Source organism: Mustela nivalis (genome assembly GCF_964662115.1).
Source record: "Mustela nivalis genome assembly, chromosome: 11".
NCBI lineage: Eukaryota > Metazoa > Chordata > Mammalia > Carnivora > Mustelidae > Mustela > Mustela nivalis.
This window is the reverse complement of record NC_139030.1, coordinates 93050378-93172273: the sequence shown is the minus strand read 5'-3', so window position 1 is coordinate 93172273 and position 121896 is coordinate 93050378. Positions and strand designations below refer to the sequence as shown.

At 37.4% G+C, this 121896-nt stretch overlaps 1 long non-coding RNA gene across 3 annotated transcripts; it reads left to right on the top strand.

The window, feature by feature from the left end:
• The first annotated feature begins 815 nt into the window (after positions 1–815).
• LOC309844474 lies at positions 816–84790 on the top strand. Of its 3 annotated transcripts, XR_014300726.1 has the most exons (7): positions 816–895; positions 1213–1275; positions 12517–12599; positions 40044–40120; positions 48253–48356; positions 83437–83483; positions 84038–84790. It is a non-coding gene; the product is annotated as an uncharacterized lncRNA (long non-coding RNA). The 3 variants fall into 3 exon arrangements; XR_014300724.1 differs by lacking the exon at positions 12517–12599; XR_014300725.1 differs by lacking the exon at positions 40044–40120.
• The last annotated feature ends 37106 nt before the right edge of the window (positions 84791–121896 follow it).

Genomic DNA, 121896 nt, shown 5'->3' with positions numbered 1-121896 from the left:
TCAGTTCGGGATGAAGGCTAATACTTCCACTTTCCCTTTTGACTCCTCTCTGAAACTACAGTTTCACACTGTGGTCATATTCTTGCTGGCATCTAGATATAGTCTGTTAGATGGAATGTTCTGGTAGGAAGACTCACTGTCCTGGTTTACCTGTGGCTGAGGAGTTTCTGGGATGCAGGATTTTCTTTGCGAAAACTGGGAAAGTCCTGGGTAGACCAGGACAGCTGGTCACCCTAAGTTGTTTTTCTTCCCAACATAGTGCCTGTCATAGTAGACCTGTTTCAAATAAATACTAGCTTAATTAATCAGACATTTATGATTATCTTGATGGTAGATACTACTCTACTTATTTTACATATGAGGAACTTGAAACTCAAGAGGTTGTCATCTACCCAGGGCTGCAGTAACTTAGTAAGTAAGTGACAGAGTCAGGATTCAAACCCAGGTCTGTCTGATTTCAGACTTGAGTTATTTCTGGAATGCAACCATGTCGGTATCACACCTCCCATCATCCACCTGCTTCAGTTTTTGTGTTCGTGCTGAGCTTTAGGAGCTGTCAGAGGCAGGCTCCTGGGGAAGGAGGAGTGTTAACAGAGTGCAACACTCTGCGCACAGGCAGTGATGGTTACCACCCTTTTCTCCCCAGGGCCCTTTTCCCCAGGGCAGCTTGTTATCTACAAAAAACATGAATTCACGAGAAAGAGCAAATTCCTCACTATCAGCATGAGTTACAAGTCAGACATTGGTAGTTACTTTTATCTTCGTGCACATATGATAAAACATATTGCTTTAATAACCCTAAGCCTTCATGTACTCTTTACACAACAGCTTTTGTAACTAAAACTAAAATACTACAAGATTAAAGGATAGGTTTCTTTTCTGTGTTTACCTACAGGTATGTTCACAGTGGAATAGATGCCTTATGTATGTCGTATGGACCATCTTATGACTAGAGCTGGCACATGACATCTTCTAGTTTGGAACAAAATTAGTCTCTAATCCCTTTGAATTCTCTTTGTAGTGTGGATTTATAATGTAACACTGAATACTTTTAATAGAATATTATTATCAGATTAGTTATTCATATGGCATCTATTATTTTAGTATAATAAACAAGTGTAGCTCATAATTGTAAATTATGTTATGATTAATGAGTGTGTCACCCTTGCACAGCAGTAACATATTTGCTCTTTGTTTAATCAAATTTAAAAGGAGATGGAAGAAGGAATTATGATATGACACCTACTAGAGATGAAACCGATAAAGGAGCTCCAGGTCAGTGCTTTCTTTTCCTGTATATGAGAAGTTTCCTTGATATAAATTATTTATGTAGCCAGAGATCACAGTGGACTAAAATGTACACAGGGTCACACATCCATCATTAATTATATAATGTGGTATGAAACGTTTCCTGTTTCTGAAAGAGCAATGAAAATGGAAATAACTGAGCCATGAAAATAGAGTAAATGCTTTGCCTAATATTTATTTTTAAACTTTCAGATTGTCACTGTTTTGGCTCCCAGATACGTGACCTATTGGCAAATCTATAATTTGTGTATTAGTGGGCTTAGCAGATTAAACTTTTAGAACTGGTATCTAGACCACAGTCCTTAGAATCTTCACTAATAAAAATGACAGCCTAATGTAGAAACTAATAATTTGGCAAGTCAAAACAAAACTACCTTTGTCATTAGAAATTAGACTGGTTTTGGGGTGCCTAGGTGGCTCAGTCAGGTGGTTGTTTGACTTGGCTTAGGTCATGCTCTCGGGGTCTTGGGATTGAACCGCACATGGAGCCCTGTCTTGAAGACCCTACCCTCTGTCTGGTTTCCAGCTCAGGCACTCAATGGGGAGTCTGCTACTTTTCCCCCAACTTCTTTGTCCTTCCCCCACATCATGCATGCACATGTGCTTTCTCTCTCTCAAGTAAATCAATCAATCAATCGATTGATTATTCTATCTTTAAAAAAGTAATTAGGCTGTTTTGTAGTTTTCATCTTTGAGGAAAATAAGGATATTCTTATTTCTACCAAATATATCTACCAAGTATCTCATATCTACCAAGTATAATGAAGGCTTTGGGCAGCTAATGAAGCATGATGAGGCAGAAATCCAGTGTATGACAATCCGAAAACTGGTGTCATGGCGGTCATTGTTTTAAAGAGATTCAAACTACTCATTTGGCATACTTACTACATCTTATTCTCTCTCTCCCTCTCTTTCACTTACAAAATATCTTTTACGTTTTTAGTTCCCAGTTATCTAATATTTAAGTACCTTGGTGACAAAAGAGATTTTATCTTTCCTTGTAGCCCCCATAAAGCCTACCACGAGCACTCACACCTTTATGGCACTTGTAAATACATATTGATTCCTTGATCTATAATTTTGGAATAACTGTGTTGAGAACATGGCAAGATTGCTATTGAGACAAGCAAAATAAATTGATGCGACATATCTCAAAGTTAAGGGATTAATCAATTATGCTTCAAATTTGATAGACGGAATAATATCCCACTAATTACCAGAATTTAATGATCCATTCTTGCCATCAATTTACTGCTGCTGCCAGGAGCTAGGCGAGGGCCTGATTCCTGATTTGGATGTGGTTGGCTCAATGCAGCCTTCTTACTCATGCCCAAGAAGGTCCAGCATTTTGCCAAACTTGACAACTATTTCTATTTAAAAGTCATATTTAAGTTGTTCTCACAATATTATGATATTTAGAGAATATCAGTGCTTTAGAATAGTTTCTACAATTTTTTTTTTTTCTGGATGGGGGCTATCTTAAGTTATTTTTCAAAATGTAAACAGATAGACGTCCATTAAGCTATATCTGGCCGCAGTTTAGGCATCAAATAATTGCTGGGAGGGAGTTAAAAAGAAAGGGCAACCCTGCTCCCGTGACAGCAGGCTTTCAGGATGATCATGACCATGTGGCAGACGTAAGGTAGAGAACTAGAAGTCTCTTTTGCTACGGGTACAGAAGGGTGTAGAAGTTCTAAGAAGGGGCGCCTGCGTGGCTCAGTGGGTTAAAGCCTCTGCCTTCAGCTCAGGTCATGATCCCAGGGTCCTGGGATCGAGCCCCACATTGGGCTCTCTGTTCAGCGGGGAGCCTGCTTCCTCCTCTCTCTCTCTCTGCCTGCCTCTCTGCCTACTTGGGATCTCTGCCTGTCAAATAAATAAATAAAATCTTAAAACAAAACAAAACAAAACAAAAGAAGTTCTAAAAACCAGTAGGCTACAGAGGTAAACCAAATTATTTTCCTAGTTAATGTGGACACTCTGATTATAGTCTGGCTGTGACAGAGAAGTTAACAGAATCTTGGGACACTCAAATGCTGAGGATGGTTGAGAATAAACTTCTGGAGAGATTTTTAACCCCACTCTGAGGTGTGTATGTGTGTTAAAAGGGAAATGACGGAGGTTTTTTTGTTTTTCCTTCAAAGTAGTCACTAAGAAATATATCCTAGGTCTTTACTTCTGAAAGAAATCTTTCTCTAAAAGATTGTATTTATATTTACTTGCTTTAGTAAAGAGTTATGTTTCAGTACCCAAATATATATTCTAATCTCTTAAATATAAGTGACTATACTCTCTTCTTTAAAGGCACAGATGCGGTGTGGTGATCTAAAATTGCAGGCATGGTGTTTTTCGAGTGGTGAATAAGCTTAATTTTAAAGGCTGGATCTCCTAAACTAAAAAACACAGCCTAGAAGTACGTTGTGTGCCCGAATAGAATCACTAATAATAATGAACTAAACCATTGATTTGGGAACAGAAGGGACAATATGGATTCCATTTGCTAGGGCTCAGAATCTTTGGAGGCAAACCCCATATTCCTAAGCAATATTAAACCTCTCAATTCCTGGCTCTGTGTTCATTTATAGCAACATATACTTTATTATTGAAAAGAAAAATCTGCAGAGGCCAGCTAATTAAAAATTCTCCTTTCTCTCCACCACACAACTAGAGGAATGTTCGAAAAATTCTCAGGCAAACACAAAACTTTGGATAAAATCGGTAAATATACTATTAGTCCAGTGAGGAAGGTAAATGGTTGACATTGTCGGTTTTTGTTGTTGTTGTTGTTTAAAGATTTTATTTATTTGTGAGAGAGAGAGAGAGAACAGGCACAAGCAGGGGGAGTGGCAGGTAGAGGCAGGGGGAGAAGCAGGATCCCTGACGAGTGAGGAGCCCGATGCAGGACTCCATTTCAGGATCATGACCTGAGTCAAGGGCAGATACTTGACGGCCTAAGCCACCCAGGCACCCCAACACTGTCAGTTAAAAAAAAAAAAATTCTATTGAGATATAATTTACCCACCACACAATTCACTTTTAAATGTACAACTCAATTGTCTAGCGTGTTCAACAGTAGAGCAACTATCACCACAATTTTAGAACACCTTGATGACCTCAAAATGAAACCCTGCAACTATTAGTTTTCACTTACCGTTTCTTCCCAATGTCTCCAACTTCTGGCAACCACTCCTTTCTATATCTTGGAACAAAAGGTGGTCTTTTGTGGCTAGCTCATGTCACTAGCGTTTTCAAGGTTCATTCGTGTTTATAGCAGGTATCAGTTTTTCATTCTTTTCCTGTTGACACGTAATATTTCTATCATATGAGTATACCACATTTTATTTATCCATTTACCAGTTGATGGGCATTTTGTTGCCAGGGGAACTGGGGAGATTTTAACCCAGACCGTCCCAAAGGACTAGCTGAAGATTCTTAATCTCCTCTCTAGAAGGAATTCAAGGGCAGACACACAACACAGCAGAGGAGTGACAGAAGCTGATGAGGGAGCAGAAGGCTAGCTGAGAACAAAGCAGAAGCTGGCACCTTGTACCCCCCATTCCCCATGTGATTATGTGTGACATTTCCTCAAGGGCTCCTGGCTGTCCTAAAGGAAAAACAAATGGTTAATGGATAGAGATCACAGTTCTGCAGGACAGGAGTCTCCCTCAATTTACAAATGTCCTAGTGATTTACAAGAAAGACCCTTTCTTACCAACAGTCTATCTTCAAGAGACCCATAACTCCGTTTCCTGAAGCCTTAACATCACCCTCCCCTCCATAAAATTGGGCTGAGGAATTAGGCTGAGGAAACTTCATCAAAGCAAAGCAGAAAGGCTTATTAAAGCCAAAGTACACTCGGGAGATGTGAGTGGGAGAGCTCTAGTGAGAGAAAGCTGAGTCCCTGGGGTCCAGGTTTTTATCCTTTTATTGGCAGTTGTTAACAACAGGGTATGAGATATTCATTACTTGAGGCGAGGAGGCAGAGTTTCTGCCTTTTCCTTTCTTATTTGGTCAGGGGTTTCGTGTCATGGCATCCACCATCTTGGGCCTACCTGGTCCGATCCCACTTCCTATGGAGTGCTGCCTGGACAGGTGCCTAGTCTAACAATTTGGGTCATTTTCACTTTTTTATTCATTATGAATGCTATTGATGTAATTTTTGAATATAGGTGCGGTTTGGTGGGGCGAAATCTGGAGCCGATGACCAAGAAAGAATTCTTGAGATATGTTTGGTGCAGACTGGTGGTTTTATTAAAGCCCAGAGACTGGACCCGTGGGCAGAAAGAGCTGCTACACCCGGGTTGTGAAGGGCGTGGCTGATTATATACTCGGGAGCTGGGGGAGGTAAGGAAAAGGGAGGTCTCAGAAGGATTTTTTTTTTTTTTTTTTAAGGATTTTATTTACTTATTTGACAGACAGAGATCAGAAGTAGGCAGAGACACAGGCAGGAGGCAGAGAGGAGGAAGCAGGCCCACTGCCAAGCAGAGAGCCCGATGCAAGGCTCGATCCGAGGACCCTGAGATCATGACCTGAGCCGAAGGCAGAGGATTAACCCACTGAGCCACCCAGGCGCCCCAGAAGGATTTTTATTTGTTAAAAAAAAAACCTCACAGGATACCGGAGACCTTGTCATTGCCAAATTATGGTTGTTTTCCCTTCTGGCAAGGCATTAACTGTAAGATAGTTGGGAGCTTCCTGGAACAATGTTGCACCTGCCCCACTCAGGAGTGGGGGAGGGGAGAGTTGCAGGGTATCAGCTTGTGCTTTGATCTTAGCTAGCCTTCTCCTCTCTCATCACTATGAACATTTGTTCATACATTTTTTGTGTGGACATATGTTTTCTTTTGTGGGGGGGAGTCAATGCTTAGCAGTGGAGTTGTTGGGTCATATGGAGCTGTATTTTTCAACTTTTGAGGGATCACCTCTTTTCCAAAGTGGCTACACCCCTTGGTATTTCCACCATTTTTTTCTGTGGGTTCCAACTCTGGATACTGGTGCACCCCCTCCAGGGCTTGCTGTGGCTGTTGATGTTTGTTTATATTTTTAGTTTCTTGGCTGGATTAGTTCTGTGAAATCTGTGTCCCCCACAGTGTCCCGCCTCAGTGGATACCACCTTTGGCACCGCACATAGTCACCCTGGGAAGACAGTGGCTTTAGCAGGGCTCTCTTTTGTCTTTTTCTCTGATCTCTGTTGTTAAAACTGTTTGCCTAGGGGCGCCTGGGTGGCTCAGTGGGTTAAGCTTCTGCCTTCGGCTCCGGTCATGATCTCAGGGTCCTGGGATCGATGGAGCCCTGCATCATGGGGCTCTCTGCTCAGTGGGGATCCTGCTTTCCTGCTTCCCCCTCTCTCTCTGCCTGCTGCTCTGCCTACTTGTGATCTCTCTGTCAAATAAATAAATAAAGTCTTAAAAAAAAAAAACCAAACCAAAAACCTGGTTGCCTCCAATGGTATCAAATCCAGCTGCTGGTTTCCTCTAATTGCTGACTGATTGTTCTATTGTTTTCAGCAATGTCCTGGGGTTTATATCAACTCCAGTCTAATCCAATTAAATTTTGGTCTCAGCAGGGGTTGTCTTTGAAGCTGGCCTTTGAGGTTTGCTCTGACCCCAAATGGAATCTTCTTAGCTCTTTCCCTGGTCCTTTCTGTTATGTCTGCCTGGTCTGCAGTTTAGCTTGTTGGAGTTACAGCCTTATTTTAATTGCTTGCGACCAAACCTCTGTATCATTGCTCTAGACCTTGGGGTAAGGAAAGTGACTCACTTAATCTAGAAGTGACATCCCTTTACGAGTGGGGCATTAACTTCTGACCTTGGCTTGCCTCTTCAGACATAGAAATTCTATCCCACCTGTAGGTGAGCAGAGACAGGCAATCAGGAATCAGTATTTTTGGTCTGATGCACCTGGTGTGGGGCCTCCACCAATGGAGTGAGGGCTGGGTGGAGAAAGGGAGCTCCAGATTGCTCAGCCACTCTTGCCTGGAATAGAGCTTCTGCCTCACAGAGCTGTGGGATGAGTGCTAGTGGTGTGCCCTGCCAAGACAGCTAGTGCAATCCTTGACAGGTTGCTGCGGAAGGAATCCCTGTGTTCTTGGCTGCACCTGCTTGGAGTAGGCTTAGGATCCCAGTGCACCGGGGGAAAGGTGATAAAAGCTCAAAATCCAGACTCACTGTTCCTAATTTATGAAGATTGCATAGATTTTTCTTAAATAAATGTTTCTCCGTTTTCTATATGCCCATAGGACAATATCCAGAGACTTCATTTATTTTTTCAATAATTTTCACCAGTTGTGATTGTTTCCCTGGTGATAGTGATGTGGGAAACAAAGGCAGAAGGAAATGGAGATAAAACTAAATTTCCTTATAACCTGCAGCCCATTGACAAATCCTTGAGGAAGGCAGAGTATAACCTTCCTACAGGAAACTCTCAGTTGTCTTAATGTTAATGCCTTGCCAGAGGGAAAAACAACCTTAGCTTGATAATAGCTAGAGCTCCAGGATTATCTGAGTATAGTTTAGCATATGAAAGTCCTTTTGGAAATATTCCTTTGTCTTTACTCCCCCCAGCTCCAGAGTTTATAATCAGCCATTCCTCAGAAGCCCAGTGCAGCTCTTTTTGTCCACAGGCCCATCTCTGTGCTTTAATAAAACCACCTTTTTGCACCGAAGATGTCACAAGGATTCTTTCTTGGTCATCAGTGCTGAAATCCAACATTTCCCACATCATTAGGGTCAAGGGAGCTCCACGTGTTGCTCTTTCAGATGTATCCCTATTCGTAGTCTCCGGAGAAGAATGCGTAACTTGTACATATGTCAATTCAGCTAAGTCGAAAAGAAAATTCTAACAAACACTAAAAGAACAAGAGCAAATCACCTAATCACCTACAAAGGACCCCAAGTCAATTAGTTGTATGTTATACTTCTGCAACAGAAACCCAATTGCAGAAGATAATGGAAAGTTTCTAAAACATATTGAAGGAAAAGAAAAAATAAATAAATCCACTATTTTCTCACAGCTTCTGGGGGACAGGAGTATAGACACAGATGAGCTGGGGTTTCTGCTCAGGGTCTCAAACAATCTGCAATCAAGGTATTAGCCGTACTAGATTTTCATCAGAGCCTTGACTAAGGAAAGCTCTGCTTCTAAGCTCCTTCCAGTTGTCCACAGAGTTCATCTCCTTGTAGCTATGGAACAAATGAAGTGCGAGAGGGGGGTACTGGTCTCTCGGAGTTGAAGAATTAATCTCACAGACAAAGGAGAGTGAGTAAAGCCATCAAGTTTTATTAACCAAGGATACAGAAAAAAGCTCTCAGGAGTGAGAGGGGTCGCGACAGGGTTGCCATTGATGGCTTTTAGGCTGGTCTTTTATTGAAAGCTAAGCAAGGAACTTAAATCTTTTTAACTTCTCTATTGGCAGCACCATTGATTAAGGACTACTGATAACATCTTCAAGCACTTACTTCTTTTTAGGGTCTGGCTGTTTTCGGTTGACCACAGGAGACTGTCACAGGACAGCTTGCCTAGGACAGGGTGATCTGGTGTGCTCCCTTATCTCTGATTTCCTTAACCCTCCACATTTGCTAATCACGTAGCCCCCTAACTATCTCTCCGTACCTGGCCCTGCCTGTCCCTTACTCAGTGAGGGCACCATTTCCTTGCTCACTCTTGGCTGGGGTCTACACACCTCCCATGGTTCCTTGCTACGGGAGCTTCCCCATCAGTTCCTCACAACATGGCTGCTTACTTCACCACCACGGGGAGAATTTCTCTCTCCAGCCTTCTAAGTCAGAGGCTTATATAATATAACAAATTCATGGGAGTGACATTGCATCACCTTTGCTATATAAAGTAACTTAATCAAAGGCATTACATCCTATCTCTTTTGTTACAATCTATCATTTAGAAGCACGAGCAATTTCCACCCTCCTTCAAAAGCAGGCAGTTACACGAGGGCGTGACTCACCAGGGTCACTTTAGAGTGTGCACCAAATCTTTCTATACTAGGAATATTTTAAAGGAATTCCAGGCACACGGTTTTTACTTAATTTTAGAATAGTCCGTGGTAGGTTACTCGTTGAACAATCAGTTTGTGGAGAAAAGCCTGCTGAACATCTTCCTTCCAAACCTCCCTGATGCGGAAACCCTTCTCTCAGGGCAGTGCCCTGACCTTTATGTATTTGCTCTGTAGACTCTGATGGGAATCACAACATCAAATTACAACATACATTATTTATTTTCCATTTCCACTTTATATTCTGTGGCTTCAGCCTCCAAGGAGTAGGGTACATCCTTGGAAACTTTTGAGTTCTAAACTAAATCTTCAAACAGTACAGGAGGAACTCTGACTAGGGAAGTTGTGCAAAAGCAGGACTGGGTTAGCCCTGGGAAAGATTTTAGGAGACAGATGCATACGTAAGATAAAGAAGAACAGGGATCACCGGGGAACAAAAGGGCAGACTTTGTAATCTTGTTCATAGTTGGGTAGCCAATCCAAAGAGGAGTAAAATCAGCTCAGTTGTTCACTCTCATGCCTATTTTTAATTGCCAGTGAATCAGCTAATGAAATGTTAAAAAAGGAAGTTTAGGAGGTGTGAGGAACATTCAAGGCTACGACATTACTCAAGATTAACCTGATGAGTTTCATTCTGTAGTCTGCGGTGACTCCAACTAAAATCTATTAAGGCAGCCAGTGACTTATCAACAAGACAGAAAAAGGCTATTTCTCTCTCTGTCCTTGTGGATCTAGTACTCACTGGACTGCAAGTCTATGTCAGCACAGAGGCTTCGGTTGGCTTTGATTTCCAGAAGCTGATTAATGATGGTCGTCGTAAGTAAGCAGAAGTTACCAATAAAATTGACTCTAATGGGTGCTTGGGGTGTTGTTATTACACAGCTTCAGACAATAAGCCAAGAGGAACAGCTGATGTACATCTCGAGATCAAGATAAGAGGTGGTGCTTGGAGCTATAGTTCAGTAGAAATTGCAGAGTATTTATAGTACTTATTGTATTTGTGGTGCATTAGTTGAATTGGCAGGAGTATAGCTTGAAGAGAGCTATGGATCTACTGGTCAAAAGCATGTTGAGTAGAGGCTGAAAACTGCTAACTCTAGCGAGTCTTCTCATATGTCTGTGCCAGTCATTCATGTGGAGAGCCTCTCCAGTCGGAAAATCTGCTCATGGCTTTCATCTGCTTAATTTATGTCTGTTTTTATCCTTTTGGGTGAATTCTCCAAACCTTACATAACCTATATGATTTCTTCCTTGGCTCCAGCCCTCCTTTCGGGTGCTCCAGCCTTCCTGAAGATCATTTTTCTTCAAAGTATCTGATTCTTTCTTGCTTCAGATTTTTCATGCCTGCTGCCCCCTTCACTACACGCACTGTCCCTTTCCCTCACTGACCCTGCTCATTGTTCATGAGGAGTCCTTTTCTTGCCCACAGAATAAGTCCTCATTGAGGAGTCCTTTCCTTGTCCACAGAATAAGTTAAGGGTTTCCCCATGACATGCTCTTAGAACTTCTTAAACCACTTATGGGCAGAACCCATAATGCCGATCAGGATGTATTTATTTTCTAGCTCTTCTACTAGACTGAAAGCTTCATGAGGGCATGTGTCCTTGGCTGCTGGTTCAGTACTGGGCACTCAACAGACCCCTTTGTATCTGCCACTCAGGTAGAGGGATGAAGGGCAGGAGTCTGGAGGCAGAAGCAGCTGGCTACCTGTTGAATGTGCAGTGTCACCGTGAGCAAGGTGCTTCATCTTGCTAACCTTATTTCCTTTCCATGTGAAAAGAAATGATATCTTCCTGGCACAGTTTCCTGAGAATTCAATGAGATCATGCATATCAATCTGTAGGAATAGCATAAAAAGTATGGTTAATGAAGCACAGATAATTTAGATGTGGCTTTTGCATGATATGAACTCTTTATCTTCCTATGTTTTTACTTTTCTTTCTTTTTCTTTTCTTTTTTTTTTTTTTTTTTTAGACTTATTATTTATTTGAAAGAGGGAGAGAGAGAGACCAAGGGAGGGAGGCACGGAGGGAGAGAAAATCTCAAGCAGATTCTGGGTTGAGCATGGAGCTCGATTTCATGACCCTGAGATCAGGACGGGAGCTAAAACCAAGAGTCGGTTGCTTAAACGACTGCAGCACCCAAGAGCTCCTTTACTTCTTTTCTTAATGAAAAATGTACTCGACATATTCCAGAGTAATGAGAAACATATTTCATAATATACGTAACTAATTCAATCCTTTTTTGACAGTTGTGCTTAATGTCTCAGATTTTTTCTCCCCCTCTCGGTCATCAGCCATTCTGTTGGGTCATTAAGGGTCATAAGTTTACACCTAATTCCTCCTACGGTCATGTGTGGACATTGTTGCCACGTGGTTGACACTTCATAAAGGCTAGGTCTCTTGTTTCATCCTTGTGCGATAGAAAATACCCTTGTCTGCGTATTCTCTTTCTTTCAAGAGATTAACAGTATTAGGAAGATGGTAAAAGACAAAAAAGATGTTTCAAAACCTTTCATCTTTTTTTTTTTTTTTAAATTTTGAGTAGGCACCCCCAAGGGCTTGAATTCATAATCCTGAGATTAAGAGTCATATGATCTACCAACTGAGCCAGCCAGGCACCCCAGAAGTTTCAAAAACTTTAAAAATTAGCTTTTAATGAAGAATAGTTAGCATGTTGCAAAAACGGCGAAAATGCAATAGTACAATAGGGTCACCACATGGATTTCATTGAGACTCCACTTTTTTTTTTTTTTTTAATGTCTTACTATTTTTATCTCTATAGTGTGACTGTTAATAATAGTTGGAGCCAAGATTTATTGAGCCAGGAACTATACTAAACACTTTCTGTGTATTAATCTTTGCAACAACATTTGAGAACAGGTACTCTTATTATTCTCATTTTAGTTACCAACGCACGAGAAAAAAGGTAACATGACTTACTTAAGGTAAGGCACACCATTATTTGGCTTGATGGAGGTGGCATTCAAACTCTTAACTACTTTGCCATTCAATAAGACACTGGAAGTACATTTCTCTCATTTTAGGGTTATTAAGAGCCACCCGGGAAGCATTTTTTTTTTTTTTTTTTTTAAGCATACATTTTCCCTAGACCTACTACTATAGATGATTCTGATTTAGGAGCCAGGGTTGGGGCTTAAAAAACTGCATTTTTAACCCGTGATTCTAATGGATTCAATGCAGGTGTTCCACAGATTACTTTGAGAAGCGTGGGATCTATACATCTTTGAAGAAAATTCAATTAATTCTTTGAGTTCTCTTATAAAGTAAAAATGCAGGACTGAAATTCTAAAGTCATTTCCTAGGAGAGAAAATAATTTCTGTGTGCAAAACCATTTCTATCTTGGTATAATCCAAACCAATACTAGCCAGATTAACTATTACTGCATTCAAAACAAAGGGTTTCCCATCCAAGTACTAACCAGGCTTGACTCTGCTTAGCTTCTGAGATCAGAAGAGATTGGGCGCTTTCAGGGTGGAATGGGGCACCTGGGTGGCTCAGTGGGTTAAAGCTTCTGCCTTCAGCTCAGGTCATGATCCCAGAGTCCTGAGATCAAGCCCCGCATGGGGCTCCCTGCTCAGTGGGGAGCCTTCTTCCCTCTCTCTCTGCCTGCCTCTCTGCCTACTTGTGATCTCTGTCTGTCAAATAAATAAATAAAATCTTTAAAAAAACATAACAAAGGGTTTCATATTAAATGCTCATTGCATGTAGGCTGGAGGCATAAGATTGTCCTCAGGTTCTAAGAACCAACACCCTTGTCCATGACGCACGGCGATGTGGGCTCCTCAAACTGGGCCTTCGTCCATGTACTCAATTCATTGCACGTAGCTCTTTCAGATTTCTCTTCTGGGTTGCAAGCAAGAAAGAACTTGCTAAGAAAACCTGATAAAATACATTTGGTTAATTCAGGTGAAGGAAATCCAGGGCCTTCTATAAAATAAGCCTGTTGTCTTATTATTATAATAATTCCCTCTGCTCCACTCTGAGAAAATAGAATGGGTCTGGAATGACTTGTCTGCGGTTGATTGTGCCATACCCCAGTATCTTGTTTCTTTTTTTTAACCTCTTTTTCGTGTTCCTCACTAAAAATTACATCTCCAGTCAGACAAAAATATAGCACCTGTCTTGACTTCGGGCTTTCCTTTGCCAAGTTGTGCTCAGTGAATCCAAGATCAGATTCTCCTGAGGCCAAGCAGGGTAATCAGCCTGCCCAGACTGACCCAATTAAGTTTAATTAGTTGTTTCTTTATCTTTAAATTTCCTAGCCAGCTGGATTTTATGGTTTTTATTAAACAACGAAGAAGAGCTGAATCTTTGGAATTAGTTGGCCTCTCAGGTATTTTCTGTTGGTAATAAAACTCCAGGAAATCTTCAAGTCTCCATAAGGAAGTCAAACGATACTAAAAAACAATTTGGCTGCTCTTCTCTCTGGCTCTCTCTTTGAAACGGAAAGTGTTCCTTTCTCAGCTTGAGCAAATATCAATCTCCTCTGTCATTCTTTGCCAAGATCGTGTCTCAGTGGCGAACCTTCCGCTGTGACAGTCTTGAGTGTCACCCCACCTCAACTGTGCCTTTGCAACTTTTTCTGGTAGCTGGAAGTCAGGTGGATGGGTGCCAGTGTAGGCAGTAAAGGGGATTTCAAGGAAGTCATGAAGTGTCTGGAATGGAAGCAGAGTTCAAGTAAGTCAAGGGGTGGATTAGATAGGGAACGGGACTCCCAGAAAGTACTTGTTTTGGAGACAACAAACAAAAACAGTTCGTAATAAAGGTGAGCAGTGAAGGTTAAGAACATGGCTGTGTGGGCGTCTGGGTGGCTCAGTCATTCAGCATCTGCCTTCAGCTCAGGTCAAGATCCTGGAGTCCTTCCCGGCCCACATCGGGCTCCCTGCTCCACAGGAAGCCTGCTTCTCCCTCTCCCCCTCCCCCTGCTTGTGTTCCTTCTCTCACTGTGTCTCTCTGTCAAATAAATAAATAAAATCCTAAAAAATAGAAAAAAAAAAAAAAAGAAAACGTGGCTGCGCTGAGCAAATTTCATATTGAGCTGTTTTGTGACCAGTCATTTTATACAGATGTCACCAATACTGGGTGCCAGGGCACCTGGAAAAGTGTTTTACTTTAATTTTCTCAGTTCTTACAGCAGTAGTCTGAGGTAATGATTCTGCCCTTCTAATTAGTAGACACCTCGCTGCTTACTACTATCTTAGGATAACTATGATTCTCTTTCTTTAGTGTTCCCCCTTTTGGCCTTTTTTTTCTTGCTTTCCTTTCTGTTTTGCCCCTTCTCCTCTCTCCTTGCTCCCTTTCTCTCCCCCCTTCTAGTCCTCCTCCTTGGGTCCCCTGCCCTCCCGCTTTCCCTTCGCTCACTCTTGCTTCTCAGACTCTTTTGTACGTTGCAATCTACGGGGGAGCCTGTGGAAAACAGTGGTGGCGGGCCTCTACCCAGAGTGTAGAGCTCAGTAGATCTGGGGTGTGGCCTGTGAACTCGCATTTCTAACAGATTTCCAGGTGAGAACACGGCTTCGGCTCTAGGGACCATACTTCATGAACCACTTGAACGGACATGATAACCCAGTCTCAGCTTTCAGAGTTAAACCAGCACACCTTTAGATCAATCTTGAAATTTATTTGTAAAATTGCCGGGATTGTCCTAGGCAATCTTTATTGTCATTCCGTGTAATGAAAATTGGGGTTACAAATACTTAAAAATGAATATTTGATAGCTTTTCTTGATGTAATATTATAATATTAATACCATCAATCAGAATTACTTTCGAAATGGGAAGAACTGAAGCTCCTAAATTGGGGTAATCCCTGAGCTATGTGTAATGCTGCCGCAATGAGTTGTAGAGGCAAGAAAATTAGAAAAGCATAAACGATTGCAAAAATTTTCACCTGATTTAAACAACTTATAATTTTATGTCCAAGATAATTGCTTTTCAAGAATGTTTTTCTTTGCTTCTGCTATCTCTTGCACTATTAAACTATTGCCCCCTGATACATATTAAACGTGATTTACTTACCCTATCTTTAGGAAGAGATGCTAAAACTGAAAAGGGGTACTGTCTTGGTTGCGAGGAGGGAACCAGTTGTCAGAAGGCAGGGCAATGCTAGAGACAGGATAAGAGTTAATAAGGCCAGGGGGACAAGGATAATGACAGAATGGAATTGCTGAAAATGGCTTTCAACTCTAAATTTGAAAATCAAGTGTTCAGCAGCATTTGACAACTCCTTCTTCCTAGAAACTTATTGTCAAGTATTTCTTTCTGATACTCCTTGGATCTCACTGACAGGTCTTCCTTCTCCATTTCCTTCGCTAGATCCTTCTTCCCAACCTCCGAATGTTGAAGCAACTCAGTGTCCTGAGACTTCTGTTTATACTCACGCCCTGTGTGATCTCACTTAGCTAAACACCTTGAAATGATGTATTTATGCTAAAGCATTCTACATTTACAGCTTCACTTCTCACCACTCCTCTTAATTCAGACTTCTGTGTCCAACTGCCTACATGGTATCTCTATCTGAATGTCTAATTTTCAAATTTCTAATTTTTATCGTACAGTGGTCACAAACGATGTCTTGTTTTCTTCTAGAAACTGTTTCTCTCCCTGTCTTTTCCAGCCCAATAAGTTCGATCTCCATTTCCCCCATTGCTCAGGTCAAAATCGTTGGTGTCCTTCTAGCTTCTTCTCCTTTACTTCTTGAATCCATTAAGTGAATTTGTTAGCTCTTGTTTCAAAATGTTTCTTGCCACCTTTGCCCTTGTCCAAGCAACATTGTTTCTCCAGTAATATTCCAGAAGTACGCCAGTAATATTCTTAGTAGTGTTGTTTCTCCTGTGAATTCCAGAATTATCCTCCTGACTTATTTATCTACTTTAGCCCTTACCCGTCTAGAGCCTTTCTTCACAGAGCATCCAGAGTGATCTTATAAAGCATAAATTTTATCATGTCATGTTTTTGTTCAAATCCTCAATCATGGCCTTTCATGTGCTAGACCCTCAGTTATATTCATTTAATGGGTCTCATTTCTTGGCCGTCTGATTCAACTTTGCTTTGTCACTCACTTGGGACTATGGTTCACTGTGGATACCATGCTGCTGCTTTCTCTATACTTTCTAGACTGGGTTTCTGTGTTGGGAATGTTCTTTTTATTTCCTCATCTCCTACCTTTAACATGTCTCTCTTCTATCAGGTCTTTCTAGATATTACTTCTTCCTCCTATTGCATGTTTGGTTAAAGAACTGTCTTTGTTTCCCACATGCCCTTTTAATACATTTAATACAGTAATACATTAATACATTTAATACAAATAACAATCAATTGCCCATTTCTATGTTTTACGTGCTTGACTAGGCTGTGGGTTTCTTGAGAGTAGGGACTGGTCTTAATTCTTCTTCTATCTCCAAAGCCAAAGTCATTGTCCCATGAGTAGTAACAAATATGCAATGTGTGTTTACTGAAGAATGAATGAATGAAGAGAACTTTAGTTTGAGAAAGGAGGTTGGCAATTTTCCCTTCGAGGTTGTACCAAAGAGAAGAACAAGAGTGGATAGAATAGATTTGAGCACACACTAGTATGAGAATGGTCCAAAAAGTTGGAGGTTTCACATGAGAGACTTTTTTTTCCTTTTTTTTTTTTTTTTTGTTATCACTTAGTAAGAACATCTACAAAAACTGGGAAAGCCATAAGTAGGTAGGATGTCTAAAGTGACTAGTGTTTGGGAATAGCTATTTTAGAAAGTAGATTATTAGTTAGATTTCTTATGGGAACAAGTGACAGAATCTCTACTCAAAGTACTTTAATCCTAACACCCCCCTCCTCCCACTACAAATGGGAGCTGTAAAAAGCTGGCAAGTCTATGGTCACGTCAGTGTCAGAAACTCACATGATGTAAGATAGTTTTCAGTTTCTTCTACTCCCCTTTTCTTCCTGTCTTTTTGTTTCCCTTTGTGGCCTGTCCTCCTTACTGTAGAAAGTCTTTCTCCTCATGTCAGGAGAAGTTTAGAGGCTGTGACTGTTCTACACGTGCATCGTTCAGACTAAAACCCCACAGGAAGCAGTCTTAGGTACCTACAGTCTCTGTGAAGGACCCTGGTTGATCCAGCTTGGATTTTATGCTCATTGCTAGGTGATCCACCATTTGGGGGCTAGGGACTGATTCAGACTTGAGTGATTGCAGTGGATGTCTGTCCTTTTTAAATGAAATGATATTATTTTAGTGATAGGATCCCAAATTTTGGAGGGGTGTGTGTGTGTGTGTGTGTGTGTGTGTGTGTGTGGTGGTGGTGGCAGTGGTGGTGGTGAGTTTACTTGTCTTCTTACTGTATGCAACTTGGCCATTCCACAAGGTGTCCTGGCCTTTCTAATGGGACTAAGCTAGGTCCACCGGACTTTTTTCCTCTGGGATTTGAATGTTGATTTGAGTGATATAAAGACAGAAGATTGTTAGAACTCATTCTTTTGTGAAGAGACCATGGAGAATTGCCTGCTCTGTGGGCTGTGGAATACCTCTGGTTTCTGCCAGTTTCTAAGCTAGATATTTTCTTCGCTTTCCATTTAATTTTAGGAGCAGTCTGATACTTTTTTTCCCCCACATTTTTCTTAATGTAGCCAGAGTCATGTTTTGTGCTGGCACCCAAACAATGTGTATATACACACAAATACACACACACACACAGGTGCACGCACACACACACAGGCACACACACAGTGATACAAACTAGTCGACTATGTAGCTGTATTTGACCTTTTTACCAAACTCCCGAGAAGAACCTGTGTGATGAATTTATAAATCTGATCTGAAGGGGAAAAAAGTCACATCTTAATCTCTTCTGTATCTTTTCCCCACTGCTAAGTACAAAATTTTCTAGATGTTAAAGAGGGGAAGAATGCATCACTCTAAGGTCCTTATGTCTATTTGTAAGTGACACGGTCATTTCTCTTAACCTCCAGGAAATCTTATTTCAAGTTTCAGTTCTTTCTCAGTTCTTTTTATTATCTTTTTTTAAATTTTCCTGTTACAGTCATGATATGGAGGAAATCGTATCTGTTAGCTATCAGTGAAGTGCGATGCAAAATGCTTAATGAGTTACCATTTCCTCAAGCTCATATACTTCAGTAAATGAAAGGGGATGATCAGTCTACTCTGTCTAACCTAATTAAATTTAATTAGTGCTTTTGTTTTTAATTTTTCTCATTCAGGTGGATTTTGCAATTATAAGCACTGGTTTTCTATTGGATGCATCTCAACTATAGCCCATAAATTACTGAAAAGTAGGGGGGAAAAAAGTAAAATAAATCATCAGGTAGTCTTTATGATAGAAGAAATTGTTCAATTTTGGATTGTCAGAACAAAATACATTCATCAACAAGTAATTTTTGTGTGAGGAATGTGGAAGCTCAGCAGTGCAGTCAGGTCAGGAGAGGATGTTAAAAAGAAATGTAAAATTGTGGTCCTTCTTCTTATAGAAACTTGTAATCCAGTCTCATGAAAGGGCATAGGAACTAAATGTTGCTAGGAATTGACCACACTCTCACCTCATCTGAATTAAAACATGGTTTAGTCAAGTACAGTTAGGCATTTTGGCTTGGCTTTTCCTTTTCCTCCCCACACCTTTCTTTCTGACCTTCTGTATATTTTTGTTGTTTCTTGTTTTTTTTTAAATGTGATTTTAACCTTTGACTGACACCCTGACTTGAAAGCCTATTCATTTCCGTACCCCCTTACCCCTCATTCCATGCCACAGACTATGGACATGGCTTTCTTGGAAATCTAAGAAGGACCTACTGACTTGAGGGTGCACGTTGGCATCAAGAGAGTATGTGATAGCATTTCAAAGCACAATTCAAAGTCATAAACTTGCACAAGTTTATTTAGAACAAATCTCTCTATATATCACATAAAATCATTCATATAATCTTTTCATAGTTTAACTTTATGATCATTGTGACAGCATCAATTCCAGCAAAAGCTGTGAGGTTCCTGGCATAGAAGATAAGAAAAGTCAAAAGAACAAGTCAACAAATGCAAACTTTGTCTTCATGTCAAAGTTATTTCTCATGGGGGTGTTTTCCAGGCTTCTTCATGAGCCCTTCAAATTCTCAGGCATACTAGCCAACTAGGATTTGACAGTCCTCTGTCAATTTAGGTGTCTCTGACAAGATACTGCTCAAGGGAATACTGTCCTTCTTAAGGTCCAGAGGTAACTGATAGGATAGATGAAAAAATTCTTAATCAATATGAATGATCCAACCAGTAATAGAAAGCCCAACTCAAACTGGCCTAACTAACAAGGCAATAAATTGACTCCTTGTCCCAGAAGTTTCTTACGTGTCATCTTTTGGGAGCAGCCCTAACACCTGTGGCAATTACCTGTAACTTGTAGCCACAGATTATAGTGCTGTAGATTAAATCATCCCAACTCAAATTATATAGTAATAGGCTAATCATAGAGCCTATAAAAGTACTAGAATAAAATGGAAGTTTTCACTGGGTATCTTTTAAACAAAGGTGGTAGAGATTCATAAAATATTAGTAAGGTGAATTAATCAGTATGGAAAACATACATGGGAGTAAAAGTTTGATTATTGTCCATGGAAGGTCTAAGTAATGATCCCCAGTATTAATCCTCTTTCTTTCTATAATAGAATTCTGTAAGTTTTAGCTGGCATATGGCTTTATAGCTAAGGACTGTACTGCCTAGCCTTTGGCAGTGAGGCATGGCCTCACTAATATTATTCTCACTAATAGATAGAATAAATATTTTGGTAGGGAGTGGGGGTGAGGTAGGGAATGAACGGAAGTGATATGTCCAATTTCTCTTCCTCCTCTCCTTCCTCCTCCCCCTGCTTCTAGCTTCTTTCTCTTTATTCTTTTTAACCCTTCCATGCCAGCTAGGAAATGGCAGCAAAAAAATAAAAACTGCCTCAAGTCTAGAGTTGAAAGCTAAATGTTGAGAGTGGAAGAGCCACCCACCACATTTGGACTAATCATATTGGGATTGTTATGTGAGAGAAAAATAAACTTACATTTTGTTAAATGGGTGGATTTTTTAAAAAAAATGGTAAAGCAGAATTGAAATGCCAATTGCTTTCCTTTATCCTTCCATCTTGGTGTTGCTCAGCCCAGTTCTGTTTGTAAAGCCTCCTTTCAAGTCTCCTTGAAGAATGGACTACTGGATAACTGAACCATGCATTCCCTATTTCTATGATCTGTTGACAATATACCGAAGGAAGACATGTCATTACACTACGACTCTCTGAGCTATAGCCACTTAAGTCTGTTGGTTATCTAACCTATGCAAACTGGTCAGGTTTATTCTCCTGGGAATTAGGAATTCTGACAAGAGAAAGGCAGAGGTTGGTGGCTGAATTATATTATTGGACATAAACCAGATGAAGTCAGAAACTCCTATACTGAAGTCTCCTAAGCTCTACTTCGTTATGCTTTTCTTGATCAGATTGTTCGAATGTTTCCTTTGCCTTTAGTAATCTATTCCTATATACTTAGAATCATGTGTTTGTTTTTTTTAAATAAAAATTTTAGTTTGGACATTTTAACAATGTTTATTCTTCTGATCCATGAGCATGAAATGCTCTTTCATCTTTTTGTGTCTTCTTCAATTTCTTTCATGAGTGTTCTGTAGTTTCTTGAGTAAAGATACTTTACTTCTTTGGTTAGGTTTACTCCCAGGTATCTTATGGTTCTTAGTGCTACAGTAAATGGAATTAATTCTCTAATTTCCCTTTCTATGTTTTTGTTGTTAGTGTATAAGAAAGCAAAAGATTTCTGTACATTGATTTTGTATCCTGCCACATTACTGAATTGCTGTATGAGTTCTTATAGTATGGGGGTGGAGTCTTCGAGTTTTCCATATAAAGTGTCATGTCATCTGTAAAGAGAGAGAGTTTGACTTCTTCATTCCCAATTGAATACCTTTTATTTTTGTTGTCTACTGTTGCTAGGACTTTTAGTACCATGTTGAACGACAGTGGTGAGAGTGGACATCCTTCTTGTGTTCCTGATCTCAAAGGGAAGGCTGTCAGCTTTTCCCCATTGAGGATGATATTCACTGTGGGTTTTTCATAGATAGATTTTATCAAGTTGAGGAATTGGGTGAGGAATTTTTGTGCTTTCTGGTACTATGAGATGTTTCAGGTTCATGTTGCACATTTCCTGCCCCAGTCCTAGAATCGGTCATTTCTCTAAGGAACCCTAGTTCCTTTTGGGGGGGGGGTATAGTATTAGAAACTAACATCTGGGTACTAGATGTGCACATTACTGATGGGATATCACTGTTTCCAGGCCCTTCCAGCTGTCAGAGCAAAGAGGCATGTGTATATACTAGCCCATGTGCATGCACATTTCTACAAATATTTCTGTATAAAATCATCTGTATCTGTATTAAGCGGAATATGAATTTATACTGATGTGTCCACCTCTAAATCCATTACAACATGGCTCATTCTATCTTCTTTCCTTTGATTACCTATAATGTTTTATTCTAACAGTGGAAAATCTGGCTCTCCCACCTGCCATGCATTTATTTAATTATTCAATTTCATTACACATGCATTTCAATATCAGAATGGTAAACCTGTATCCCCAATGGAAAATTATTTTATAAACTAGAGTATAGTCCTTATGTACAGTTTGTTTTGCCTTTAGTCTTATAGACTGCTCATTTCCAAAGTTACTTGGATTAGCACCTTTCCCCCCAGTCATGTCAGTGGTGGTCTCATGTATTTATAGTATACTTAGATTATTTTGTCATATTCTGAATTCCTTCTGGGATTTCCTGTTATTATTATGTATTTTTAAAAATATTGCTAGAGCCAGTTTGAATTCATTTCGTTAATTATAGCCAATCCAAATTTAACACACTGTACAATAAAATCTATGGGGAAGTAGGGTTTGCAATAGTAGACAAATCCACATCAATCCCAAAGGATGCCTTTGTGTGAATTAGAAAGAGACTTCCCACCCCATTACAGTTTACTTCCCCTCCCTTCTGCCAAAAAAAATTGTTGGAATAAACTACAAATAGAGGGAGACCGTGACATGAAAAGTGTACCTTGTACAACTTGACCAACATTACCAAGTGACTCTAATCCATGTTCCAGGTAGCAGAATAACTAAGTGGGTAGAGAATTGTTTGGTACAAATATGCAATGGTGCCCACCTGGAAGTGAGAGGAATGTCCATCTGTGGGCCACAGAGATGACACTATGATAGAGAACATCTCCAGACATTCAGGTTCAGGAAAGTTCAAGTCTCAGGAAGGAGTTTAGGCAGCATGAAGAGTAAGAGATAGAGCAGCTCCACGGGACTGAGAACCAGGATAGGAGTAAGGTCGGTAGAGTCAGGACACACCAGATGTTTGTCTCATGAAAAGAAAGAGATTGTGAGACTCAAGAATAAATTCAAAGTAGCACTGATGTTATCGCACTGTATGTTGACTAATTGGAATTTAAATAAAAACTTAAAGAAACTGCAGTGGCACCTGAATGGCTTAGTGGGTTAAATGTTTGCTTCTGGCTCAGGTCATGATGCCAGGGTCCTAGGATTGAGCTCTACATTGGGCTCCCTCCTCAATGGGGAGTCTGCTTCTCCCGCTCCTCTGCTGCCTCCCCTGCTCGTGGTCTCTCACGAGCACACACTCTCTCTCAAATAAATAAACAAAATATTTTTTAAAAAGGTAGCACTCACATAAAGGCTTAGTGGAGGCTCTGCCTAGAGCTCTTTACATCTCTCATCATGGAGAATATCTAGAGCAACTTGTTAATGTATATATATTACCCATTCATGTTTTTTTCTATCATTTACACAATTATTTTAAAAATATTTTTTATTTTATTTTAATCATTTTAAATATTAAATTAATTGCCAATATTTTAAGAAATCAGTAGATGGCATATTTAAAAATGTAGATTTCTGGCCTCTGTTGAGCAACTGGAAAATCTGACCACTTGGACCTGTTTTATTGCTGACAACAATAGGCTGGAGCAGAAGGAATCTGACACCCTGCTTTGCTAGCATCCCCATCATTCTTGCTGTCTTACTCTGGATTGCTGAGTTTGTAATCTCTGTTTTAGAGTCCAAATCTAGGGGTTACAAAGCCTCCAGTATGAAAGTTGAAAGGTCACAGAACCAAGGAACTTGGCAGATCATTATATCCATTCTCCTAGCTTAGCCCTGCAAGGCAGAGTGTGAGAAAGATTGCCTTGTCATGACGAATATGTTCTTTTTCACTAATCATATCTATTTCTCAAGTGTCCATCGTTCTCTAGCTTATTACATTATTTTATGTAACCTAAACTGCATTTATTTCCTGTTTGCTTGTTTTGACAGCTATCTGGTTTATGTTGTTCTGTCTGGTTTATGTTGCTTCCAGGTTCCCACGGCTTATCTGTGCTTTTCAATCTTTTTTAAGATTTTTTTTTTTTTTTATTTAACTATCATAACTGCTCTCATTCTTTCCAATGCAATCAGATGTTTTTCTTCTGAAATTTTTGGGCATTCACTCACATTCATTGGTAAGAAATACGGATCAGAAAACATCAAAGTCTGCTGGAAGGTTTGAAGTCTTCAGGGGGGCACTAGCAAGTTCTGTCCCAAGGGAGGACGGTTCCCCTCAGCATCACTTCCCATGAACTCACGATGGTCATTAGTAACCCCACTTTCTTTTCTATGTACTCATAACCCATTTGTATAATAACTTGTTCTGAACTTTGGCCAGGGAACAATGCCAGTGTAAACAGTCAGGACATACAGTATTCAATAATCTATCTCTTCTTTCTTAAAATCAAGATTTTTGATAGTGTTCAGTATTGTAATACTCTCCTGAATGTTTCTGTAATTTGAAGATTCAAAAAATGATTAACCTTCCCTACAAGTTCTTTCTGTCTCCTAGATTTTATTTTTCCAAAAGAAAATTATCTTCTCATCCATATCATATTTGATTTTAATTATCTCTGATAACGTGTATTCCTACTCTTTCTATGTTGAAAATCATTGTGTATTTTTTAAAAGATAAAAGCAAGATAGAATTTTATTAAATCTACTTTCTGTCTCATGTGACTATTATACTATTATTTGTAAGCTGACTTAAATCCTAGCAAGCTTTTCAATGCAAGATTATTGTCCTCTTACTGTATAGAAGAATCTCACATGAACATTTCATGAGAAAAACTTTGATTTTTGAGTAGCTTAGCTCATTGTACATCATTTGAGTGAAAAAGGAGCAAAATATGAGCTCTTCAGTAATTATTCAATTTCTGTAAAACAAGGACATTTGCACAACTCTGTGTCCCCACAGTTCAGTGTTTAAATTTCTCTTCCAATGCTTACCCTGGTATCCCTTATAGACTTGATAAAACAGCTTTCTCTCTTTCCTTCAATTTTCTACTTAAAGACATTTTGATGAGTCAGCAAATAAATACTCTACCAAACATGTTCTCCCTGTTCTGTTCTCTTTGACATTCTTCCTTTTACTTGCTAAATTTCTTTATTCTGATATAAAACTGATAAGAATTGTGTGATTATTAATATTAACAGTATAATACAAGGATGTTTTTGACTGCCTCAATTTTTCTTTCCTCTAATACACAAACACATGCACACACACACACGAATTCCATGAACTAAACCCTCTTCTTGGGTTTAGCTAAATGGATGGTCACTGCTTTATTCATCCTTTTAGTATGTTCTATCTCCTACTGGCCTATCAGTAGGGTATTACATTGGTGGTTACTAACACTTTAAGGATCATTTGAGAATTTGATGGAAGCTATAAGATTCTCAGAATAATGCACACAGATTAACAAAGTATACTATGTGTGTGGTGGAGAGGATTGGATTTTTGGCTTTCTTGAATAGTGTTTGTGGACCCCACATTAAATACTCTTGCATTAAGGTACCAATCCAAACTTCTTTTGGAGGTATTTTTCACTCTCCTGAGACAGAGGAACACATAGTTTGTGTGCTAGGTAAGTGTTTGCCATCTTTTTGACCTTTTGACCTGTCTCTACAGAACAACCCTGTTGACTGGTAATGTTGGTTAGCCAGACCAGTACTGGTGGTTTGTAATGACTGGTATGAATACAGTCTTCTTTCTTTTCCTCAAAAGGATTTCACCTATATGTGTAAAAATAGAGATTCTTGCCTGCTGGGGCCTAAGAAGTCCCTATTTATGTTCAATAGAGAATATGGTCCTATGACTTTCCTACTAACATTCCTACAAAACTTTGAATCTTTGATAAAGAGATGCAGATTTTCTTCTCATGTTCTTCCCTTCATTTTAAGATGGCTTATATTCTGTTCACTCTGTTTCAGCTTCTAGAATTCCTCCTGGCCCCTCTCCCCTCAACTTTCCCTGAATATATATATATATATGTGTGTGTGTGTGTGTGTGTGTGTGTGTGTGTGTGTGTGCAGTCTCAGATCTGTTCATCTGCTCCCATAAACCAGAGAGAATGAAGACATTCTCCAGACACCACCTCACTTCCTCCAACGAGATCAGCAAGTGTATAAGGACGCTACCTTTACCTGTATCCAGCAGGAACACAGATCCTCCCTGTAGGTGAATGGAAGAGTTTCCGTACCTCTTGTACTTGTAGTCGTGGTACTTTGTAAACTTCCCTGGGAAAATCCTCCATAAACATCACAACAAATGGCCCATTTGCTCCTTCTTTTGACATCTGGACTACATGTTTCTGTGTTGATTTACTCCCTTTCCTGTTCGTTTCTGTCAATTCATTAATCATTTGCAATTGGCACTCACAAGAACTAAATGTTTCTTCCTTTCCTTCAGCAAACCCAAAGAAGTCCTTGACTTGTTTTGTAAAATCTTTTGTAGTTAGCATCAAACTGGACATCGAGTGATTTATTTTGGTTTGGGAAAAGATAAGCTTTGTTTCTCAGCTTTAAGTATGATAAAGAAGTGCTTCCCAGCCTGGTCAGTTTGACTAGTGGTAGTAGCATGCTCTTCTCTCACTGAGTTTGAAACTTTGCTCTGGTGAAGCCTATTTAAAGGAATGGAACATGGTTCCTAGTAATGACTCTTACGGGATGTAGTGGGTAAAGCAGGAGACTTTGAAAACAAAGCAGCTTTGTTGTTGTTATTTTTAAAGCACTTGAGTCCATCTGATGGATTTTTAAGCTATCAAGTAGACAGAATGTCAGAAACAGAGAATTTACTGGTCTTCCATGGCTCTGATTTACCCTAGAAGGTGACAGTAAAAACCCTATATAGATGGATCGGCAGGAATACTATGTGGCATCTGGAAAACTCTTTGTTTGAAAAATAATGTTTTCCCCAATACTTATCTTTCTTCATTGATTATCTTTAAATTTTTTTTTTCTTTTTTTTTTTAGATTTTATTTATTTGACAGAGAGAGACTCAGTGAGAGAGGGAACAGAAGCAGGGGGAGTAGGATACGGAGAAGCAGGCTTCCCCATGAGCAGGGAGCCTTAGGAGGGCTCGATCCCAGGACCTTGGGATCATGACATGAGCCAAAGGCAGACAGTTAAGTGACCAAGCCACCCAGGTGCTCCTGATTATCTTTCTTAAAGTGACTGGCCAAATTAGAATATAGGATTTTTATTTATTTATTTTTATTTTATTTTTTATTTTTTTAAAGATTTTATTTATTTTACAGACAGATCACAAGTAGACAGAGAGGCAGGCGGAGGGAGAGGGAGAAGCAGGCTCCCCACTGAGCAGAGAGCCCGATGTGGGGCTCAATCCCAGGACTCTGGGATCATGACCTGAGCCGACGGCAGAGGCTTTAACCCACTGAGCCACCCAGGCGCCCTAGAATATGGGATTTTTAGATAGTGATGCTATACTATCTGTTTATGAATAGAAATGATTTTCACTTTTTAAAATGCCTATTGGACTATATTATTTTAACTTTGGGCTTCTGGGCTTCAAATATCCATAGCTTTCAATGTATATATGCCAAATATAAAAGTAAATTTGCTGACAAGGAAATTGCGATTGATTAAAAATAACATTTTTGCAGGATCAGTATGTGGTTTTGTCATTGATTTTAATGCATGCCAAATTAAGTTACACTGAATTACTGTTGTAATTATTAATAATAATGGTCAGCATAATTATGAAAACTTTCACCCAGACAATCAAAGCATTTTACTCATTTTTTGTCTTAATTAAATACATGGAGAGTTAAGTAATTAGGGGAAATTCAGAAAAACAAAACCAAAAAAAGTGTCTTTACTTATTGATCTTTTGTTTAAAACATTTTCTGAAGACTCTTCATACCAGTGACATCTAAAAAAATTATTTGAATATGTGTTTCTTTTTTTTTTTTTTTTTAAGATTTTATTTATTTATTTGACAGAGATCACAAGTAGGCAGAGAGAGAGGGAGAAGGAGGCTCCCTGCTGAGCAGAGGGTCCAATGAGGTATTGGATCCCAGGGCCCTGAGATCATGACCTGAGCTGAAGGCAGAGGCTTAACCCACTGAGCCACCCAGGAGCCCCTTGGATATGTGTTTCTTGATAAAGATAAAATTTACACAGTTTTGGATTATACTCATAATATTAAAAAGAATCACATATAATAATTAAGACAGAGCTTTTATGAAATACTCATTATCATGGGAGTAAATTCTGACTTGCAAATGTCCCAATAAATCTGGGTAGATGACACCTTTTTTTTCTTTTTCTCCCTCCTTCTCTCTGCTTTTCTCCTTCTTTTTTAATGAAAGCTTTTTTACTTCTATATTGCTTTGTTTTTTGAGAACCCGGGAAGAACTGAAGCAAAATTACTGAATATCCTAATAGGAACTCAATTTGGACATAGAAACTATTACAGATCTCCTAATAAGGCAACTTGCTGGGGAAGTAGTGGCCCCTTTTCTAGTCCTACCAAATACTTTTTGTTCTAGAAAGCACATGAATTCATAGCTGACACTAAACTTACCATGGGTGATGTGCAAATTTGACTTTGAAGAGATAAGAATGTTTTCTCTTATTGGGCAATCACCCTGTTAAAGGTACATAAAGAATTCTCTGTATGTCCAGCTCTGTTAGTAGGTATGCAAATACACATCCATTATTCCCCATTTACCATTCTGAAATTCTAAATCTCAGAAAACTAAAAGATTTCTTTCAAGTCATTTGGCGGCAAACTCTGACCTAAACTGAGCTGAGGTGACTTACAATCTTTTTAAAGCTGTACTTAATTTGAATATTCATACATTTCTCTACAGAATATTAATATGCTTAATTATGGGGTGCTGCCTCAGACCTTGCTAGGGGTATGAAATATGCAGGCTATGCTGTATATTACCTTTCTAAGATCTGAGTAATTCTGAATTTTGAAATGTGGCCCAAGAATTTTAGTTAAGGGACTGCAGACCTGTGCTACCATCATTACAAATCATTTGGCAAAATGCTTTATAATCAATTCTTCAGTAGTTTTTTTTTTTATACCATGATTTCATACTATGATCGATTACTTGTTTGGCATACAAAATTTCTAAGAGTAAAATGTATTTTTTGAAATGACTTTCTATTGAATATTTATTATGTCAGTGTTCCCACTAACTATGTTTTATGTATGTATATTATACAAATTAGAAGAGTGAGATAAAGCAATGTGCCCAGAATCCTGTCAATAGTAAGTGTCAGGGCCAGGTTTTGAAATCAGGTATTTATAACACTAGAGCCTAAACTGTCGATGGGAGTTTATATTATTATTACCTTCCTTCTTACTCTGCTATTGCTTCTGTGGTTAGAAAAAAGGAAGAAAACCGAAACAAGTAAAAAACAGTTATATGGGGTTTAATTCCTATAAAAAAACAACAGCCTTATGAGGCATTGATATTCCTAATAGGCAGATAGAGAAACTGTGTCTCAGTGAGGTCAGGGAACTAGCCCACTAACCCAAGGGCTACATGACAAATAACTGATTGAGATAGATTTTGAACCCAGACAGATTGGTATTATGCTCTTAAGTATTATCTCAAATATAAACCTTTTGGAACTGCTTCTGTGTTAACCTTGTAAGTGCTTAGTTCTTTGCTCATAGTCTCCATTTTCTAGAAGTTTCTACTGGAAAATTATTGACAAAATGGCAGTCTTGTGAAGATGCAGGGTTTGTTTGAACTGTATTATGTGCAGTGTTTCTCATTTTTTTTTTTGAAAGCCCCATTAGAATCCAGCTGATCTAAGACTATATGTAATTAAGAGAACCAATAAATACTAGTAATACTGGTGGATTGATTATTTATCATAATATTTTTTCTTAATGCACAGTCATTTTTGATGTAAACTTTCTTATCCTACCATTGATAATTGCTAGTAAATCAGAGCAGATGACTGCTACATGAATGCTTCTGCAGTGACGTTCATAAATTGTATTTACAACTGCCAATTGAAAGTACCAATGTGGGGACTAAACCGGTGTCTAATGAAGTTAATGAAGTTAACTGATTCTGATCAATTAAATAAATGGTGATAAGATAACATGATGAGTCATGTGATCATATGGAAAACATAACTTTCCATGGATGCATAGTTAAGCTAGCTGAATCTCTGTCTTCCAACAAAGAAGTCTTTTGCTTTGTTTAGTTATTGTGAGGATGAGTATTTGATGATCTTAGAAATTCTGACCAGAATAGCGGCAAAGTCTAGGGAGAAGCTACAAATAGATACACTGAAGAATTTTCACAACAGTTAGCTGAAATTATTACTGGAGATGCTATTGCTTACTTACTTCAAGTATTTAACTGTCTATAAAATAAGAAATTATTGAAGAGGAAATGACAGCCACAGACTCTTCTCCAGTCCCAGAACTCATCATCCAAATGATTTTAGGGACATTCATGAAAATCAAATTGACAATGAAATTTTTGAGACAGATGATGATAATTTTGAGTATAGTTTAAAGATCCTTAGATTATTAGCATATATAACTGGTGAGAAAGACATGTATTATTTTTCTCTGTATTAAACTGCTACTGTTATATATAGCATGTTACCAGTTTTTATAACAATTGGTTTAGTTTTAGGCAGTTAATGCTAAAAATATATACTTGTTTTATATTTAATGTTAGATACTTTATTATATTTATATAGGTTTATGTCAGAAATTCAACATATATTACTGAAATAACAATATAAACTGTTCCCTTGTAGTACCTCAAATTGAGATGCCTATCTAGAAATCAACGGTCTTAAATAGAAACTTCTCTGTTTAGAGATTTCATGATCCTGTATTTTACCATGAATTGATGAGGGTTCTATTATACTGAAATAAAAAGGACAGTAGTAACTCAAACCTCAAGAGAATCTCACGAGACAATATCAAAATGTGGCTTTAGAAGAGAAGAATAAGGAAGAGAGAATAGGTCAAATACTGCCTTGAAATTCTCAACATTCTTTCTCAATGAGTCACAGAGAACAGTAGGCATTGGAAAAGGATCCATTCTATTTACATTTTTTTATTATGTCTAAGAAGGAAATGGTTTATCAGAATGGGTCATTCTTACAACCTACTGCATATGCATAGTCTCCAAACTAATATTATACCATTTATTACTACATACTTAATATGTGTTGTTTTTTTTTTTAGTTTTTGTAACTTTTTATTTTGAAATAATTTCAAACTTTTAGAACAATTGCAACAATTCAAACAATTCTCATTTACTCTTTACCCAGACTCTTCAATTGCTAACATTTACCACATTTGCTTCATCATTTTCAGAATAAATAGGTATGGACACAAACACACATACACACACAATTACTTTTCCTGAGCCCTTTGATAGTATGTTACAGGTATGATGCCACTCTATCCTAAAATACTTTAATGTACATTACTTACTGATAAGAGCACTCTTATATACTAGAGAATGATGACCAAACTCAAGAATATTATATTGGTATAATATTATTGAATCTACAGACTTCATAAAAATTTTACCAATTGTCTTCAGTGTAACATATACCTAAGTATATGTTATGAATATATGTACATATAACATATGTATATGTTATGAATATATGTCCAAATATGGATCTGATTTAGGATCCAGAATCACACATTAAGTTTGGTTGTCATATTACTTTAATCTGGAACAGTTTTGAATATTTGTCTTTCATGAGCCTTATTATTTCTTAAGAGTAAAATTTAGGTATTTTGTAGAATTGAGCTCAATGAGTTTGATATTCCCACATGATTAGATACAATATATGAGGAATATAAAAATCTTTTGAGCAATGAGGAATATATATTTATTTAGGGGACATGTATCTGGTGAGGAAGGCAAGATATTCCATCTCTATTAAACCAGTACTTTAATACACTTTAGTGCTTTATATCAGTTTTTATATGAAATGTTTGCTTTTAAGAAATTAATGTTTCTAAAAACAGTTGTGTATTATCTTTTTAATGTTTGATATTTTTATAAGATCTAAACACATGTGTTACAGGTGTGATATGTCCTTAGTGCGGCATATCAGCAGGTATATGATGTTGATTTGTCCCATTACTAGTGATATTAACTTTGAACACTAGGTTAAAGTGGACTTTGCTTAGTTTCTCCTTCAGAAAGTGTTTTTTTTTTTTTTGTCTTCTTTGTAATTACCAAGTAACTTGGAAGATACTTTAGAGCTATGTAAACAGTTTGCTTTTCATCAACCTTTCAACCACTAGTTTTGTCATCCAAAGATGATTCTTATATAATTGACTCACTATAATTGACTCATGGTTTGTCTCCCCCTCCAATTTCCCCCAACTCAATTCTCTCCATCTCCCAATGTCCTCCATGTTTTTCTTATGCTCCACAATTAAGTGAAACCATATGATAGTTGACTCTCTCTGCTTGACTTATTTCACTCAGCATAATCTCTTCCAGTCTCGTCCATGTTGCTACAAAAGTTGGGTATTCATCCTTTCTGATGGAGGCATAATACTCCATTGTATAAATGGACAATATCTTTTTCAAGATCAAGTTTCTGCACAGCAAAGGAAACAGTCAAGAAAACAAAGAGGCAACCCACAGAATGGGAGAAGATATTTGCAAATGACACTACAGACAAAGGGCTGATACCCAAGATCTATAAAGAACTCTTCAAACTCAACACGCACATTAGGGAGATTCAAATCAAAACCACATTGAGATACTACCTTATACCAGTTAGAATGGCCACAGTCAACAAGACAGGAAACAACAAGTGTTGGAGAGGATGTGGAGAAAGAGGAACCCTCTTACACTGTTGGTGGGAATGCAAGTTGGTGCAGCCACTTTGGAAAACAGTGTGGAAATTCCTTATATTCTTTTGTAACTTCACCATTGTTGCTACATTAGTCAGCTGGATTCTACTATAAGGAAGAGATCTGCTTCACTTCTCTTTGTTTATTATATTTGTATCAGCATAGATACATGGATTCTTTTGTTAAATCAAATTGAGGTATAATTTACATATATAAATGCATTCATTTTTAGAGTGCAATTCAGTGAGTTCTGGTAAGTATGAATATCCATGCAACCACCATACCATCAAATTATAGAACAGTTCCATCACTCCAAAAAATTTCCTCATGCCCTTTGCAGTGAATCTCTAGCATCACCCTCAAACCCAGGCAAACAATGACCTGCTGCCTACATCTATAGATTAGAGTTCCCTTTTATTTTGTGTCTGGCTTCTTTCAGGTAACCTAATGTTTTTTACATTCATCCATATCATTGCATATATAAGTTGTTTGCTCCTTTTTATTGCTTTTTATTAATTTTCGTATGTATAGACATGTGAAAATTCTATTGAACAGTACTGTTTTCACTCATTAATTTTTGCATTTTATTATTTCTTTCCTGTGGTTTTCTTTGGTTTATTTTATTGTTGTTTTCTTGCCTTTAATTGGAGAATTTAATTTATTTAGTTTGTTTTTCTATTTTAATTGACATGAGTTTCAGTTTATGAATTTTCATCTGATTATTGTTTTCAGTATAGCCCAGAGGTTATAATACATAAAATTGTCATTATTATTACTTTTGAGAAATCCTATCATTCTGGTTTGTTTTTGCCTTTGCAAGAGTTGTTCAGTATGTTTTTTTTTTAATTTCTATATAGAAAGGACTGTAAAACTTTTGTTATTAATTTCTAGTTTTATTTTGTTTAGAACAGAGTATTTGTAATATTTCTAGTTTATGGAATTCATTGGTGCTTTCTTTATAGCAGCGTATATAATAAAAATTTGTGAATATTTCCTGTGTTGTTAAAAAGGATTTTTCTCTGCTGTAAAGGTATAAAGTTGAAAGATTTTATTTATTTGTCAGAGAGAAAGAGGGAACAAGCAGGAGGAGTGGCAGGCAGAGGGAAAAGCAGGTTTCTGGCTGAGCAAGGAGCCCAATGTGGGAGTTGATTCGCAGGACCCTAGGATCATGACCGGAGCCAGCAGGCACTTAACCAACTGAGCCACCCAGGTGTCCCAAAGGTATAAAGTTCAGATACATACAATACACACACAATCTAGGTTATTGATTATATTGTTTACATTCTATATTCATGCTTATGTTTTGTGCCCTTAACTTGTTCTGGTATTAAAAGTAGTATGTCAGGGGCCCCTGGGTGGCTTAATCAGTTAAACATCCAGCTCTTGATTTCAGTTCAGGTCATGATCTTAGGGTTATGAGCTAGAGCCCCACACTGGGCTCCATGCTTAGTGCAGAATCTGCTTGAGAGTCTTTCTTTTTCCCTCTGCCCCTCCACTGTTTTTCTCTCTTTCTTTCTCAAATAAATAAAATATTTTTTTAAAACAGTATGTTAAAATCTTCTACTAATGTATGTTTCTTTTTTTTCTTCTTCTTTTATTTATTTTCAGCATAACAGGATTCATTATTTTTGCATCACACCCAGTGCTCCATGCAATCCGTGCCCTCTCTAATACCTACCACCTGGTTCCCCCAACCTCTCACCCCCCCACACACTTCAAACCCCTCAGATTGTTTTTCAGAGTCCATAGTTTCTTATGTATGTTTCTTATCATCTTCTGCAGTTTTTACTTCTTAACCATGGTCACTGTGTTGTTTGGTGTACACTAACAACTGTTTCAACTTTATTGTGATTTTTAACAATTGAGAACAAATTGTTCTCTTTTATTATATTCACTTTTGTCTTGAATTGAACTTTGATATCAATATTTTAAACTCTCTGTTTTAAAGAGAACAATATATTTATATTTCATAAATATAAATTTTTTATATTTAAGGCTATAGCAATTTTCTGTGATTGCCTTTATAATTATACATTTTATGTCCTATTTCTCTGATTTTTAAATTTAACATTTTAATGTCTTTTGTCAGTTTTTAATAATATATTTTGGCTGCTTCTTATTGCCTACACTACCCTAGTCGTCTTATTATATTTCCATTTTATATCTGCTTGTACCACTGACTTTTAGTTGCATTATTTCTACTCTTCAGAACATAAAAATTTTATATATTATTATTCCTCTCTTACCACCACATTTTAAAAAATAGACTTTATTTTTAGGACTGTTTTATGTCTACAGCAAACTTGAGCACAAAGCACAGATGCCCCATTTATTCCTGATCCTACTATCAAAAGTCTCACCTGTGAGAATAATACATTTGTTGCTATCATGAACCTACATTGACACATTATTATCATGACATAAGTTTCACTCCTGATGGCTTTTGACAAATGTATAATAGCATGTATCTACCATTATAGTATCATACAAAGTCATTTCACTGCCCTACAAATACTCTATGCTCTATTCATCCCTCCCTTCCCCCTAACTCTTGGCAACTACTGATCATTTTACCATCTCCATGGTTTTGCCTTTACCAGAATGTCATTTGGTTGGAATCATACAGTATGAAGCCTTTTCAGATTTTCCTCTTCCACTTAGTAATATGCATTTAAGGTTCTTCCATGTCTTTTTATGGTTTGATTGTTTATTTATTTATTTATTTATTCATTTATTTAATGTTGAATAATATTCCTTTAGCTAGATAAACCACAGTTTATATATTTGTGAACCTACTGAGAAACATCATTGCTTCTAACTTTTGAGAATTATGAATACAGCTTCCATAATCTTGTGTCTAGGTTTTGTGTGGACTTAGGTTTAATCATATGGGTAAATACAAATGATTGCTGGATCATAGGGTAAGTGTATGTTTAATTTTGTAAGAAATTGCCAAACTGCTTTCCAAAATGGCTGTACCACTTGCATCTTCACTAGTAAGGAATGATGAGAGTTCCTGTTGTTCCATATGCTTGCCAACATTTGTTGTCATCAGTGTTTTGGATTTTGTCCATTCTGAGCATGTAATGGTATTTCATTGTTGTTTTAGTTTGCAATTCCCAAATGACATATGATATGGAGCATCTTTTTATATTCTTCCTTGCTACCTATATATCTTCTTTGGTAAAGTGTCCATTCAGGTCTTCCAGCTTTCTTTTAATTGGGTTATTCCTTTTCTTATCGTTGAGTTTTCAGAGTTCTTTGTATATTTTAGGTAACAGTTCTTTATCAGATAATTTGTTTTCTGATATTTTCTGCCTCTCTGTACTTATGTTCTCCTCTTGACATTATCTTTCACAGAGCAAAAGTTTTTAATTTTAACAGTCTAGCTTTTCAGTCATTTCTTTCATGAACTGTATTTTTGGTATTATATCTGAATATTCTTCTCCATAACTAAGGTCATCATTTTCTCCTATCCGATCTCCTAGGAGTTTTATAGTTTTGTATTTTAACATTTAAATCTGTGATCCATTTTGAGTTAATTATTGTGAAGTGTGTAAAGTCTGTGTCTAGATTCATTTTTATTTTTTTTTCCTGCAAGTGAATGCTCAATTGTTCAAAACTATTTGCTGAAAAGATTATCTTCGCTCCATCGTACTGCCTTTGGTCTTTTGTAAAAGATCAGTTGATTCTGTTTATATGGTTTATTTCAGACTTTCTGTTAAGTTGCATAGATCTATTTTCTTGTTCTCTTAGCAATACCACAGTCAATTACTTTATAATAAGTTCTGGAACCTTGAGGATTCTCCAACTTTGTTCTTTTTCTTCAATATTATGTTGGCTATTCTGGGGCATTTGCCTTTTTATATAAACTTTAGACTAAGTTTGTCAGTATCTACAAAGTAACTTGATTTTTTTTTTTATTGTGATTATGTTAAATCTGTAGATCAAATTGAAAAGAACTAATATCTTGACAATATTGAGGTGTTTTATCTGTAAACAGGGAATATCTCTCCATTTACTTAGTTCTTTGATTTCTTTCATCAGGGTTTTGTAATTTTCCCCATATAGCTCTTATACATATTTTGTTAGACTTACAACTATTTCATGTTTTGATATTAATGTAAATTGTATTAATTTCAAATTCTACTTGTTTATTGCTAAACATGATCAACTCTTGTATATTAGCCTTGAATCTTGCAACTTTACACGAATTGCTTATTAATTTCAGGAATGTTTTGTCAATTCTTTGAATTTTCTACATGGATGAACATACTCTCTGCAACAAAAGACAGCTTTATTTTTCCTTCCTATTCTGCTTCCTCAAAGATAGTTTCTATTACCTTCTGTGAATCAGCCACACTTTTTGTTTCTTTGTATGTTTTCTACTTTTTTGGTTGACAACTTGATATTTGAATATAATCATGTGGTATCTGAAGAAATTAGATTCTTTTCCTCCTCAAGGTTTATGTTGCTTATTGTGTGTAGGCTGTACATATTTACTTTTTAGTGACTTTCTAACCTACTTTTGTAAAGTCTGTCTTTTTTGTCATGGTGAGCTCTGAAGTTTGTTTTTCTGTTCTTTTAGCATATATTCAGCTACTATTTTTGACAAAGACTTTCTTGAAGGCCCAGAGACCAAAAAATTAAAGAAGTTTTAAAAAAAGGAAAATAAAACTCTTAATCTTTGCAGGTTGGATCTCCTTCAGTGCTTGGTCAGGTCACTTACCAGTTTGTTTTCGCCTTACCTTGGTGCTCAACCTGAGCCTTAAGGATAGCTAGAAGTTGAAATCTTAGGGTCTTCTCAAGTCTTTTCTGAGCATGCATTTTTGCCCTCCAGTGTACACATATGTGCTTTTGGATGCACTCATTTCCCAAAGGGACTCTCTCTAGGACTGTCCCCCAGTTTCTTCCCCCATACTTTCCATGTCTATTGTTGGCCTCATTTGCTCATTTGCCTACAATGTTTACTGGGAAGCCCTTGGCATTGCCTCTTTTCTTTCCTGAGCACATTCTAAGTTAGGCAAAACCTGCTTTCTTCCACGACTCAGGTAAGTTAAAATAGACTGACACAATTCTCTGAGAATAAGATCTGATTCATTCCCTCTAGAACCCAGGACCAAGGTCTCTCACTGTTGAGTGTGGGCTGTGTCTCACTGAGCTGTGAAGGCAGGTGGGACAAGAATAAGTAAAAGTGTTGTCAAGTTTTCTGACCTATTTTAAGTTGTATTTTTCTTGATTAAGGGTTCTGTATGTTTTGAAATCCTATGACTTCTTTTTTTCAGAATTCTTACCAAGTTGTTTCTTATAGTTAGGTTTCATTTTTCAATAATTCTGTGGAGGGATGGGCCCTTGGAGTACCATCTCTGTCATTTTTGCTGACATCACTATGTAAATTTTTAAGTTACTGTTCTGATGTAGTATGACTCCTTTTTTGCTTTCTTTCTTTCTTTCTTTCTTTCTTTCTTTCTTTCTTTCTTTCTTTTTTAATTCTCTGTGGGAGTATGTTTTATCTCCATCCCCTCTTCTCTCTTTTGGACTATCTTTCCAAATCTCACTAACTCCCTACAAAAGACTGTGACAGGGGTTCAAAAATTGTGACAGGGATTCTGGTGGAAATTGATATTTATTTTTCTACTTTTAGTTAATCTAAGTTTGTTATGTTCTCTGTCTTCCACTTTTTTTTTTTTTTTTAAAGATCTCATTTATTTATTTGACAAAAAAGAGAGAGAGCACAAGCAGGGGAAGCAGCAGAGGGAGAGGTAGAAGCAGGCTCTCTACTGAGCAAGAAGCCCAATGCAAGGCTTGATCTCAGGATCCTGGGATCATGACCTGAGCCACAGGCAGACACATAACTGACTGAGTCACCCAGGTGCCCCACTGTCTTCCACTTCTGCTGAAAACATAGAATTCATGTGGTTTCATTTGTTCTTTTTGTTGATCTGTATAGTTTTTGGAGGATGTATGGAGAGACTTGGGTTTAGGCAGCTACTATTATCTTCATTACCTAGAAATTTCTTTACTATATGTTTTATTGGGTATGATTGTGAGAGTGGTGATGTCATTTTTATTCAAATTGGGTTATCACTGATTACTGTATTAACAGGTAGTTAATAGTTACTGAGCATATCTTAACTGTTAAATCCTGTGTTGTGTTTCGTTTTACAAGTGTGGAGAGACTGACAGTATCCTGAAGGATTTGCATTCTAGCAAAGAAAGAAACAGATTTTCATATAATGTAGTCATTGCTCTTGTCTTACCACTTTCTATACTCCATTTAAAGGGCAAATATATGTATATATCTCATTTTCATGTTCTTAAGAGGTATTGTCTGCTGGCAAGTGAGAAACTCAAAAACTCTTTGTATAATTCAATAATATGATATATATTTTATAAAATTATTAGTTGGCAGCTGCTACCAGTTGTTGATACCAATCAAAAACAAAAGTACTAGGGAAAGGATGGTTGACTTTCATCTCTAAATCTCCAAGTCATGATATTTCAATTAATTTGTAAATATCTGTTGAGTATCTACTATTCCATGTAAGACCCTATGATGTGTTGATCTTCTGCAGACAAACGATATAAATTAAACAAGACAAAATTACTGCTTTTCATGTACCTGGTTTTAATCAGTGAAGAAAAACACATACACAAATTATTCAAAAAAGGCAAGACTTGAAATAAATGCTATAATAATGCTGTATTTGAGGCATAGGCCAAAAGATATAGGCACAGGGTGAGGTAAGAAGGTTAGATGTCAAATCACTGTGTTATATACCTAAAACTAATGTCATATTGTGTATCAATTATACTTCAATAAAAAAACTAAATAGATAGATAAACACCAAGTCAATCACTAAAGAAAATCAAAGGGTTAGGTGTTAGGGGCTCATCTGGAACCTTAGAAGCAGGAAGGCATTTTCAGAAGCCTTAGGAAATGTTGCACTTGGGGAAAATGTTCATTCTTTTGCATATTTAAACTTTGCTTTGAATATAGTTAACAGTCATGCCAGCTTCCCTGTGAGAGTAAACTTTTCATTTCCAGAGTGAGACAATGACCGAGACAAACAGGGTACAAGAATGAACAATAACACCAACCTTATTAATCGAGCCTCTGAGTATTTCGAAGAGAGCAAGTTAACAGGACTTTTGACTGGATGGCATCCTATAATTGTACTTGTGAAAAAAAATGAAACAATGTTTTCTTTTCCTTTCTAAAAGGGAGGCAGGTGCATAGAAGCCTAGAAGCTATAACTTATGTATATGTCAACTGAAGATTTATTTCTAGATAAAAAATAGCTGGTTTGGCAGCAAGAATTTTAACTGTTGAATCTGTTATGATTCTCGTTTTAATTAGTTGTTTATTGCTTATTTAAAACAGATTGATGATGTTGATTTGAAACAGTTTGTGATCATAACCAAATTGCTTATATAGGATTTTTCCCGATATTTTTCTTAGAAATTGTTCTGCCTGTCGGAGCACTGTGTGTTTGCCTAATTGAAATAAGCCCACCCCAATCCTCTTGCACATGTAAGGTAATATTGCTCAATTAGTTTGCATAATTTTACAACAGGAATTGGATTTATTTTCCGTATTAACTTTCATAAGCTGAATAATAAGCTCCCAGTTTTATGTTTGAGTGTCTGAGAGGTGTAGCACTCTGTTCCCATTAGTTAAGGAAGCTGTATGATAGGAAATTAATCTTCAGTATTGTCTGACTAAGAAATTGCAAGCAAGTGGCCAGAGGTCTGAAGCTGGGACATATCCAGGTTCCCATCACCTACCCATCTAGCCACCGCACACAGCTTTGAATGTTAAAATGCACACTATTGATACTTTAAAATAACATGATATTTGGATTTCTGGCTTTCTTGAAAATTCAGGGTGTCTGGCGATGCTTGGCCTCAGTTCCCAAATGACAAATTCCAACTAGAATGTAGAGATTTTTTATCTCACTTCACATCGGCCACATTCTCCATGTTAACAGTCGGTGCCTTCTGTATTTCTTTATTCTTCCTCACTTTGCTGCCTAGTCATTGTAGGCATTTGAGCTTAAGTGAAATCGTATTTAACCTCTGTCTCAATGCCCAAGTTGCCACACTTTAAACTCTCTTAATTTTTGAACATATAGTAATAGTGATAGCATAAAATATGTTCCATACAGATCAGGCATAATTTTAAGAAATTATTTGGATGGTTTAGCAAGATCCTAGGAATCTTGGCCATGTGTGTTCATGTCTAGAAAATATTAGAAAACAATGAAAAAATGAGACCCTTAAAAGCAGGTGTCTAATTCTATTCACTGTTCTGAAAATTACTCTTTACTACATGACAAAGCTTACTCATTTTGTTACATAAATATTTGGTGGTATATATTTAGTAAATATTGGATAAATAATGTAATTTTAGAAAGAGTAGAAAGCAATTGCATTCATTCCTTTTTGTTCATCTTGGATTTAGTTATACATTGTTTATATATTTTGGTACACTGTGGTTTACCTTTGTATCTTATAAACTGGCAATTATATGTTTGCCAGTATATAATTACTTTCATAGTCAGGAAAAAATTAATTACATATCTATTTGATGTTTGCTTGGTAGAGATAAAGATCTTACCAGTAACTTAACATGGCCCAATCATTATTATTCTTCTTATTGTTGTTATAGCAAACTTTAATGATGTCATATTTGGGGAGAATACTGTTTAGGAAAAGTACTGCTACATCTTAGATTCATAGAGACGGAGAGGGAGAGTCTATGATGGGTTTTTCCCAAGAAATTTATAATCAGAGTGAGGAAAGAAGATTTATAATCTTAAACTTTCAAGTGAGAACACTTTCTTTTCTATTCTTCAAAGCTTATGGTTTAGATCAAAGGAGAGAACAGTAGGTTGGGAGAAAAACCACATCATAAGAAGTTGACCCTCTCTAAAATTGTGATATTCTTTCTCTATTTTCCTTTATTATATGTAGTAAGAGCAAAAGGTAAGGTAAACCAAGCCTCAATCTTCCACACTGCAGCAGAGAACATTAACCTTAAAATTCTTGGTGGTTATCACATGACATCCCTCTCCTTCTTCCTACCTCCAACTGTCTACTGAATTTGGTTTATTAGTAGCCTTATAGGCTATATTTTTATTAGCTTATATTTATTAGGATTAGGTCTTAAATGATAAATCTACTCTATCATTCAAGTGACAATTTTAACGTGTCATTTTATTTATTGTAGTTCACTTTTGAGTCCATGTTTCAGCCAACGAACCAAACTGTTACAATTATTTATCATCCACAAAACTGTAATGTTAAATTCAAATCTCCACTTAGTAGACCCATATCAATAAATTTGGCCTGATACAACTCTATGTTGCACTACCATCTCACATAATTAATATCCATTCTCACACATATTCCCAGATTTCTGTTTTCTGTACGTTGGAAGCATTACAAAGTTCTTTTAGAGCATAGCTCACATCTTCATGGGTCATGATTTATATATAACCTTGTTGGGTCTGCTGGGGCTTGAGTTAGCTTAGATTTAGAAGCAAAGAGGAATGGTGGGCAAGTTCACCTTAGGTGAACTTAGAGTATCTTCCTTAGGGAAGGCCATTTCAGTTTCCTCAGGTAAAGCAGGATTATTTGCCTCAAATAAGGATTGGATGGCTGATTCTACTGGCAAAGAAACCTCAACAGAATTTAGGGGTTCAATGTCTCCACCTTCATCAGGATCTTCCCATATATCCCCATGCTAATTTTCAGGATCCCATTCCTTTCCAGTCCATGCCTTCATTTTAACAGCAGACACCCTCTGAGGTTAGGAATTAAATTTGTGTTGTAATCTGGACTTGCATAGAATGAGAGTCTGGGTTTAGTTTGCAGCAACCTCAGTCCCGCAGCTATAGGTGGTAAGGGTTTCTTTCAGGGTAGACCTAGAAATCTGCAGATCATTTATACAGTGCTCTAGCAGGGAATTTTAATCCCTGAGCTCATCCTTTTCTCTCTCCAATTCACCCAGTGCAATTAGGATCAGTCAACCAATCTCATAATACTCATTAGTTTGGCAAAAATATTCTAAGTTTTCTATCAAATATGTGGTTACTTAGAACCTTTATCTTGTAAGTATTTCATTAGGAATATCCAATGGTGATATTTTCTGTATTTCTGTTGTCACATCATACTATGAACTATTACTGCTCTCTTTACTACTGGAAATAGAGTCATTCATCTCTTCGGATCTAATCAGAATTGCAATTTCAGAAACCCCAGAACCGATTTAGAAAACTCATCCTTACGATTCTGTTTTTCTAGAACTGCTTTAAGTAACAAAATCTGTGTTAGGGTTCTCCAGAGAAAAGAAGGAGCGACCATGGTCGCAGGCTTATACCAGATAATTCTACCTCTTGGAGCAAGGATGGATTCAGAATCCAAGCTGAGAGTATCAGATTCTCTTTTTTATAGAACGTATTTAAACGAAACAGAAGCTGAATCTGATTTATTAAGCTTGGAGGCTTAGAAGTTTAGTCAATTGAGAATTCAGCATCAACATCATGGTGATCCAAACCCAATCATAACCCAAAGTTTGGAGGAACAAAAATTATCAGCCTATTAGAGATAGTTGGCAGACAAAGGACTAGATCAGATATGTTGCAGAGAGTAAAAGAGAAAGAGAATAAGAAAAGACCTCTCAGTTCCCGTGCCAGTTGGGTGTCCTTTCTGCACTGGGGGCCTGCATTCCTTGTATTGTGTTTCCTCTTTCTTAGTATGATTGGGTTTCTGATCATTGCTCATATTCACCCCCCTGCCTTTTCCGTGGATTGTTTTATGTAAGTTTTATATATCTTCTAGAGAAAAACACAAGTTTTAGAAGAGTTAGATCCTTTTTGTGAGAAGTTTAAGTACTCTGCACTTAGAAGACCCTAAAAAAATCTCTCAGATTAAACAGTAAAATATCTGCTTAAACTCTTACTTTTCTTGTTGCTACAATCTTTTCTTTCTACCGACTGTACCATAGTTCTTAAATTTGTTGGGTAAAAATGCTCTCTGAAACTCTGGTGAAATCTATGACCACTCTGGAAAAATCCATAGTACACACACACACACACACACACACACGCACATACAAACACAGAATTTTGCACATGATTTCAGGGATTTTGCAGACTTCAGGAAACTTAGTAATGAGCCCTTATAACCCAGCTTAGAAATCTCAATCTTTAAAGTATAATTGCATTTCTATAAACATGTCGATAATATATTAATAATTCACTATGGGAGCTTTCTATTTGAAGGAATCCTATGGTAATTCATAGATTAAAGAAACCTCCCTGAAACACAGAGATATTTAAATTTTTTTCTTCTATAATTCTGAGTTTTAAGGCATATACCTTTAATACCAATATTATAGAATTCTAAGCATGTGTCAGATTTAAATTGCTTACATTTTCTTGGTTATAAAACTTCCACACCATATGTCTAATCCAGAGAATGTAGCTATATCCATCTTTCATATGAGAAAAAAATTCCACTTATAAGGGAGGGTTTTTAAATTTAATATTAAATAATTAAAATCCATCCTCACATAGACATCTCAAATTAAGATTGTTTACATGCTCTTTAATTAAGCGCAATTAAGAAGCTCTCTCAAAACATTTATGCCCAGAGGGAGCCTTGGTTGCACGGATAGAATGACTCTTAACACACAGGAAGTTGCTATGGTACTTGTGGAGGAGTTTCCCTTTGGAAGACACAGCAGGTACACTGGTTTCTGCCACATGAGGAAACAGATGCTGAGAGTTCTCGTTAGAAAAGGATGGATGAAAAGTTCTGTCTGCCCGTCCTGGACAGTAAGAAGGCTCCTCTGTCCTGCTCTTGTCCTTCCAAATCTTTTCTCATCCCAGCAGCAGTCATCAGGACAGCTAAGGCAGACCATGTTGTTCCTTTGCTCAAAACCCCTCAATGCTCCCCCCAATGCCCTGAGATGCCTTCCGTGGCTGGCGAGGCCCTGGGACTGTGTGAGCTCATGCTCCTCCCCACTACCTGCCTTCTTCTTTGTTGCCCTTTCTTCATCTCCATCTGGGTTCGCTCTGGCTCCCTTGGCTCTGACACACACCTGCCTTCTCTTCCTGGAATGCTCCTTGGATATATGCCTGGATTGTTCCTTCATCTCTGTTCGGTATGTGCTCACTGACCCCCTTTCAAGGGGTCCTTCCCTTATTACCTTCCTCATTCATTTCTGCCCCTTTTCCTCCTTGACCCTGACTGTTGGACTCTACTTCCTTAATTTGTTTTTGCCATGACACTGATTACCAGCTGACATATTTCATATTTTATTCAGTCAGTTTATTCTTTTTCTGCTAAGATATAAATTCTTAAAAAGTAAATGTTGTGACTTTTTTCTTTGCTTTGTCTTCAGAACCTATAAAATGATACAAATAGGTACTCTGTAAACATTTGCTGAGTGAACGAATTCTTGAATGAAGGAATAAATAAATAAATGAATGAACAAATGAATGAAATTAATGTGATTTTTCTGATTAAAAAATCATAATTATGGTTCTATTGAATTTTTATTTTTTTTAAAAGATTTTCTTTATCCATCAGAGAGAGGGAGAGAGAGAGAGAAAGCATGAGGAGGGAGAAGGTCAGAGGGAGAAGCAGACTCCCCATGGAGCTGGGAGCCCGATGCGGGTCTCAATCCCAGGACTCCAGGATCATGACCTGAGCTGAAGGCAGTTGCTTAACCAACTGAGCCACCCAGGTGCCTGAATTTTTATTTTTTAAGTGATTTTTTTTTTTTAATTTGGGGAGCTTTAGCTTGTCTATGCCTGTTAACAACAAGGCAAACCCACTTTTCCCATGTATACTGGCCACTTTTCCCCATGTGTACTGGCTTTATTTAGTTATGGAAGCAACTCCTTGAGCTTAAGTAGGAACTTCATGAAATTAGGTGACAGTAGTTGCTATAAACTGCCAAATAAGATGGTTCGATATCACCCCTATTCAAAACAGTGTGAATAAAGTTCGTGGAGAAGACAATCCATCTGAAGAATTGATTAGGAATCTTAAGACCTAATGTAGAGTTTGAGAAGGAACTTGGAAAAGAAAATAGGTTTTGGGGTCAGTCTTATCATTTTTTGGATGTGATCAGTAATCATTAAAAGCTCAAACTGAGGGGCACCTGGATGGCTCAGTCAGTTAAGAATCCAACTTTTGACTTCTGCCCAGGTCAACGTCTCAGGATCCTGAGATCAAGCCTCATGTCAGGCTCTGAACTGAGCATGGAACCTCCCTGAGATACTTTCTCTCTCTCTCTCCTGCCTCTGCCCCTTCCCTCTTTGCACATACACTCTCTCTTTCCTTAAAAAAAAAAAAAATTAAAACATTTTTTAAAAAGCTCAGACTGAAAGTGGATGAGCTAGATAGAAAGTAAAAGTAACTAAAAATTCCATGTTTAGAAGAATTCTCAAGGGACTTAAATAAGGAAGAGCTGCAATATATTCTGATTTCTGGGCGATGAACTCTTCAATAGAAGAGAGGCTCTAGCTTTTTTGCTAGGAACGTTTTGTGTTGGAACAGTATAAGAGGCAAAAGATAGACAAGCTTTCAGAAACAGACCTTTATGCTATAAAAATTACTCTTGGCTAATCCTTTTCCTTAACTACAATATGCTGTGAGTGATGGGAGAAACCCCAAAAGGATCAGAGCTCTAACTTTGAACCACACCATGATGCATAGAAAACATACACATCTTTTCTTAGAGTCCAAAATAACAGGCAGCTAGAATCGGATTGTATTTGTAGGGATTCTTTAGGTTATAATGATTCTGTTTTTATAACCAGGAACTTAGAACATGAGGTCTGGCAAGAATATTGGAAGTTACAGCTGTATGTTGTTAACAGCTAGGAAACATAAACCACTCCTCCAGCAGGAGCTGTCAATAGGCTGTCTTTCTTCCCCAGTGGGTCTGCCAGATTGGGTCATTCTGCAGTTTTGTTAAGGGACTGTGTTAAGTCCAAGTCAAATGCATGTCTCAAGAGTGGCCACTGCTGCAGCTAATTTAGGTAAAAGGAGGCAAGGAATTTAGTAGTGACTACTTTGGTAATTCAGGCAATCTCAGGGTGGTCAAATGACCTTGTGCAATTTAATGTGAGAAGCGGCGAGAAGAGGAATTTGCTTAGTTTGAATTGGGCTGTTGCGATGGATTTAATTTCTCCCTTCAGTTGTACAGCCCATGGATTTGTGCGGCTACCTCTCAGTCATAATCTGTTGGTGATTATTCATATAAATGAGTTTATAGATCCGACCGGGACAAGCTTTATATTTGTTTTCTATGAGCAAATATTATCAAAATTACTGGCACATAAAAGAATCTGTACCCGTGGTTAAACTGTTGAGATGTAAAATTCTCTTTCCGTTTTGTAAAATACAAATGACAGATTATTAGGTCACTTAAATAAAGTGAATGTTCTGATGTGTCAACACATGTCACCAGTCAGAATATTTAACAATAATTACAGGATGTTCCGAATTTTAAATGACTAGGAAAGAGAAAGAATTCTTTTACTAATGAAAAGTGGTTTTTGTTTTTGTTTTTTTAATATTCAGGTTGTTTGAATCTATTTTCTGAAGTAGTAGTAGGTTTCATCTGAATATTTCATTTTTGTGTTTCTATATTTCTGCAAATTTTTACCAGACTAGCTGTCTTATTGGCCTTGCAAGTGAGCATTACCTGTCTTAAATAAATCAACTGCTGCTGGTGTTCTGTTCAGAATTGATAGTTGCCCGTAGGAGAAGTAGCTTAGATAGAAGACAAACATCTGCAGTTGAAAACATCTGTCCTCAAAACTTTAGTTTTGAGGCTTGTATTGGGAGCCACTTCCTTCTTTTTCTTGCATTTTAATACATACTGTAGCTCTTCTGATTGTGTCCCAGCTTCACATTTTCTGAAGGGTGCTGGCCTATCTTTTTGAGGAGACTCCTCCCGCACATCTCAAAGAAAGAATTTCGAGAATGCTTTGTAGCCTGTATTTTCTCCCATAGCCTCCAAACCTGTGCAAATATGTTTGGGCATTTTCTGCCTAATATGAAAATAGCCCAACAGAAATTTTAGCTTTTTCTAAAACTCAGTAAGTATGAAGAAAACAGTGAGCAAAGAATTCTGAAAGAAGTAGACAGATTTTCTTATGGGAGATACATCATGACATGCAAGCGTCGATGTCATTTACTTATTATGAATATGTAAGCAAAGAATAGAGATGTCATATTTACCATTCTTTTTTTTTTTAACAACTTTTTATTTTTTTTTAGATTTTATTTATTTATTTGACAGAGATTACAAGTAGACAGAGAGGCAGACAGAGAGAGAGGAAGGGAAGCAGGCTCCCTGTTGAGCAGAGAGCTGGACGTGGGGCTCAATCACAGGACCCTGGGATCATGACCTGAGCCAAAGGCAGAGTCTTTAACCCACTGAGCTACCCAGGCGCCCCGCATATTTACCATTCTTAAAAGTTTTATGACTTTACTCAGAATTTACTATATATCTAAACCTTATATTATTGCACATATACATTTGAAGCTCTGCAAATTACAGGTTAATAAACTTCTTTATTACAAAAAAACCACACCATTTTTAGAACTCTGGTAGTAAATCCATAAATTCTCAACATTTCTAGGTGGCCCAGCTAAAGTTCAGAGCATGAAGACAACCTACGTGCCATTATACGAGGAGTATTTTGAAGAACAGAGGTTCATCATGATGATTCTGTAGGGGTGAGGGGTAAGTGCCCGGCTTCAGGAATGGTCTTTCCTAAAGGAATCATCAGGTTGTGTTTTGGTAGGATGGTTGGTGTTATAAGTAAACAGTTTATAGATTACCTTAAATTATTCCAAAGAAAGATCCAAGAGTCAAACTGTAGGAATCAAACACTATGTAACAATCTCCACTTATTTGGGAACTAACTTTGTTGGCATTTTTTCTAACATCTCTCCTTTGTAAAATAAAGCAAAAACTCAGAAGACAAAATGTTAAAAAGACGTTTTCTCCAATACTGAGTATAAACTTTGTCCAGGACCCATAGTAGCTGCGGCTCCAGCTGACTGACCCCAGTAGCCTGTGTAGCCAAAACAAAGGCTGGAAATGATTTTCTGATCATCATTAGGAGTTTCGTTATCAAACACAGTGTGTCCTAACACTGTGCAGTGATTCAACCATTGTACAGTGGTAAAAAGTCCCTCATACAATGATGTTAAGAATAACTCCCTCACATTCCCTGAGATGTATACTTTCTTCAACACACTTCAAACAAACATTTGTTACCATGTGTTGGATTGCGAAAGGAACGGAAGGACAGCAGGATATGACCACAGGAATTCAGGAGACGCCATTCCCAAATATGCCACTTTGGCATCCTGGTGATTTTGAGCTGTAGGCACTCAAAAAACAGTAAGTGCAGGGACATGCTTTCTCTGAACTCTCCTTATCTACCTAAAGACACATCCTCCAAAAAGAACTCAACTGTCTCCTCCCCAGGAGTTTCATCAAACAGGGAAGATTGACTCTTGTCAAGGCAACTGTGGGGGGGGGGGGTCATGGAATAGAAGCCACACCACATCCAGACACATTGTTACCAACTCTCACAACTCCCATCCATTCTTTGAAAGGCCCATCCATTTTTCCTAAAACTCGCATACCCTGAAGAGACCTCCATTTCCCTATTAAGGCCTCTTTCCCTTTTCCTGGTATTGTATTTAAGCCTGAATTTTAAAGTCACCTCATTAGGTTACTCATTTTTCCCTGAGTATCTCTCATATGTCTGTGAGGTACACATGTTTACTTCTAATTTTCTTTTGTTAATCTGGGTTTTATTACAAAGGTCTTAGCCAAGAACTGAGAAGAGTAGAGGGAAAATTATTTTTCCTCCTCTATGCAACAGAGATCAAAGACATGGGAAAACATGCAATTATTACACAATATGGTGTAGCTAGAGTTACAATAGAAGGAAACTTATCAGAGGCATCCGGTCCCAACAGTCTTTGTTAGGAAAGGATTGGACTAGGGAAGTCTCAAGAAAGGTGCTTTTGAGGGGTGTCTTGGTGGCTCAGTCAGTTAAGGATCCAACTCTTGATTTCAGCTCAGGTCATGATCTCAGGATCATGCTTAAGACTCTCTCTCTCCTTTTCCCTCTGCCTTTACCCCACTCTCTCCCTCTTAAAAAAGAAAAATAAAAAAAAAAAAAGAAAAATAAAAAAAAAAGGAAAAAGAAAAAAAAGGTGCTTCTGAAAGTATTTTGAGAGGATGGGATTCATTTGCCAGATGATTCAAATAAGAGGAGATTAATGTCCTGGGTGTGTATTAGGGAAACTAAAAATCATTTTGATGTGATTTATTGTGAATGGGAAAATGTAATCAAAATTTAAAAGAAATAATCCCCAAAGAGGACAAATTTGATTACAAGAAACATGAATAATTTGAAGACAAATGTAATGAAAATTTTTTGTTGCTATGCAATAGTGTAGGAAAATGAAACTCATTGGGATCTTTATATTATTAAAGTGGAAATTGAAATGACTTATTACCAGAGCAAGTGTGGTTCATCTTCTGAAAGCAAGGAGCAGATGAAGCGGTAATTTGAAAGAAGCATCCATCCTAAAGTAGAAGGTGACAAAGCAGGGGCAAAAGATCATCTGTCTCTAATTGGGGAGTGGTTTGTCTTGTCTCAGTGTCCAAAATGAGAAGAAATATGTACCCTATGTTAAATGGAAGTTAACCTGAGACATCCACAGAAATTGACCTGCTTTTTTAATTTTCATGGATAAGCGGTCTTTGTTTCTTACTAACTAACTGGTATTGGTAACACCAGAGCTTATTACTACTTCTCAGGTTATTTTTTAGAAATACTGAATTTTTTTTTAAATTTGCATTTTAACCATATTTAAAAGGCATCAGATCTGTAATTGTTTCTTGCTGCAATGAAAAGAACTGGCAGCTGGCTCCTTCGAGCCAAGATTCAGCTGCCTTTTCTTCTCAGTAAGTGTAGAACCAAAGATAGGGATTACTTTTATAAATATGTAATTATAAATTTTTTCAGATTCTGATTAATAATTCATCTGCCATTCCTATAACATTATGTTATGAATGTTAAACAACTGGATGAGTCAAAATTTGATATTTAAGGAGATTAAGGGGAATATCATGCTTGTATTTTAGGTCCAATAGCTGCCTTGTAGAATATTAGTAGAGTATAATTTAAAATAAATTTGTTTCTCTTACTGAAGCCACATATCTGTATGTTTTACTCAAGAAAGGTCATTATTATCAGTGGCTTTTAATACTCATGTGGATTACCTTATATGGTTCTGATCCAAAACAGTGATGCTGCTTTCTACCAGAAAGCAGAACTAAGTTAGAAGGTGTTCTTTCTTCCCCCTGCCCAACTTTTTTTTAACACAGAATTTGAAGTCTACTAAAAAAAAGTCTATAGTGTAACATAGCAGTTAAAAGTTAGAATCTTTTAATTCAAGTCCTAGTTTAATCGCATAAAAGTTGGACCAATTTGGGTAAAAAATGACTTAATATCTCCATATCTTACCTGTAAATAAGAATAATAAAAGTCTTTCCTGGGGCGCCTGGGTGGCTCAGTGGGTTAAGCCGCTGCCTTCGGCTCAGGTCATGATCTCAGGGTCTTGGGATCGAGTCCCGCATCGGGCTCTCTGCTCGTCGGGGAGCCTGCTTCCCTCTCTCTCTCTCTCTCTCTGCCTGCCTCTCCATCTACTTGTGATTTCTCTCTGTCAAATAAATAAATAAAATCTTAAAAAAAAAAAACCTATTTAAAAAAAAAAAAAAGTCTTTCCTTACAGGGTTGTTAAAAAATGAAAAGACAATGTCTATGAAGTTCTAAGTACAGTATCTAGCACATGATAGGACTAAACCTATGGCACATTTGCTATTTTTGTTCTTATTGAGGCAGGGGTGCAATGGAGGATAAGTGTGTATGTGCACGCATGTGCAAACGCGCACGGTGACTAAGTGGGAGCAGAATTGGCTACCTAATTAGTGGGGCCCAGGCCAAAGAAAAATATGGATTTTTCTCATTTAAATATTACTAAGAACTCGAAAATAGCAATGAAAGAGCCTTATACCAAGCAGGGGACCCTCTCCAGCCTGTGGCCTGGGTGACTGCACAGGTGGCCTTTGTGACTGCACATCCATGAAGCTGGCCCAAGGAGGAACAACAGCAAGCATGAGGACCTATTTTTTTTTTTTTTTAAGGATTTTATTTATTTATTTGGCACACAGAGAGAGAGAGAGAGAAAGAACACTAGTAGGGGGAGCAGAGGGAGAGAGATTAGCAGACTCCTCAAGCAGGGAGCCCGATATGGGGCTCCATCCCAGGACCCTGGGATCATGACCTGAGCCGAAAGTAGATGGTTAACCCACTGAGCCACCTAGGTGCCCCATGAAGACCTATTCTGAATAAAAAGCCAGAATGATACAATTACTTGAGTGCTGTTATAAAAATTAAGAATACCTGAAAGTTGACTTGTTGTGCTTCTGAATCAATTATTACCTTAAGTGATTATTGGGAGAAGGCTAAAATAAACATGGAGGACCCCAGTACGTAGAAATCATAGAGTGAACACGGTGATCATTTCATGTAAATACAGAATTTTAGAATGCAGTTGTCTATATATTAAGGCCCCAATTTTTAGCCAGAACCTCCTTTTTTTTTTTTTTTTTTTTTTTAAACCTTCCTATGACTTTCCCCTGTTGCATGAAAGAATAGAATCAAGACTTTTTACCAGGGCTTACAAGGGTATAGGAGTTAGGATAGAGCCAGCTGCTGTAGTAAAACAAAACCTCGCACAGCTAACACAGTTAAAGTTTTCAGGTCATCATCAACGACTATTTATTTATTTATTTATTTAAATTTTTTCGGTTTATTTATTTTCAGAAAAACAGCATTCATTATTTTTTCACCACACCCAGTGCTCCATGCAATCCGTGCCCTCTGTAATACCCACCACCTGGTACCCCAACCTCCCATCCCCTATTTATTTATTTTTAAGAGAGAGATAACTAGAAAGCATGAGCAGGGGTAAGGGTAGGGTAGACAGAGAGAGAGAGCGCAAGAGCGAGAGAGACTCTACACACAGTGCAGAGCCCGACATTGGGCTCCATCTCATAACCCTGAGATCATGACCTGAGCTGAAATCAAAGGCCAGATGCTTAACCATCTGAAACATGTAGGCGCCCTAATCATAAGCTTTTTAAAGAGAGTGCCACTAAAAAATTGTCATCTATCTGTTTCTTACTAAATTTACCAATCCACAGTTAGAGAAACAAAGGGACCTCTTCTGAAAGTATAATTGGTATGTCTCAGCCAGTCAAAGGTTTGGTTATTTGTTTATTTTAGTAATTTTGGCCTCTGGTTTGCCCAGACCATTTCTTAGCTTTGTGTATCAGTAGAGTAGAGAATGAGACTTATTTGCTTATCTAATTTCAAATATGATTTGATCTAGAAGTGTATGGTATTATAGCAGGACAGGTCATAGCAGTCCTGAATGGTAAAACTTTATACCACATTGTCCAGAAAAAGAGTAAGAACTTCTTCAGTGGTTTTCTAGGAGGATCAGGAAAGTTGCTTTCTCCACAACATCTCCTTATATTTATTGAGCCATATAGATCATGTCTCTATTTTGAATTAGTCACTGTGGCCAACGATGTGTGGTGAGGCTCAGGGAACCAGGATTTTCCGGTCTCCACCCCAGGAAGCACCCCATGAAAAATTTGGGCTACTTGGAGGTGACTTAATACCCAACAAGCTGACAGGCCAGTGGGAGTAAAAAAGTCAACATACTTCTGGTATTTGCAGGAGCAACTGGCAGATGTGGAACAGGTTAGTGATGTGGAAATCAAGGAATGAGTCAAGGAATTTAAAGGCAAGCACACTGGAAGATTTCTTATGGAACAAAGTGGAAAAGGAGATACCAGTTATGACCCAAGTGCATTTGCGAGAATGACAGTGAACCAGCGTCTGAAGTTTCATGAAATAAAAGGGAGTGATGCTCGACCCCTACTTATCTGAGTCTGTGGGTTCCTGTGAGAAGGAAGTATATGTGGGTGGTGTGTTGGATGGAAAGGGTGTTTTTTTTTTTTTTTTTTTTTACTTATTTATTTGACACACAGAGATCACAAGCAGGCAGAGAAGCAGGCAGAGGGAGAGAAGGGGGAGGAAGCAGCCTCCCTGCCGAGCAGAGAGCCCGATGCGGGGCTCGATCCCAGGACCTTGAGATCATGACCTGAGCTGAAGGCAGAGGCTTAACCCACTGAGCCACCCAGGCACCCCTGGAAAGGGTTTTTAAGGAGACTAAAGAACAAGGACATCTACCCCACCTCCAAAGACAATCATGTGGAGAATGTGGAAGGGAACACCACCACCACTTAGACGCAGTGTCCTTAAGGTAGAGCCAAGTTTCTGTTCAACAAGTAAGGAGACATCAAGAGAAACAGAGAAAGATAGGGATTTGCAGAGTTTCAGAGGCCTCCGTAGTTGCCTATCCTGTCTTTACTCACGGTCTGCTCTAGTCTATTAATTCTCTCACTACTTATGAGCTCAATGCATACTTGTCCCCCAGCACACAGACACACACACACACACTACACACACACACCCTTCATGCTTCTGTGCATGTTTGTCTGAAACGTGCATGGCTCAGGCACCTGCTCAGCCACGCTACATGATGGAGCGTCACACCACGTTGGATCCAGTACTGCGCCCAAACCAAGGCTTTCTGAAGGTGTAGTTTCCCTTGGTTTGTGCGTAGAGCAGTGGAGTCTCAGCCTCTGGGTTTGGATTCTCCCAACCCCACGTGTGCTGTATCTATCCCTTAGCATCTTGTCCTCTACCACCTGCCCCCCTATACTCTGAGCTGAAGGAAGTGAAAGTGAAAACAGTTCTCACCCCGTCATCGGGCCATTCTTTTCCTCCCCAGGTTCTACCTCCCTTTCCTTCAAAACCTAGACAGCCGCTCTCTCCAAAGTAGTTTTTCTCCCGCTGAGGTGGATGACCATATGACAGCTTTCTTCTTTCCTCTTTTAGGTGCTAATCTCTTGGCTTACCCATGATACAGGGCTTAAGTAGAAGGAAAATCTGTATTAAAAAGAGACAAGATGTACCTAGCGTCACTGCCACATACGTTTCTAGAAGGCACATCTGCGTATGATGCTTGTTTTCATTGAACTTGATCTGGAAGTAGGTGTGTCAGATAATATAATTAGCTGTATTTCTATACCTAACATATATTAAAATGGTTTTCACCCAAGTGGGTCAGTTCTCCTTGCCCTTCTTCCTTGTATTTTGCATTAGTCAGGTTTTATAGCACCTATTTATTACTTCCCTTTCTCTCTTTAATTGCCCTATTATTATGTAGAAATAGGTATTTTACTGAGATCCTGGTTCTCTGACTTTTTATCTGCATAAATAAGCCAAATTACTTATGTCTAAGAATATCAGAAGAGGGGCGCCTGGGTGGCTCAGTGGGTTGAGCCGCTGCCTTCGGCTCAGGTCATGATCTCGGGGTCCTGGGATGGAGTCCCGTATCGGGCTCCCTGCTCGGCAGGGAGCCTGCTTCCTCCTCTCTCTCTGCCTGCCTCTCTGCCTACTTGTGATTTCTCTCTGTCAAATAAATAAATAAAATCTTAAAAAAAAAAAAAAAAGAATATCAGAAGAAACCAAACAGGCTTGGGAATCCAGCGACATTCTAATTCTTTGATACCAACTTTCTGGTTAATTTTGCGCCAATCCAGCCGTGCTTACTCTGTGTCCCCTGCCGTGTGCCAGCTCTCTCAGGAGCTCCCTCCTGGAGCTCGTGTTTCCCTTACTGGTAAATGGAAAAGGTTAATCAAGATAATCTCGAGGGTCCATTTCAGCTCTTTAGCCTAGGAGCTGGATAATGTTTACCTTACTTATTTTTTTCTCTAAATGTTTATAAGCCGTGAGTTCATAAAATTAATTTATTGCTGATATAAAGGCCATAGACTTCATTACATATAAATATGTAAACGAGCCTGGTTTTTTTTTTCTTTTTTTTTTTTTTCCTTTTCCCTCCTTAATTTTGTTCCCCTTCTTCTGTGGGAAACTTAGACGCATCAAGCATTCAATGAATATTTGTTCATTACAGTCCATTGATCTGCTTCTCTGTGCTTCTCCGAGATGAGGAAAAAAGGTGAAACTAAGTTTTTCCTGTTGGTTGCCTGCTGAAAGGTGCTGAGGGAAGCCAGGGGCAGCTGCCCTTTCTGAGCAAGGCTGGAAGCCTTCAAATGCTGCTCTCTGTGAGCTGCACACTGGGGACCGTCTACCTCCACTTCTTAGAAGATTCATTTACTTGCAAGACTGGAAAATGCCAATATTCTAAAGGTTAATAGGCTGACGTGACTTATGAAAACTGTCCTCGGACCTTACAAAGTCGGTGGTAAAGAAGGAACACTGAACAGAATGTACTGTACGGTGGGGGTCCCTAAACGGGCTCTCAGACCAGGCAGTACCCAGAGAAAAGAAAGACTGACAAGGCTGGCTGGGATTTGCCACAAGACATTCATGACTCACTCCTGGTGATATGATAGCATCTAGTGGTTTGCCGTGGGGTTTTCTTTAATGATATGTAAATGACAGCAACACTCGGATTCCCTCCAGGGTCCTGGGAGTCCTCCACATTAAGGACTCCCATTCTGGTGGAGGGTAAAGCGGTAGAGAAATGACAAGGCAGGTGGCTCCCTTCCCCTAAGGGATGTCCCAGAAGACGTTCTTCCAGGAACGAGACTCATCATTAGGGAAAACCCCCAGAGTCAGGATTCTCTGCGAGTGGGTGGGATTCCTGAGAGTGCTAGAGCAGCTTTCTGGGCTCCAGGCTGAATTCCGCGGGCTGCTCTTGACAGAAGCTGAGCCACCTTGATGGTGATTATCTGATGACAGTTTCACAGGCTGTCAGTGTCCGTTGTGCCTGAGTGGCCCTGCTGAAGGGTAATGGGGTTTAATTGCTCTTTAGGGGGAGGAGGTGGGGATGCTTGGGGGTGAAGTGTGGGAGAGTGTTTTATGAAGAGGTGTTAGATAGACACGGAGGGATCAGAATCTATATTCATCGGCACAGTGGGATGGTGCTGCTTAAAATAACAGCCTGAAGTTCGAAAAGCGTTTTAAAGCTAAATCTGAAAGAAATGCAATGGGTTCTTTCTCTTTCCTTCCTTCCATTTCTCCCCTTCTCTTCCATTCTTCCCTTCCCTTCCTTTCCCTTCTTCTCTTCTCTTCACATCTGGTGGTGTTTGTTGAGCATTTCTCCCTAGTAAGAGCTGGGAAGGATGCCTGCCTTGGCCCTGCCCCATGATTCAGCCAAGAAAGGGAGGCTGAGTGATCCTGCAACTACTTCTTTGTGCCCCCGGACCTCACCACCTTTGGCATTCCGATCTGTTTTTGCATACAAATGGAATGAGTGTGACAGTCTCCTGGGTGTCCCTAGTGAATTCCTGTCTCTATCAGGAGAAAAAAAAATCATGCCCGCCAAAGCACAAAATGAATTTAGCCTGTGACATTGTCAGCAGTGTCTATGCAGTCTTGCCTTGGAGGAAGCCAGAAGGAGCTGAGGGGTGCTTTGCGGCAGTCCTCTTCTGTCAGATCGCTTTCACTAGTGTATGTCTCTCCTCACTACCAGAACTACGACATCAGTCTTCACGGTGGGTAAACAGAGGCAAAGGAATTTTTCCTAAACCGTGTGCATTGCTCTGGAATGGGACAAGGCCACATTCGTTTTTTTCTCTTTGTTCTCCTTCTCTGCTTCTCTGACTGGTGATGCAGGCTCTGGCAGGTCCAATCTGTTTATTCATTTTTCTTTCTTAACTGTGTATTTGAAACCTTAACTAGTGTTATGGGAAATGAGCCACACTTTCTGAGCACCAGTCCCTTTAGGACAAAGCTCTAGTCTCAGCTACTGAGGGATGTGACGTCTAGATGGAAATCTGGCTGCTCCTTTCCAATGTCTAAGGTGGTTCCTATGCATGTAACATTGGAAATTGCCTAAATGGCAAACCCAAATCACTACTTGGTTAAAAAATTCAGAATTAGCTATTTAACAAAGATGAGAAATGCAGCTACCGCTTGTTTTGTGTCTGTGAACAATTGCACATGTTCCTTTCTAAGGAAAGCTAAACCCACAAAATATATATTGAGCTACAAATGAAGTTTGTTGTTTATCTCATTGTCTATTTTACACATATTCTCAGAATCTCCATTTAAACTTCAACGAATATCAGCAAGTCTTTTGCCCTAGTGTTAATATAATAATTTTGTCATTTGTCAGAAGCCTTCATAATTTAAACTTAAAAAAAGTCTGTCTGGGAAGCAATGATAATGATATGAATAATTAAGCTGCTGCTTTAAGACATAAAATGCTACACGATGCAACTGCGAGGCATTCCCCCGTCACTTCACGCCTGTACACCTGCCAGATGACGTGGAGATGAAGTTAGGATGTGCCGTTCTGGGATAGACTGAGCATATTGTCTAGAGGTTGCATTCTGAATACTCTAAACATTTCTTTAAAATTTAGAGTTCAGTTTTATGAGGAAAGAGAAATCATACCTGAGGTATAATTTTAGACTTACCCGACTACGCGGCTCACGCTCTGCCTCATGAGGTTGCAATTGTGTTCGTCATCGTCATCCTTTTCACTTCGGGGGCAAGAGGATTGGGAATCAATGCATTTGGAGTTGGAGTGAACTTCCTCCCATAAATCCATTTTCAAAGGAGTTGCTGAAGGAGATTAAAGCCGTGTATGCTGCATCTTTTGTTGCAAGTCCATTTTAAAACTTCTTGGTTGGCGAAGATTCAGATTTTTTTAAAGCCGGATACCAAGAGCCTTTGACTGATTGGATTCTAGCTGCTCGTTAAGATCATGGGGTTCCTATAAGAAACACGTATGTGTGTATGTGCGTGTGTGTGTGTATGTCTGTATATACATATACAACCTTACAATTGTAATAAATACCATCTATCCTATAATTCTAGTTTGTATATAAAGCTTCTTTTTATTTTATAACTTTGATATCTTGAAATTGGATATATGCTACATGTATGTCACTTATGAAGCACAATAAAACAAATGTCTATGATCTCCTTCTAGGAACTATAATTTCTCGCTATCATGTATAATCCAACCCGTTCTTCAGTTTCCAGGTCAAACGTCACTTCCCCAGCAAGCCATTTCCTTACATCCCAATGTAAACTAGTTCCTCGGCTATTTTTGATAACGGCACCTCCCTGCCCCCCATACCACTTGCTGCATTTTGTAATGATGGATGTTTAGTATTTGTCCCCTCTTCTCTACTGTAAGCTCCCTGGTATTATAATCCGTGTCTGTTTCATACATTACTCTTTTGTTCACCTATTATGGTGGCTGGCATATAGATTTTCTGTGGAAATTTATTGATAATCATTTAATCGAGAATACATAAACAAAGCTCTGAAACTTAATAACTGTACAAGTCAGTTATTAGCAAAAGGTTGGACACAGTGATTAAATTACGGATGCCTAAAATCACTCCACTTTTTGATGGGGAATCCCTGGTTTAATAGTAACTTTTAATCACAAAATATGAGTATGAGTGAGGAGCAGTCTGAAGATGTATTAAATGCAAGAAAAACGTATTGAACTTCCTCTATGTGTGCAGTGAGGATATATGTATGTGTGTGTTTATGGGTGTGTATGAACATATATGTATGCATGTATATGTACGTATGTGCGACGTGTGTGGGGGGAGAGAAAAAAATAAAGAGAGAAACAATACATTCCATGTGAAAGGTTTATGAAGAGAAAAAAAGGAATTATTAAAATCTAATAAAAGAACAGGAAAGAAGGAACCATTAGAGAAGTGGGAGGAAAAACAGAAATATGTACCAGAAGCCATGGGTGGAGAGTGTTTCATAGGTGAAATGAGATTGGCATTTTCTTCTAAATCTAGGTATTGAAATAATTAACAAATAAAACAAAGAACAAAGAAAGAAAATAACAGTGGCATGACCGCTGAACCAAATGGGGTCCAAATGGACTTCCTACCAGGGTTCTAAAAGTTAGCTAATTTATTGATCTGATCACAGTCAATTCTATATCTGGATAGGCTGATGTGAGTATCTGAATGTCTAAGTCTTAGCTAAGGAGAAGCAGAGAACACAAGTTCTCAGCAGGCAGATTCAGCTCCGGAAAGAAGCAGCTGGAGATGAGCTCAACAGGCCTAGTTTTCCCTCCCAGATTTCTAAGTCTGGTAAATCACATCACCTCAGCAGTATCACACTGCAGCCCAGAGTCATGTTAACTGAGCCCTTTTCATAGGAAGGAGATGTCAGGAGTTGAAAAGAGAAGCGATCACTTTTCTAAGGACAACAACCAGGTTATCAGATTTGGAGCGTATAACCAGTAAATACCGAGAATGTTTAAGCGTAATGGCAATGGCTGGGACAAAGGTCAGATTAAACACGTTAAGAAACCACTAGTTCCCATCCAAGAAAAGGACAAAATATAGTCTTTTATTTTATTTTATTTATTTATTTTTAAAGATTTTAAATGTCTTTTATGGTAGAAAAATATATTGGTAGCCAAGGATTTTTTTCCCAGAGACAAGGAGAAGCTTTTCATCTCTGAACGTAGAGCGGGAACTTATTTTGGGGAATGAAAGATGGAAAATGCTAGAGCTGAAAAAGAAAGGGCTCAAAGAGACAGGGAGGTGGTAAGGTCATGGGCACTTCCTCATCAATTATTCATTCTGTCTAAAGCAAATTCGGGATTTCACAAAAGCAGAACTTTTCACTGGCCCATTGGCTTCTGGCAAATTCCACCTGTTCTCTCCTATATGGTCTGAATATCCTGCCAGGGAGAGAGCTTTTAAAAAATAGCAACACGTTGAGCTCTAATTAGTTCACATTGTTTTTTTTTCCCCATGGATATATCTTCCTTAAGAAAATTGCTAATTTTTACAAAGGAACTTATGTAAAATAAACCATATGTGTATTTTTACATTAATTAAGACATTTCTTTATTCTAAAATACAACTAGGGTGAATGATCTACATTTTCCTTTGTCGATGCAGTATCAATCTGTAAACAGGGCAAATGTTACACATTGATCCTTTAATGATGGAATTGTATGAACTGTCTGTGCTTTCACTTTTAATTCTAGTCTAATGCCTTTCGTCTGATACAGCGTTGCCAGAACCTAATAAATCTAGTTGGCACATGGAGGAAGTCATTTAACATTGTTGGCCTCAGTCACAGTCGTTTAAGTTCTTTGAATCAAAGTTTCAACTAGATAAGTTGCTGTAGTTGGTTCTTATTAAAAAAAAAAAAAATTGTTTCTTTCATCCCTCATTGGTTAGGCCTGAGCTGTATCCTCCGAAATCTACATTTCCTACATCAAGATTGACTATTCAGAGTCTCACTTTAAGCACACAAAGGAACTGAAAAGAAATGCTATGAATGGACATGGATTTGTAGGCAGAACCAAGTACAGTCTTTTCCAAACAGACCAAGAGCCCTTTAAGTAAATAGGCCCCTGGGTCTCCTCTGATTGCTATGGGAAACACACACAGGTAGGGCTGTCTCTATTGTTGTTAAATTCTATTCTTGCTAACAAAAGCCATGTCTATTAGTTTCTTGAATAAGCTCTGGTATTTCACAAAGAAATGCATCCTTTGTCTTGGGTCATAAAAGATTTTTTGGGTGTATAATGAAAGATACATTTACCAAGGTGTTTTATTACTCCATGGTTGGAATTAATCTCTCCCTGGTTTATGCTTCTTTGGCATGTTGTAAATGCTTCTATTATAGCACTTATCACCATCTGCCTCCATTCAGAGTTGTTAATGTATATTTTTAGATTATGAGCTGCTGAAGGGCAAGGACCATGCCTTCCTCATTTTGTATCTCCATTAAGGCCATATGCAGTGACTTGCATTTAGTTGGTGCTAAGTAAATGTTTATTAAATTGACTGAGTAGGTGGCATATACCTAGAAATAGACTGCTGTTCGTTGAAAGGACTGTTTTATTTTAAAATCTTGGTTGCCAGAAAAATATGGAAAAATAAACAGGTTTGAATGTTATGGGGGACTTTGGTAGAGCAGACACACTCTCTTGGTCAGTTTTCTTTGGTATCACATTTTAATATGCATTAACATATGTTATTTATGTTTTATTAATCAGGATTTTCCAGAGAAACAGAACCAATAGGATATACACATAGATAGACAGAAATGTGTTGGGAGGGAATGGGCTCATGTGATCTGGCACCTGAGAAGTCCTATAATCTGCCATCGGTAAGCTGAAGGCTCAGAAAAACGGGTGGTGTAGTTCTAGTCCAAATCTGAAGGTCTGAGAGCCAGGAAAATCGATGGTAGAAGTCCCAGCCTGAGTCCAAAGGCCTGAGAACCAAGTGTTAATATCCAAAGGCAGGAGAAAATTAAAATCCACCTCAAGTAAGACAGCAAACCTGTTCTTCTTCCACATTTTTGTTCCATTTAGGCTCTCAAGGTATTGGATGATAACCACCCACATTGACAAGGTCAGTCTTTTGCACTCAACTCTACTGCTTCGAATCTTAATCTCTTCTGGAGGCATCCTCACTGGCACACAGAGAAATAGTGTTTTACCAGCTATCAGGGCATCTCTTAGCTGTTCGGGCTGACACATAAAATTAACCATCAGACATGTAGTAAACGAAAGACGTCAGCTTTGGAGTCAGGCAACTCCGCTATCAAATCCTTTTTATTCCCGTAGATAGCCAATCCCATATGATTTACCAAACTTCTTTGAGCCACGATTTCCTAACTGTAAAATGGAAACAATAGCATCACTGTCATAGAGCTCTTGTGAGGCTCACATAGGCTATGTAAGGAAATCAGGTAGCACATCTAAATAAACAGAATTACCTTCCATTTCCTTTGATCCTTCTCATCTTTAATCTAAAATATTTTGATGAATTATGATCATTATATGTGGGAGGGCTTTTTTGAACAGTGATTTATTGAACACTGACTGCGTCTGTGGCTGAACTAAAGCACTGTAAACACATCTCACAACACTCACCGTCCTACAAGTCAGTTTGGAAGATAATGTCAGTGGACTGCTATCTTACAAGAGAGTTGTATTTTGGGCACTTTAAGAGTGGAGAGGATGATAGCCCATCCTATCCTGTGGTCTCAGTAAAGCGTTCCTGGAGATGATGATGTCTGAGCCTACTTTAGACACAAGAGTGAAGTGAGTTAGGTGAAGAGAAATGGGAGGAACATGCAAGGCAAAGGCAGAAGCATGAACCGAAGCAGAATCAGCGTAAACCGTGGTCTGTGTTGTGAATTACTAGAATGTAAAGGTATAGAGGAGATGGCAAGAGAAGAATCTACAGAATTAGGTAAGGGATAGTTCATGGAGATCTTGATTAGATTTGCTAAGGCGCTTTGACACTTTCCTGTAAGCCAGGGATTATTTTTAACTTATTTTAAACAAAGAACATCTCTCTCTCTCTCTTTTTTTTTCCTTCTGTTTGTTTGTTTGTTTGTTTTTTTTCAACAGAAGCCTACAGAGGAATATCATCTAATAAGAATAGAGAGCAAGATAACTCAAAATTTTCTTATGTAGGGTTTACTAATTCCTCCTTCCCCACAGGGACCATTGAAACAATTCCAAGGAAACCTCAGAATTTCAGGAATCTAGTTTGAAAACTATTGCTGCAGAGGGTGAAGTATGGCTGGAGAGTTTTAAGGAGGTTCTAAAATGAAATGGAAATAGGAATGCCAGTGTTTTGGGCAATAAACTTGAGTTTTGAACTCGGCCAAATATCTTTACTTGATAGCAAAGGTCTCATTTCAGTCGTTATGGGTTCTTTTGAGATTGGACCTTTTGAGGTCTTTGTAAATGAAGAGTTTTATTCCATATGCTTTGGTTGGCTGGGGTGTTTTCCTATCTGGCTACCATTTTAGATCTCATTGATAAGTTCTGTGTCAGGTTTTGAAGGTACTGCATAAAGATTGTCCCTACCTTCAGCAATCTCACAATCTAGGAAGGTAACAGGAGATAAATGAGATAATTTAGTAATAAAAAACACTAGGTCAATTAATTATAGATCATAGTCATTAATATAATGTCAGTTATTATGCACATAGTGGGGAAATCCTACTGATAAGAGGCGATAATGGATTAGAACCTGAGACTGAGAGAAAATAGTCAGGGAGATATGGGAAGAAGACTGAGACGGGGACATACATGGCAGACAGGGGAAGAGCATGGGCACAAGTACTGCTGAGAAGGGCGTGTTTGGAGGACCTCAGCTATAGCAGTACTGTACCTGGGGATCGTGCATCAGATGTGTCAATCAAGACTCAGGCAGGGAGAATTATGAAATAAAGATCTTATCATAAGAATTAGACCTTACACAAGATTAAAACTGCATAGAAGTCTATGGACATTTGTTAATCTTGGTGACTTCCACCTCTGTGAGTTTGTAGAATAGAGGCTGCTCATTGGCTTGAGGCCTCTGTCACTTAGCATGGTTGGCAATCAGGAAGAGAAACTGGAAGTGGAATGGAAAAGAGACAAAAGTGGAACTTTCTGGCACATATGTATTGTGTCATTATCTCTGAACAATGACCTTCACAAGGTAATGGCAGTTGTTTCACTTTTGCCTCCTAAATCTCTTGTAATCTCACTTTTGGTCAGTTATAACTTGAAACTCTATAGGAACAGTTCCTAGTGTAACCAAGTTGACTAAAAAAAAAAAAATCTAGCCCACAAAAATTCATGGTATACAACTCTTGAAAAATTGACATTTTATTGCCATGTATATGCTTTAATCAAAGCAGGGATATTAGACTTGCATTGAGACTATGTAAAATGGATAGTCAGGGCCTAGAGTTCAAAGTGGGGTAGTCGTGTCTCAAGGCAATGAGGCTATTATGAAGCTGTTGTATTTATCCAAATGAGAGAAGATGAGGACCCACACTGAAGCACTAGTAATAATCAGAAAGACAGAGGAAAATGGGATGACACTCATGTTTCTGGTTTGGAAAATTATGTAGATGTTGATAGGACAGAGTACATTGAGAATTAAATAAGAGGATCTAGTTCATAAAGAAGAGAGTTAAATAGGTTCATTTTGGATAGGTGAGTTTAATATATCTAGACAACACCTATCAGTAAGTAGTAGATGGTTAGAAATACAGTTATGCGTCTTAGAAAGGCAATATGGGCAAAAGGTATAGATTTACTAGCTGTCAGCATACACATGGTGGTTGAAGTTAATAAATGGATTAGCCATGGAGACTACGTACCATGAGAACACCCAAGGCCACACCAACATTTAAGGACAACACCGAGGAAGGAGGGCCAACAGACAGGAAAGGAATAGGTGCGGACCTGGGAATAGAAGCAAGAGTCGAGTAGGTTGAAAGCCGCGGTGGCAGAATAGTTCCATATGGAGGGAAAATTCATTGTGTTCAACTTGTCACAGAGATCATGTTAAGAAAAGCATTGAGAAATACTTGTTTTTCAGTGAAGTCATGAAAATAGAGCATGATTGGAGAATGAGGGAGTGATGAGAAAATGGAGAAAGTCTATGTAAATCGAATTTTGGCTATGAATTAGAGAGAGGTAAATAATGCTAAGGAAATGTATGGTAAGTAAGTTTGAAGTTGTTTTTTAGTAACTTAAAATCATATCTTGTCACTATCGCTTGTGTTGTTTATTCTATGTAAACTATCTGTGTTAATTGAACCAGGCTACAAGGTATCGGGGAATGTGCTAATTGATTGGCTGGATTGAAATATGGATTGACTGAAGTTTGTTACTGATGACAATTTTCTTCTATACATGGAATAGTTCAAGTGAAAAAGCTACTTTCAGGAAGTAAAATGTGATACTGCAGTTAGTCTACCTCTTTCTGGTACAAAAGGGTAGAATGCCAAAGTGCTTTAAAAACATTTATTTAGTAGAGAGCCTGAGGCTACATTATCATCAAATTTTCAACCTCCTATGGTTGGACATGTTTTTTGATTTGATTCTTTATTACAGGTGATGATTAAAGGGAATTTTATCTGAATATTACAAACGTGGAAATGAACAAGAAACCAAATGTTTTCTCACTTAGGTCTTCCAGGACGTGAGTTATTTACCATTTTATAGCTATAGATTGAAGTCTTCTGTCTATGTTGACAATATTCAAGCCATTGGCAAGTCTATATTTTCTAAAGTCTCAAATTTGAATAGAAGTGTGCAGTGCTTATGGCCTCATAAGCACATGTGCAGAAAAATTTCTCTAATGAAACATGACTTTTATTCCCACTAAGCTTGGCAGTGTTTCGTTGGATCTCTACATGCTGCACATCAAATTAGAGATTTATCATCAATATCGTTATGTACAGCTCCCATGTAAAGGATTATTTATAGCTACAATGAAGCCAAATTCTTCCCTCACAACATTTCATGGAAGTGCAACTCAAATCCTATTACAGCCAATTCCAAGGAGATGGTTCTTTTGTCATGTTGAAAATAGATTCAAATTTTTCCTTGAAACAGATGAACTCTTGGCAGAGGTTGATGCAGAGATTTCAGATGGGTTAGAATTTGACCTGGTATGCCACAAACCGATTTTGGCTCTTGTAATGATATTGGAGGTTAATCCAGAAACCTCAAGATGGAGAATATCACACGTTTTAAAAGCCACTTGTAATGAAATAGTTCTTTCTTGATGAACCTAAACAGCATTTCTTCACCTTCTTTTCAGATTGTTTAGTAAACGAGCTTGCTCTGTAGGAATGTGCTTTTCTTTACCTGAATCCCAAATATGTTTATATTTGGCCAGATGTTAGTTAATTGAAACTAATTACATTTCCAGAGTAATCCTGGCATCTGGAGTCAGTCAGGCTGTAAAGTAAAGCTGAACTGAAGCATGGTGTTGTCCCTGCCTTTCTCCAGCTGCTGCCGGAAAGGCAAGATTGGTGGTATAAGTACTCTGAAGTCAAATAATCCGATTCAGTGCATTTATTTTATTTTAATTCTGTTGTAAGTAGTAAGTAACATCCTGCGTGGTTATCGTTAAGCAGGGTTACCATGTTTAGGCTAAAGAAAAAGTCCTGCAAACATATGAATGAAAAGCAGCAGAGAAATTACATACTGCTTTTTATGATGCTGAGTATTTCATCGACACTCTGCTCGCATACACATTTGTGCCTAACAAATTTTCTCGTGTGGTTGTAGTTCTAAGTCCTTAGCAATGCAGTCTGTATTCTGGAAAGGAGGCTTAGGATTTTCAGTGATAAATTTTGTTTAACAAAGTCTTAGTGATGAGACAGAAAGATTTTTAAACATTCCTCAGTTGTTTTTATTTTTATTTTTAAAGATTTTATTTATTTATTTGACAGAGAGAGATCACAGTAGACAGAGGCAGGCAGAGACAGAGAGGGAAGCAGGCTCCCCGCCGAGCAGAAAGCCCAATGCGGGACTCGATCCCAGGACCCTGAGATCATGACCTGAGCCGAAGGCCGCAACTTAACCCACTTAGCCACCCAGGCGCCCCCATTCCTCAGTTTTTAAATTGCCCCTGTTTTCCATAGCTTTCAAAAGGCTGAGGAGAGTTTTTAAGTAGCTCTTAATTATTGATGATTTTCATGGGAGTTCATTATTCTGTGGGGTTTGCCACCTTGGCAGCAGGCTAAGTGACAGAAAATAGCTGTCCCCACGATGGGACTGAGTTCATTCTGAAACCCTGTGATAGGGTACTGGACTTTAAACCATCTTCAACACCTAAAGCACAGGGCAAACACTCAGCCAAGTGAATGAATGAATGAAGTCATTAATACATCATCCTATGATATCTCTGAATATGATAATGCTGGGAAACTTGTGAGACCTCTAGAGATAGAATGGCTTTTGCCAAGTCTTTTCCATCCACCTGTACCTACCATCAGAACTGCGAGTGAACTGTAGAAGGAAGCTGAGCACCAGTAGGAAGGAAGCCAAGAGCTGGCAAGAGTGGCTAAGTCTGGGAGAGAAATTGGTGTTGAGGCTTAATTCAACAGGGGCACAACTTAGGTATAGGAGAAAACTAAGATGAGATATTATCTGGGATATAGGTTTATTTATAGTACTGGTAGAAAGTTTAAGATGATCATACTATTAAGAGAAGGTATGGATAGGTGTTGGTATGGACAAGTGATTTGGGAAATAAGAACTCCTTTAGGAATTGCCACTCAAATTGATGACCGCAGAGAGAGAGAGAGCATGGCAGTCATCATCATTTTGAGAAAAATAGCTACTATTGGTAATAAGCTGAATTGCGGGTATGTCTTCTCTCCAATATGTGAAATACCTTCTCTGAAATAATATAATACCTATGTTGATTTGGCCATTTATTTTATAAAGCCAAAATTTTTTTTGGCAGCGAGCATATCCAACATGACCTGTTTTTGGTTATTAGAAGCTGGAGGGAATTCATGGCTTATGAATCTACTTCTGTTTTTATTCCATATAAATTTTAAAATTATTGATTTCCTCAGGCCAAATCTACAGGGTTTCTGAAGGGAATCCTGAGTTCCTTTCACTTGCTTCTTTACTTATAATTTCTCTGAGACAGCAAACTTCCCAAATCACCTTTCTATTCAGTGGATCATTTACTTAAAGAAACAAGCAAAATGAAAGACTCTACCTTCCTTCCAGAGGCATGTGAAGGTTATAAAACCTAATTTTTTTTAAGTTCATCCATCCATATGTTAAACATGAGTTGACTGTCTATTACATGGGAGACTCTCTGATAGAGACACCTTTCCACCTGTGGGAGACCTATGGACAAGGAGAGAGTCCAAGCCAAAGGCTTCTAAACATGAGCTTGTCCTGCTGTTGTTATGTTCCAATAATGGGTCCGTGATTAAAGGAGCGAGACTGATACAAAGCAAAGGTCAAGCAAAGATTTATTTCACACCAAGCATCAAGAATCTAACCAAACGTTCGGGGCCACACCTCCTACAAGAGAGGGTGAACCTTCTCTGTTTCACAGTCTAGCTTTTAAGGGAAAAGGCCATGCGGTCGGGCCTGGCCACGCACAGGTGGCCAATGAGATTGTAACACACACAGGAAACATCACAGTGATGCTAAGTGACCAGTCGAGTTACAATTTACCCTAGTAGACATTTGATTTAGCCTATCACACCTTGGTTAGGATTGGCGACAAACGGCTCCCAAAGGGCAGGGTCCATACTCCTTGGTAACCAGGGAGACAGTGTGCATCCCCCCACTGAATTCTCCACCTGGACTCACCCACCCTTGTATCTGGGCTTTGTTACCTGAAGCTGGTTTCCTGGACCTGTCTCCAAGTCAATCCCCTGGGGGAAGGGGAGCAGGGACAGTTTCTAAATAGGTTTTTACACTGTTTTGCTACATGTTTTTTCATAGTGAATGTTTTGTAACAACTCTGTCTTTTCCTGATATAAAAGTCATAGCTAATGTAACCCATCTATTTACCTAACTCTTAAGAACTTAATAATAGCCATAAAACAATATAAAAGTAATTTAAAATAAAATATTGTATATGTCAATATTTAAAAACTGTAGTGAAGGGTATGGGGCAGACTTAAGCCAGGAGACTTAACACAGACAACCTGACATGAATGCTTACATCTAAAACTCTCAAGGCTTTCTAGGGAATCCATAATCACTAAAATTGTCTTCTTTCATAACCTCATTGTCCTCTTCAAAGTCCAGATGCTTCCACATTAGTTTCCAACCAACAGGCTTAACCAACAATTTGTACTCACAAGATTCACTGTTGCTGGGCTAGAGCTTCCCTCTTCTTATATATCCTTTTTTTTTTTTTTTTGCCTTTATTATTTTATTCAACCTACAAGCTTACTCTCAGATTTGAGAAACTAATTTTTAACAAGCAAAATAACTATGTAACCAACTCTGAATTATTCTTTGACATTATGAACATGTTCCGGAACTACCACAATAGAATAAAGGATGAAATAAGAATGTAGACATATTTATAGTGAATAGGTTTCAAAACTTATAAGAAACTTTGTTTTACATTTGACAATTTGAAATCAGTGAAATATATTTCTGTATATGGGTATAATTCCGTAAATACAACAACTGCAAATACAAAATGACTTAGGCATGATATATTGGTAATGGAAGTGACACATGCTTCTTTCCCAAGATGGCCATATTTGAAAGAGATGAACAAACTGTGAGGAAGTTATAAACAAGTTCCCATTCTTCACATGGTATAAAATCCAGTTTAGATTAGAACCATACAAAAGTATAATGCATTTGTATAAAAAGACTCAAATACTTACAAATAGGATTATCACCTATTTGGCATCAATATCCAGAAGCACATTTGAAACTAGTGGAAAGCATAAAATACAGAAGTCTTTTTAGGCTTGACCATGATGCACATTGAAGACTGTCTAGGATCCCTGACTGGTAAACCATCAGTGCTCTGCCATCACTGCAACCAAAAACATCTCTACACATCTCCAAAACACCCGCTATGTGTGGCATGGTTCCCACCGAGAATTACTGCTCTGTGCATTAGGTCTCAATCCTGTGTGTAGCATCCTATGGATCAATAGCTTTTTCAGTAGAGTATTTCTGGACTCCTTTGTCACTACTGACCTGCCAGTGTGGGCTTCAGGCAATCCTGTTTTCAGCAGGCCTTCTTGGTAACTCCCTGAAGCCATCCTCTGGACTGTTCCCCCAGTTTTTCTAGAGAAGGAATAGAACCATCTCACCAGTGAGTTATCTGGCAATAGCACCACTGAAATGCACATCTGTTGAGAAAAACTTTGCTAAGAATTCTCTCTGTATTGTTTGTGATTGCCTAAGGAAACAAATTCATACATGAGAGTGTCACATTCCTGACTCCCCAGGGCTTCCTTTATGTACCTTTAGTTCCAAGTGAGTTTCTACTCTCTAGGCTGCCAGGGAGACCTCTTGTGTTGTCCCGAGGGCATCTAAATTCAGACCTTTAGACACATCGTTAATCTGTGATTTCTTTTATAGTCCTCCTCCAACAAAACCAAACTCAGGTTTTGTGGAGCCTGAAGCTTATACAATTTGGAGTTCTTCTTTAAGAAAAAAGAATAGAAAATTACTTAAAATAAATATTTTATGTAGAATGAAAAAAAAGAAATCACAACAAAGTATAAATTCTGAAAAAGGAACAAATGTTACAAGAAGCACCAAATCCAGAAAAACAGCTTTATTTTTTGTTAATTAAATGCTCGACACACCTCTGTAATAAATTTTGTCCTGCATTTTGGCTGTGTAATCTTTGACAACAATTTTGCAGTGCCAGTTTCTACAGAGAAAAGAGAGAGACGATGGAGTATTTTCTTGACCATCATTCATAAAAAGACTATATTTAATTTTGAAAACAAGGCAAAGTCCTTTTTATCTTTTTAACTCTGGTTTTGTCATGGAAATTTTTAGAATTATTAGATTTAGGAAAATTTTCTACTTGAGTTGTAAGATATCAGAGCATTACATGTTTCTATGTGCCAGGAGTATTCTTCAGTATTGTTTAATTTGAGAATTCTCATGAAGCAATTGCCATCGGTGTCCTCATAATAATGGCATATGATGATTTTTATATTTGCCAACATCAGCACTTTGGGTTAACTCAACCAGAATTTAATAAGAATCCATAGAAATATTATTGGGTCCGACTATTTCAGGCCAAGGGAAGAACGTGTGTGAGAAGACTTGCATGAAAAGAATATAGGGAATTGTGGTATACTTATAGTGTATACAGCAAGGAAACAACCGGGGGGGATAAGGCTGGACAAGTGTGTCAGGGTCAGGTAAAGACCTGATGTCAGATATTGGCAAGTAGCTGAAAGCTCTCTACTCCTGCCTTTAGGGTAAGGAACCAAATGCTTATGATGGATCATTATGCATATGAAGAGTCTTTTCGTGTAGTGTTAAGTTCATTACAATTGGAGTCAGACAAAGGTCAGTTTAAGTTCCATCTCTTACCCTCACGAGTTGAACAACCCTGTTACTAGTAACTTAACTGTACAGGAATGAGACTGTAAACTACACAAATATATTTTATATATTTAATTTAATGTATCTCCAATTTAATCCACCTTTAGCCAGTTCCAAAATGTACCAGCAGGTACTCTAATGCCACCGGACATAAGGGGGAAATACAGTAGAGGAAGAGATAGAATAGAAAAATTTAGCAACTTTTATAAAATTTACAAAATATTTGAGTATGTACAGATATTACTAGGAACTCTCTCCTTTATCCAGGGTTTTGGAAGGGTCCCATGCAAGTGGGGGTCCTATAGCATAGGAATCTTTAAGTCTGGATTGAATCTGCCTCCCTCAAAGGACACAGCAACACATCTGCAAATGGAATCCCAGGGAAGGCACAGGCATCCCAGAGCTCCCCAAATAATGCAAAGTAACTCTAATTACAACCTTAGGCTACCTATAAATACTGACACTCTCCTCGCACAGTGCCATGCTGACCTAGAAAGCCACAAATAGACTGTTTCTGATGGGTGTGCCAACTGGATGTCAAGGATGATTAGTGAGAAGGGAAAGAAGCCCTCCTTCCCCCACTGACTTCAGGGGCATGCAGAGCAGAGTGTGACAGAGGTCTGGAAAGCAGCTGCCACATGGTCTGGAGGGTGTGTGTCCCCGCAGAATTACAATTATCTCTTTCACTTTGAAAGGTTGTCCACCTGTGCCTTTACAGACTTCTCTGTCTTCTGCACAGTTTTCCAACTTTTACTGCACACAGACTTTTTCCCCTGGAGGGCTTGTTTCTATGAGATTAAGGCTTGTTCTTTAGTCTTTTATTTTACTCATCAATTTCATTATTACAGCTCTTACATGGCAATCCAGAGTGGCAAAAGTGAGACATATACTTGCCTCTATTTAGTATTTGTTGGTTTGTTCTCCATTTCCTAAGTATATAATAACTCTGGAATGCACGTGGACCTAAAGTTCTGGATAGAAAGCAAATTCCAAGGGAATGAGTAAGGACTTAGTCAAATTTTTATTAGCTATATGTACCCAGGCAAGTCAGCCTCTCTGAGCCTCAGTTTCTTTTCCTCCATGTTGAGGACTCTTTCTGACTCTACAAAAAAGATTATGAAGATTATCAAATAAGGTGGTAGATGGGAGAAGTGATTTCTAAAGTGTAACTGCTGATGTGGGTAGGGATGACCATTTCACCTTCTTGCTTTGGCACCTTCCTGTTCTGCCACTTAATGGTAATCTTACAGTGTTTCACTCTTGGGCGTCCAAGGAAACAATGTCTAAGTAGAAGTCTAATTAATAACTAAATGTTTCCACTATATTGATTATAGCAGGGTCTTTTGTTATTGCTGTCTTTTTTTTTTTTTTTTAAATGGGTTTTGAGTGAGGAGAATATAGTTTTGGCAATAAGGTGTCAAGTCCAATAATGGAATAAATGTAGGCATAGAATCACTCAGTGACATGAAGTATCAGTGGTTTGGTATGTTTAACTGAGTTAGATGAAACATTAAAAAATTCAACAAATGTATACTTGGTGTCAAGTATATACCCAACATTGTTTGGGTGCTTGGAAGGCACTATTAAACAAACTGAGCTAAGAGTCTATCCTTGTGTAGTTTATATTCTAGTGATTCAGAGTAGTGGAGAAAGGCAATGCTATGGCAGACTTATACAGAATTTTGGAAATTTTAACAAAATATTTGGGGGGAAAATAAAGAACAATTTATGGATTCTGCTGATTGTTGATTCAATCCAATTCTAGAATTTCATTGTAAAACAAACTTGGATTGGGGTGGTCTTCTTGGAAGAATGTGGCAGTTGACAAATCTTGAACTGAACTATATATAGAAAGATAGCAAATTGTTTCAATATAGATTTCATATTTGTTTGAAATGACTTTGGGGAAGAGGTGATGGAGGTATGAATTCTAAAACCCCCTCTCCCTTATCCCAAGCTTTCCCTTATTTCTATCACTGATGAATTATTTTTAGGCCAAAGTGAGTTTGTTAAGTTATTAAATTGCTAATAAAATTCACTGTTTTACTCATTCATTTATTTATTCATTCAAAAACCAACATATATCTAATGATATAACAGTTATTGTATTGGATGGTAATGAAACAACATAATATGAAAAAAAAAAGGCTGACATTTTGGTTCTTAGAGGATTTATAGTTCATAATTACACTTTTAAATTCCATATGATCCATGTCATAATGTGAAGGTCATTTGTAGAGAAAGATTTCTATCTCACGTCTCAATGAGTAAAATCTAAATCATTTTAGATGCTGTTCGCAAGAACTGTTTCTCTATGTAAATTACTCACTCCTACCTGAAATGTTTAGATTGCACCTTCTATACTGCTTGGGGAATTGAATTAGACATGGAGGATATATTCAGATATTAAAGTGTGTAGACCATTTCACCTATCACAAGATAAATGTTAAAAAAAAATCTCAGCATGTCAGTGTAAGCCACCCATCTATGACTAAGAACTCTACAGATAGAAGGTGAGAGAGGAAAAGAATGAATAAGCAAGAGTAATAGCATTCTGAAAGTCCCATAAAACTTATGCTGTCATAGAAGATCAGCAAATTTAGTGTTTAGATCTCGCTGTCACATAAAGGAAGAATAAGGTGAAAATTATCAAAGTGCTAATCAGAAAGTCACATTAATATGTGTCTTCCAGCAGATGCTGGTACTGTATGGAGGTAGATAGGTTTTAGTGTACTTGGAGTAGGTTTCAGTAATTCTAAATCTCTTCTTTGGATTGAAAACTTGGTAGCTGAAACACTTTAACCTTTTTTCTTATTTTCATGCATATCAAGTTTATTGTTTTCTCTTTGGAAGTGCTTCTAAACTCTTTGGAATGAAAGGAAGTCACGGATTATCAGCATTTTTTTTTTTTTTTTTTTTACAGTTCTTCACAACCTTACTGTCAGTTTGACCTTTATAATCAGTTAATAATAAAAAAATGTAACAATCAGTAGATACTATGCTTTCTGGAAATATTTCAAATACATTTGTGTATTAGAGTCAGTATACATTTTGAAAGTACATTTAGGTACAAAAGATGTTTTATTCATTCTACTAACAATGTTGCCTTTGCTTTTGGATTTGAAGACCCTTAATTATGCCACAGATTCCCCCAGGGATTTATGACTCCTAGAGTAGGAAATAGTTCTATGATTCCCACTGGAAGATTCTAGAATAGCAGGCATATATATTCTACAAATAACTGTAGGAATATAACCATTGATATTTTGTCTTCTGATTTGTACATCTATGTTCTCTTCCTTTGTTCAGTGGTCCATGGAGACGACTTGGCCATGTATTGCCATTCATTTCCTGCTCTGGCCCCTGGAGCTTTCTAGATCTCAGAGTTCCAAAACTTTATGTGATTTGAGACCTAGGACTTTAAAGAATAGCTATAGATGGGCTCTACTACAATCACACAGACCTGCCATTGCCATGACTTAAAGAAGATTTTGGGATTTTCCTAAATATACTCTATAAACCACTTTCTGACCTCCTGAAACTTGTAGGCTAAATATATAAACTTGAGAATATCAAATGATGCCAGGGATGTAGGTTAATAAAGTATTTAGTCAGGAGACCAGGCAGAAAAAGAGATAAGGGAACTATAATAGTACACCACTTGTAAAAGACGATGGTTGTATCAAAAGCTTCTATTTATTTCATGACATATTGTAAGGATTAATAAACCAGTGAGCATCGAGAAAACTCATGCCTAGCTAAGGCCTAAAAGTAGTTCAGAATGAGGCAGTGGAATCGCCTGCAAATGTAAAAGTCTTTCCTAACCCCCAAATGCTAAGCTACTGACTCCATGTAGAGGCAACGTGCTCTAAACTAAACTCTGGGTGTCCTCTGCCCTTGCCAAGTGTCATTTAATTAGAGAGATTTTGTTTAGTTACTCTACTGTTGAGAATCCTGTCTGTCTTCCTGGTCATGAAATTGCTCAGTTGAGCTAAAAGGCAAAGTGACAATAATTGGAAACAAAATGTCTTTGTTCCCTTTCCCTCTGAGCAACAGACTGCACCTTACAAGCACCATATTGGTGGAGGCAGCCTCTTTATTAAGCCCGCTGACAGAGGCATTCTGGCATATTTATAACAGCTGAGGATAGCATGCCCTGAAGAGTGAACTTAATTCTTAGACTGCCAGGTAGTCTTCTGTGAATGACAGTGATTTGTCCCCTGTGATTTCTCTTTCTTCCTTACTGACTATTCATAAAGCAGCATTTGACAGCCTAATTTTATATAGCTAATAACACTAAGGAGCAAAGTGATTTCAGAATGTCCATTAGACTTATTCATGTTAAACTATTTTTAATAAACAGTTCTTTTCGATCCCCATCTTTGAGGACTCACCAAAATTTGATTACAGTGTTTATTATACCTTTTATTAAATAATCTTTCCGAAATGCAAGCTTAGGAACATGTAAACTACCCTTGATTCCATTTGGCATTAAGTAAAACATGAATTTGGGTGTATCATAAAAACATGCTTAGGTAATTCAGTGGTTGCATGAAGGGAATAATTTATCCCATATTTTATCCAACAAACACTTTATTTTCTACTATGAAAAGTAGAAGACACCATATTAAGAATTGGATATAGAAGCTGATTTCATGAAGCATATTCTGAGCTTTTGAAGAACTTACAGTTAAGGAAGAAGAAAAGCCCTTTTCATCATATATGATATAGGTACCAATGTAATCCTCATTTTACAGATTAAAAAACTGAGGCTGAGAAAAATTAAATGCCCTGCCAAGACCACACTGCTAATACGTGTTAGCATTCAGTCCCAGACGGTTCGATGATAGTGTCCGAGCTCTTACACACAATAATATATTTCCTCTCATAGTTGTGTCTAGGGATAAACCACATTTATATCTGGTTTTTATTCTGGTTTTTCCACTAAATTCCTTCATACTCTTCTAATCAGTTATGCTTCTCTGTAGTATTTGTGTTCATTGTCCATAAGTGATATTTACACTCAGAGGTAGTGAGAACAGAAGTGAGGAAGAGAAAATCGTTTGCTGTTCTTTTTATCCCAATCTAATAAAATGTTTCCTTAGACTGAAGCTATGCTCAGGGACCACAGGTCATCTTTTCATCATTTCTAGCCCTCAGCTATATTTTACTTTTATGTGCTATTGGTCTCCCACAGGCACCCTTTAAGGAATTTTTTTCCATTACAGGACATGGTCTCTACAGACTTTGCCACTCAAAGGTCAAGCTTCAAGCTCGAGAAATAACTTTACTTTGTCAACCTGATTTTCTCCAGAAGCTCCGTTTTGTTTTCATGTGGATTTGATTTTAGTATAGATAGCTCCTCCCTTCAATTTACTTAGCCAGCACCATTAATGTTAAGAGGAGGAAGTATCGTGGTCATGGTTGAAACCCCCCTCCTGGGACTGGATTCCTCCAAAGACGGGTGGGTAGTACTGCCTCAAGGCTGCTGCACATCATGGTCCGAATAGATGATTCGATGGTTAACTTTAGAGTGGTGGTGGGTTAATGTCACTTTTTCAAGGGTAGTTGTCCTCTAGAACATCCAGAGAAATAGAATTTCCTTCTCTTTCTTCGAGTTTTCAGGTCAGGCAGAAGGGGAGAGTTTTCTAAGATGAGAGGGCTGATTCCTTCCTTAGCAGAAGAACCCATCAGAAGCAGCATTGTCCTGTGGGCATGGCCGCATGTCATGTATTATGAGAATCCACGATTCCAAACCAAGTAACCTTATCACTCAGCTACAGAGCTCATGTTTTTTTCCGCAATCTCTTTAATGTAAATAGGGAAATTATTTTTTGCTTTTTAATGAATTTCAGGCATAGATCTTAGAAAAATCTGGTCTGACATAGTCTTTGGCAGCACTCATGTATCTTTCACCCATGCGACTGCTGGAGTTGTTCCAAATGGAACGTACTCTAACACAAAGTTTCCTAGCATTAGCTTTTGTGCTTTTTAAACAGACTATCTCTGAACGCTTTTAAAAGGGAATGTCACGTTACGATTTTCCTCTTTTAGGTCACTCAAATAAAAGGCAATGATATCAAGGATGAAAAATAACTTTCACGAATTAAGTGTTTACCATGTGGCAAGCAAGCACTGTGCCAAGTGTTTTGCATAAATTATGTCATGCATTAGGGAGGAAAGATTTTAATTCCATTCATCAGATGAGGACATCAGAGCATGAAAAGGATAAATAACTTGCCCAACATCATAGACCATAGACAATCTGATTCCAAAACCTACATTCTCATCCTCGACATTCAGCGAAGTATTTCCTGCTTCCCATGCTGTTTTTCTAAACACATTCTATTGCCACTCAATTTCTCCAGTCAGAATGGTTTTTAAATTGCACTCACAGACCTATTTTCTTCTTTTATACAGTATTTATAGTAGCCGATTTTGATAGCTGAGTATAGTACCATATAAATAGTGATGTAAGACCTCAGGCAAACCACTTAACCCTCTGAACTTCAGTTTCCTCGTTTGTAAGATGATGAAATAATAATACTTGCCTCATAGGATTGTTCAAAGATCAAATGCAATAATGTAAGTGAAGTGCTCTCCATGAATAAATGTTAGCTCAATTCCCTTCCTATCTCTGCCCTTTCCTTATATGTTCAAGGATAAGGAAACATGGCATGACTCATGGCACATTTGAATACTATCAGGATCCCTGATTGATTAAATCATTAATTTCTCATTCAATTACCCAAAGGGTTTGAAGCAGCTCGAGGAATGTAAAAGAAATAAAATCATTATACACACGTTATGTTTCCTTCATTTTATCCTGTTAACTATTCTCCCCATTTATTTCATCCCTTTGTTCTGGTGCTCATTCACTCATTTATTGCTTCCGTATTGGTTGCATGCTCCACTACTCATAAATCCTCTTCTATTGTCCAATTTTTTTTGTTTTTTTCCTTTCTCCCTGTCTGTACTAGTCCCTGGTTCCTTTTAACCTTCCATTCACTTTTCAACTACTGCAACCCAATTTCTTTTTCTTTTTCTTTTTAAAATTCTTTTCAGTGTTCCAGAATTCATTGTTTATGCACACACCCAGTGCTCCATGCAGTACGTGCCCTCCATCATAACCACCACCAGGCTCACCCAACACTCTACTCACCTCCCCTCTGTAACCCAATTTCTGACGTTTTGTTATGGTCCCAAGCAACTTCTCCTTTTTTTTTCTTTTTTTAATCCCAAACAACTTCCTTTTTATTTTTTAAATCTTTATTTGTTTGTTTTTGAGAGAGCGTGTGCAGGGCAGGGGCAGAGGGAGATTGAGAGAGAGAAGCTCAAGCCGACTCCGCACTGAGTGTGGAGCTTGAGGGGGTGGGGCTTGATTTCACAACCCTGTGATCCTAACCCCAGCTACTATCAAGAGTCAGAGGCTTAACTGACTGAGGCTTAATCAACTTCTTAAATGCTAAACCCAAAAGAAGTATTTTCTTTTTTTTGTCTTTGTGGACCTCTTTGTTACATTTAACAGTGCTAATCTCTTTCTTCTTAAAACCTTGTGGTGATTTTCTTGATATTTTCCTTGTTCCTCATACTGTATCTTTTCTGACTCTATTATATGCCTTTTTTTTGCATTATCCATCCCTTAAATGTTGGCCCATGGAGTTTAAATAGATTCTTCTGGTGCAGGGGTGGTTAGGTGGCTGTCTGTTAAGCGTCTGCCTTTGGCTCTGGTCATGATCCCAGGGTCCTGGGATGGAGCACCACATTGGGTGCCCTGCTCCATGGGGAGTCTGCCTCTCCCTTCCCTTGCTGCTTGTGCTCTCTCTATCTCTGTCTCTCTCAAATAATTAAAATATTAAGAAAAAATAGATTCTTCTTTCTTGTCTACTGCTTTGCTATAATTTTAATTCTATTTATATGCAATGGCACTAAATATAAATATCCAAACCAGGATTGTCTTTTAAGACTCAGATTCATATATTATTATATAATTATATAATTATATTATATAATATAATTATATATATAAATAATAATATAGTATATAATGTATTATTATATATTTTATATAAAATATATAAAATAATATAAATATATAAAAATAATTATATAATATATGAATCTGAGTCTGAATATATATTGTATATAATATATATATTATTTCTGACTTAACTTGTCAAATACACCAACCTGAAACTAAAACTGAATTTCTCTCTACCCTCCAAATAAATATTTGTTCCTCCAGCATTCTCCATACCTCTAGCCAGTTACAGTGCTTGGAACCAATCTAACATATATTCTCGAATCCTCCTTAACCCTGAATTTCCCACATCCAACTAATCACCAAATCTTCTCATGTCACCCCCACATATTATTCTCAAAACCTTTGTCCTGGTTTGGGCCGTTTGCCTTCTTTATCTAGACAACCGTGATAGTCTCCCAACTCTTGCTCTGCCTCCCAGCTCACAGGCTCAAATCTGTCTTCTTTACCCATCTCAGAATGATATTCAGCATCTAAGTTGTGATTGGGACATGTTCATCTTTTGCTTAAAACTATCGAGTACCCTAAATAGTTGACATGAGCAGTTTTCAAAATGGTTCTCTGAAAGCCTTAAGATTCATTAGAAATGTCTGTGGGTCCATGTAGTGATGGCAGAGGTTGGTTGGGGGAGTTTATGGAGACAGAGACAGTCTAACTCCTGGCTTCTCACCACATCTATGTTCTATGTTCTAATTCTTCCAGTCTTAACCAGAGTAGGTCCATTTTTATATTTTTTTATATATTATAGTGCCATATGACACTTGGGGGAGGTAAACAGATGGAGGATGTGGAAGAAAGGAAAGAAATTGACTGTTTTTACAAAGTCTGAAAGCCATCAGCCTACATAGTATCCAAGATTTGCAACCCTCTGCATGACCTAGCTCCTGACCAGCGGGGCCAGCCTCATCCCTTAAATTCTCCTGCTTTTTAATTTATGCTCCATCACATTCATCGAGCCACTTACTTAATAAAGGAAAGATGAGGTTTCATGGTGCTACTGCCCTCGGAAGAATATTCAATTTGAATTAGACCGGTTCTAATTTTGTTTCTTCTTGGACTCATGAATATGCTTTACATTGCACAGTTGTTTCATAGAATCGAGACACTGAATCCTAATCTTTTCAGTTTTTCATGCTCATTTCCAGGAGGTTGGCTTTTTTCCCTTGCTATTCAAAGCGATCCCATCCCTTTCATCAGTATGGCAGGTGGCCCTATAAAACTGAACAGCTGTGAGTCTTTCTAAGAGACCCTTTGGGGATGAGTTGAGAGCAACATTTGACCTGTTTATGTTTGGGAAGGTTTTTTTCCCCCCCGCAAATCCTCTTTGCAGACTACTTTTAAAATGAACCATACCACTCTACCCACTAACTAGGCAAATGTTTCTTAGTTTCCTAACTCAGCTGGGTGGGAGGCTGAATCTAAAATTAAAGTAGCTGCCATTCGCCTAAGTGACATTCTCAATGTGATATACTTTTCCAGAAAGCATTCATTAATATGCATTTTAAGACTTAATTTAGAAACAGAGTCCGTCATTGATCACCTCTCTGTTTACATTTTAGCAGTCTGCTGAGAGTGCACTTAGACTCCCTCACAAGCTGCTTTTTCTTCTCCCTTCTCTCTTTATTACCCTCAACACCTTCCTCTAGGATCTTTATTAAAAAGATCAAGAAGAGAGGTTTTAGATTTCATAAATATTGCAGCAGCTCCTTGCTCTTTGGAGAGTGGGTTCTTTAGATCGAAATGGCTTCCTATGGGGCCAGACTGTGTTTTGAAGCCAACAAGCCAGAAAGAATAAAACAAAAAGCTCTCCTCAATAAACACACCAACACATTAGGGCGTAGGCCAAATAAATAAGTGTGATCGTGTAAAAGACGCTCAGTTCTTTTTAAAAACTAGGGGTTTTCTACAAAATCTTGAAGCTGAATACACTGGAGTCTCTGTCTTGCACAACTTTGATGACTGGGATAATTTTGTTAAAAAGCTAAAGGGAGTTTTGTTAACCTTTTAAAAAATTGATCACTACCATCATGAAAGTCTCTGGTGAGGAAATCTTTCATTGCACTGAAGTCTGTATGTTTTGGAAAAGCTGACTTTTTTTTTTTTTTTTTAAACTCACTCAACCTCAAATATTGTGTGCATATTCTGGGATATTCTATGTATTTGGATGTCTGCTGGGAGTCTGAGAAAGGGAGTCGGAAATAAGAAGGTATGCAATAAATGGTTAAGAACACTACTATATGGGTACATTATAATTTGTATATATGATTTTTGATTGGACCCATTTGGCTAATTTTAAGATGTTACAGAGTTGGAAAATGAATTAAAGTGTAGGAGGCAAGAAGCCTGGTCAAAGCACTGGGACGTTTGGATAACTCTTTTACAAGTAAGTGAAACAAATTACTTAACCTTTCACTCTTTAATATGAAGATTAAATCCAGGTCTTAAAGTGTGGGCTTGGTAAATGAGATGGAATACAGAGAGAAATTTGTATGGTCCTACTTCACACCTTATGCTGGAGACCATATATTTGCAGAGTGTGGTGTTTTGAAAGCAAAAATGGAGAAAAGAAGAGAAAGTGCACCGACGTAGTTTGTTCTTGCTCTAATTAAAAATAGCAGAGCAAGATCCAGAGTACCACTTCCCCTTTATAAATTCCACCTCAATTCCTGGGTAGAATAAGCAGATTTTTTGTGTGTCTGTGTGTCATCACACCTGAAAGGGTGTCTTGTATTATCTCCCTAACTGGCCTTGTAGAGGATAAGACCCCTTGATTTCCAGTTACCATAATACTTGTTGCAATTTAGAATAATTAGAATCACCTGCTTAGCTTTGAAAGCCCACTGATGCCCAGATTCATCAATTAAATCGGGAATTAGGGGGAGACCTAAGCTACATTTCAAGCTTTCCCATGGGATTCAAATGTGCAGCCTCAGTTGAGAACCACCGTCTTGAGTAATATTTTACAAATGCTAAAGCCAGGCATTTTCCTTAATCATTACTTTTATCACTGACCCAATCTTTTTTGGTATTTCCATTGACGTTTGAATGAAATCTAAACTCTGCCCAGTCCTTAAGCATGTTTACTATCTCATGATTTGGTAACATTCTGCAACTCACATTGTCTGTTTCAAACGTACAGGTCTCACAACCAACTTACTGTGCACATCCCAGTCTATCCTGCTCTTACTCATGCCATTTTCCTTGTGTGCATAAATAGCTCTCTCCTGTCTATTTTACTTCATGAAATCCCATCCAACATCAATCACACCTCTGATCCTTCTCTGCTAAATTTCCAATTGTGGATTTTCCTGTACAGTCTAGCATCCAATCTCAAACTGCCTATTAGAATGAAGTATTCATGGAATTTTTTTAAGGCAAAGATTTATCAAGTGTCCACAATATTTCTCTGTATCAGACCACTTCTGTTCTTTAAGAAAGGTTATACTTGTCTTAATGAGAAACAAACTAAAATTCTTAGTACTTGAACAAATGAGAGTTTGTTTCTCACACATGAAAACTTTGTTATAGGTCTTCTGTGCAGTGACTCAGTGATTTAGGTGCTCTTGGCTCATCCCTCTGTCATCAAACTTCAAATGATTTGGTCTGAACATGACTCATGGCACTTTTGATAAATCTTTGGCAAGAAATAGTCTCATGGCCCTGTCCAACCACAAGAGAGCAGGGAAATATAGGGAGATTGTGATGTTTAGAGTGAACATAATGTCTCTGTTGTACTTTCCAGGTCTGCAAGCTCATCTATCCTTTGTTGGAACTCTCCAACATTGAGAGGTATATTTTAATTTTCATTATTTTATAATTACTACTATTCTTAGTATATTTATAGATGAAGGTAGGTGAAGAACTTCTCCACTATCACCCAACTGAATGTAGGACCCACAATCCATAGAGTATAAACTCCTTAAAGGTAGATACCACATACTCTATTCATAAGTAGGTGTGATGGTTGTTTTTTAATAAATTCTATTTGATTACTTGGATGGATTTTACTTAAAGATCAGGTGTTTATTGGCTTTTATTCTTTATTGTGCCTCAGACATTCCAATGAGGGAAATTAAATATGCTTAGAAGGCCTTCACTCTCTGGGACTTGAGTTCCAACAATGAGGCTCAGGATACAGGAAAGGAAAGAGTGGTGTGTGAGGGAAAAAGGATGGGAGAGTTAAAGAAAAAGCACAAGAAGCTCACATTAATACTTGTGTGTAGAGATTGCATGTAATATTTTGACCATTTTCATATGGTCTTGAGCTGTCCATATGTACTCAATAAGAATTTATTGTTAATTTGCAAGAAAATAAAGCAATGAAAAACTAAAATGCTTTCCAGGTAGAGCTGAAAACCAGGAGCTGTGCTGTCGCCCAGAGCCTTGATGCACCAAATTTCCTTAGAACACGCCTCCAGGTTGGTGATGGACTGTTATGCTTGCAGCACTCACAGATCTGCCTGAAGGGTTCCTACGCGGAGAAGACAGAGTCAAGGAGGCACTGATTTGATGATCTGGATTCTCGTCAAAACTCATGATGTGATGGGGGCAAAGGGGACTGAGGATTTTCAGATTTTTTTCCCCATGTCCCTGAGTTCACTCTCATGGTGGCTGCCAGGAAGCCAAATTACTATTGAATTGATGATCTGTAGCAATGTCCCTGCTCTCAGACAGTGGTGAAAACAATCAGAAAACAGGGAGGCAGCCTGCTGTAGTAGAAGGAACATGGGTCTTAAACAACCCACATGCCTTGGCTTGAATCCAGGCTTTACTTATCTATCTATTTATTTATTTATTTTAGTTGTGTGAGTTTGGAGAATTTATCTAACCTCTTTGAATCTTTTTTTTTTTTTTAAACAATATGTATTTTATAATAGTTACTAGAGGACCAGAGATAACGACTGTAAAGCATTCAGTTTAGTTCTTGGTTTATAGAAAATTTCAGTAAATAGTGCAGCTTAAAGAATAGCAAGGTTTAACAGTGGATGCAAGGGCAAGCTGTGGTTAACTAGGTTAACCCAATTTAGCATGGTTTCTATGTGACACCCTTACAATTTTTTTTTCCCTTTGAATAAATAGTTCTAAGTTTAAAACGATATCCCTCCTTGACTTGCCAATTAGCACTCAATGTCTGAGTTGAGATTAATAGCATCAGGAACTAATAAATGTAACATGAGATACAAAGACTAACATAATATTCTAGATAATTGAGGTTGAAAGTCTCTATAAAACTTCTATCAACACAGCCTGTCATTATCTTTTGATCCTAAGGCATTAATTGTTTGTGTTTTAGTATGTGTGTATGTCCATCTACTTCTTATGCTTGCAATTTATTGTACTCAAACCACAAAATCCCTATGGCTTAGCAACAGGTAAGACATTTTACATTTAATCAGGAATTATATATAATCAGGTATTCTGTGACTTGATTTGGGCAAATACTCAATTGGATCTATCTTTTTATATTCATTTATTTATTCATTCATTCAGTGAATGTATAAAGAATGCCAAGCATCATTTAAGGCACTTGGTATACCTATGTTTCAACAACAACAAAAAAAGATAAAATTTCCTAAATGTGTGGAGATTACATGGCATTCTAGTGGGGGAAAAATCAGACCATAGATAGTAAATGTTATAAATATAACCATTATATGTTAGAAGGTGATGAATGTTACATTATAAACAAACAAACAAACAAAAAAAACAAGAAATTAAAGAGAACAGAGAATAGAGAGTGCCCATGGGATTGTGATGGAGAAGGTTGACTTCAGCATAAAATAGGGTTGTCAGGAAACACCTCATGAAAAAGTAACACTTAGCAATCTCCTGAAAGAAAGAGGGCTGAGCCAAGGAGAGTTCTAGGCAGAAGCAGCAGCCAGTGCTGCCAGATTCTCAGCATAGCAAAGGCCAGTATGACTGGACTGGATGGAAAATGGGGCAACTAAGAACGTACAAAGGTATATCAGGCAAGGTGGCAAGTAATATAGGGCTCGGTGTGACTTTGTAAATTATTCCACTCCACCACCAATTTATAAAAAAGGCAGGTCAATCACAAGTAAATGAAATGTGACAATGTGATAATAACAATGGAACATTCAAGGAGAATAGCACATCTCAAAAAGTTGAACATTAAAGTAAATCACATTGTTTTTCATTGCAAACTACTGTTTAGTCTTCCAGAAAAAAACAAAACAAAACAAAACAAAAATTTAATATGAGATAATACTCCTTGTTAAGGACTCTACTAGCCATGATGTGTTAGGATGTTAGACTTAGTCTCTGTTTGAATTTATAACACGTCTTTTGAGAAGGGAAGCTTTATAGTCCTTATAATTACATTTTTAAATGTTAATAATCATTCTACATTTTATTTTATTATTTTTTAAATTAATAACCACTCTACATTTTAAAAAGGGATTTCTACAACAGTTCTGATGCTATTGTTTTTAAAATTTTGCTCTGTTTTACAATGCATTTCCTCATAGTCAGTACTCAGTGGAAATAAGGAACAGCTGGTCAACATCTTGCATATCATAATCTATCATGTGTGTAATAATTATTATTAATTTACCTGGAAGATGGTCTCTTTTCCCAAATAAAATATACTTTTCCTTTAATCTACTCTCATAAATTTTCTTTCATATCATTTTAATTCTTTGGCATTACAGTTGCTATCTAAATTCAATACTTTCTATCTGATTTGTACTTAAGTTTTTTCTAATTTACATCAAATAAGATTAAAAATTATTCTCATTAAGAATTATCTGATAAATTATCTGAATAATTTATGCCAAAATTCCTGGTTATTGGGAAAAGAAAATTTTGAGCACATTTTCAGTATTGCCAAAGTGTTACAGGAGATAGATTAATTCTTACACCTTTTCTCATTTTATTAAGATAGTCAAAGACACATGAAATGTGTTGGTTATTTTTGCTGTGCTATTAACTAACAAACAGAAACGTAACAAAATAAAAGAGCCTTATTATTCCCAAGGTTAGCTATAAATTCATTAGTCTTTCATCTAATCTTTGGGGGAAAGAAGATATTATAAATTCATGGAGAAATAATTTTAATGCCTTAGGGTACTCGTCAGGTTACAAGTACTTGAGGGAAAAGAAATCTCAGAAGATATAAATGAAACCTCAGAAGATATAAGTATATCATGTCACCTATCATTCTTGAACAGAGCACCATGCCCTGTTTACCAATCCCAGGGAAGGATTGGTATTTTAAAAAAGTCATATTTTTCGCTTTTGTTTCCTTTGCCTTTGGAGACATATCTTGAAAGAAGTTGCTGTGGCTGATATTGAAGAGATTACTGCTTATGTTCTCTTCTAGGATTCTGATGGATTCCTGTCTCACATTGAGGTCTTTTATCCATTTCGAGTTTATCTTTGTGTATGGTGTAAGAGAATGGTCGAGTTTCATTCTTCTACGTATAGCTGTCCAATTTTTCCAGAACCATTTATTGAAGAGACTGTCTTTTTTCCACTGTATATTTTTTCCTGCTTTGGCGAAGATTATTTGACCATAGAGATGAGGGTCCATATCTGGGCTCTCTATTCTGTTTTATTGGTCGATGTGTCTGTTTTTATGCCAGTACCATGCTGTCTTGGTGATCGCAGCTTTGTAGTAAAGCTTGAAATCAGGTAACGTGATGCCCCCAGTTTTGTTTTTCTTTTTCAACATTTTCTTAGCAATTTGGGGCCTCTTCTGATTCCATACAAATTCTAGGATTATTTGCTCCAGCTTTTTGAAAAATACCAGTGGAATTTTGATCGGAATGGCATTAAAAGTATAGATTGCTCTAGGCAGTATAGACATTTTAACAATGTTTATTCTTCTAATCCAAGAGCATGGAATGGTCTTCCATCTTTTTGTGTCTTCTTCAATTTCTTTCACGAGTGTTCTGGAGTTCCTTGAGTACAGATCCTTTACCTCTTTGGTTAGGTTTATTCCCAGGTATCTTTTGGTTCTTGGTGCTATAGTAAATGGAATCAATTCTCTAATTTCCTTTTCTGTATTTTCATTGTTAGCATATAAGAAAGCAACTGATTTCTGTACATTGACTTTGTATCCTGCCGCATTACTGAATTGCTGTATGAGTTCTAGTAGTTTGGGGGTGGAGTCTTTTGGGTTTTCAATATAAAGTATCATGTCATCTGCGAAGAGAGAGAGTTTGACTTTTTCATTGCCAATTTGGATACCTTTTATTTCTCTTTGTTGTCTGATTGCTGTTGCTAGAACTTCTAATAGTATGTTGAACAAGAGTGGTGAATGAACTTTTGGGACTTCATCAAGATCAAAGCCTTCTGCACAGCAAAGGAAACAGTCAACAAAACAAAGAGGCAACCCACGCATTGGGAGAAGATATTTGCAAAAGACAGTACAGACAAAAGGTTGATATCTAGGATCTATAAAGAACTTCTCAAAAACAACACATGCAAAACAGATAATCACGTCAAAAAAAAGGGCAGAAGACATGAACAGACACTTCTCCAATGAAGACATACAAATGGCTATCAGACACATGAAAAAATGTTAATCATCACTAGCCCTCAGGGAGATTCAATTAAAACCACATTGAGATACCACCTTACACCTGTTAGAATGGCCAAAATTAGCAAGACAGGAAACAACGTGTGTTGGAGAGGATGTGGAGAAAGGGGAACCCTCTTACACTGTTGGTGGGATTGAAAGTTGGTGCAGCCACTTCGGAGAACAGTGTGGAGATTCCTTAAGAAATTAAAAATAGAGCCTCCCTATGACCCTGCAATTGCACTACTGGAAGGTTGGGGGAGATGAACCATGAATGACTATGGACTCTGAAAAACAATCTGAGGGTTTTGAAGGGGTGGGGAGTGGAAGGTTGGGGGAGCCAGGTGGTGGGTATTATGGAAGGTACGTATTTCATGGAGCACAGGGTGTGGTGCATAACAATGAATTCTGTTATGCTGAAAAGAAAAAAGTCATATCGGATAGCAAAGATCATCTCTCTGCCAACCACTAAGAACAGATGTTCAAATACTTCTTACCATTGCATCTTGGTGTCTGAATCATTGAAGAAAACACAACACAGTCAGGGGCTGGATGAGTAAGAAGAGATAGAGCAAAATCAGCATTGAGAGGCAGACATCAATGCCCCATTGTCAGTGTGTTCTCACAAGCATTCTCATGCCAGAGTAAAAGGAACGCTGTCCTCACCCCACAGAGCACAGATAGAGCAGGGAAGTTAGCCAGGTGTTACATGATGCGCATACTGTAAACAGAACCAAAGAGCACGTGCTGAGTATGAAACAGAAAAAGATATTCCCATACAACATGACAAGCCTAGCACAGCTGTGAGGACTCTATATCTGGAAGGAAGTGTTTCTATATAAGTAAGTGTTTCAGACTTAAGGCTAGTTCTTTCCCAAAAATCATCATGGAAGAGAATTGGTTAATGTTAATGCAGTTTAGGTTTTGATGTTTTAGTTAGTTATTGGTTTGTGACAAGCCACCCCAAATTTGGGGGGCCTTAAACAACTATTTTGTATTTGCTTACAAATTTTCAATTTGGTCAGGGCTCAGTGGGATACCCAGCAGAGTCAAATTCCCATCTTGATACAGTAACTCAATTTGTGAGGTTTCTAAGGAGAAGAGAATCAATGATAGGGAAGTTGATCATAACATTTTTTTCAGCCAAAGTGGAATATGTGTGTGTGAGAAGAATACTGTTAATGATTGAGCTGGGAAAACTAGGACCACTTTTTGAAAACTGGGACCGATATTCACCCTATCTATAAGGGACCATGGAAAATGAGGAAAAAAGTACCATTTTATTATTAGTCAGGTGTCTGTGTCTCAATACAGAGTTTTCTGGTAAACTGAACTGACTAGAGTACAAATATGCTTTGCTCTCCAAATCACCAGTGACTTCCAAATCCCGAACATTCAGAGAACATAATTTGATGGGGGTGGGGTTGGAGGAGCAGTTAAATCAGTTTTCATGCTGTCCCTGGGTCATTATTGATAGGAGATAGGAGACAGAAGAACAGAGAATGAAATATTTGTGCTTATCTGAGGGAAAATTTCTGGCTTAGTTTTTCCCTTGCCGCACTACCGTATGGGGAGAAAGAGAAAGAGAGGAGGAGAAAGAAAGAGAGAGGGACAGGGAGAGAGAGGCTCTCTTATGAGAGTAACTAAACTGGAATTCTGCAAATCCAGATAGGTCTGATTTTCTCTCTGTACCATATGTAGGGATAAGTTGTTGGGTTTTTCTGTTGGTTTGTTCATCAATCCTTGTATTTCCTAGTTATATAAGCTGTATGGACACACAAACACACATAGACACAAACACAGATTATATAGTATACACACATTATATAGTGTATCTATATCTTTCTTTCTTTCTCATGCACATGCATAACTTCCTTCTATTTTCTTAATTGGTTATGGTCTAAAATTCTATGAATTATAACCAAGAACAAAGTCAGTAAACCAGCCTGATGTCGTCTTCTCATACGGAGGGTGATGGGAGAGATTTTTGTTCCGCCCTCTATCGCCTTACTTTTCAGTGCTCCCTGTTGGCTTCCTGGACCAAATTGCTGAGATTCTGAGGATCCAAAGATGAGCTGCCTTTGCTGGCAGATGATATTAACAAGGTTCCAGGTAAGTCTTATTCCAGCATTTGTGAAACTTGGTATATTTACAGATTTTCTTGTACATCTATGAACTAGACTCACCCAAAGGATGGACCAGATTTGAAAATTGGTAAGGATATGATACTAGAAATTTGGCTGAAATTGATTTTACTTTATCATCACCTCCAAAATGATCTAGTGAGTTATGCCAAACATAAAATCCAGGAATACATGTTCAGGTAATAAGATGTACCTCTCAGCTCATTTCTTGATTCTCATAGAAGTTGTTAATGAAGTGAGGAAACTGCCAGATCAGAAAACTGCAACCACGTAGATTTATTGCCTTTATACTATTCTAGGTTGTGGTGAGGATATGTCAATCCTTAAGGTTCTACCTCATCACCATGGAAAGAATGTATCATTGTGCCAGTTATATTTATTTATATTCCTTTCTTTCTTTCTCTATATTTATTTCATTATCCATATTTACTTCTTAATATCCATTAAATATATTTGAAATTTCAGTGAAGTTAGCTGGTCATAGCCACAGTCCACTAAGCGACTCTAGAGAAATGAACAGTTCAGATGTTATAGCCTAAAAGCTCGAGTTAGCAGCTTATAATAATATTAATGAAAAGTATATCATATATTATGTTGAAGATTCACTCACTATTTTATTTCTCATCTCAAACTATGGCCTGTTATGTTGTCTGAGATAATCAGAGAGGGTTTTATAAAGAGCATTACAGACATATTATGCTAAAAAGTATAGCTACAAAGTAAGGATCTCAAATCATCTTTTCATTTTGAATTTCTAAAAGGAAAATTAAGATCCAAACCATAAAATTTCCCTTCTCTTACTGTCAAAGCCATGTTAACTTCCAAAATACAATCCCTTCTCCTTGGAAGGAATGAGTTCATATATCATTTCTTCCTTGTTTTCTTGTGCTTACTCTTAGCCAGAGAAATTCTGTACAGGTGCCAACAAATCTAGCCTGAATCAGTTCCCTTGGAAAGGTAGGGATACATAAGAACCCCCAGAGTTACATTAATCTAGTCTCAAGTACCTCACATCTTCAGTTTTCTGGTTAAATGTGCTAATAGGGAAATATCAGAGCACACACTATAACACAACTCAACCATAACAGAAAATTCATTTAGTTTCTTGGTAATTATAACATTATTATCTAAGCACTATCCCCTAGCCAATGTGATATATCTATATCTATATATATATATATATATCACACATATATCTCACACACACACACAAACACATATATATATATATATATATATATATATATATATATATGTATATATGTATATCCTTGAAGAACCCATCTTGTATAATTGAAGTCTGCAATCTTGTTTTCTGCTGTAAGCCAAAGTAGAAAGTTCAGTGTTAAAGGAGCTATGCATGGATGTTTTGAGGAATGGGGATGGAATGAAGAAAATAATCATAGAAAGAAACTCTTCACTTCAGCTTCAGCAGATGTGTTAATTCATCACTTGATGTGTAATACAGGTCTCTTATCATAGTGTATTTCCCTACCATTCTATATGACATTACTGTTAGTCATTTTACTTATTCGTATGTTATAATTACTATTTTTAAACAAAGTCTTCTTTCAGATCAAGTAAGAATAAGAAAATTAAATATTTTATTTTATTTATTCCTTTTCTGAAACTCCTTTCTTTCTGTAGTTCTGAGTTTCTTACCTATATTATTTTCCTTCTCCTCAAAGAAACCCATTTAACATTTTCAATGGATATTTCTGCTCATTGTTTTCCCTCACTTGAATTCCCTCAGTTTTGTTTTTTTTTTTAAGATTTTATTCATTCATTTGACAGAAAGAGATCACAAGTAGGTAGAGAGGCAGGCAGAGAGAGAGGAGGAAGCAGGGTCCCCGCTAAGCAGAGAGCCTGATGTGGGGCTCGATCCCAGGACCCATCATGACCTGAGCTGAAGGCTGAGGTTTTGACCCACCTATTCACCCACACGCCCGTCCCTTAGTTTTTGTTTATCTGAGTTTCTATGTTTGCTTCCCTTTGAAGAATAATTATACCAGATATGGAATTTTAGGTTGGTGGTTGTTTTGTCTGTGTGTGTGTGTTTTTAAACATTTTAAATATTTCATTCTACTTTCTTCTTTCTTGCATGGTTTCCAATGAGAAATCCACTATAATTTTTATCCCTGTTCCTAAAGAGCTAAGTCATTCTTTTCCTCCTTTTGGCATCTTTCAGGATTTTCTTCGATTGGGTTTTCTGAAGTTTAAATTTAATGTGTTTAGTTATATTTTTTTGTTGTCTTTTTGGTTGTTGTTTTTTGTTTTTGTTTTTGTTTTTATCCTTCTTGTGGTGTTTCACATTTCCTGAATTTGTGGTGTGGTGTCTGTCATTACATTTAGAGAGTTTTCAGGATTATTATTTCAAAAAATTCTGTTTTGTTTCCTCTGTATTTCTGATAATCTATACTCATGTTAATATATTTTGAAAAATAGCAGTTCTTGAATTTTCTTTTGTTCTAATTTGTTTTTCTCCTTGCATTTCAGTTTTAGAGGTCTCTGGTGATATGTCTTCAAGCTCACTGATTCTTTTCTCAGCCACATACCGTATACTGATGAACCCGTCAAGGTATTCTTTACTTTTGCTACTGTATTTTTGATCTCTAGCATTTCCTTTTGATTTTTTCTTAGAATGTCCATCTTTCTACTTAGGTTTCATTTATTCTTACATGTTGTCCATTTTTTCCCTTAGAGAGCCCTTAGCCCATTAACTATAGTTACTTTAAATTTCCTGTATGATGATTTCAACATCTGTGTCATTTTCTCTTCACACTGTGTTTTTTTCCTATCTTTTTGAATATCTTGTACATTTTTTTGTGGGAAACTAGGAACACTGTATTGTGTAATAAGAATTAAGATAAATAGTGGCGCCTGGGTGGCTCAGTGGGTTAAGCCACTGCCTTCGGCTCAGGTCATGATCTTAGGGTCCTGGGATCGAGTCCCGCATCGGGCTCTCTGCTCAGCAGGGAGCCTGCTTCCTTCTCTCTCTGCCTGCCTCTCAGTGTACTTGTAATTTCTCTCTGTCAAATAAATAAATAAAATCTTAAAAAAAAAGAATTAAGATAAATAGGGCTTTAGTGTGAAGATTTATGTTCATCTGGCTAAGAGTTGGGTTTTAAAAATTTTTTTATTTTATTTTTTTAAAAGATTTTATTTATTTATTTGTCAGAGAGAGAGAGAGAGAGAGAGAGAGCAAGCGAGCGCACACAGGCAGAGTGGCAGGCAGAGGCAGAGAGAGAAGCAGGCTCCCTTGCTGAGAAAGGAGCCCGATACGGGACTTGATCCCAGGACCCTAGGATCATCACCTGAGCTGAAGGCAGCCGCCTAACTGACTGAGCCACCCAGGCATCCCAGGAGTTGGGCTTTTTAAAATGTTTCCTGTAGCAAGTAGGTGTCAGCTTCTAATGTCTTTGTATTTGCTTTCTTTTTTTGAATTTGGGTTTCTCCAAGTACTCCTCCTCAAATAGAGTCTCTGGTTTGCAGCTCTTCTAGGTATAATCTACCGTACTCAGACCCTGTGGGTGTATGGCTATGGTAAAGGATAGGGAAGGTAAATATTTCGTAATCTTACCATTTTAGTGAGTCTGTGTATCTGGGCTGTGACTTTTGTTTCTAACAGTATAGATCCCCTCTCCCTCCACTTAGATGAAACGGGAAGGCCAGTTAAGGCTGGTATGGGAAGAGAACTGTCCTTCCTATAGTTAGATTAAGGCCCTGGTGAAGTCTTTTTCTCTGGAGAACAGGTCTGTGTAATGGAGAATCCTCTGGGCTTATTTCACAATGATTACACTTTCCCTCCCCTTGCAAGAGCCATAAGGAAATATTTTAAAAATCTTTATTGTGAGACCTTTCTGAGGTCCTTGGAGAAAAAAACTAATGAAAATGTGGGATTCCTTCTAAGACTGTGGGCCCCCAGGAGTTTCTCACATTCAAGTTAATCCATGTTCAACCTTCATTAATTTGTAAAAATTACCATTTAAGTTGTCTATAGTCTAGGCTCCCCGCAGCTCCTCCTCTCCGGATTTCAGGTTTTCCCTGAAACCTCAGTACTCTGATAGGTACAAATAAAGACACTAATTATCAGTTTGTTTTTTTGTTTGTTTGGTTTTTTTGTTTTTTTTTTTTGTTTTGTTTTGTTTTTTGGTTTATTTTTGGAAGGATGAGTGATAATTTCCAAGCTCATAATATGAAGGAGATGAACTTGAAGTCTGGACTAGGATTTAAATCTTGGAAGTTTAGATTGTTTTCCCCTTATGTAATGCTTAATTATTTAAAAGAAAAAAGAATCCCCTCATTAATAAGACTTGTTTTTCCACTTACATTTCTTTCAGTGATATTTCCTCATAGTTCTAGTTTTTCTGTCTTTGCTCCATAGTTACATCATAGTTACATTCATGGTTATATCAAATAAAGTGGGGATTTAGATGGACTGGATTGGAATGGACAAGCAGTGGCTGATCTTAACATTATAGTCAAAGTTCTTTTATTTGTAAGCCCGAAACATTGTAGAATCTATTTTGCTTTGGTATAAGTTGCTCTAATAAACACCTCTGACTCAGGCAAATAGTCAAGTGCTTAAAGGAAAGGTGAATGGTATAAATAGAGAAAAAATTGAGAGCAGGTAGCACAGGGCTGACCATTTAAATGGGTCATTAAAGGAAGACACAATTTGACTGTATCTCTCCCTGGAGAGCTCCTTGGTGTGGGTTTATGAACTCTGGGAGAACAGCCAAGTTAGGTCTAATTATATTTAGTATAACGCTGCAATTTAAATGCCTAATTTTTTTCAATTCTTTTTTTTCGTCCTTTTTCTCTCTCTTTTAAATTTTGAAGAGATCTTGTTTTTATTCCTTGACCTGTCTAATATGTTTGCTAAATGGTTTAATCAGCCATCACTTCTATATCTTTCCTGAAAAAATAATTAAGAGATGAGAATCTGTTCACTCATATGCTTTGAAAGAAAATGATATTATGATAATATTTAAAAATAAAAACATGTTGAAACAAATATAAGCCCACCATTATTTTTGCTTGTTTGTTGCCTTTGCATTTTAGGTGACTGATTTCCCTTTGAATAAATTTTTTAAAAATCAGAAAAAAAATTGAGAATAATATAATTTGGGCTCTGGACATAGTTAAGGAAGATATTTTTTTCTCTTTTGTTTTGAAACTTGGAGGTTTTTTTTTTCTTTTGTTTTTTTCCCCACAATGAATACTTATTTTACCATGTTCTTTTTCCTTTAAACAAGACAGTAAATGAGAGGTTCTTTGCTTTTCAGTGTTGTCTTTTTTAAAGTGGTACATATATCCTTGGAGTATTTTTCCTCTTTCATTTTCTTCCCACAATGAATACTTATTTTACCATGTTCTTTTTTCTTTACACAAGATGGTAAATGAGAGGCTCTTTGCTTTTCAGTGTTGCCTTTTATAAAGTGGTACGTATATCCTTTCGTATGTATATAATACTGTAGTTTGGTAGTTCTTAACCTTTTTGGGGGGAGGGATCACAGCTTCATCTGAGAAAATGATAAAAGCTGGGGAATCTACAGAAAAATGGACATATACATACAAATGTTATATACAGTTGACTTCGGGAGATTTACAGATTCCTTAAAGGCAAAATAAAGGTTTCTGATCTTTAAGTAAAAAACACTTCACATATATTTATCGCTCACAGTGGCTCTTGTCATGTGACATGCAGCCAACCTGCCTTCTGGAAGCATCCTGTACCAGTGTGGTCCACTCTGTAGCACAGACATATTCTGCCTGATTTAACAGTTTGCTTAATCTTATGTGACACTGTTGTTTGCCTATGGGCTTTATAAGGAAGACAATAGGATTTGTTGAGAATGTCCACTCTGTGTGTAATAAGAACAACACTGCATTTACTGAGATAGTGACCTATATAATAAGTTATAAAGGATATCCAAATAGTCTCCTATTCCCCTGATCTAAGGAACTAATTGTAACCCTTAATCAGAGTCACTGAGGGAATGGCCTTGTTACAATTGGGATCCCATTGTTTTCCTTTATTGTGATCTTATTTCACTGGGTTTTTGCTTTATTAACTTATTATCAGATCTTAGATTTTGCTTATAAATTTGCACAAAATACAGACTCTGACAACTGAGAATTGATTTTTGCAGAAGGCTTTGCTTCCCTCTAATATGTTCTGCAATATTTTGACTATAGCAGGGTGAGGTCTTTTTAATTTGGGTTCACAGAGTTGCTGTTCGTGCTCTTTAAATAATTATTTGGGTATGGGACAAGACATTCAGACAAAGCACTGTCAGCAGTGGGGAGAAATGGGCTTCTCTCTGCCTGTGTGAAATAGTAGAAGCAGAAAGAAGCAGAAGTTCCATTACAATGGACAAACACCATCATAATGCCTAAGACTGAGCTTACTTGATTTTCATGACATGTATTCCCTAAAAATGTGTGAATGCATATATATTACTAGTAGGTGTCTAACTGCATATGTATTTGTAGTTTGTGTGTATAAGTGTAGTCAATGTTCTAGTTAGTTCTCGTTTGTGCAAATTCTGTTGTGATTTGAAAAATGATTTGGTGAAGGCATTGGCAGTTTATAAGAGGGATGATAATATGCCTGTGATTAACATGAGCTAAACTGAAGTGTCCCAGACTATTCTTTGCCAGTTATTTAATGGATAAGGGAAATGTCATCATGATGCTTTAGTGTGTGGAATAGGTTTTTATCCACAAGAAGAATATTAAAGCTCTCCTTTTTTATTTTCATGCTCATTGTATAGTTTCTCTGAACTAAAAGGTGACATAGTGATTACATAGTGCTAAGAATATAGGATTTGGAATTAAAAGACAAAAGCTGAAAAACTAGGCGTATACCCTCAGGTCTAGCACTTATTTGCTGTGAGACCTTTATTACTCTCAAGAAATGATCCTGTGAAGAAGAATGGTAACAGGACTATTGAGTTTCTGGGAACTGATAGACGAATGCATGGGAAGTGATTTGCAGAGTCTTGGTAAATAATACCAATATAAATATATAATACCAATAAACATATAATACCAATAAAAATAGGCTCTTGGGGTGCCTGGGTGGCTCAGTGGGTTGAAGCCTCTGCCTTCAGCTCAGGTCATGATCCCAGGGTCATGATTGAGCCCCGTGTCGGGCAGCCTGCTTCCTCCTCTCTCTTCACCTGCCTCTCTGTCTACTTGTGATCTCTCTCTCTGTCAAATAAGTAAATAAAATCTTTAAAAAAATAGAAATAAAAATAGGTTTTTATCATTATCATTATTATTATTGTCTCCTTAGTTGGTAGTTGTCACTGAGGACTACGAATTGCATTGGAGCTTCTGGGGTGTGAAGGACAGTTAGCCTCCATGGTATAAGCCCTTCTCTGTAAAAGGTTCAACTTAACATCTTCATTTTCTTGTCTATTTCTGTGGAAAACAGCCATTTCCATGTTTTTGTTTTTGTTTTTGTTTGGAACCTTATTTGTTAGAGCTCTCTCTCTCTCCAATGTCTAGAACAGTCTCTACTATTTTAGTAACTATTTTCTTTGCTTGAGTCATTGAGTAAAGCACTTTTCTGCTTAACAATGCATATTTTACCTTGAGCCTTAATTCTTTCTGCTATTCTCTCTGAAATGGATCTAATTCTGAGCGATCCTAGGATAGAATTGCTGATGAGCCATAAGATAACCAGATGACTCAATGATTGTGTTCTTGCTATATTTACAGGATGAGAGCTAGAATATATTTTTTTCTGCTTCTTTTTAAGTAAAGTATTATTTGTTTAATCCAGTTTGCTGATAATTTTACCAAAGCCCTCCAAAGAGCTATGCCTAGGACAGGATGATGTGATAATTTTCTTTTTGAGGTTTTTAAAAAAATTTTAAACATTTAGTTAACAGAGAGAGAGAAAGGCAGAAAGAATGAGCAGGGGGAGTGACAGGTGGAGGGTGAAGCAGGCCCCTGTCCCATGCAGGATTCAATTCTAGGACCCTGGGATCATGACCTGAGCTGAAGGCAGACCCTTAACTGACTGAGCCACCCAGGCATCCTGATGTGGTAATTTTCTTAACTATATCCCAGTTATATAGCTAAATTGTCTAAATAATTTTGATTCAAAAATGGCACCCTGGGCCTACTTTTGAAGCACAAGTATTAATATTCTCTGTGGAGTGTGTTTATACAAATTTAGTCAAGTAACTAATAAAGACCAGAATATTGCAGGTTCTTTTATTTTTAAGGTCAGAAAACTCTCCAGACTGTTCTACCAGGGGTTGAGTTTCTGTGTTTATTTTTAGGGTATCTACCTTTGCTCTGATATGTCCCCACATACCTTCTTGTAACATCACCACCATGTTTAGTATGTGTTATCAATTTCAGCTAAAATAATTTTCTTGACAATTTAAGATTTTCTAAATCCCAGTCACTAAATCTTATCTGATTCTCATTAATATCATGAAATATAAAACATTTTTCTTTATGATATGATTGGGCTATGTTTTTCTATTATAATTTCCTTTTAGTTTATCTCTAAAGAAAATTTAAATGTTTTTTTCAAGAAATATTATATTTGTTACTTCTTTATAAATGACACTCCATCCTGGGATTTTATTCAACATTCTACTCAATATCAGCATTTTTCATGGGTTCTTCTTTCTGGCACATTAACTAATTAATTCTCTTAAACTTTCATGGAAAATACTTCTCCCCTAATTTCATAGATGAAGAAACTGAGGAACAGAGACATACGGTAGTTTCTCCTGGTTGTAGACTGACCAGATATGTAGGACGGAGATTCACACTCAGGGCTCCAGTTGAAAGTCTTTGCTCTTTCTACCAGACAGAACTAAACTCATAAAAGTGACATTTATGTTAGTGGAACTAAAGTATACAAAGTCTCAAAGGCAATGATTGACTTTGAACATGCACTTACATTAAAATATGCCTCTCCTCTTTCTGTCACTGAATCCTGGGAGAATGCCTTTTTATGCCCAGGCACATAACAATATGGTTTCTAAATGATAGTAATGTTAAAAATAACATTTTCCGGCAGTGTCATTCCAGGAACTAATCTATGGTGTAACAGAAATCTCTTCAGTTTGATGTTTTCTCTGCTGTGAAGAGAAAGTGCAGCTTTAATATATCATGATGTCTCTTTTATTCATTTCTTTCAACTTTTGGTTTAGTGCTTATAAATTACATATAACAGATTTGCGAGTGATGCCTTACTTGGACATCAAATTGGGTAACATGATCTAGGAGGCTGCTGAAATATTTTATGCAAGTTTTACATGCTGAGGAGTTCTGACTGTTGATGTCTTTATGTATATATAAACCTTATAACCTGGCATCCTTACAGCACTGAGATTTCAGACATAGGATAATTCATATTTTGTGGGCTGTATTACCAAGATGCTATTTTATATAGCTACTAATATTGGCTGGCATATTTTTTAGTTAGTAGGACTTTTGAATATATAAGATAACAAATTCACAATAACTGGTGTATTAGATAATCTTCAGAGAAACAGAACGAATTATATACGTGGGGGGGGTGTGAGCAAGAGAGACAAAGGGAGCTTGATTAATTTTAAGGAGTTTGTTAATGTGATTGTGGTGGTTGGCAAGCATGTAGGCCAAGCATGTAGCCTAGAGACCCAGGGAGAGTCTTAAGGCAGTATGGAGTAGAAACTTTCTTATTCCCATGAACCTCAGTCTTCTTTTAATGCATCCAACTAATTGGATGAGACCCATTATAGAGGATAGTCTGCTTTATACCAAACTCACTGACTTAAATATTAGTCACATTTTAAAATTTTCTTCATAACAACATCTGGACATGTTTGTCCGAACATTTGGGCACCCTAACCTAACAAGCTGACACATAAAATTAACCATCACAACTGGGTTCTAACTTCTTACATTGATTTTTTTCTGAAAAATTATTGTCATTTAATTCCAAAGATATTGGCCTTTGAAAATTTCAAAGGCTATGTTATGCATAGACAAGTTAATATGATTTAATATAATATTCATCTTTTTGATTTTGAAGTTAAATCTCTTTTTACAGTAATGAAATCTATACTTACCTTCTTTGGGACTAGTGATCACTATAACATAATTAAGATTTTTGAATTTTTGTTAGTACTATTATTAATTATATCAAGGTTCAAAACTTGATTGGCATCTTTCTATAGTTATAAGAAAGGCCAGTGGTCTTTGTTTAGGATTACTTAATATTTCATCACATTTCTGTGAACTTTAACCTGAATTTTCATTTAAAATGTTCTCATTTACAGATTATTTTAATGAGATCACCATCATTTTCTGTGTGTGTTTGGAACAGTATTAATTATGTTCTTGAATCTTTAATTTATATCTTACTGTCTTCTGGTTATAGGCATTCAATAAATATTAGTACCCTAGTGGGGCACCTGGGTGGCTCAGTGGGTTAAAGCCTCTGCCTTCGGCTTGGGTCATGATCCCAGGGTCCTGGGATCGAGCCCTGCATCGGGCTCTCTGCTCAGCGGGGAGCCTGCTCCCTCCTCTCTCTCTCTGCCTGCTTCTCTGCCTACTTGTCTGTCAAATAAATAAATAAAAATCTTAAAAAAAATTAGTCCCCTACTTTCCTTAAGAGTATGAATTGAAATGATAGTAACAGTATATCTTAGCATGCACAAGAATATTCTACTAAATCTCTTTAAATGGTTTTATTGGTCCTATGTTTCAATTCTTCTAATTTTTAACACATTTTAATGAAATCACTACAGCAGATCCTGGGACAAGGACGCCTGTGTCACCACTCTGTGACCATTGCTTGTATTATGTCGAAATGAGTCAAGACAGGCCAAGTATTGCTACATATAAAACAACTATAAAACCTCAGTGGCTTAATAAACCAAGAGTTTGTTTCTTGCATATCTACATTTCCCACATGGGTCAATATGGGGGAGCACTGCTCATCATAGTTATTCAATAACCCAGGTGAATTGAGACTCAATTTACATGCAGGCACATAATCACTGTGCCAGGAGAAAAAAACACACTTGAAGTAAGTTGTATTTACTGCTTCTTCTTCTTCTTCTTCTTGTAAGGTATGTATCTATCTATTTATTTATTTATTTAAGAGAGTGCGATCAAGGGGAGGAGCAGAGGGAGAGGGACAAGCAGACTCTGCACTGAATGCAGAGCCCATAATAATAGAGTACAATCTCAGGATCCTGAGATCACAGCAGAAGCTGAAATCAAGAGTCAGATGCTTAACTGACTGAACCACCCAGGTGCCCCATGTATATGATGCTTCTTAAAGGTTCCACTGGAGATGCACCGCATGGCTTTTGCTCACATTTTGGAAACCAGTGCAAGTTTCATCACCATATGTCTAACAGCAAAATAGGTGATATTGGAAGGAGGAGAACAGGAATATCCCAGTTTTGTGACCATAGTCACTGTTTCAGATGTGATTTTGTTTTTTAATATTTTATTTATTTATTGGAGAGAGAGAAAGAGAGAGAGAGAGGTGGAGGGATGGAGCATGAGCAGAGGGGAGCCCAACATGGGACTTGATCCCAGAACCCAGAGATCATGACCTGAGTCCAAGATAGTCCCATAACTGACTAAGCCACTCAGGTACACTCAGGTGTGATTTTGTATCAGGAATGATTTTCGCTTTCTATGGTTGGGAATGGCTCATAAAGACATGTTGTTACTTTGCGTAAGAAGAGAGTGTAGAAAGGAAGTCTGAGTTGATGTGGGAGCTCAAGGATGTTATAAAGGATCAGGCCCTTTTCATATTTCTGTCCTGTTAACCCAAGAGTTGTGGATTTTGGTCCTTAGCCTCGCTACCTTGTGGTTTTGGGAAAGCTTCTGCAACTATAAAAAGCATATCCTCACTTATCTGGCCCCAAATCACAAAGGAGGGAACATAGTAGCTTCCTTGATTGCTCTCTCTTTTTAATCACAAGGAAAATCATCCCTGGAAGAAACAAGTCTGCTTTCCTAGAAGATTTTCCCTATTTTTCTTTAATCAGAGCTATGTCACCTGGAGATTCTAAACTGCAAGGAAACCTGGGAGGGTGAGAAGCTGAAAAAAAGCAAAGAGTAATTATAATTGGTTTAGAAGATTATTATATGATTATTATATATAATCACATAATTTATATGATTATAATATATACTCATATAGTTTATATGATTATATAATTTATATGATTATAAATTATAATCATATAAATTATGTGATTATATAATCATATCTTATAATAATGGTAATAGTTATAATTATATTATATTATAATATAATTATATTATTATAATAATATAATAATGATAATCTTATAATAATAATAATCTTATAATCTTATCATAATCAGATTATTATGATAAGATTATCATGGCTTTGCCAGCTTTTTTTCTGGAGTAGGCATTTTGCCCCTTGATCAAAATTGTAGCTCTGATATTAAAAAAGAAGAGGAAATGTCTGTGGAGAGAACACAGGATTACCTTCCACAGAAAAGAAATGGAAAAAAAAAATCTTTCATGGGGTTCCTGGGTGGCTCAATCAGTTAAGCATCTGACTCTTGGTTTTGGCTCAGGTCATGATCTCAGGGTTGTGAGATAGAGTCCCACCTTGGGCTCCACACTCAGTGGGAATTTGCTTGATCCTCTCTCTCTTCCTCTCCACCTGCTCATGCTTTCCCTTTCTCAAATAAATAGATAAAATATAGATAAAATCTTTAAAAAATCCTTCATAACTTAATAGGGAGATGATCATTTGAAATACATTGAAACCAAGACAAATAGTCATGTAGTCTAAAATAGCTAAAAGCAGCTTTTGAGAGGGTGTGGTAGGGTGCCAGGTCAGCCGGTGAGGTAGTAACATATGAGCAGATCCTTGAGAAACTGGTAGTATTTCCATGCCAGAAGAGGCATTGCAGGTGGAAAGCCCTCAAGGCAAAGAGCCAGAAAAATAACAATGCTGTGGAGTGAGATTGGGATTAAATACATATTGTAGAGACATGAATGTCAGACAAGAGTTTGGACTCTGTGGGGGGCCTTACAACTTTGGAGCCTCGTGATGTGGTGGTTAAGAACAGCTACTCTACTCTGATAGGAGAAATTTTGAGAGGCAGTGCAGGGGATCGTGGGGGAAGGGAGGGATAAAATGAAACAAGATGGGATCAGGAGGGAGACAAACCATAAGAGACTCTTGATCTCATGAAACAAACTGAGGGTTGCTGAGGAGTTGGGGGTGGGGTGGGCTAGAGTGCCTGGGTTATGGACATTGGGGAGGGTATGTGTTATGGTGAGTGCTGTGACATGTGTGAACCTGATGATTCACAGACCTGTACTCTTGGGGCAAATAATATACTGCATGTTAATTTAAAAAATGGGAAAAGAAAAGAAAAGAAAAAAAAAAAAAGAACAGTTGCTCTGGACTTAGTCAACCTCAATTCAATTTGAGTTGTACCACCAACTCATTGTGAAATGGTGAGCAAATTCCCTTACTTCTTTCAGACTCCATTTCCTCATCTGTAATAAAAGGGTACCTATCTGTATTATTTAGGGTATGCTAAATAGCTGAAATAAATAAATGCAAAAATGTGATGGCTGAAATACATAAAAGTTTATTTTTCACTCATTTAACCAGGTAGTGAGCAGGCTCTGCTTTATGAAATCATTCAGCAGCCCAGGTGAAATCAACTTCTCCATCTTGGACATATGTTTTCCATAATGTCTCTGTGATAGTTCTCCAGAAAACCTCAGTGGGTTCTAGAAAGCACTGCTTAGTATAATACATATGCATTCTTAGCATAATGCCTAATACAGAGTAAGCAATTGATGAATACTAATGATTAATGTTAGCTATAATTTTGGCTTAGAAACCAAGGGACTTAGAGGTGAATTGAAATAAATGTGAGTCTTCTTAAACCATAAGAGAAAGTTTTATGTATTAATTTATTTTGAGCAAAAAAATGAGACCATTAAAATTGAGATAAGAATTATTCTAGCAAACGCATGTAGGGTGGTTCTGTGGGAGTGGTGGTTGTAGGCTAACCATGAACTAGAAGACAGCTATAATGATGTATACAGAAAGTAATGATAATAGAAGGAAGATGGGGAGGAAGAAGAGGCAGAGCTAATAGATTCTACTCTCTGAAGGCTTTTTTTTTAATATTTCTAGATAAGCCACATTCAAATATGTCTGGTGTTTACATTTGTTGCTGGCAAAATCAAAGTATTTCTCTTATAATCTCAAAATCATTTTTTAAAAAGATTTTACTTGTTTATTTGAGAGACAGAGAGGCAGAGAGAGCATGAGCTGGGCTAGGGACAGAGAAAGAGGGAGAAGTAGACTCCCTGCTGAGCAGAGAGCAGGATGAGCGGCTCAATCCCAGGACCGTGGGATCAAGACCTGAGCCAAAGGCAGACACCTAACCAACTGAGCCAACCAGTCACCTTCTCAAAATAATTTTTTATAATATTTGGATTTGATACCAAAATATAGAATGAGAAGGTATTATAGGAGATCCCTTCAACATTAGATATGTCACTATAGAAATTGAGCTAAAATGATTTTGTATTAATTTCCTCTTGATATTAAAGAATAATCTATTTCTTAGTTTCTCCCTGTATGCATCTAGATGATCAATATATGTAGTTACTTCTCTGATTTGATTTTTGTTTTGTTTTGTTTTCCTCTTCTTGTTTTTTACAGTTTTCTTCTCCCTTTAGGGTAATTAATACCAATTTTCTATGATTCTAATGTAAAAAAAAGTCAAAAGCTGTATATTAAACTGTAATATTCCAGAATCAATGTCAGTTGATTTGTTTAGCCTTTGCCAAAATTAGAATTGCAAAAATTTTCATCAGAATTTCTCACTAATAGCATTACTTATGGATATGCGTTTTTCTTTTCTAAAAGTGCTAGAGAGTTTGAAAACAAGGGTGGGAAGTAAAGGGTAGAATTCATAAAAATGAAGGCCCTCAGTATGTCACAGAAAGAGTGGTCATGCCAGCAGTGATTAAAGATTCATTGTACTATTCACCTAATTTGATCTTTAGCTGTAACTCCCTGTGGAAGCATTAATTTGGGGGATGTAACACTACCATTATGTTATTAATACAAACCCAATATATGCCCTGTCTTTTGCCATCGGTAGTCTGAGTCCTTGAATCCTGTGCTAGCTTTTAGCCACTGAGGTTGGGTGCTGGTGAATCTTCAGTCTCACGATGCGGCTTTACCCCAGTGAACTGGACCTTGTCTTGATCTTGAGCTATTTCTGTGGAAGACTTAAAATGCACCTACAAGGGACTGAATTGAACCTCTCAAATTGAGTTGAAATCTGGAATAGTGGGGCACCATAGTGGCTAAATAGTACATTCCTTTAAGAAGGGCAAGCTCATATCATTGTTTAGACCAAGGCTTCTCAAATTTAATGGGTGTGTGTGTATGCGGGGGTGCGGAGGGAGGGCAAAGAAGCTGTAAAGCTGATATTCTGCATGGTGATATAACTGATCTGTGGTCCACAGTGTTATTAGAATGTAGTTCTACTATCTTGGCTTCCAGGCTACAAAACGGACTTACAGTCTATTGGTGAAAACTGTGTTCGGAACTTTGAAACTCAGTGTGTCTTAATAAGAAGGATTCTGATACATTTTTTAATGGACAATTATTTATTTTTATTTTTTGAGAGAGAGAGAGAGAGAGAAAGAGAGGGTTTGTGTGAGAGGGGTGGGGTGGAGCTAGTGAGGGAAACGCGGAGGGAGAGGGAAAGAGAGAATCTTAAGCGGACTCTACACCCATCATGGAGCCCATGGTGGGGGGGCTAGATTTCACAACCCTGATATTGTGACCTAATCTGAAATCAAGAGTTGGGCTCTAAACCAACTGAGCTACCCAGGCACCCCTAGAATGTTATTTTAGATGGTGTTTCTCAAAATGAAATAACCAGAAACTTATTTCACCCAAGATTATTATGAACCTAGGATTTACCTATATAATGAACCATAAGACATATACAGATGAGAGCCAAAGGTTAATTGAAAGAATAAAAGCCTGGTGGTGGGTATTAAGAAGGGCACGTATTGCATGGAACACTGGGTTTGGTGCATAAACAATGAATTTTGGAACACTGAAAAAAAATAGAATTAAGAAAAAGAAAGAATGAAATGTTTATTGGAACACAGTTCTATTTTCCCATATAATGAAAGAAATCATGTATTTTTAAGACACATGACCAAGGCTGAGATTCACCTGGAATACCATCTTAGCTGTATGGGTTCTTTCAGCTGATACCCTTGCATGTGTATTGGTCAGGGTCATTGCCTGATATGGAGATGCCTTTGCCATACATGATACTGAATAGTTTGAAGACCATCCCCAAAATGTTTCCAGAGTGTAGTGCAACAGTACAATTTCCTTTCCTTTCTCCTGTGACTGAGTGGGCCCTTCATTTTTCACAGTTGTTGCTACCGAAGCAATATTACCAATATACAAACACTGAGATATTTAGCTATATTGACGTTTATAGTCCATAGGTCCCCTTGAAGTCACATAGCTCTTCTGTTTCAATGTACCAAGGTTCAGGAATCCAACATCTGGAGGGTACCATGAAGCCACTTCACCCCAGCCACCTGCCCAGGACACCAAGAAGGAGTAGTGAAAAAAATCTATAGATATTTCCTCCTTTCTGGGCTGTAAAAACTCTTCTATCCCACTGTCTCCCTTCCTCTCTCTTCTGAACACCAAACACAATCTCCTCAATGGCTTTGGCTTTCCCCAGCATAGGAAGATAAGTTATTTCAGAGACGTCTGCTTTTGCCTTACAATATGGACTTCCACTGAAAATGAAAACACAGATGGGGCTGCCAGCTGGGGAATTCAGGGGAAGAAAACCGTGTTCAATATTACAGGACATCTCTTTGCTATTGCCTCTCTTTTATACACATACTCCTATCAAGTGTTGTTCTCCTATCAAGAAGAACAACTGTTACTTCTGGTTGGTACAATTCTCTTTAAATTTCCCTCATTTCCCATTGCTCAGATGCTGAGAGTCATTGTTTAAAAATAAATTTCGAGGTGGGCCCTCCAAATCTGCTGATTTCAGGTAATGTTTATTTGATTCATGCTGGTTTCCTGACCAAATCCCAGGCTCTGCCCCAAGACATGAATCTCATTTTAGAACCAGAATTTTTTCATACCTTCTTCTCTGGGGGTATATGAATTTGCCTCTCTGACACTTTATGCTCCAAAACACTGCGTTTAAAAGACATAATAAGTCCTGACTTAAGGTTGATACATCCTGGGTCATCTACCCATACATCACCTTTGATGGAGCCCTGCCTGAAGGCCTTATTTCTGAACTTCATATAAATGGAATCTAAAAATGTGTACCTTTCTGTGCCTCATTTCTATTGCTCAATGTAATGTCAATGGGGCTTATCCATGTTTTTGCCTGTATTTTGTTCATTTTCATTGTGTACTGTATTGCATCGTGTGAAAGTTATACAATTTACTTCTTTATTTTACTGTTGATGAACATCTGGATTGTTTCCAGTTTGGGGCTGTTAATAATATTGTTATGAGCATTCTTGGGCTTGTAGTTTGGTGAACATATGTGTGTATGTCTGTTGAATTTTGAATTGCTGCATGGTAGGATTTATTTAGCATTTAGTATTAGTAGATACTGATATACCCCAAACTTACTGTATCATTTTATACTTCATAGGCAGTGTTTGAAAATTCCAGTTCCCTTACAGTTTTACAAACACTTGATGTAGTCAGTCCTTCTAGTTAGTAGGTAGTGGTATTTCTTGTAATTTCACTTCACATTTTCCTGATTATTACTGTGGTTGCAAACACAGGTATTCAGATGTTTACCAGTTATTTTGCAAAGTGCTTGTTTAAGCTTCTTGTCCATTTTTATTATTATTATTTTTTTTGAATCAGGTTGTTTTTTTCCGAAATACTCTTGATATGAGCCCTTTGCCTTTTTTATGTATTCAAATATTTCTCCCACTCAGGGGCTTATTTTCATATCCTCTACTGGTATTTCATGATTTACATAAATTCCTAATTTTAATGCAAATTCCAACTTATCAATTTTCTTTTATGTTTAGTGCTTTTGTGTATATGTGTGTGCATGTGTCCTGTTTAAGATAACTTTGATATCCCAAGGTCATGAAGATATTCTTTTGTGTTATTTTTCAAGAAACTTTATAGTATTCTTCTTGTATTTTGATCAAAAATCCATTGGGAATTAATTTGCATGTGATATGAGGCATAAATAATGATCATATTTTTCCCATATATATATCCAACTGACCCGGCACCATTTGTTGAAAAGAACATCCTATCACACTATACTGTAAGGCCACTCTTGTTATATATCAAGTGTCTAAATAGACGTGAGTTTTCTTCCGAATTCTCTCTTCCATTCCATTGGCTTATTTATCTATAATTACCACTTGGAATTTGTCTATAATTACTACTTGGAATAACCACAGTTATGTGGTAAGTTTTGAGAGTAAATTTTGTTGTATAAATCATCTAATTTTTATTTTTAAAATTATATCATTATATCAGCTCATTCTATTTCCATGTAAATGTTAACTTCACATGTCAATTTTTGCCAAAATCACTTGTTATATTTGCATGAATAGTTGATCTGTGTATGAAAATTCTACAAATCCTGATTGTTACTGTGTTCCTTGCAGGATCGAAACTTAAAGTCTAGAATTTCAGGGACACTTTTCAGGGATGCTCTTTCTTTGTGGGATCTAGACTTCGTTTTTGTGACCCATGCTCGGTGAGACTGTGGAAAGCTATTCCTACCTTCCCTGATTCTTAGACATCAGTGCTCAGTTCTTAGCTTCTTGTTCTGTGCTCTTTATAAATTGTCAAATGCCTCAAGGGGAAAATAGCTGCAGAATGTTGTACTTACTTATTGCACTTCCATCTGCCCAGTGTCTTGGCCTCAAATCTGGCTTGTTTTGAAAGCTCCAAACTTCAGTGTTTGTTTCTGTATCCATCCAGAACTGATGGAAACTTGCCTCAGGTTCCCAGGCTCTCTGCTTCTAATCTCTGCTCCACTTTTTAGCTTCTTGGATTCATGCTCCTTATCAATCAACAGGTAAAGCACACCCAAATATTGAACTCCTCCCAATGGCCTTTCTTTTTCTCGGGGAGTGTGGACCCACAAGTCCTGGCTGCTTTAGTAGCTTTTTGATGACTTTGAATGTTTCTTTTTTTTTTTTTTAATGGAATTTTACACATCTTCTCAACTTGTTTTTACAGGAATATTACCAGAAAGAGAAGATACTTAAAAATTTTAAATTTCTTTCACTTATTTCCTTTTTTTTTTTGGAAAATAAGATAATACCTACTCACTTGACCTCAAATAATATGATATATTTTGCATATAATTTCATGAAATATGAAAATTTAAAGTCATTATCTCCTTGAATTAATATTTTTTTATTTTAAAACATTTTTTCTCATGTTCAACCTCTTATTAGGATTCATTTTTCTGAATTTATTGTAGGATTTTAAAATAGCATGTCTTACATTTGTTTCTGACATGAACATATTATGATTTTTATTCTGAAAAGAAAGGTATGGGGGATTTCTAGTATTATTCATGTTTGCATTATATTTTAGCGACTAAATATAAGTAAGTCTGGGGAAATGAGGATTTATTTTCTTTCTTATTTTTTTTTTTTTAATATGGAATGCTTTTACTCCCCTGTCTCCTGCTTTCTGTGTAGTGTAATGGATTTTTCCAATGAAGCCCACTGCATTCACACCATTTTCTAAGACCTGAGAATATGCTCTCTGCACCCTAAAAATAACAATTTCCTCACTATTTTCCAGACCTGGCATGTTTTAATGAAATTGCTTGCACAGAAGCTAGCACGTTACTTTGCTTTATGCCTTTCATGACATTGATGCTTTTCTGCTCTATTTCCTAGGTCATCCCATGTGATTAACAGATTTCTTTTGGTTTCTTATTTGTGTGCTACTTTTTTTTTCTGCAAGCCACTGTGAAAATTCATTTACTTATTTTTTGATAAGCAATGATCTACAATTATAAACATTTGCAACATAAATAATCTATTAGTGACATCATTACCTGCGGTAGCTAGCAATGAGTCCCTCTGTGTGACACATTGTGTGTTAGTTACTACAGGAAATCCCAACCCCCATCCAGATTTGGGTCATAGCACTTGGATTTTGTGATTTGAACTTTTTAAAGAATGAGACTCTGTGATTCAATGGGTAATCCAGGTCTAGCATTTGAGAACTGTGTCTGCCTAATTGTGTTCATGTTTATTGTGCTGTGCTTTCTTTCCGTGCAATGACCCCTTCTCCATGCCTTTTCCTGGTTGATTCTATTATTCTTATCTATATCTCTACTATGTTATCAATATTTAGATGGTAGTAAATTGCTATAAGGTCCAATTGATTGTAGGTGGCCTCAAAAACCTACAGTGTCTTGCTTATCTTTGTTTATCCTATATATACTTAACATACATTTGCTAAATTACATAAATTGATTAGAATAAGGAACTAAATAGGACATTTACTAACCTAATCATAGGGTGGTTTGATAAAATACATTGAAAAATAGTCATAATACTTCAAGGGATTATTTGTCCCTTTCCTCATTATTCATTTACAAGACCCCCCTCAGATAGATGTGTCAGGAATTTAACAGATTCCTTAAATTCTGAGTATTTATTAAGACTGTACTCAATGTGACAGGATATTGAGTATCTACATTTTGATCTAATATTAGTGGGGTCATTTTATATATATGTGTGTGTATATATATATATATATATATATATATATATATATATATTTTCTGTATAAATACTCACAAGTGAAATGAAAGATAACATGTAAACCCGATGTACACACCTTGCATGTTGCATGGTCCCAGACAGTTTTACTCCCAATTACTTTTTTTCATGAATCTTGTGGTCATTTACAACGTTCTTTTGTTCTTGATCTAGATTTTATTTTATTTTATTTTTTTTAAATTTTATTTATTTATTTGAAAGACGGAGATCACAAGTAGGCAGAGAGGCAGGCAGAGAGAGAGAGAGAGGGAAGCAGGCTTCCTGCGGAGCAGGGAGCCCAATGCGGGGCTCGATCCCAGGACCCTGAGATCATGACCCGAGCCAAAGGCAGCAGCCCAAACCACTGAGCCACCCAGGCTCCCCCTTGATCTAGATTTTAGTGAGGAAAGATATTTGGCCTTTTTTCTCTTTTAAGTGTTTAGGTTTTTCATTTAAAAACAGGATTTTTTCAGCTGTGTGATATCAATGGTATTTCTGACTCAGTAGAACCTTTCTGTCCTTAATGTGACCAGGAACCAGTCTACTCCTGGGGGATGTTTGATCACTTCTCCAGAGACACTGATCAGTACTAATGGGCCATGGTCATCCCACTGTTTTTCATTTTTTGTGTATGTTTGTTTGTTTATTTAGTTTGTTTGGAAAGCAGAGGAACCTCCTCTTAGGGGATGTCTTAGAAGGTTATCAATTTTCTGGGCTTGAGCCTATGTTATAATACTTACTGCTATCCTCCTTTTATTTAATCTCTGACTCATGATGAAATTTATAAATGAAATATAGATAATATTGTTGTAGTAAGCAGTAAAATTTGTGGGTAATTTATAAAGTAAGAGATTTTTGAAAAATTAAATATGTATTAAAAAATCCATGGTGCCCATAAATGGGATTTGATGAATAGAAAGATCTCAGGGCCCCTGGGTGGCTCTAATGATTGGGATCTGCCTTCGGCTCAGGTTATTACCTCCAGGTACTGGGATTGAGCCCCACGCTGGAATCCCAGCTCAGCAGGAAGTCTGCTTCTCCCTCTCTCTGCCTCTCCCCCTGCTTGTGCTCTCTCTCTTTCAAATGAATAAATAAAATCTAAAAAAAAGATGAATAGAAAGATCTCAAAGCATATAACTGGGGAGTATATACTTTTCTGTTTATGTATTATATTTGCTTATTTTTCATATCAGTGGAGATAATGAGATTATTATTATTATTATTTTAAGATTTTATTTATTTGATAGACAGAGATCACAAGTAGGCAGAGAGCGAGGCAGAGAGAGAGATGGGGGAAGCAGGCTTCCTGCTGAGCAGAGAGCCTGATGTGGGGCTTGATCCCAGGACCCTGGGATCATGACCCGAGCCAAAGGCAGAGGCTTTAGCCCACTGAGCCACCCAGGCGCCCTGAGATTATTGATATTAAGAGACAATGAGTTACAAATGGAAAGCGCACATATGAATTAAAAAAAATATATTGCTTTAAGCTTTAGCATTGACACTTACCAAATATATGGCCTTGGGAAAATCACTTGTTTGAACTTCTCAATCCTAAACTATTCAACACAGTTAAAGATAATATTCAAAAATTTGTTCTGTTATTTGTTAAACTAAAATTAAGAATCAATATTCACATCATCATAAATAATGAAGTACCTCTCATATAGTCTCACTTTTCTTTATTTTTCACCTTCTCCCTTACTTGTTTTAGTATGCAAATGTATTCCCATTAAAATGAGTCAGTTAAGATGGGAATACTGACAATGGTAGCTCCTTTAATGGAGTGTTATGTATAATGCAACAGAATATATCTTTAGCTCTCATAAGAGCTCTTCAAAGTATAGTTGGATTTTCTCTGAAAAATGATAATTAATTACATGCTACTTCCTATCTACGCACTAAACCAATTGAGAAGTCAATAGAGTGTCTCAGAGGGATTAAAATATCAACTTTTCAGTTGGAATGCAAAAGTGGATGATGCAACTGCAAATGGGCCTGTTGGTACAGTACTTTACTTGCTGAATGTGGACCACATTCCCCACCTGGAGGTAGACGAAATACTCAGACACCTTGCCAGATGCATAGCAGAAACTGTCTCTCCTACACTCTGAGCTCGTAGAATCTCCAGATTCTAAATTTTGACTGAGTTGGGCCTCTAACTCGGATTCTAGAAGAGAACCTTCAAACCAGAGCAGGAGCATTAATGCATAGATACAAGAAGAGAATGCTTTAGTTTTGCACATAAGATAATTTAATAACTTAAAGTTGGAAGTCTCTTTAATTACTTAACCCTTCCCAGTAGAAGGATGTGACCAATGGTGTCAGAATCTTCCTATCTGCCCAATCAGATAAATCAAGTTCTACCTCCTGCATGGAGATGTGTATAATACAAGGGGTATAGAGACAGGTAATTCCAAGATGTTGCTTCAAAACTGTTGCTTCCTATGGAGTAGAGTGGATATTAGCTGGTGGAAACCTAGGGAAAGAGGAATGTGTTTCTCTTTAATAGAAGTTATTATTTCTTCCAATTTATAGATAAGATCACCTGGCTTCAGAGTAGTTAAGGTGCTTGCACAAGGTTTCACAGGAGTGAATGATAGAGCAAAGATTCCAATCTAAGTTTTCAGATTCCTATAATCTACATTCTTCAAAGGTAGCTAAAGCAACAGATACAACAAACTGATGTGAAAAACAATGTTTTGGGGCATTGCAGCTGCATATGACCAATAACCAAGTGCAGTTATTTATCTAATTTTGAGGATCATTATGCAAATCAAATGAGCTAATGCATATTAAATTGATTTATAAACTTAAAGTTATGAACATATTACTGATTATTATCACAGTTAATGTCTCTCTACATCAACTCCTTTGCTATAGTGTAAAGTTAATGATTCTTGCCTTGGCTGTGTCTTGTACTGCTGTGAGGATTAAACATAATAATGTACCTGCAGGTTCTGTGAAAGCTGTAAAGTACTATACAAATGAAGGTTAGCATTATTGATTTGTACATTAATTGTTGGTCCTCAAACATGAGTTAGTTAATGCTTTAATGATGGGAACTTAAACTACAAAATCTGTTAGAAAATGCTGTTATAAAGTAAATAGAGGTTCAGACCATAATTTCCAATGAACAAATGTGGCCAGGAGACTGGTTAGACTAATTGAACATTTCATCTTATTGGTTTTGTGGTTTCCTTCTACTTTCTAGCTGAGAATGCAGAGAAGCTAAAAGGTGTGGACATTGGAAAATATCCAGGTAAGTCTAATTCATCAACCTGATGGCTCTCTTACTACTCAAAATGTGATCTCTAGACCAGCAGGCTAGGGAATTTAGATCACAACCTAGCTTGTTTAAATTACAAAATTTCAGATCCACTTCTGACCTACTGAATCACAATTTTTAAAACCCTACTCTATTGGAAGTAAAACAAACAACAAACAAAAAAAACCCAATAACTCATTTTGCTACTAAAAATACAAATATTATTGAATTTCTGTAGCACAATCAGGGAACTTTTCCTTTTGTAGTATTTATGACATACTTAATATCCTTAATACTGTAATTGTCATGTACCATAAAAAGAATTATTTAGGAGAACACGAATGCTAGACATCTGGGCAGATTTTTTTCTTTCATTTTATGTTGGCACTTTCTTTTTCTTAAATAATAATACACTTAGTTTCCAGTTACTCTGCAAGTCTCCCTGAATTCACATATTTATTCCTTTATTCAATAATCATTTTGAACAGTGATACCAAATATTCTGCTACATTCTGTGTATACAATGGAAATTGAGATAGTATGGTCTCTTAGTCATATGGTCCCTATAGTTCAAAGGTAGAAGAAGGGAACAAATAAAGAAGCACAAAAGTATAATGAGAAAAGAGCTGTGAAGGCAACAGACAGGATGGAGGGGCAGGTGCTACTTAGATGCAGTTATCTGGGCAGGCCATCTAAGGCAGTGGCATTATGTCAGCTTTGAAAGATAAGAAGGAGGCAGCCAATCAATAACAGAACAGTGGCAAGACTTCTAAAGCTTTAAGGATGAAAAGCACTTGATATGTTCTAGAAACAAGGGAGGCTAGCGTCTTTGGAATGGATTGCGTGAGATGGATCGTTGTCAGGGATGAGTTTGGAAAGATAGGCAGAGCCTAGATTAGACAGTCTTACAGACTATGGTTAAGTCTTTGGAATTTAGGAATGGGAAATCATTGATGTGCTTTAAATAGGTGGGGAAGTTGTGAAGGTGGACAATTACAATGGAAACAGGTCCAATTTGTATTTGAAAAATAGATTCTTTTGGTTACTGTGTGGATCATAAAGTGGACAGGGACATGTTGGGAGCCTGCAAGAGTAATAGTCAGCTTGGATGAAGGTTACAGGTAGATTTTAGGAATATTCGTATCAGTGGTGTGCCCTCTAATCCTTTGCTCATTATTCCCCCTTTCTGTTATGCATTTCAGGTGGTTTCCTGCTGTATGTGGCTTCCACTGACATAGGTACTCACTGGAGACTGGAAGGAAACAAAACATTTCCACAGGTGTAGCATCTTGCCCATAGCTCCAACTTAAGAGCCTCTTTGTTTACAGCTTCTACCAGATGTTCCCAGCCTGTAGTCCCCAATGTCACCACTTCCCTCCTTGGCTCTGCTGCTGATCTTTGGATTGCATCACCAATTTCTGGTTAGCTTTTCAGCTCTTCTATGACCTGTGTAAGCAATTCCTTGCATTGGATTTCCTTTGTTTTAAACACATACGTGATTTCTCCCTTAGGGTTTAACCCTATAGGATGTAGAGAAACAGAAGAGAAAGAATCAAGGATGTCACCCAAATTTTGATTTTGATTGACTGGGTGCACAGATATTGGCATGGATTCAAAAAGGAGAGGTCAGTGATTTACTTTTGGCATGCTGGACTTGAGACATTCAAATGCAAACATCTAAGAGGTCTCAAATTCATGCCAGATTGCAAGTTATGAATTTCTAAGTCATCAGATAGTGATGTTGCTTGTAGTCAGGATAATGGATGTTCCTAGCCTGTAGTCCCCAGTGATGCCACTACCCTCCTTGGCTCTGCTGCTGATCTTTGGATTGCATCACCCAAAGGGGGTGATTATCTAAGTGGGGGAAACCACAAAGATAAGACAAAAGGGATATGGATTGAATCCTAAAGAATCTGAGGTTGGCTAGTGGAGAGAAAATATGTAAAAGGTATTAAGGGTTGAGGATTCTTGGATTCAGGTTAGTAAAACTTCTAGAATATATAGAATATCTCCAAATATATCTTTTACATTATATACATTTTGCTGTCATATGAAATCCCAACACATGATTGGCAACAGAAAACCAACAAAACTAGCTACAGTCCCTGAAAAATAAAAGACAGACAACAACCTTTACAAGTGATTAATTCCATATTGCATGTAAAATAACTTGGCACTCTTGCTGCTGATGTACATTTTGATTTTGATTTATGTGCCCTTGAATAATGGAAGGACTGAAGCCTCCAGTTCAGCAGCTTCTTTCGAAAGGCCCAATTCAGCCCAGAGGGTCCATACAACTGAAATACAGTCTAGTCTTTTCCAGCCAAACTGTACACCTGGTTCAGATCTATCTCTATTGGGAGTAAGGAGCCTTTCTGTAAACTTCTATCCAGATGGGAGAAGGTTTTTCTAACACACACACAGATATCTGTGCATTAGCAGTGGCAGGGCAAGGTGTGTACCAAACTCAATAGCAGGCTTAACCAACAATGATGCCAAATCATAGCAAAAGTCTAGGCCACACTGCTGAGGAGAAGAGATTTTGAGTTTTTCCTCAAGGTATGGTCTTAAGCCTATCTGCACCAGAATCACCCAAGAAGGCAAATTGCAGGACCCACATTAAAACTCAAAGAATTGAACTGTGCAGGAATATGACCCAGGACTTCAATTTTTTACAGGACTATCAGGACTTTCTTATACATGTTACAAATAGAAAACAAACTGCTCTGGGGATACCAGGATGTCCCAGTGATGCAGAACCAGTTCACGGAAGATCTGCTTGCCTCTGGTTTTGAAGACATGATCATATCCTTTTTGAAGACTGAAGGAAGATGCATATCACATTGGTTCTGCACCTTTTTTGAGAGTGGAGGTTGGTACAAACTTGCAATCTGTCTTAAATTACTCCTTCAGGGTCCTGTTATCCTGTAAATTCTTTCCTAAAAGTTCTCACAGAGAGTTGTTAAGAAGGTGCACCGACTGAATCCATGCCTACTTATAAGTGAATTTAATGTATGATATTTAAGCATATTTTATTTATTATTAATAATTTTAAAAGTTTTATTTAAAGTCCAGTTATTTAATATCCAGTGTAATATTAGTTTGAGGTTTACAATGTAGTGATTCAACACTGCCATACAATACCTGGTGCTCATCAGGACAAGTGCACTCCTTAATTCCCATCATCTTTTCAACCCATCCCTCCGACCACCTCCCCTCTGGTAATCAGCAGTTTGTTTTCTATAGTTAAGAGTCTGTTTCTTGGTTTGCCTCTCTCTTTTTTTCCCCTTTGCTTGTTTGTTTTGGTTCTTAAATTCACATATGGGGGAAATCATATGGTATTTGTCTTTCTTTAACTGACATATTTCACTTAACATAACACTCTTTAGTTTCATCCATGTTGTTGCAAATGACAAGATTTCATTCTTTTTTATAACTAAATAATATTCCATTGCATATATATATACCACCTCTTCTTTGTCCATTCATTGGTCAATGGACACTTCGACTGTTTCCATATTTTTGGCTGTTGTAGACATAAACTTCTGTGACAAATATTGGGGTGCGTGTGTCCTTTGAATTTGTATTTTTGTATTCTTTAGGTAAATACCTAGTAGTGCAACTGCTCGATCATAGGGTAATTCTATTTTTAAGTTTTTAAGGAAATTCCATACTGTTTTCCAGAGTGCCTATATCAGTTTACATTCCTACCAACAGTGTAAGAGGGTTCCATTTTCTCCACATCCTTGCCAGTACCTATTATTCCTTGTGTTGTTGATTTTAGTCATTCTGAAGAGTGTGAGGTGATATCTTATTGTATTTCTCTGATGATCAGTGATGTTGAGCATCTTTTCATGTATCTGTTGGTCGTCTGTATGTCTTTTTTGGAAAAATGTCTATTCATGTCTTCTGTCCGTTTTTAATTGGATTGTTTTGGGGGTGTTGAGTTTTATAATTTCTTTATATATTCCTGGGTTGCAAGGGTTGTCCAATATACCCAATCAATGTGATATACATATTAATAAAAGAAAGGATAAGAACCATATGATCATTTTGATAGATGAAGTAAAAGCATTTGACAAAATACAACTTCCATTCACAATAAAACCTCCCAATAAAGTAGGTGTAGATGGAATACACCTCAACATAATAAACAAAACGCCAGATAATTTCATCCTCAGTAGGGGAGAACTGAGCATCTTTCCTTGATAGTCAGGAAGACAGGGATGTTCACTCTCACCACTATTATTTAACATAGTACTGGAAGTCCTAGCTACAGCAATCAGACAACAAAAAGAAATAAAATCTATCCAAATCAGCAAAGAAGAAGTAAAACTTTCACTTCTTGCAGATGACATGATACTCTATGTAAAATCTGAAAGACTTCACACACACAAAAATGCTAGAACTGTTAAATGAATTCAGTAAAGTCTCAGGATAGAGAATCAACACACAGAATATTGCATTTCTATATACTAATCACGAAGGAGCAGAAAGAGAAACTAAGGAATCAGTCCCGTGTACAATTGTATCAAAAACAATAAGATACCTAGGAATAAACCTAACCAATGAGGTAAAAGACTTGTACACTGGAAACTATAAAACACTGATGAAAGAAACTGAAGATGACTCAAAGGAATGGAAAGACATTCCACACTCATGGATTAGAAGAACAGATATTGTTAAAATGTCTCTACTGCCTAAAGCAATCTATACATTTAACGTAATCCCTATCAAAATATCACCAGCATTTTTCACAGAGCTAGAACAAACAATCCTAAAATTTATATGGAACCTGAAAAGACCTCAGGAAGCCAAAGTACCTTAAAACAGAAGAGCAAAGTTGGAGACATCATGGTGCTGGACTTCGAATTATATTACGGAGCTATAGTAATCAGAACAGGAGGGTACTAGCACAAAAATAGACACATAGATCAATGAAACAGACTAGAAAACCAAGAATGAACGCATGACCATGTGGTCTATTAATCATCAACAAAGCAGGAAAGACTGCCCAATGGGAATAAAACAGTCTCTTCAATAAACGGCGCTGGGAAAACAGGACAGCAACATGTAAAAGAATGAAACTGGACCATTTTTTTTACAACACAAACAAACATAAATTCAACATGGATTAAAGGCCTAAATGTGAGACCTGAAACCATAAAAATCCTAAAGAACACAGGTAGTAACCTCTTTGGTTTCAGCTGCAGCAACTTCTTTCTAGTTAGGTCTCCTGAGGAAGGGAAACAAAAGTAGAAATGAGCCATTGGTGCTTCATCAAAATAAAAAACTACTGTACAGTGGAGAAAACAACCAACAAAACTAAAAGGCAACCTATGGAATGGGAGAAGATATTTGCAAATGACATATTTGATAAAGAGTTAGTATCCAAAATATATAAAGCACATTTTAAAGTAGAATTTTAAAAGAATGCTTTGTTCACCCCAAAATGATCCACTGCTAGTGGTTTCCCGCTGATCTCTTCCACAACCCACCACCATCCTGCCTTTGAATAAGGGCTACCCCTCAGAGCTGCCTGGAATGATCAACAATATCCCTGCTGCTCTTCTCCTTCCCTGCCATAACATCTTGTTTGTGTCCTCCAGGACCCCAACTCCAGTCTGTATTTATCTTTGTCAACTGTTTGTTTGCTTTTGTTCTCTACTTATCCCATTATAATGTATTTAACATGAGACTATAAATCTTATCTCCCTTGTCAGCCACTGAAAATCCAATGCCTGGCAGGAAGTAGGCAGTCAGGGTATACTTTTTGTACGAATACACACAGAAAAATAGTCTTCTACTGGAAGATTTTAGAGTTGGGAGATTTACTTGTCCTTTTTCAATTTTGCTCCTGAAACAATGATTCTTAATAAGAGAGATGTAAGTTAAGCTTGATTCAGTATTAGTAGAAAGTCTTAGGTAACTTTTGGAGGTCGTTCTTACCACAGTAGCTCTGGGAATCTCTGGAAAGTTCTTCCAGTTAAAGATTTCAGAATGTAGGGGCTATAAAAATCATGGTGATGAGTACCTTCTCTGATACTTCAAATGCTAATTTGTAATGAAGACCCATGAAACAACCCTGATGTTTGTCCAGTTTCTCTGCACTCCTCAGAGAGCATATGCCTGCCTTCCTAAAACAGATGCATGTCTGGAGGGAGGTGAAACAGCCATTAAACCTAGAAGATATTTGTCCTCCTTTCTTTTGACATTTTATTGCCCTTTAACTCATTTGTGAAAGATATCAAAGTGGAATCGGACTAGTGAATGAAAGCCCTCTTCATTAAAATGGCCAGTCTGCATAGAACACTTTGCTCTTCCCTGCAGAAGGTCTTTTTTGATCAGTACATGAAAGATAATTTATGAACAAAAACGTTTGGAAAATTCTATGTCTGCAGATAAAGTATCAGAAAGAAAATACACAGATTCCATTTAGGAAGATGAAATTATTTTCAAACCAAAATTAGAAAATTATCCCTGGCTGAATGTGTTAGTAAAGCAAAAAATGGATATGCCCATTAGTGGTGTGGTTGGTTATTTTAGAATGTAGGAAAAACAAAGGCATAGTTGTCAATACCCATCTAATTGCTGTTGGGGAAGGGATGGTGTGGTAGGCTGAGGGGAAATGAATAGTTTATACAGGCTTAAACCTCAGCTAGCATACTTTGGCCATTATTTTTTTCAGCTTCCACTCTGCAGGGTAAGATTAAGTAGTAGATGCTCTTTTCCCCTTTCAGTTTTTAAATCTCTGCTTTTACATACTCCTTTCTGATATGGAAGTTGGTAGTCATACATGTAATAGACCTATGTCTATGGAACATGAAATGGGGTTTGGGATTCCAGGAGGTTTAAACATAACACATTTATAATTGTAATTATATGTATTAAGTGTTCTTGTTTAATTCATATTGTTAGGATATATTTCTATGGGTTTTGAGTTGTATTTCTTTTAGTAACATTCTTTGATTAATTCTAATTAGGTAGTAAATTTACAAATAAAAAAAATTCAAAAAAGGAAAGAAAAAGGGGAAAAAAAATCATGATCTATACTAACTTGAACCAGAGATAAACACTGTGATATTTTAGCAAGTTTCCTTATAGTATCTCTGCAGAGATACATGTGGTTCATATGTATATATGCATGCAAATATCTATATAATTCACTTACATATTAAGCCCAAATGTCTAAGTACATCTTATAGCACATAACTATAAAATGAGTTCACTTTCATATATTCAATAAATAAAATCAATGTCTAGTATGTACAATGCATTTTCTTAGTCGCTAGGGGCCTCATGGTGAACAGAATCCCCAAATCTCTGCCCTCAGGGAGTTGATCTGGGAAGAAAGTCATTGACTTTCAATACCAGGAATGACAGTGGTCCAGGCCTTAATTTCAG